This window comes from Tasmannia lanceolata, unplaced genomic scaffold (genome assembly GCF_043159265.1).
Source record: "Tasmannia lanceolata isolate RefF3 unplaced genomic scaffold, GAP_Taslan_0.1 ptg000012l, whole genome shotgun sequence".
Lineage (NCBI taxonomy): Eukaryota > Viridiplantae > Streptophyta > Magnoliopsida > Canellales > Winteraceae > Tasmannia > Tasmannia lanceolata.
This window is the reverse complement of record NW_027518689.1, coordinates 5,054,989-5,198,879: the sequence shown is the minus strand read 5'-3', so window position 1 is coordinate 5,198,879 and position 143,891 is coordinate 5,054,989. Positions and strand designations below refer to the sequence as shown.

The 143,891-nt window shown below is 38.3% G+C and overlaps 4 protein-coding genes, 1 long non-coding RNA gene and 1 pseudogene across 13 annotated transcripts; 4 read left to right on the top strand and 2 right to left on the bottom strand.

Annotated features, from left to right (window-relative positions):
• Nucleotides 1-6,564: 6,564 nt before the first annotated feature.
• LOC143887045 (uncharacterized) lies at nucleotides 6,565-40,075 on the bottom strand. Of its 6 annotated transcripts, XR_013254006.1 has the most exons (8): nucleotides 39,716-40,075; nucleotides 39,085-39,165; nucleotides 38,659-38,729; nucleotides 38,368-38,414; nucleotides 10,903-11,002; nucleotides 9,987-10,030; nucleotides 8,442-8,569; nucleotides 6,565-7,023 (listed from the first exon to the last, which is right to left on the bottom strand). It is a non-coding gene; the product is annotated as an uncharacterized LOC143887045 (long non-coding RNA). The 6 variants fall into 6 exon arrangements; XR_013254007.1 differs by lacking the exon at nucleotides 10,903-11,002; XR_013254003.1 differs by lacking the exon at nucleotides 38,659-38,729.
• A 2,398-nt stretch (nucleotides 40,076-42,473) lies between these two features.
• Nucleotides 42,474-72,002, top strand: LOC143887588 (putative disease resistance protein At4g27220). Its single transcript, XM_077391673.1, has 2 exons — nucleotides 42,474-45,988; nucleotides 71,798-72,002. Exon 1 carries the CDS (start codon nucleotides 42,536-42,538, stop codon nucleotides 45,965-45,967), a length of 3,432 nt encoding a protein of 1,143 aa, XP_077247788.1. The 5' UTR covers nucleotides 42,474-42,535; the 3' UTR covers nucleotides 45,968-45,988; nucleotides 71,798-72,002.
• An 8,510-nt stretch (nucleotides 72,003-80,512) lies between these two features.
• LOC143887586 (glutamate dehydrogenase 1, mitochondrial) lies at nucleotides 80,513-92,814 on the top strand. Of its 3 annotated transcripts, XM_077391670.1 has the most exons (12): nucleotides 80,513-80,609; nucleotides 80,813-80,870; nucleotides 87,029-87,083; nucleotides 87,170-87,284; nucleotides 88,412-88,525; nucleotides 88,921-89,142; nucleotides 89,255-89,329; nucleotides 90,135-90,251; nucleotides 90,890-91,140; nucleotides 91,385-91,460; nucleotides 91,553-91,639; nucleotides 92,407-92,814. In XM_077391670.1, the coding sequence occupies exons 4-12, from the start codon at nucleotides 87,177-87,179 to the stop codon at nucleotides 92,590-92,592; spliced, it is 1,236 nt and encodes a 411-aa protein (XP_077247785.1). In that variant the 5' UTR covers nucleotides 80,513-80,609; nucleotides 80,813-80,870; nucleotides 87,029-87,083; nucleotides 87,170-87,176; the 3' UTR covers nucleotides 92,593-92,814. The 3 variants fall into 3 exon arrangements, with proteins under 3 accessions (XP_077247785.1, XP_077247787.1, XP_077247786.1); XM_077391672.1 differs by lacking the exons at nucleotides 80,513-80,609; nucleotides 80,813-80,870; nucleotides 87,029-87,083; nucleotides 87,170-87,284 and adding an exon at nucleotides 87,461-87,599; XM_077391671.1 differs by lacking the exons at nucleotides 80,513-80,609; nucleotides 80,813-80,870; nucleotides 87,029-87,083; nucleotides 87,170-87,284 and adding an exon at nucleotides 87,826-87,876.
• A 2,547-nt stretch (nucleotides 92,815-95,361) lies between these two features.
• LOC143887585 (putative H/ACA ribonucleoprotein complex subunit 1-like protein 1) lies at nucleotides 95,362-106,589 on the bottom strand. The gene is made up of 4 exons (XM_077391669.1): nucleotides 106,325-106,589; nucleotides 105,199-105,347; nucleotides 104,732-104,847; nucleotides 95,362-95,733 (listed from the first exon to the last, which is right to left on the bottom strand). The coding sequence occupies exons 1-4, from the start codon at nucleotides 106,500-106,502 to the stop codon at nucleotides 95,574-95,576; spliced, it is 603 nt and encodes a 200-aa protein (XP_077247784.1). The 5' UTR covers nucleotides 106,503-106,589; the 3' UTR covers nucleotides 95,362-95,573.
• Nucleotides 106,590-110,117: 3,528 nt separating this feature from the next.
• LOC143888489 (putative CCR4-associated factor 1 homolog 6 pseudogene) lies at nucleotides 110,118-110,990 on the top strand (annotated as a pseudogene).
• Nucleotides 110,991-126,027: 15,037 nt separating this feature from the next.
• LOC143887584 (uncharacterized) lies at nucleotides 126,028-139,707 on the top strand. 2 transcript variants are annotated; one of them, XM_077391668.1, is made up of 4 exons: nucleotides 126,028-126,072; nucleotides 126,280-126,487; nucleotides 132,195-132,275; nucleotides 138,858-139,707. In XM_077391668.1, exons 2-4 carry the CDS (start codon nucleotides 126,329-126,331, stop codon nucleotides 139,245-139,247), a joined length of 630 nt encoding a protein of 209 aa, XP_077247783.1. In that variant the 5' UTR covers nucleotides 126,028-126,072; nucleotides 126,280-126,328; the 3' UTR covers nucleotides 139,248-139,707. The 2 variants fall into 2 exon arrangements, with proteins under 2 accessions (XP_077247783.1, XP_077247782.1); XM_077391667.1 differs by having other exon boundaries at nucleotides 126,037-126,072; nucleotides 126,290-126,487.
• Nucleotides 139,708-143,891: the final 4,184 nt, after the last annotated feature.

The window sequence follows — 143,891 nt, the reverse complement described above, 5'->3', positions numbered from 1 at the left end:
TGCACCCCCGTGGGGCATCTTATTTGTGGAAGGACTATCTTCCCCTCGAGTGATCAGTTCGGGGTTAATGGGTCCCGCCTGCCCTTTAAGGGGAGGTCTTTTTTTTTCATGGGGAGTGTTTTAGGGTATTCTCGGGGGGATCATCCTTGATGCTACCTCTGTCTCACTCCCTGTCTTTTTTCCGGCCCTTTATTCATCGTGGACCCGAAAATGGAGATACACGTGGCTCCTTCCTTTTTACTGGTAAAACTCTTGGAGGTTGTCCATGTTCCGGCTTCGAGGGACTGGGGTTCCGTTGGTGTCGTGCCTCGTTACCTCCGACCGTATGAGGTGGGATCCGGGCTCCGTTGATGTCATGCCCTGGTATCTCCGACCGTATAAGGTGGGATCTGGGCTCCGTTGATGTCGTGCCTCGGTATCTCCGACCGCATAAGGTGGGATCCGAGTTTCGTTGATGTCGTGCCTCGGTATCTCCGACCGCATAAGGTGGGATCCGGGCTCCGTTGATGTCGTGCCTCGGTATCTCCGACAGCATAAGGTGGGATCCGAGTTTCGTTGATGTCGTGCCTCGGAGGGGTCTTTTTCGGCGATGCTTAGCCTCGAAGAGGGCTTTTGATCTCAGCCTAGGACTTTTATAGTCCAGCCTTGCCGGAACTTTTAAGCTTGTCCTAGAGGAAGAATTTCAACACAAATATTAATCGTGCAGATGATATTTCAAAAGCAAACATAAAATTTCAACAAGATAAAACTGCAACCAAGATATTTTGAGGAGAACACAGCTCTACGCATGGTTTAGAAACCTCAATAGTGATTATTTACTTATCGATTTGAAATCCGGGTCTGCGATCGCGCGGTCGGTAGAGGGCCTCCGCGGGGTCCAAGAGCAGTGTTGAAGGAAGAAGCGATGGAGATAATGGTGATGCCCCAGTTGAAGTTGATGATCTGCCCCACTATGTCATCCTTTTTAGATCGTATTTGGCAAAACATGTCGATGGGGATCGGTGCAATCACAGCCATGTCGGTGGACATCTATCCATGGGGAATCCGGAGAATTGTGTCTGTGACATGGAGAGTTGCTCGGAGAGGGTCTTTATAAAGATGCTTTTCTCGATCGCTTGGGTCTCCGATGCTTTCAGGTGTTTTTGGACTTTGGAGGGCCATCTACGGGCTCGGCTTGTTTGCAGGCCACGTTGGACGCTTGAACACCAACTCGGCCTCAGCCTTGTGAGGCTCTCACACATTGGTCTTTGCATAGAACCGACAATTGTTTCTCATGCCCCCCGAATGTATTAGATGCCTTAAGGGAGAGCCACACAAGCATAAGCAAATTAATTTTTAAAATTGACTAAAACACCTTCGATCCAAGGGCTTGGATCGTTCAATCTGGGTGTCATCAGTGGTGGTAGATTACAGTTGTGTTCCCATTGTTTCAATAACGGCACTTTACTCTTTATTTTGCATTTCCCGAATCAGCTTTTAGAGGCTGTTACCATTTTGAATATGGTCTCAACAACTAATCGGAAATAGTACGGGGGCTCTTATCAAAATAAGAGTACGTAGATGTTATTTCATTCTCCACAGCGGGTGGCAAAGACGAGAGACATGTATGTTAATTTGGTAAGGCTCGGCCCATTGGAGCGCGCATAGACATGGCAAGTGATCTCACCCGTTGATTTGGTCTCATAATGGCGCTCTTTTTAGGCCAAAAATATTTTGCCATTTATTACCGGATGAAATCTCCAGTAAGCGTAAGGATTAAATCAACGGTTGCAATTATCTAATATTTGTGCGGTGTATAATGGCCTCATATTTTGATGGAATGGGGCAGCCACGACCTTAATCATTGGGTTGTGTGGTGCCTACGATCTGTATCACCACCTCATTGGGTAGGGCCCACCATCTTTTGCCACGTGCTTAGGAATACCATTATTTACTAGATCCCCAAAGTAATGGATTTCACTTATAGCAAGTTAAGCAAATTTAATTCATTTAAATGGGTATCCCTCTTACTATAAAATTAGAAATATAAAGCCAGTTTCTAGAATCATGAAAACGAGTTCCATCTCCTCGAGGGGTGTCACTACTGAAATCATGGTGTGTGGGTTTTTCATTAAATGCAACAACCATCTTACTAGACGTGTGCAAATCGTGCGGTTAATAAAAAGTTCCTCTTTAGCTTGCAAACAGAGAGCCATGTAGGGGGAGAGGAGGGGTGCTATTATCAAGATCATTGTACCTATCTTCAAGCATCTCATAAAGCAATTCTAAAAAAAAATAGGTCGGTTCAATGAAATCCTTGTGTGAAGATCTGTCAGACTTCACTTCGTTAGCAAAACCCTAAAGAAAGCTTGACTTTCCCATCTTAGTAATATATCATATTATATTAAATATCTTGGAGCGCTTCCCAAGGTGGGATGCCACCTTTCTTGCCATTTTTTCTTCTATACGGTTGTCAATATCAACTATTAGGGATTGGGTTTTAAAAAACAAGTCACATCTTCCTCTTCTTCCTCGCGACAATGGGGGATAATGGGGTGGCTTTCGAATACAGAGTTGCTTCGGCGGCGCAACATCTCATCCAAGAATGCCGGACCTCTTCCCAGAAAGGCGCGGATGGCCTAAAATCACCACCAAAACCATATCCCGGATTCCCAGCGAGTTGATCTCTCTCTTTTTCTTTTTCTTTTTTGTTGATCGTTTATTATAAACCGTCAATGAAAAATATAACCAGAAAAGGAAAGATAGAACCTGGTTTTCGTGCTCTCCCTTCATCTCGATCTTGAAGAAGGCGGGCATCTTGGGAGAAGAGATTTTTCCGCCTGGGCGATCGACCAGAAATCTTTGCAGCCATATAGTTTCGTTGTAAGAGAGGAGTTGCCGAAAACCTCCTCCATCACAGCGTAGATTTGTCGTGCGGATTTCACCTCTTGTCCCCAGTGCTTTCGCGGATGGGGATCCAAGAGAGGGGTCCATCTCCTGCCCCCATTGCGATTTTCTCCGAAGCCAGTGTCCTGCTTAGATTTATTTATTTTTTCTTTCGAGTCCCACGGATGGCGCCAATCTGATGATGCCAAAATCCGGATCTGGGCGTCGGACGAGCGCTATCGGCAAAACCAGCAGCTTAGGTTGGTAGAGCTCCTATTCATGGGTGCCTGCGCTCATAGAAAACAACGTTAGAAGGGCCCCGGAGTGGGGACTCGGGGGCACCCTCCGACGCTCAAGTCAGGTCTCGGTATCACAGGTATCTAAGCAAGACTAATAGAGATAAACATGCTTATGGGGGGAAGAAGAGTCTCCTTTTACCGTTGAGCAAGGGGGTGCCTTTTATAGGCTTAGAGTTCTTACACCATGTTTTGGTGTATAAGCCATGTGTCCTTGTGCATGGCAAGTTTTTAGCATGTTTGCCACTTGTCGTAGTGCTTGCCATGCATTAGCATGTATGCCATGTGTCCAAAGTAAAAGGGGAATTTATTTAGTTTTCCCCCAACACTTGTTTTTATACTTTTCTTGATCATAATTAGATTCTTTTGGTATAAGGGTAACACGTGGCGGGCTCTAACGGTCCTACTCGAGGGGAAGATAGTCCTTCCACAAATAAGACGCCCCACGGGGGTGCACTAGATACGTCCTCACCAAACAAATTGGAATTCAATACCAAAAAAGGCTCGGACCTCAGGACAAAGGCCCGGCCTTACTACTACAACTCCACAAGATGGAAAATACCAAGTACGGTGGGAAAGGCTCAGAACCCAGCACAAGGGTCCGGCATCACTACTACGATTCCACTAGATGGAAAAAGAGCCTGGATGAGCAAAAATGGCTCGGACCTCAAGACAAAGGTCCAGCCACCCTACTACCATTCCACTTAGATGGAAACAGAGACCGGTCGAGCAAAAAAGGCTCGGACCTCAGGACAAGGGCCCGGCATTCCCACTACAATTCCACCAAATAGAAAATACCAAGTACGGTGGGAAAGGCTCGGAACCCAGCACAAGGGTCCGGCATCACTACTACGATTCCACTAGATGGAAAAAGAGTCTGGATGAGCAAAAATGGCTCGGACCTCAAGACAAAGGTCCAGCCACCCTACTACCATTCCACTTAGATGGAAACAGAGACCGGTCGAGCAAAAAAGGCTTGGACCTCAGGACAAGGGCCCGGCATTCCCACTACAATTCCACCAAATGGAAAATACCAAGTACGGTGGAAAAGGCTCAGAACCAGCACAAGGGTCCGGTCACCCTACGGTTATTCCACTTAGATGGAGAAAAGGCCCATCGAGAAAGAACTGCCGAATGTAGCAGCACGCCCCTTCGCCTTCCCAGATTCCCATTAATACCCTCGTCACTAAATTCTTTGACCAGACAAAGGAACTTACTCCCTTGGTCCATTTAATGGACCAAAGGAGTAGGGGGTATTATGATAGGGACAAAATACAACCGTTAGAGCCCGCCACGTGTTACCCTTATACCAAAAGAATCTAATTATGATCAAGAAAAGTATAAAGACAAGTGTTGGGGGAAAACTAAATAAATTCCCCTTTTACTTTGGACACATGGCATACATGCTAATGCATGGCAAGCACTACGACAAGTGGCAAACATGCTAAAAACTTGCCATGCACAAGGACACATGGCTTATACACCAAAACATGGTGTAAGAACTCTAAGCCTATAAAAGGCACCCCCTTGCTCAACGGTAAAAGGAGACTCTTCTTCCCCCCATAAGCATGTTTATCTCTATTAGTCTTGCTTAGATACCTGTGATACCGATACCTGACTTGAGCGTCGGAGGGTGCCCCCGAGTCCCCACTCCGGGGCCCTTCTAACGTTATTTTCTATGAGCGCAGGCACCCATGAATAGGAGCTACCAACCTAAGCTGCTAGTTTTGCCGATAGCGCTCGTCCGACGCCCAGATCCGGATTTTGGCATCATCACACTGCTTGTCTACAAATCTGCCCATTTTTGCCCTCCACTTTGGAGGGGTTAGGATGATTCAATGGAGCTGATTTTTGGCACACACCCTATCTATGATAGGGCCTTGCAAATGAATGCTTTGGATCACCACAAAAAATGTGGGACGGGCACTCGAGCATATCATAAGGATGGTACACTCGAGCTTACAATCCTTTTCCTCCACATATATATATATATATATAGACACACACTAGTGAAAAGCCCTGTGCGATGCACGGGCCGACAAAGAACTGTACGGACCACATCATAGGTTGATCCAAACCGTCCATGTGATGGAACACAACATAAATAGGTTGTGCCCGTAAAATCATTTCTATAGGTTGATCCTAGCCCTCCAATCTATAGAGGTTTTCATAATATGTTGTTCCTCTTAAAGTGCCCGGAATTGGTCAATATTTTGAAAGGTGCCCTGAATCCGTATTATTATGTAATATGTTCACAAAAATCCATAGTATTATGTAACATATGTACCCAATCCGTAATTTTGCAGAGCAAAAACGTCACTATGTTGACTTTGTCCACTTTCTTTATTAAAAAGGCATAAAGGAGCGGGGTAGGATTGAAATTATGTGGCTTTAATGAGTGCCTTTGTTAAAAAGCATAAAGGAGGGGGTATGATTGAAAATATGTGGGTTGAATGGGTGCCTTTGTTAAAAGAAAGTCAAAAAAAGTGATATGTAATTCTCTTAGAATTTTGAAATAATTCAACAAATTCTCTTATTTTCTCTTCTGCTATATAGATATACTAGTAATACCCGACGTGCGATACACGCCACGGCCAAAAAAAGGAATATGATACCAAAAAAAATTAGTTAAAAATATGTAAAAACAATAAGCAAAAAAGTATGCATCACCACGTACTAAGTAATGAAAAAAATGCCAAAGAAAGAGTTTTCTAATTACTTTTTGTGTAAAAAAAAAGATGCACGATACGGCAAAAAAAAGTATATGATACAAAATTTTGTAATTAATTTTTGAGTAAAAAAATAAAAATGTGCACGACACGGCCAAAAATAAAGTATATGATATAAAAAAAAAACGTTAGTTAAAAAATATGTAGAAAAAATAAGTAAAAAAGTAGCTAAAAATAAATCGAAAAAGTATCATATACTTTTTTTTAAAATATATGCTTTTTTATATTTTCTAATGCTTTTCAACAAAGGAGGGGGGTAGGATTGAAATTATGTGGCTTTAATGGGTGCCTTTGTTAAAGAGCATAAAGGAGGGGGTAGGATTGAAAATATGTGGGTTGAATTGGTGCCTTTGTTAACAAGCATAAAGGAGGGGGTAGGATTGAAAATATGTGGGTTGAATGGTGCCTTTGTTAGAAAAAGTAAAAAAAAGTGAGGTGTTAATTCCACAGATTTTCACAAAATTCAAAAAAGCCTGGGCTTTTCCTCCCCGCTTATTATAGTTGATATATTAATATATATATACTAGTAGAACACCCCGTGCGATGCACGGGTTACAAAAGAAGTAAATGATACATAAAAGAAGCATTAGTACTGTATTTTTTTTAAAAAAAAAAGAGAGAGAAAGGAAAAGAAATGCAATTGTAAAATGTATGAGAGCTGGATGAAATAGTAGATGCCGACTGATTCTTTCAATACATTTCTGAGAAAAGAGTGCAGAGTGTTCACACTATCACAACGATTCGAACATCTCTGCAATACCAACCACGGTAAAAAAATTGTAGTACAACCCTTGTTAAGTACTTCCATCAGTTACGAATGAGATCCTTTAACTTCATAAATCTGTTTATACACTTATGCTTCTACTTGAAGAGCACACAAACCATTTAAGTAATGATGTAGAATTATAAATGCTCAAATCAAGATTCCAAGAAGCTTCTCAACACATATTTCCTACTCAAAATACTAAACTAGTAAAACTTCCAGACCTGAATGATCAATGCTGAGGACCAATAAAATTGCAGACAGGAACCATGCTTTCTCTCCCTATATGGACTTTGGGAGAATCTATTCAGAAGGAATCTATTGGGCCTCACTTCTCTTTTGCATCTTCAGTTGGCAGGATCCATCTTGCCTGAATAAATAATCAAGTCAAGAACATCTAAATGCAACAAACCTTGAAACCCTAAAGTAACAAAAAACAAAAAAAAAACAAAAAATTACATGAGAATTACAAAAAATGCAATAGAAACTATCAGCTAGGGTTTTGGTTTGAAATTCATACCCATTGCAGGACGAAGAAAATGCCTGTTTTAAATTAAAAGAACTCTCCAGTGTGAAGAGAAACGGGTCGTCTAAGAACTGAAAGCAAAACATTTTAGATTACAGGGCCTCAGAGATTTAGAGAAGGTACTCTGGAATGAAAATAGGGTCTCACAGAGAGAGAGAGAGAGAGAGAGAGAGAGAGAGAGAGAGACGTGGATGATCGAGAAATATCTCTCACGTTTAGAAATATCTGTTACAACTTTAGAAATATTTATTTCCCGATTTTATCCTCAGCTATATACAGTACTATATAGTTATAAATGAGGCTAAGGTCATTGAAGGAGAATTTAGAAGGACAATAGATGTAATTATCTAATGCTGACATGTAATTCTTACAAAAAAAGAAAAGTAATCTTTTTTCCTCTACCTATATATATATATATATATACTAGTAAAGACCAGCCGTGTGATGCACGTCAAAACAAAGAACACTAAATGATTCATCAGAAAACATGGAGATAAAGAAAATGGAAAAAAAAAAAAAAAACCAAAGCTTGAAGCTAACAAAAAATAAAGATCCAATTTTTATTAAAATGGAGAGAGAGAGAGAGAGAGAGAGGTAACTTGGAGGAAATGGGGAATTTAATAGTTAAAAGGGGCTCGAAGTGATAACGGTAATATGTTAAGGACAAACTCGATTTGAATGTGAATTTTGTGCAACTTTATACATGTTTTGTAGTTAGTGTTGACGTATAAATGATTAAATAACACTGACTGTACTTCTAATTTGTAGGTGGGGTGGGAAGTCAACAGGCACATGCAGTTCTATAGACAATGAAATTGTAGATTCCTTTCGTAATTGTAACAGTATGGTGGCAGCCAAAAAATTGAAAAAAAAAGTAATAGGAAAAGGAAAAGGAAAAAGAAACCAACCTCATTGAACATGCCTAGTGATCAAAACAAAATAAGATTTTGGTGGTGATCATATACAGGAAGGCCAAGCATAATAGGCAAACACAATGTCAGCTTACTCTAACCATTAAAAAAAAATGTTAGGTTACTCTATGAAGAAGATATTCTTAGACAGGATTGCATAAAATCCAAAGGAAACACTATAGTCCAGAAAATAAATTTATGAATTGATCTACATTATCCAACCTTATAAATTGCATTCCTTGTACTAAATAGAATTCACTAATAAGATTCAAAATGAAAAATATCTAAACAGAAAAATTAATCAGATTGATTACTCATTTGGGGATTTAGTAAATAAAACAGAATATATACCATCCAGGAGTTGGACTGAAAATCAATTCTCAAAAGCCAAAACAAATAGGGCCATTATCGCGTAGGTTTGATGACTCCATCCATAATATCATAAGATTTTGTGCTCGTCAAGCATATGTTTTTTTTACCTAAAAAAAAGGAGAACATGGGTTAGAGTAACTAAGTGAAGCTCCTTTTGACATTATCAGAAAATGATACCAACACTCCCCTGTTTCGATAATGGCACCCAGACATTATTAAACAATTTTCTTGTTGAAATAAGGAACTGATGATTAATTTAAAAAAAAAGAAAAAAAAAGGAAATGATGATATCGATGACATTTACATACTGCATAAATCATGCCGTTTCCATTACTACGAATGTTTTATTGCCTAATCATTCAATTTTTAATTGGAGAATAAGGTTCCTAAATGGAAGCATTGGGAATTTTGGTATTGGTTGAGGATATTGACATTGAAAAAAAATAATAATAAAAAAAGAAATGGATAAGATCTTGGGATTCAGCTGGATAACATAGTAGAATATATCTACTAAAAAGGGCACCTCAAATCTCTGGACAAATCATTCATAAGATTAAGGGATGCTATAACCAAAGGAAAAGAAATTGAGATGCTAATTCTCTATCATCTGTGGCTTATATATGATGGGGTACTTTGTTGCCTAACGTAATATGGATTCAGTCAGGCTTGTAGATGATGGTCATCTAATAGGGAAACTTCGACAAAAGGAATGTGAAAAACTTATAGATGATGGATTCAATCAGGCTTATAGATGATGGTCATCTGAAACATATGTTGAGAATTCAATGGTGTTTAACCAAGGGACTTCTAAGTACTAAAATTTAATATGTGAGTTTCACCAAAAACTTCCCAAGCAGAACCAAAATCAGAGCTGTAACAAAGAAAGCATAAATAATAACTCCCACAGAAGAATGAATAGAAGAGACTACTTCCACAGTAACGATGAACCTAATGCTCAGTATCATGAACATCTTAATGTCTGTGAACAAACAATATCAATAGCGAAATATGTATATGGAAATATGGTAGATACTACCTCCACTGTAACAAAGCACCTGAATAAGAGAAAGTGGAAAAAACCCTAATCGTGTAATTGAATCTAGTTCCAGCAATAACGAATGAACCCCACCTTCTCAAAAAACTTATAGCATATACATTGTGAAAAGAATAAAAAGACCCCAAAAAAATTCCCTCGGAAATGCAAAAACGTAGGCAAAAGAATACAAAAAAGATGAGATAAAATTACAAACTTACTTCATGTCCAGCAACCCTAAATAGAGGAATAATTATATATTTTCTGGGAATTTTAAAAGACCTAAAAATCTTCAGTTTGGAGAGACAAATTCCATTAATCAACAATTTCTACTGCGAAAATAAAGGGGAAAGAACCAATAAAGAAAGAAAAAACTATATCAAAGAAGAAAAAGTATCAACATAAATTTGAAGAAAAAATCATGATAGGTACTTTTAAATAAAGACCTAAAAGTATCAGTTTGAAGAAAAAATCAAGAGCATAATCATTACTTGTTTTCCCCTCTTGTGGATACGAAATGACCTAAATTTCGCACCTGCAGAATAAAAACCCATATAAGCATCGCTACAAAATGAACAGAGAAACGCCAAAGAATTACAAAACTCCCATATGGATAAATACAGATATATTAAAAAACAAAATAAGAAGAACAAGAATGAAAATGAGAGTGGTTTATGAGGGGTAGAGAGAAGAAATTAGGAATATATGGAGTTACATCATAGAAATGTCAATCATTAAAAAAAAAGAGTGAGTAAGAATCGAAAAGATCCAAATGCACATATCTGTTAAATTAATAGACCCAAATTAATATTTTTTAAATGAGAGAAAAACAAAGCAAGGAACACTAAAGACATTTTTCATTTCCTTATATAATATAATAGTTAATTTAGTTCTTATTGTATCTAATTATTTTTTCTACAATACAGTAATGAAATAATGAATCATATGTTTATGGCTGATTTAGATTATCAGTTGTAAGAGTGATGAGCAACATCTCAGAGAAACATAGAAGGTCAAGTGATGAGACTTCCAAGCTACTAATTCACAATTGCAGCCCAATTAAATTAGTTCTCCAACAATCCCTAACATAGGCTAAATTTAACCAAACAAATAAAATAAATAATTTGTCACAAACACTTTTCCATACCTAATCTGCACATGCAAAAAATATGGGGACACTAACAATTTAAGTAGTACACCAAAAGTTCTAGTACATCTTCAAAGTGCTTATTGGAGCAGTTCAAAAGCATACAATACATATAAGAAAACTTGGATTAAAATTTAGCACAATCTTTAATGGTGAAAAACATTTAATATTGCTACCATAAACTCGATGTTTCATTTATGCTAAAATTATGAAATATCAATTCAGGTCAGGTAAGAGCTCCTTATTGTGAGAGATTTTACCCAAGCACTTGGCAACTTCCACCATAAATAGTTCAAGAGATGAAACGCCAGTAGCCCACAATACTTCCACCGTAAACCATATATCTATCATTCTCTTTACCTTCAACTTAGATTAAAAAAATTAATAAAAAATACAAACATGATTTAACCAATAAATGGTTAAACCAATTTCATGACTTCATAAAGAAACACGGTTTAACCAATAAATGCCAAAACACGAATCATTAGAATCATATACCAATGTTCATTAGAAGCAACTTATGAACTGAGAAACACGAAAAGAAAGGTAAAATTGAAGCAGGGAAGGTGAGATGGCTGGTAAAAGCATGTATTAAAGAATCCCAATAAAATTTATCAGGCATTAAGCATGTGATTTTGGTTGAATCTGATGGTTGATGGTTACTTAAAGCACATCTATTGAAAAATGTGATAGTTTTCTCTCGAAGCAAAATTAAAAGGAATCGGGTGAATGGAAGAACCGACTGCAAAAAAAATTCATGGGAGGTGAAAAAAATAAAGAAAAAAGAGAGATGAGATACATAATGGGGTGAATGGAAGAAAATTTAAAAAAAAAACTGCTAGTGGTAACAATAGAGAGAACCTTAAGCCGCTTCGAAATGATTCCAAAACGATTATTCTTCTTAACTAAGAAAACTCAAACCAAATAAAAAAGGAAAAAGAATGGAAAATGGGTTATGGCAAGCCAATTGCAGATGGCTGAAGCGGGGTAGACTCCGACGTTTCCGACCCATGTCCCAATACCCAAATTTATCAGAGAAGCTTGGTTTGGCTCAATCTGGGACTTGCATTCTAAAAATACCCAAATTCTGATCTGGGGATTTTATGAACCAATACCCAAATTCTGATCGGCGGAGCCGGAGATGATGAACGCAGCGAAGGTGGAAAAAAGAAATAGGACAAAAGAGGGAGGGATAGATCAACCGGATAATAGAGAAAGAGAGAGCTGCATGAAGAAAGAAAAAGGGTCTGTGCAATGAGGGCTCCACGATGGTTCGATTGGATTGAAATGATGCCGCAAAAATCGAGGAAAAGAAATCTGTAATCCAGCAAAAATCCAGGGTCCAGAGAGACGGATAGCATACGGGCAAGATTTGAGGGATTTCTGATATTTTAGAAGACCCAAAATCTCGCACTCGGAACAAAGACCCAAAAAAAATTATGAAGAGAAAGAAGAAGAAGATGAAGACGACGGGAGTGTAGAGAGATGTCGTGGGATTTTGAGGGCACAGATGTATTTCCAACTTAAACCCATTGGAATTTGAGTAACATTTTTTTAAAAAGACATGCAACAATATTATTTAAAAATGTGATACATAACACAACCATAACACAACTGAATTTGCATATCATTGTAACATCCATGAAACATTCCTACCAAAAAAAGCTATGGCATAAAACATTCAGTCTATGAAATTCCAAGGGTGGTCCCGAGTAAGGCAATTTATGAGGAGGGAAAATTTAGGTTGCTAACAAGTTTTGAGCTTTTGAAAACTTTAACCCAAATTTAGAAGATTAAGAGATCAAGATGAAATTCAAGCACACAAGTTAAATCTAAAGGTGCAAATGCAAATATAAAGCAATAAGATAAGAGAGAATGCACCCGAGATTTAAAGTGGTTCGGTCCTCCAAACGTGAGGCCTACTCCACTCCACCAACCAAACCCGTTGATGGCTTCACTATGTGATCTTCTTACCTTCGGCGAAGATCAATGCCGATTACAATTCCAACCGCCTTTAACCTTGGTGGCGATCTTCACCACGGAGAGTGGGCTACGCTTCTCCGAACACTCGCCCGAATACAAGTTCTTGATAAGAAAGAAGGAAACAAAACATCCCTCACAAGGGTTTACAAGATTTGTAGAAGATGTACAAATTGAGCCTAATGATCCAAATCCTAATTCAAGAGGATGAGAGGCATAGACAAGTTTGATTCACTCTTTGGATATTCAAGTAGAGTTTTTGAGTGTTAGGATTGATGATTGGGAAGGTGGGAATACCCATATATATAGAAAAACCCAAATATGACCGTTTGGTGGCATTGTCGTAAATCTGGCAAAGTTACCAACGGTCAAATTTCTTCCCGTTATAGTTGTCTCGAAGTTCCGAGAAATTCTCGGAGTTCCGGGAATGCAAACAGAAGTTGGAAATTTTCTACTGGACCAAATCTCGGAGCTCCGAGGATTTCTCGGAGTTCCGAGAAGCCTATCAGCAGCAGATTTTCAATTTTGTTTTTTGGCTTCCAACTTTACACCAAGTTAGGATTGTAAATGAGGGTTCCAAAGTGTTGGAACACCACAAGGACAATCACATAAATATTTAGGGTGTGTGATTATTCTTAATTTATACCTTTCAAAATCTAATACTAAGATTGGATCTAATACATTCTAATAGACTTCGATCTTCAATAGATTCTTCAAGTCTCCATTCGTCTTGGATCTTCGATGTCTTTGGCTTTTCGAATGTGGTTCAATGAGAGCTTCTTGGCCTCAATCCAAGCAATCTTGTCTTAACACCAATATGATCTACAACTTAGACATTCAAACACATTAGTGATCTTAAATCACTTGTGTATTGGAATCATCAAAATAAGATGAGAATGCCAAGGTGGGAACCATTGGGCTTACAATCTCCCCATTTTTTATGATGACAAGCACAAGAGATTTTCAATAAAAGCATGCATATATTTCCTTACATCAGATTTCTCTCCCCTTTGGCATCTATCAAAAAGATGGGGTAAAAGAAAAATTAAAGGGATAAAATTTACAATTTTAAGCTCCCCCTTTTTCAAGGAAAAAGACAAACATAGAACTCCCCCTATTTAGAATTTTTATTCAACATAAGAGAGGATACTTAATTAATCATTAAAAGATATTCAATTTTAAGCAAAAGCCCCTAATCTAAGAACATATGAAGAGAATCATATGGGGGCTTTGGGAACCCAAGATCTCTTGGTTCCGCCACAATCCGTAATCTTAGATGCACATTGGAATTGGTAATGACCATTAATTTCGCAATAATGGCATCTAACATGAGGGTTAGATAGACTAGTCCTATCATATATTGCATGATTAGGTCTTTGGCTAGTCTTCTTCAAGATTATGTCAATAATTTTGTCACCATTTAGGAATCCATGGAGACATAATCTTAACCTTTTATTTTCATTACGAAGATGTGTTAATTGATTTAAAGAATTATTAAATTTATCTTCATAAGATTTGGAGGAGCTTGCCACATTTTGAAATTGTGCTAATTGGCAAGTTTTCTCATCCACTTCTCAAGTCATCTTCCTCAAAATTTCAATCTCAAGTTTAAAATTTTTAATATTACTTTAGCTTGAGATATGGAAGAAGATAACTCATTTTTCAAAATATTAAGTTCATTTTCTAATTTAGAAATAGATTTTTTAAGAACTTTATTTTTTGAAATTTGAGAATGCAATGTTGAGCACAATTCATCATAAGATATTTTTTCACTATCACTACTTGATGAATTATAAGAGGAGTTAGAATTTACCTCAACTTCATGGGAGAAAGCCATGAGGCAAAGATCATCTTTATTATCTTCCCCTTCGCTTGAACTTTTGCCCAACGTGCTTGTAGCATCACAACCGGCTACAAGAGCCTTGTTCTTCTTCCAATCCTTCTTTCCCTTGTACTTTGAGGAAGATGACTTGAGAAGTGGACAATCCGGTCTTTTGTGTCCTGTCTTCTTGCAATTATAGCATCTTATAACTCCCTCAACTTCACTTTCTTCTTTCTTCTTCTTTTTATCCTTTTTATGCTTCTTTCTCCATAAGCTTTTAAATTTCCTCAACGCTTCTTCCTCATCACTATCCGCATCACTTGATGATGAGTCCGTCTTTGAGGCCTTTAGAGCTAGAGATCAACTTTCTCTTTCTTTCTCTTTCGGCTTCTTTTCTTCTTGACAGCTAGTGAGGAGCATCTCATGAGTGATAAGAGATCCTACAATCTCCTCCATAGTTAGCGCCTTGAGATTCTTTGATTCTTGGATGGCTGTGACTTTTGGGTCCCAATAAGGAGGAAGTGACCTAAGCAACTTACTCACAAGCTCATCAGTAGGATAAGATTTACCAAGATTTGCTAATTCATTAGAAATTTTAGAAAATCGGGTATACATATCGGAAATACTTTCGTTTTGATCCATTCTAAACATTTCATATTTGCTCTTTAACAAGTTTATTTTGGAATCTTTAACTTGTGATGTTCCCTCATGGGTAACGGCAAGTGTATCCCAAATAAGCTTGGCGGAATCAAAAAGAGCTACTCCATTGAATTCCTCCGTAGATAAGGCGCAAAACAAAGAATTTATAGCTTTGTAATTTAAATTTGTATGCCTTTTATCTTCAACATTCCATTCTTCAAATGGCTTGGAAGGCAAACTGTATCCATTTTCAACAATATGCCAAAGTTCCACATCTATCGAAAGAAGATAGATGCTGTGGGACATGATCCCGTGAGAGGGGCGTGGGGCGCGAGCCGCCGCGCGCTCTCCTTTGGTCTCTCGTTCCCACGCGATTGGCGTGTGCATTTTATTTGTTGATTTGAATTCGTCTTTCCTGTGAACTTGGGATCACTAAGGCAATCCGAATTCCACACGAAAGAGATTGACAGAGTCGCCACCTAGATGTGGGATCTAGGACCCATAATTAACCAGAAATCTAGACTCGCTACCTGGTTACGAGAATGGAAGGTATGGGGAGTTATCCACCACATGCACCATTCTTGTCCGATAATCGGTCTTCGATTCCAAAAGCTAACTCTTTTAAATTTATTTTAAATGGCTCATTCAACTCTATGTTAATGTGCGAACTAAGTGACATGCATCCTAGAATCTAATTTCAATGTGAATCCTAGATGTGTATCTTGATTTATTAATTTGTCTGGATTCATTCTAAGTGAAAGTTCTCCTAGAATTCTAATTTCATGGAAAACCCTAACTGATTTGATTAAGTATTTACAAGAAAATTAATATACAAAACACCACAATTTGTTGTGGTGCCGACTCGCGGGTGGTATGCCGTCAGACATCCAAGCTGCCTACGTACCCAAGCCTCACTGGGATCAGAGTCGACGTAGTTCGGTGCACCTAAGCTAAGCTACTTATGCCTAACTCAACTAGGACACCGACCTAGACGGGATTGACTGTTTCAACATTTTTAAGAGGAATTATTTAATTCAAGTTGAGGATTTTATTATCTTAGGATTTCATCTAAGATGCTATATGATTCTTATCTGAATGCAAGTTGTCCCTTAGACTAATGCAGGTTTGCCTACATCCTAGTTTACTAGGCTTGTCCTAGGGAAGGATTGGGTGACTAGTGTAACTAGACCTATGGTACGGTTGCTATCTATAGCAAGCGTCCGTGATGAGGCAGGACTCCTAACTCTAGGACTCCCTAAAACATAGGACACGGCACGACACCAGTGTTCCTAAATTGGGCTCTAATGGTTCTTAGATTGGAAACCATAATCCAATGGTTCCGAAAGACACAAGATAAATCGATTTAAGTTCTCGAGGTTAATGAGTTTCAGATTTCGAAGATTTTCAGTTTCTAGACATTTAAGGATTACCAATGGTTCTAGGGTTCACCAATTTCGGCCTTGAATGGCATCCAAAGGAGGGAATCGTGCGCTCTTTCCTTGTGCAATTTAATACTTAGGTTATAGCATCTTATTGCCTGGCAGAATCTCAGGATTTCCGTGGACACTAACCTCGGAGCCAACAACATGCTATAACTTAAATATTCAAATTGTCAAAGATCAAGTTGCAATTGGGATACGATTATGGATGCACGGGCCATTTTTCCAGGAAAATCTAAAGATCCTAAAATTTCTATTTCAATGGATTAAGGAGTGAACATGTGACAGAATTTTAAAGTTCTTTAGGAATTTTTATATGATTTTCAATTAATTTCGAATTTTCCATGGATTTTATCAATTTTAAGCATATGAGCGGTTTTACAAGTGAAATTGTTGCAAATAAATTCGAAATGATTTGAAATTTCTACAGCAGCAAGATGAAAATGTATGTAGCTTACAGGATGAGTTTTGCATATTTTTACATTAAATTCACATTTAATCTTGATTAAACCATTAAATGTCCAGATTGCACAATTAACACATAAACTAGTAGAAATATAACTCTAAATTCTATGAAATTTCTACAGAAATACTATATGAATCAAAATAGCATGCAGTGAGAGTTTCATAAATTTTAGAAATTATTTACTACCAATTTCGGATTTTACAATTTCCAGACCAGATTATAAATTAACACTACATCCCATATTAAAACAGATCCAAATCACACGAAAATTTTACAGTAACAAGTAATATGAAAGATAAGACTACTGTAAAAATTTTAGGAATTTTAATGATGATCTGATGTTAGTAAAAATTCTCCTAAAATCTGATAAGTTTCAAAGAAAATATTAAATAATATACCAAATAAACTCCAAAAATCTTTACAAATTCATGGTAAAATGAATCAGTAACATATTATTTTCCCACGAAATTTCATTAATTTTAGAATCTGTTTGGTATATAATTTAAGTTTTCTTCGTCAAAAGATGTTTTTTGAAGAGTTTTCCATTTTTAAAACACAATTTGCGGAAAAAATCAGAAAAATTCGGAAAAATACAGAAATATTTTGAGAACAATGCACCTACCTGTGGTGAAGATCTCCGCCCAATCCAAAAAATATAAAAAATCCTGCCGCCGCCGATCCGCTCCGCCGTCTTTCGCTTTCTCTGGAGTGTTTAGAGGGAGTGATTGAGGGAGTGAAGAGATAATGGAAGAAGAATATTAGGGAGAGGGATGAAAGAATATATTGAGGAAAGGGATTGGAGGGAGTGATTAGAAGAGATAATGGAAGAGAAAGAGATAATGGAAGATAAATTTCTTTTTTTTTTCCTTTTTCTTATGGATGGGAAGGGAGATATATATAGGGAGAGAAAGAGAGAGAGAGATATGTTGGTGGAGAGCTCATCATGTTGTCCCTCTTAGTGGAGAATCCATCATTATTGTTCTTAGTGGAGGGCCCATCATGTTTCTTAGTGGAGAGTCCATCATTATTGCTCTTAGTGGAGGGCCCATCATGTTTCTTAGTGGAGAGTCCATCATTATTGCTCTTAGTGGAGGGCCCATCATGTTTCTTAGTGGAGAGTCCATCATTATTGCTCTTAGTGGAGGGCCCATCATTTTGTCTTAGTGGAGAGCTACCATCATTGCTCTTCATAAGAGGCCTCACAAGAGGCCCCACTGAGGCCCCACAACGCGGGCCCCACAATGTGGGCCCTCGGTTGATTCGATTTTAAACAAATGTTCAATGCGGGCCCACCAAACGAGTCCAAATTTAATCAAAATGCATCATGCGGCCCCACCAAATGGGTCCAACTTTCTCGATCCAAATTTAATCGAAGCACCCAATGCGGGCCCACCAAACGGGTCCCAATTCTCTCTGGTTTAGATTTTTCTGAATAATCCTTCTCAACATTTAGCGGGAAAATACGAAACACGACGGAAACGACCAAAAATATTTAGAAATGTAACAAACGGATGCGGGAAAGAAAGACATTGGAAAACCGACGGAAAACAAACCCTAATTTCTTTATCGATTAAGGTAGAGCAAAATGGGGTGTCTACAGATGCCCCTCTTTGGTAGAGATGACGTAGTCATCGAATACCAAAGTCAAAATGACAGAGCCATTTTGCGTAGCTTTAATCGACAAAAGACTCTACACAAACGGAACTTAGACGCAAACATTTACTACCTAATGCAAGGCCCTAAATGAAATCCTAGAATTAGAACATAATAAGAAATCCTGATGCGGTGCCGTTCACAAACGGGCAACGAGAGAATGAGATACCACTTTCGAATGGATTCCGAACAGAAAGAACAAAGATCGTTCTCAAGCGGTTTTTTTTTTTTTTTTTTTTTTTTTTTTTTTTTTAAGAAAATGAGACATCTTTCACAAGCGGGCTCAAGGAGGATAAGAGACCATTCACAAATGGATTCAGAAAATGAGGTACCGTTCACAAACGGGCTCAAGGAGAAGACGAGACCATTCACAAATGGACTCGAAAATGAGGTATCGTTTACAAACGGGCTTAAAGAGAACACATGACCATTCACAAATGGACTCGAGAAACGAGGCACCGTTCACAAACGGGCTCAAGGAGAACATGAGACCATTCACAAATGGACTCAGAAAATGAGGTACCATTCACAAACGGGCTCAAGGAGAATAAAAGACCATTCACAAATGGGCTCAGAAAATGAGGTACCGTTCACCAACGGGCTCAAGGAGAAGACGAGACCATTCACAAATGGATTCGAGAAACGAGGCACCGTTCACAAACGGGCTCAAGGAAAACATGAGACCATTCACAAATAGACTCAGAAAATGAGGTACCGTTCACAAACGGGCTCAAGGAGAATAAAAAGACCATTCACAAATGGGCTCAGAAAATGAGGTACCGTTCACCAACGGGCTCAAGGAGAAGACGAGACCATTCACAAATGGATTCGAGAAACGAGGCACCGTTCACAAACGGGCTCAAGGAAAACATGAGACCATTCACAAATAGACTCAGAAAATGAGGTACCGTTCACAAACGGGCTCAAGGAGAATAAAAAGACCATTCACAAATGGGCTCAGAAAATGAGGTACCGTTCACCAACGGGCTCAAGGAGAAGACGAGACCATTCACAAATGGATTCGAGAAACGAGGCACCGTTCACAAACGGGCTCAAGGAAAACATGAGACCATTCACAAATAGACTCAGAAAATGAGGTACCGTTCACAAACGGGCTTAAGGAGAAGACGAGACCATTCACAAATGGACTCGAGAAACGAGGCACCGTTCACAAACGGGCTCCAGGAGAACATGAGACCATTCATAAATGGACTCGAGAAATGAGGCACCGTTCACAAATGGGCTCAAAGAAACAAGATAGCTTCAACCACGAAGAATTTAGAGATTTTTCATAAACTTGAATTTGACGTAGGATTGGATTTGATGAATTTTTGATTTTTCAGAAATAAGGCAGCGTCCACAAACGGGCTCAAGGAGGACATGAGACCATTCACAAATAGACTCAGAAAATGAAGTACCGTTCACAAACGGGCTTAAGGAGAAGACGGGACCATTTACAAATGGACTCGAGAAATGAGGCACCGTTCACAAACGGGCTCAAAGAAACAAGATAGCTTTGATTGATGAACTCAACAACGAAGAATTTAGAGTTTTTTCATGAACTTGAATTTGACATAGGATTGGATTTGATGAATTTTTGATTTTTCAGAAATAAGGCACCGTCCACAAACGGGCTCAAGGAGGACATGAGACCGTAAATGGACTCAGAAAAATGAGACACCGTTCACAAACGGGTTCAAGGAGAAGACGAGACCATTTACAAATGGACTCGAGAAAAGAGGCACCGTTCACAAACAGGCTCAAAGAAACAAGATAGCTTTGATTGATGAATTCAATAACGAAGAATTTAGAGATTTTTCATGAACTTGAATTTGACATAGGATTGGATTTGATGAATTTTTGATTTTTTTGAACTTAATGAAATCGAGGATGTTATAGATCGTGCCTGACAAAGATATCGGAAACTAGGACTTTGACGAATGATGAAACGGCAAACCGAAGAACCATTACTAACAAGAATGGATTAGAAACACTTTTATGAAACTTCAACAAGATTTTTCTCAAAGAGACTGCTGGTCTTGTCTTTGGGGATTTGGATGACTGAAACCTTGAACAAGACACTTGAAATTGGTAATCTAGAACAACGGCTCTCTTGGATATAATCATGGAAAAGTGGGACTTGCCTCTTGATAGGTGTTTAGATAAACATTTCTTGACCAGGAAAGTATTTAACTAACTGGAAGGAAATTCTGAATTTTAACGGTTCATCTTTCTGAGAAATTGGCTCGACCATCATTGCATCTGAGGCTCTTCCAAGCTTAAGATGCCTTCCTGGGGTATGATCTTTTTACGGAAGCTGGGCTTTCTGATGTTTCTACTTCTGAATTCTTCTGGGTTGATCATCTTTGAAATATAGCTGTTTGACTAGATTCTCGAACTTTTTCAGGTACAATCGCAGGGAGCTGACGAGGCCGGGCCTCCTTCACCGAGACAGTTGCATCATTTGGACATATGGATGACGATTGACTCTTTTTAAATAGAAAACTTAGATAAAAGGCACTACTCAAAGGATTGAGGAGCTCTAAAGGAGTGAACATAGAATAACAACGATTGATTAACTACACTGACAGACACAGTAATGCTTCTGACTTAGTTAACGTTTTATTTGGTAAGTCTATCCTTTCAAGGAATATTTTTTTCAATTGGTAAACACTGGACTTTTTCCTTAAAACAGTAATGCCTCAATGATTTAATTACAACTCCTAGGATTGCTTAGCTCCAATGCCCCCAGTTTTGAGGATGTCACTTGAATTTGTTTGAACTTCAATTGATCTTCAGTCCTGATACCGGCTGTAACCTTCTTATAAATTTGCTTGAACTTCAGTTGATCTTCAGTCTTGATACTGGCTGTAGCCTTCTTATAATGATTCTCTTACCGTGACCAAGTCACCTCTTCAGGGTTTTTAACTTGGCGGACCGTGGTAGCCTTAACTTTTGCCTGAACCGTCTTTCTAGGTTTTCGATTCAGCAGGCTATCCCCTTAGCTTTTGCCTAAGCCGCCCTTTCGGGTTTTCAACTTAACAGGGGAATGATCTTAAATTTTGCCTAAACCGCCCTTTCAGGTTTTCAGTCTAGCAGATCTTCAAACTCCATTTTTTTTTATTCATCATCATTTTTTTTTTGTTTCGGGACCTAGATCATTAGTTCTGAACACCGGAAGGACTTTATAGGTAGGATAGGGCTTTTCAAAGAATGGCTTAAGGTTCAACAAAGATTTCGACCGAACCTGTGAATAGGTTGCCTACATATCCCAAGGTAGGAATCAGGTCGTGTATAGTTCAGGGCGAATGCCCCTAGTTTGAAGATAAATTGTTCGAAAGTTTATTGATTTTTCTTTTTTTTTCTTCTTTCTGGAATAATTGACTTTTCTTCTTTAGGAACTTGTCCCCTTTTTTTTTTTGAAAGGATTGAATTTCTTTTTTTTTTTTTGGATTGATTGAATTGCTTTTCTTTTTTGAATTGACCGAACTCAGTTTAACCGAGCTGCCTACGTACCCCAGTGTAGGGATCAGGTCTCGCGTAGTTCGGGGCGAATGCCCTTAGTTTGATGGGTTTTCAAGAAAATTTCATTTAGGCTCGAAGGGTTTGCAAACCAGTATTCTTTTGATGTTGGGTTCTGATTTTGGGATTTATTCGGCCAAAGGAGGCCTTCCGATGTTCAGATTGGGAGTCGATCTAGTTTACTAGAGTCCCTCTGGTACTGATTATTTATTTTTTTATTTTCTTTTTCTTTTTTTTACGGAGTTTGACGGCATTTCCAGGTAAGAGATAATAAATCTTCTTCTTTCAAGATTCTAATACGTGCCTTCGACTTTCATAGAGCGAAACTTGTTCTTCGACATCCTCCATCTATGGATTTGTAACTCTTGATATCTGATGATCACTTTTCAATGCTTGCTCTTGAACTTCTTATCTCGAATTTGATGGCTTCATGTTATGAATTTGAGAACCAAGGTCATTGATTGGAAATATGAAAGTTGTTTCCACTCCATGCCCCTTGCATAGCATATGATATTCACTTCATTCTTTCTTGAACCTTCTATCTGGGTCTTTCTCTTGGCATTAATGGTAACACTTACCGGACCATCTTTTTATCCTCAAAATGGGTTTACCAATTCTTCACACTTTTCAGAGGGTAATGTATTTTCAATCGGCATTTACTGGATCAAGATTTCAGTGCCAGTGTTTACCACTTTAATTTCATCTTTGAAAGGCTGAGATTGGCGCTCCTCCTCTTGTTTGAGCATAGGCTGCAACCTAAGAGGAGTTTCGTCAATTTTGTCCTCATTTGAGGAGGGAGTCTTATTTTAAGATCAGAAGCACACTTAAGAAACAGACACCAATGAACTTTTGGAACTGAAATTTTTATTTAAAGAAAAGGCTATTACATCTGATGACATATCCTGAACATTCTCAGGATTCACAACTCTAAATAAAAAAGAGAAGCAGAAGATATCTTGCCTGGACTAGGCATTGACCTTGAAATGTAAGACCGGACTCAACAATTGTACTGACCATGGTTACTGATTCGCATAGGGGAATGCCCCTAGTTCAAGGATTATGATAGTGAACTCTGAAGGACTTAGCAAAATATTCTTGAAAAAGGTTGCCCTTAGAGTAAGAAAAGACCAAGGGTACAAGCAAGATTGGATCATCTGGACCAGGCATGATCAAATGATTGAGACACAATTTCCGCCAATGAAGACACAATCGAATCCCACAAGAGACGAATGATAGACACATGATCAAAATGTGAGATTGCATAGGATTACTTTCAACGGGTAGATCAAGAATAACTAATCCTATGAGATCTTTGGAAATGATGGGATTTATATCCTAACCCCAAAGGAAAAGTTTTTAGTCTTCGCACATTTTAACAGTGTTACCTGAAGGCATCAACCCTAATCCTAATCTAGCGGAGTGGAGAGAGGATCTCGACTCATGACTTTGTTTGTGTACCTAGGACCGATCGTAGCCATTGGAAGATGGACTACGGCCTAATCTAGACACAAATGGGTAAGATATCCTAAACTAGGCTCACACATGTGGTGCACATGTGTTCGTATACTGCATGCATGTGTGGGTTAATCTAGGGGTAAGGCCAAGAGTCCCCTTAGCGCGAATCCATGTTCGATATACTGTACCAGTGTCCGGCGTATCAGTACGTGAACAAGAGATCCGTTTACGCACCATAAAGGTACTAGGCTAAGGGTGGAATGCTTCTCTAGCACAGAGGCACCAGGTGATGAAATCCCAGTCAACCATGCTAGATAACACTCCGGGTTCCTAAAATAGGACGTGTGTGCATGTGAAATGCAAGGGTTTAGATGCAAGTGATGTAAGTGTGTGCAATAAGTTCGCGCAATCTATGATGCCTTCAGGTTTTGTTAAATTAAGTTCGAGTAAAATGTGATGAGAAAATAAAACGAGACAAACTAATCTAACAAGTATAGAGTTTTTATGAGCCAGTTAAATTAAATTCAAATGAATTATCTTTTGAAATTTTAATGAAGTTAGGTGGTCCCCAGCAGAGTCGCCAGACTGTGGGACATGATCCCGTGAGAGGGGCGTGGGGCGCGAGCCGCCGCGCCTCTCCTTTGGTCTCTCGTTCCCACGCGATTGGCGTGTGCATTTTATTTGTTGATTTAGATTCGTCTTTCCTGTGAACTTGGGATCACTAAGGCAATCCGAATTCCACACGAAAGAGATTGACAGAGTCGCCACCTAGATGTGGGATCTAGGACCCATAATTAACCAGAAATCTAGACTCGCTACCTGGTTACGAGAATGGAAGGTATGGGGAGTTATCCACCACATGCACCATTCTTGTCCGATAATCGGTCTTCGATTCCAAAAGCTAACTCTTTTAAATTTATTTTAAATGGCTCATTCAACTCTATGTTAATGTGCGAACTAAGTGACATGCATCCTAGAATCTAATTTCAATGTGAATCCTAGATGTGTATCTTGATTTATTAATTTGTCTGGATTCATTCTAAGTGAAAGTTCTCCTAGAATTCTAATTTCATGGAAAACCCTAACTGATTTGATTAAGTATTTACAAGAAAATTAATATACAAAACACCACAATTTGTTGTGGTGCCGACTCGCGGGTGGTATGCCGTCAGACATCCAAGCTGCCTACGTACCCAAGCCTCACTGGGATCAGAGTCGACGTAGTTCGGTGCACCTAAGCTAAGCTACTTATGCCTAACTCAACTAGGACACCGACCTAGACGGGATTGACTGTTTCAACATTTTTAAGAGGAATTATTTAATTCAAGTTGAGGATTTTATTATCTTAGGATTTCATCTAAGATGCTATATGATTCTTATCTGAATGCAAGTTGTCCCTTAGACTAATGCAGGTTTGCCTACATCCTAGTTTACTAGGCTTGTCCTAGGGAAGGATTGGGTGACTAGTGTAACTAGACCTATGGTACGGTTGCTATCTATAGCAAGCGTCCGTGATGAGGCAGGACTCCTAACTCTAGGACTCCCTAAAACATAGGACACGGCACGACACCAGTGTTCCTAAATTGGGCTCTAATGGTTCTTAGATTGGAAACCATAATCCAATGGTTCCGAAAGACACAAGATAAATCGATTTAAGTTCTCGAGGTTAATGAGTTTCAGATTTCGAAGATTTTCAGTTTCTAGACATTTAAGGATTACCAATGGTTCTAGGGTTCACCAATTTCGGCCTTGAATGGCATCCAAAGGAGGGAATCGTGCGCTCTTTCCTTGTGCAATTTAATACTTAGGTTATAGCATCTTATTGCCTGGCAGAATCTCAGGATTTCCGTGGACACTAACCTCGGAGCCAACAACATGCTATAACTTAAATATTCAAATTGTCAAAGATCAAGTTGCAATTGGGATACGATTATGGATGCACGGGCCATTTTTCCAGGAAAATCTAAAGATCCTAAAATTTCTATTTCAATGGATTAAGGAGTGAACATGTGACAGAATTTTAAAGTTCTTTAGGAATTTTTATATGATTTTCAATTAATTTCGAATTTTCCATGGATTTTATCAATTTTAAGCATATGAGCGGTTTTACAAGTGAAATTGTTGCAAATAAATTCGAAATGATTTGAAATTTCTACAGCAGCAAGATGAAAATGTATGTAGCTTACAGGATGAGTTTTGCATATTTTTACATTAAATTCACATTTAATCTTGATTAAACCATTAAATGTCCAGATTGCACAATTAACACATAAACTAGTAGAAATATAACTCTAAATTCTATGAAATTTCTACAGAAATACTATATGAATCAAAATAGCATGCAGTGAGAGTTTCATAAATTTTAGAAATTATTTACTACCAATTTCGGATTTTACAATTTCCAGACCAGATTATAAATTAACACTACATCCCATATTAAAACAGATCCAAATCACACGAAAATTTTACAGTAACAAGTAATATGGAAGATAAGACTACTGTAAAAATTTTAGGAATTTTAATGATGATCTGATGTTAGTAAAAATTCTCCTAAAATCTGATAAGTTTCAAAGAAAATATTAAATAATATACCAAATAAACTCCAAAAATCTTTACAAATTCATGGTAAAATGAATCAGTAACATATTATTTTCCCACGAAATTTCATTAATTTTAGAATCTGTTTGGTATATAATTTAAGTTTTCTTCGTCAAAAGATGTTTTTTGAAGAGTTTTCCATTTTTAAAACACAATTTGCGGAAAAAATCAGAAAAATTCGGAAAAATACAGAAATATTTTGAGAACAATGCACCTACCTGTGGTGAAGATCTCCGCCCAATCCAAAAAATATAAAAAATCCTGCCGCCGCCGATCCGCTCCGCCGTCTTTCGCTTTCTCTGGAGTGTTTAGAGGGAGTGATTGAGGGAGTGAAGAGATAATGGAAGAAGAATATTAGGGAGAGGGATGAAAGAATATATTGAGGAAAGGGATTGGAGGGAGTGATTAGAAGAGATAATGGAAGAGAAAGAGATAATGGAAGATAAATTTCTTTTTTTTTTCCTTTTTCTTATGGATGGGAAGGGAGATATATATAGGGAGAGAAAGAGAGAGAGAGATATGTTGGTGGAGAGCTCATCATGTTGTCCCTCTTAGTGGAGAATCCATCATTATTGTTCTTAGTGGAGGGCCCATCATGTTTCTTAGTGGAGAGTCCATCATTATTGCTCTTAGTGGAGGGCCCATCATGTTTCTTAGTGGAGAGTCCATCATTATTGCTCTTAGTGGAGGGCCCATCATGTTTCTTAGTGGAGAGTCCATCATTATTGCTCTTAGTGGAGGGCCCATCATTTTGTCTTAGTGGAGAGCTACCATCATTGCTCTTCATAAGAGGCCTCACAAGAGGCCCCACTGAGGCCCCACAACGCGGGCCCCACAATGTGGGCCCTCGGTTGATTCGATTTTAAACAAATGTTCAATGCGGGCCCACCAAACGAGTCCAAATTTAATCAAAATGCATCATGCGGCCCCACCAAATGGGTCCAACTTTCTCGATCCAAATTTAATCGAAGCACCCAATGCGGGCCCACCAAACGGGTCCCAATTCTCTCTGGTTTAGATTTTTCTGAATAATCCTTCTCAACATTTAGCGGGAAAATACGAAACACGACGGAAACGACCAAAAATATTTAGAAATGTAACAAACGGATGCGGGAAAGAAAGACATTGGAAAACCGACGGAAAACAAACCCTAATTTCTTTATCGATTAAGGTAGAGCAAAATGGGGTGTCTACAGATGCCCCTCTTTGGTAGAGATGACGTAGTCATCGAATACCAAAGTCAAAATGACAGAGCCATTTTGCGTAGCTTTAATCGACAAAAGACTCTACACAAACGGAACTTAGACGCAAACATTTACTACCTAATGCAAGGCCCTAAATGAAATCCTAGAATTAGAACATAATAAGAAATCCTGATGCGGTGCCGTTCACAAACGGGCAACGAGAGAATGAGATACCACTTTCGAATGGATTCCGAACAGAAAGAACAAAGATCGTTCTCAAGCGGTTTTTTTTTTTTTTTTTTTTTTTTTTTTTTTTTTAAGAAAATGAGACATCTTTCACAAGCGGGCTCAAGGAGGATAAGAGACCATTCACAAATGGATTCAGAAAATGAGGTACCGTTCACAAACGGGCTCAAGGAGAAGACGAGACCATTCACAAATGGACTCGAAAATGAGGTATCGTTTACAAACGGGCTTAAAGAGAACACATGACCATTCACAAATGGACTCGAGAAACGAGGCACCGTTCACAAACGGGCTCAAGGAGAACATGAGACCATTCACAAATGGACTCAGAAAATGAGGTACCATTCACAAACGGGCTCAAGGAGAATAAAAGACCATTCACAAATGGGCTCAGAAAATGAGGTACCGTTCACCAACGGGCTCAAGGAGAAGACGAGACCATTCACAAATGGATTCGAGAAACGAGGCACCGTTCACAAACGGGCTCAAGGAAAACATGAGACCATTCACAAATAGACTCAGAAAATGAGGTACCGTTCACAAACGGGCTCAAGGAGAATAAAAAGACCATTCACAAATGGGCTCAGAAAATGAGGTACCGTTCACCAACGGGCTCAAGGAGAAGACGAGACCATTCACAAATGGATTCGAGAAACGAGGCACCGTTCACAAACGGGCTCAAGGAAAACATGAGACCATTCACAAATAGACTCAGAAAATGAGGTACCGTTCACAAACGGGCTCAAGGAGAATAAAAAGACCATTCACAAATGGGCTCAGAAAATGAGGTACCGTTCACCAACGGGCTCAAGGAGAAGACGAGACCATTCACAAATGGATTCGAGAAACGAGGCACCGTTCACAAACGGGCTCAAGGAAAACATGAGACCATTCACAAATAGACTCAGAAAATGAGGTACCGTTCACAAACGGGCTTAAGGAGAAGACGAGACCATTCACAAATGGACTCGAGAAACGAGGCACCGTTCACAAACGGGCTCCAGGAGAACATGAGACCATTCATAAATGGACTCGAGAAATGAGGCACCGTTCACAAATGGGCTCAAAGAAACAAGATAGCTTCAACCACGAAGAATTTAGAGATTTTTCATAAACTTGAATTTGACGTAGGATTGGATTTGATGAATTTTTGATTTTTCAGAAATAAGGCAGCGTCCACAAACGGGCTCAAGGAGGACATGAGACCATTCACAAATAGACTCAGAAAATGAAGTACCGTTCACAAACGGGCTTAAGGAGAAGACGGGACCATTTACAAATGGACTCGAGAAATGAGGCACCGTTCACAAACGGGCTCAAAGAAACAAGATAGCTTTGATTGATGAACTCAACAACGAAGAATTTAGAGTTTTTTCATGAACTTGAATTTGACATAGGATTGGATTTGATGAATTTTTGATTTTTCAGAAATAAGGCACCGTCCACAAACGGGCTCAAGGAGGACATGAGACCGTAAATGGACTCAGAAAAATGAGACACCGTTCACAAACGGGTTCAAGGAGAAGACGAGACCATTTACAAATGGACTCGAGAAAAGAGGCACCGTTCACAAACAGGCTCAAAGAAACAAGATAGCTTTGATTGATGAATTCAATAACGAAGAATTTAGAGATTTTTCATGAACTTGAATTTGACATAGGATTGGATTTGATGAATTTTTGATTTTTTTGAACTTAATGAAATCGAGGATGTTATAGATCGTGCCTGACAAAGATATCGGAAACTAGGACTTTGACGAATGATGAAACGGCAAACCGAAGAACCATTACTAACAAGAATGGATTAGAAACACTTTTATGAAACTTCAACAAGATTTTTCTCAAAGAGACTGCTGGTCTTGTCTTTGGGGATTTGGATGACTGAAACCTTGAACAAGACACTTGAAATTGGTAATCTAGAACAACGGCTCTCTTGGATATAATCATGGAAAAGTGGGACTTGCCTCTTGATAGGTGTTTAGATAAACATTTCTTGACCAGGAAAGTATTTAACTAACTGGAAGGAAATTCTGAATTTTAACGGTTCATCTTTCTGAGAAATTGGCTCGACCATCATTGCATCTGAGGCTCTTCCAAGCTTAAGATGCCTTCCTGGGGTATGATCTTTTTACGGAAGCTGGGCTTTCTGATGTTTCTACTTCTGAATTCTTCTGGGTTGATCATCTTTGAAATATAGCTGTTTGACTAGATTCTCGAACTTTTTCAGGTACAATCGCAGGGAGCTGACGAGGCCGGGCCTCCTTCACCGAGACAGTTGCATCATTTGGACATATGGATGACGATTGACTCTTTTTAAATAGAAAACTTAGATAAAAGGCACTACTCAAAGGATTGAGGAGCTCTAAAGGAGTGAACATAGAATAACAACGATTGATTAACTACACTGACAGACACAGTAATGCTTCTGACTTAGTTAACGTTTTATTTGGTAAGTCTATCCTTTCAAGGAATATTTTTTTCAATTGGTAAACACTGGACTTTTTCCTTAAAACAGTAATGCCTCAATGATTTAATTACAACTCCTAGGATTGCTTAGCTCCAATGCCCCCAGTTTTGAGGATGTCACTTGAATTTGTTTGAACTTCAATTGATCTTCAGTCCTGATACCGGCTGTAACCTTCTTATAAATTTGCTTGAACTTCAGTTGATCTTCAGTCTTGATACTGGCTGTAGCCTTCTTATAATGATTCTCTTACCGTGACCAAGTCACCTCTTCAGGGTTTTTAACTTGGCGGACCGTGGTAGCCTTAACTTTTGCCTGAACCGTCTTTCTAGGTTTTCGATTCAGCAGGCTATCCCCTTAGCTTTTGCCTAAGCCGCCCTTTCGGGTTTTCAACTTAACAGGGGAATGATCTTAAATTTTGCCTAAACCGCCCTTTCAGGTTTTCAGTCTAGCAGATCTTCAAACTCCATTTTTTTTTATTCATCATCATTTTTTTTTTGTTTCGGGACCTAGATCATTAGTTCTGAACACCGGAAGGACTTTATAGGTAGGATAGGGCTTTTCAAAGAATGGCTTAAGGTTCAACAAAGATTTCGACCGAACCTGTGAATAGGTTGCCTACATATCCCAAGGTAGGAATCAGGTCGTGTATAGTTCAGGGCGAATGCCCCTAGTTTGAAGATAAATTGTTCGAAAGTTTATTGATTTTTCTTTTTTTTTCTTCTTTCTGGAATAATTGACTTTTCTTCTTTAGGAACTTGTCCCCTTTTTTTTTTTTGAAAGGATTGAATTTCTTTTTTTTTTTTTGGATTGATTGAATTGCTTTTCTTTTTTGAATTGACCGAACTCAGTTTAACCGAGCTGCCTACGTACCCCAGTGTAGGGATCAGGTCTCGCGTAGTTCGGGGCGAATGCCCTTAGTTTGATGGGTTTTCAAGAAAATTTCATTTAGGCTCGAAGGGTTTGCAAACCAGTATTCTTTTGATGTTGGGTTCTGATTTTGGGATTTATTCGGCCAAAGGAGGCCTTCCGATGTTCAGATTGGGAGTCGATCTAGTTTACTAGAGTCCCTCTGGTACTGATTATTTATTTTTTTATTTTCTTTTTCTTTTTTTTACGGAGTTTGACGGCATTTCCAGGTAAGAGATAATAAATCTTCTTCTTTCAAGATTCTAATACGTGCCTTCGACTTTCATAGAGCGAAACTTGTTCTTCGACATCCTCCATCTATGGATTTGTAACTCTTGATATCTGATGATCACTTTTCAATGCTTGCTCTTGAACTTCTTATCTCGAATTTGATGGCTTCATGTTATGAATTTGAGAACCAAGGTCATTGATTGGAAATATGAAAGTTGTTTCCACTCCATGCCCCTTGCATAGCATATGATATTCACTTCATTCTTTCTTGAACCTTCTATCTGGGTCTTTCTCTTGGCATTAATGGTAACACTTACCGGACCATCTTTTTATCCTCAAAATGGGTTTACCAATTCTTCACACTTTTCAGAGGGTAATGTATTTTCAATCGGCATTTACTGGATCAAGATTTCAGTGCCAGTGTTTACCACTTTAATTTCATCTTTGAAAGGCTGAGATTGGCGCTCCTCCTCTTGTTTGAGCATAGGCTGCAACCTAAGAGGAGTTTCGTCAATTTTGTCCTCATTTGAGGAGGGAGTCTTATTTTAAGATCAGAAGCACACTTAAGAAACAGACACCAATGAACTTTTGGAACTGAAATTTTTATTTAAAGAAAAGGCTATTACATCTGATGACATATCCTGAACATTCTCAGGATTCACAACTCTAAATAAAAAAGAGAAGCAGAAGATATCTTGCCTGGACTAGGCATTGACCTTGAAATGTAAGACCGGACTCAACAATTGTACTGACCATGGTTACTGATTCGCATAGGGGAATGCCCCTAGTTCAAGGATTATGATAGTGAACTCTGAAGGACTTAGCAAAATATTCTTGAAAAAGGTTGCCCTTAGAGTAAGAAAAGACCAAGGGTACAAGCAAGATTGGATCATCTGGACCAGGCATGATCAAATGATTGAGACACAATTTCCGCCAATGAAGACACAATCGAATCCCACAAGAGACGAATGATAGACACATGATCAAAATGTGAGATTGCATAGGATTACTTTCAACGGGTAGATCAAGAATAACTAATCCTATGAGATCTTTGGAAATGATGGGATTTATATCCTAACCCCAAAGGAAAAGTTTTTAGTCTTCGCACATTTTAACAGTGTTACCTGAAGGCATCAACCCTAATCCTAATCTAGCGGAGTGGAGAGAGGATCTCGACTCATGACTTTGTTTGTGTACCTAGGACCGATCGTAGCCATTGGAAGATGGACTACGGCCTAATCTAGACACAAATGGGTAAGATATCCTAAACTAGGCTCACACATGTGGTGCACATGTGTTCGTATACTGCATGCATGTGTGGGTTAATCTAGGGGTAAGGCCAAGAGTCCCCTTAGCGCGAATCCATGTTCGATATACTGTACCAGTGTCCGGCGTATCAGTACGTGAACAAGAGATCCGTTTACGCACCATAAAGGTACTAGGCTAAGGGTGGAATGCTTCTCTAGCACAGAGGCACCAGGTGATGAAATCCCAGTCAACCATGCTAGATAACACTCCGGGTTCCTAAAATAGGACGTGTGTGCATGTGAAATGCAAGGGTTTAGATGCAAGTGATGTAAGTGTGTGCAATAAGTTCGCGCAATCTATGATGCCTTCAGGTTTTGTTAAATTAAGTTCGAGTAAAATGTGATGAGAAAATAAAACGAGACAAACTAATCTAACAAGTATAGAGTTTTTATGAGCCAGTTAAATTAAATTCAAATGAATTATCTTTTGAAATTTTAATGAAGTTAGGTGGTCCCCAGCAGAGTCGCCAGACTGTGGGACATGATCCCGTGAGAGGGGCGTGGGGCGCGAGCCGCCGCGCCTCTCCTTTGGTCTCTCGTTCCCACGCGATTGGCGTGTGCATTTTATTTGTTGATTTAGATTCGTCTTTCCTGTGAACTTGGGATCACTAAGGCAATCCGAATTCCACACGAAAGAGATTGACAGAGTCGCCACCTAGATGTGGGATCTAGGACCCATAATTAACCAGAAATCTAGACTCGCTACCTGGTTACGAGAATGGAAGGTATGGGGAGTTATCCACCACATGCACCATTCTTGTCCGATAATCGGTCTTCGATTCCAAAAGCTAACTCTTTTAAATTTATTTTAAATGGCTCATTCAACTCTATGTTAATGTGCGAACTAAGTGACATGCATCCTAGAATCTAATTTCAATGTGAATCCTAGATGTGTATCTTGATTTATTAATTTGTCTGGATTCATTCTAAGTGAAAGTTCTCCTAGAATTCTAATTTCATGGAAAACCCTAACTGATTTGATTAAGTATTTACAAGAAAATTAATATACAAAACACCACAATTTGTTGTGGTGCCGACTCGCGGGTGGTATGCCGTCAGACATCCAAGCTGCCTACGTACCCAAGCCTCACTGGGATCAGAGTCGACGTAGTTCGGTGCACCTAAGCTAAGCTACTTATGCCTAACTCAACTAGGACACCGACCTAGACGGGATTGACTGTTTCAACATTTTTAAGAGGAATTATTTAATTCAAGTTGAGGATTTTATTATCTTAGGATTTCATCTAAGATGCTATATGATTCTTATCTGAATGCAAGTTGTCCCTTAGACTAATGCAGGTTTGCCTACATCCTAGTTTACTAGGCTTGTCCTAGGGAAGGATTGGGTGACTAGTGTAACTAGACCTATGGTACGGTTGCTATCTATAGCAAGCGTCCGTGATGAGGCAGGACTCCTAACTCTAGGACTCCCTAAAACATAGGACACGGCACGACACCAGTGTTCCTAAATTGGGCTCTAATGGTTCTTAGATTGGAAACCATAATCCAATGGTTCCGAAAGACACAAGATAAATCGATTTAAGTTCTCGAGGTTAATGAGTTTCAGATTTCGAAGATTTTCAGTTTCTAGACATTTAAGGATTACCAATGGTTCTAGGGTTCACCAATTTCGGCCTTGAATGGCATCCAAAGGAGGGAATCGTGCGCTCTTTCCTTGTGCAATTTAATACTTAGGTTATAGCATCTTATTGCCTGGCAGAATCTCAGGATTTCCGTGGACACTAACCTCGGAGCCAACAACATGCTATAACTTAAATATTCAAATTGTCAAAGATCAAGTTGCAATTGGGATACGATTATGGATGCACGGGCCATTTTTCCAGGAAAATCTAAAGATCCTAAAATTTCTATTTCAATGGATTAAGGAGTGAACATGTGACAGAATTTTAAAGTTCTTTAGGAATTTTTATATGATTTTCAATTAATTTCGAATTTTCCATGGATTTTATCAATTTTAAGCATATGAGCGGTTTTACAAGTGAAATTGTTGCAAATAAATTCGAAATGATTTGAAATTTCTACAGCAGCAAGATGAAAATGTATGTAGCTTACAGGATGAGTTTTGCATATTTTTACATTAAATTCACATTTAATCTTGATTAAACCATTAAATGTCCAGATTGCACAATTAACACATAAACTAGTAGAAATATAACTCTAAATTCTATGAAATTTCTACAGAAATACTATATGAATCAAAATAGCATGCAGTGAGAGTTTCATAAATTTTAGAAATTATTTACTACCAATTTCGGATTTTACAATTTCCAGACCAGATTATAAATTAACACTACATCCCATATTAAAACAGATCCAAATCACACGAAAATTTTACAGTAACAAGTAATATGGAAGATAAGACTACTGTAAAAATTTTAGGAATTTTAATGATGATCTGATGTTAGTAAAAATTCTCCTAAAATCTGATAAGTTTCAAAGAAAATATTAAATAATATACCAAATAAACTCCAAAAATCTTTACAAATTCATGGTAAAATGAATCAGTAACATATTATTTTCCCACGAAATTTCATTAATTTTAGAATCTGTTTGGTATATAATTTAAGTTTTCTTCGTCAAAAGATGTTTTTTGAAGAGTTTTCCATTTTTAAAACACAATTTGCGGAAAAAATCAGAAAAATTCGGAAAAATACAGAAATATTTTGAGAACAATGCACCTACCTGTGGTGAAGATCTCCGCCCAATCCAAAAAATATAAAAAATCCTGCCGCCGCCGATCCGCTCCGCCGTCTTTCGCTTTCTCTGGAGTGTTTAGAGGGAGTGATTGAGGGAGTGAAGAGATAATGGAAGAAGAATATTAGGGAGAGGGATGAAAGAATATATTGAGGAAAGGGATTGGAGGGAGTGATTAGAAGAGATAATGGAAGAGAAAGAGATAATGGAAGATAAATTTCTTTTTTTTTTCCTTTTTCTTATGGATGGGAAGGGAGATATATATAGGGAGAGAAAGAGAGAGAGAGATATGTTGGTGGAGAGCTCATCATGTTGTCCCTCTTAGTGGAGAATCCATCATTATTGTTCTTAGTGGAGGGCCCATCATGTTTCTTAGTGGAGAGTCCATCATTATTGCTCTTAGTGGAGGGCCCATCATGTTTCTTAGTGGAGAGTCCATCATTATTGCTCTTAGTGGAGGGCCCATCATGTTTCTTAGTGGAGAGTCCATCATTATTGCTCTTAGTGGAGGGCCCATCATTTTGTCTTAGTGGAGAGCTACCATCATTGCTCTTCATAAGAGGCCTCACAAGAGGCCCCACTGAGGCCCCACAACGCGGGCCCCACAATGTGGGCCCTCGGTTGATTCGATTTTAAACAAATGTTCAATGCGGGCCCACCAAACGAGTCCAAATTTAATCAAAATGCATCATGCGGCCCCACCAAATGGGTCCAACTTTCTCGATCCAAATTTAATCGAAGCACCCAATGCGGGCCCACCAAACGGGTCCCAATTCTCTCTGGTTTAGATTTTTCTGAATAATCCTTCTCAACATTTAGCGGGAAAATACGAAACACGACGGAAACGACCAAAAATATTTAGAAATGTAACAAACGGATGCGGGAAAGAAAGACATTGGAAAACCGACGGAAAACAAACCCTAATTTCTTTATCGATTAAGGTAGAGCAAAATGGGGTGTCTACAGATGCGCATCCTTGTCTTCCAATGTCCATAGTTGGACCCATTAAAGAAAGAAGGTCTAGTTGTGGAATGGCCTTCCGGAAGTCTGGTTCCATTTATATTTGCCATTTCACAAAATAGAAAGTTGCCAAAGATCTTATGATATTTCCCTTGTTTGAAATTTAAAAAAAAATTTACCAAAGATTTTTAAAGAAAAGAAAATCTTTTAGGAGCCAAGGCTCTGATACCAAGTGAAATTCCAAGGGTGGTCCCGAGTACGGCAACTTATGAGGAGGGAAAATTTAGGTTGCTAACAAGTTTTGAGCTTTTGAAAACTTTAACCCAAATTTAGAAGATTAAGAGATCAAGATGAAATTCAAGCACACAAGTTAAATCTAAAGGTGCAAATGCAAATATAAAGCAATAAGATAAGAGAGAGTGCACCCGAGATTTAAAGTGGTTCGGTCCTCCAAACGCGAGGCCTACTCCACTCCACCAACCAAACCCGTTGATGGCTTCACTATGTGATCTTCTTAACTTCGGCGAAGATCAATGCCGATTACAATTCCAACCGCCTTTAACCTTGGTGGCGATCTTCACCATGGAGAGTGGGCTACGCTTCTCCGAACACTCGCCCGAATACAAGTTCTTGATAAGAAAGAAGGAAACAAAACATCCCTCACAAGGGTTTACAAGATTTGTAGAAGATGTACAAATTGAGCCTAATGATCCAAATCCTAATTCAAGAGGATGAGAGGCATAGACAAGTTTGATTCACTCTTTGGATATTCAAGTAGAGTTTTTGAGTGTTAGGATTGATGATTGGGAAGGTGGGAATACCCATATATATAGAAAAACCCAAATATGACTGTTTGGTGGCATTGTCGTAAATCTGGCAAAGTTACCAACGATCAAATTTCTTCCCGTTATAGTTGTCTCGGAGTTCCAAGAAAAATTCTCGAAGTTCCGAGAAGCCTATCAGCAGCAGATTTTCAATTCTGTTTTTGGGCTTCCAACTTTACACCAAGTTGGGACTGTAAATGAGGGTTCCAAAGTGTTGGAACACCACAAGGACAGTCACATAAATATTTAGGGTGTGTGATTATTCTTAATTTATGCCTTTCAAAATCTAATACTAAGATTGGATCTAATACATGCTAATAGACTTCGATCTTCAATAGATTCTTCAAGTCTTCATTCGTCTTGGATCTTCGATGTCTTTGGCCTTCCGAATGTGGTTCAATCAGAGCTTCTTGGCCTCAATCCAAACAATCTTGTCTTAACACCAATATGATCTACAACTTAGACATTCAAACACATTAGTGATCTTAAATCACTTGTGTATTGGAATCATCAAAATAAGATGGGAATGCCAAGGTGGCATTGGGCGTACAGTCTATTCACCATATTTGCACGGACAATGAGGTCTTCACCTTCCAAGTCAGGAAATAGCACTGATCTCTATAGCAGAAATGAAACTGCATAAAAAAGCAAAAATCAATGAAACAATTAAAACATGGATATTTCAAGCTTCTTGAAATATCTTTGTGAAGCACAATTGGTCTTAAAAATTCGAAACAAACAGGGCCCAAATGTAGTGAGTTAAAACAGATAGCATGCGCAGGTAATTCTTGTAAAACCGGAAACTAAATACGAATATGTAGCTACAAATGTGATTTGTGTGATAATTCATGGGAAAACAGAACTGATGGATGCAGTGGATCACTTGATGATGGCCCATTTGATCAATGATCATGACAACTAATATATGAATGCCAATCTTAATTTTTCTTTGAATCAAGAGGTTGATGTAATTTTCTATAATGAGTTTGTTGTGTGAAGACATTTTTAATAAATCAGAATGTATGCCCACTTCACAATCAGGCAAAGTGAAAAAAATACGCAAGAAAAGCACAATCAGAAACCCAAAATATGACCATGAAAGGATGCTCAATCAAACAACTTTTCCAACAGGTGTATACGGAATTGCAATCCCCGAGGAAGACAACGCCTCCAGGTTAAAGAATAAAGCCTTGAACATTATTCTAGAGGCTCAATCCCAATGAGCTGCAAATCTGTCCATTATAGCAGAAGATAAATGAAGATAAAAAAAATTAAAAAGCAAAGGATTTGGGATTGAAAAATAAATGTTAACCTTCATTCCGTTGTAAATTGTGCCGTATGTTACTTTGAAGTTTCAACCTAAATATATACACAAAAAGTTAAGATTATTAGGAAAACAAATATTCCATGAATCTTTTTTGAAGCAAAATTTCAAAACATACAGTACAGAAATTAAGAGAAACGGTAATGGTTTCTCCAACCGATTAAACCCCTAAAACATTTCAACATGGAAAAAGTTAGAAATGAGAAGAAGAAGAATAAAATTAAGAAGACAATTACAAACATCAATCTATTGAAATCCAAGTATAATAGGAGAAAATACCTATCCTCCTATATCGAAGAGAGATGAAGTTATGCCCATGTCCACAACCCAATAGAAACGAAAAGCAAACCCTAAAATATTTTATTTGAAAAGATTAAGAAAACCCTAGAATCTTTTAATTGAAAAGATGCATGACAGAAACAAAAAGAAAATTCTAAAATTATTTAGGGGATATTTTGCATGCCTATCTAGGTGGATGCAAAACCATAGGGGGAATACATCCAGAAAGGATCATGTACAGAGATTAGAGAAAAAGGAGAAGAAACCTAGATAGAAGAAATTGCATAAGAAATCTATAAAACAGCAAAAAATTTATATCAACATGGAAGAGAAAACACAGGGGATTCCAAACTTCCCATTTAATAACTCTATTGCAAAAATGAAGAGGGAAAATAGAGAAAAATCTATGAAGAAGAGGGAAAGTACCTCCAAATCTTGGATCCTTTCTCGTTGATGTAACCGCCGCAGAGCAAGGCTTGAGGAGAAATAGTAGGTGGGAGAATATGGCTGAAAGATATATCTAATGTCAAAAAATATCTCTGATAAAAAATCCCTGGTGTAAGACACGTATCGGAAGAGATAAGGCTATTGCCAAAAATATCTCTGAGATAAGGCTATTGCCTAAAATCATAAAAAGCTTCAGACAATATGGGAAAGATTTTGATTCTATTAACGTAAGAGTAAAAGAATTCAGGGTTGATACTTCAATTGCCAATACTAAAATAGAAGAGAAATCGGTTTGGAATTAAAGCCTCAATTCCCAAATCGACTATCCCCAAATTTCCTGTAACATCATTAAGAAAACAGAAGATGGTTTGATTTGAAATGAAAGATCGAATTCCCAAATCGATTATCCCCAAATTCGAACTGTGAAGAGAACCCTAATTTCCACAACTTTAAGAAAATAGAAGAGAAGTTGATTTGAAATGAAAGGCCCAACTCCAAATAACAAATTCCAGAAAAAATATTTATAGTGACCAGAAATAAGAAAATTAATAAATAACCCAAAAAATCTTCGTAGAAAACAAAGCAGAAGAAGAAGAAGAAGAAGAAATACCATAGGTTGCTCCTAGAGTCTGGAAGTGCACCAGATCGACCAACTTTGGCCCGTAGCTTTGGGTCGGAGGACCAAACTTGGTTCATGGCGGAAATTAACCTCAGAATCGAAGCTCAATCTTCAAATTTTGGCCTACCAATTGCTCCAAATAAAGAAATCGAGTCTGGTCAGATGACGGTGGAGAACGGTGGAGGATGTGGGAATCATGATCGAGCTCGAGGTTGGAAGCCGAGTCTGGTCGGATAACGGTGTGATCTGCGTCCGGCGGTGGATGGGTAGAAACAGCTGGGTTTTTCTGAATCAAAAAAGGAAAAGGAAAAGCATGGAGGAAAAGAGAGAGAACGGGAGAGGAGGTATAGAGAGACTACTTAGACGCGTGGAAATCGTAGGGCATAGAAGGTATTTTTATATAGCTTCGTGGGATTTTGAGGGCAATTGAGGTATTTTCCTATTTTTGGTGATGTGTAATTCTCGTATAATTTTCAAAAAAATCAAAAAATTCATTTCTTTTCCTCCCAGCTTATAGTAGTAGATATAGTAGTAGATAGTAGTAGATAGTGCTTGAAATCTTTATATTGATATATTATAGGAATCTTTCATCATTGGTCGCAATTCATAACGAGAGCAACATGCTGCTACTCAAGGAGTTCAATACGTTGATGTTTCGACCCCCACTAGTTGCAATATACAGAATAACCAGTTGACTGAGGTAAGACAAACTTGCTTAATTGTCCCATTTCATCGTTTGTTACTAATGAATTATATTGTGCTTCTTATGTGGCAATGTTCTTTTAGCATGAGAGTTTTGATACCACAACAAGTTGGCCGGGCAATATGTCTTTTACTCGATTACTTCAGGTAAATGATATATTTGTAGTATTATTAAATATTTTTATTATTCATTTCATTGTCTTAATGTTTTGTTGAAAATATTGTAGGCGCAAAGTGCTGAGGAAGGGGAAGAGTTTTATAATTAAATTCCATACATCAAAGAGCCGAATATTATCGAAGGTGGATGCTAGCTAAAGGCTACCAGTCGATTGCAAAGGATTTTTGAAGTATATCATTTATACTTATGAATATGCTTAAAGATTTTGGCATACTTCATTTGTATTTGGGAATGCTAATTTGGACGTTTCTTACATTATAATTTAGAAAAAATATTGTTATATTTTGAATGGAAATAGATACGTTAAAAAAGGCAAAGTTTTTTGTGTGGAGGAAAACATAATGTTGAGAAAGAGGGGCGGCTCGGGGAAGAAAATGAGCCGAATACATCCTTTCATATATATCAAAATAGTTAAAAAGAAAAATGAGACGTTGTGGACTTGATTAACAAAATCGGAAATTAAAATAAAATTAGGGCGATGATAAATTCACTCCCTTAAATGTGAAGGTACCGTGAAGGGAGTGAATTTATCACCGCCGTAAAATTAATATTAGAAAAAGGGATTTTATATGAAACATGAAAATAGACTAACATCAAAACTACAATGGAGCCCATCGTAGATAGCCCCATGCCCCCAAGCCACCTCTCCTCAGGATGATCCTAACCATCCAATTTGTGCAGATTTTTATAGTCATTTTTAAAAATTTCTTAGTCATCCATTTTATATAAAAAAGAATGAAGGTTAAGATCATACTATGAGGAGATGTCCCACAAGATCAATCGTCTGATCACAGTTGTGATGTGGGCAATGGGTTCTTCCAATTCCAAGAATGTATCTATAATGTAGTTTTGTGATTTACAAAAGATAAAAGGGAATTCATATATTTGCCCTCTTTTCTTCATCGACCCACCCTCTTGTAGTGTAAAATGGTAGTTATAGATACATACATTAGAGTATTGCGCTAACTGCCGTAGCTATTTTGATGGAAATTAGAAAGGGATACAATTGTTCCTATAAAAGTTAGCCTTTTCTTATGTTTAAAGAGTGCGCCACATGGCAGAATCTGTTTGGGCGTAGCAAAGTTTTGTTCCAGCCGGTTCTCTTCTTCCACTTTTTTTCACCTTTTGGATCTCTTTCAGCACATGTATGTGTTTTATTGGCTGATTATCTTCTCCAAATTGAGAGAAAATACCTGATCTTTGCATGATCTTATATGATAATAAATATAATTTTTTGGGTGGAGGGGCTGATATTTCTGTGTAACATAATTTGGGTGGGGATTTGCTTGCTGGGGAAAGTGGGAAAAGGTATTTCACAGAGGGGCTGTTGCATGTTAGAGTAGCCACCTCAGATGAATTAAATGAATAAGAGAAAATCAGAGCCTGTGTGGATGCTGCATCAGCCCTTCCACGAAATGCCTTCTTCTATTGTCCCTAGCAAATCCCTAATTTGGGAGAAACTAATGATGATTCTTAAGGCGAAAGTATGGAAAAACCTGACCGGCTCGAGAAACTATCTTGGGTAGGGCTGGGTTTATGAATCGTGGGTTTTTCAAAAATAAACCCGACCCTACCTGAGATAGTTTCTTGGGTAGGGTACCTTGCCCGACCCGAGTTGCAACCCTATCAAGCGCTTATTTTTGCGACTTTAGCCGCGGTGAATCCAGGGAGGGTCATCATTGACCAGCTTCCAAGATAGTCTTGTTTATTTTATTTCAAAAAATTAAAAGTCTTCCTTTTACCTAGTATCTCCAACTGTTCCTTGTTTCTTTGCTTTGAATTGTCTCTGAAGCTGTGATCATATTGCTTTTGCAACACTCAGAAAACCTATTTCTTGCAAGAAGAAGAAAGACAAAGCAGGTACACACATTTCTTCTCTTCCTTGAAGGTACCTCCTCATCTACTTGCTATTTAGTTTCCTCTCTGCAATCATGGATGCTTTGCCTACACTCATCATACAAATAGTGAAGATTTCATTTGCTCCTCTTAAGCGCCGTGTTGATTATCTTGTTCACCATAAAAGGAGTGTTGAAAATCTTAAACACCAAGTTGAAAATTTAGAGTTGAGGAGAGATGTTGTGGAAAGATTAGTGGAGGCTGCGCGTAGGAGGGGAGAAGAAATCACTGGTGAAGTGCAATTATGGTTACAAGAAGTAGATGAGATTGAAGCAGTCGTGAAGAGATTGGATATTGGAGTTTTGGAGAACAAGAGATGTTTCAAGGGATGGTGTCCTGATTTAATCTCGCGTTATTCACTAGGTAAAGAAGCAAAGAAGAAGATGGTTGATGTTGATGGCCTACTAACAAGAGGGAATTTCACTCATGTATCAACTCCCCGCCGTTGTCCAAGCTTTTCGTCCTTGCCCACAGAAGAATTTGAGGCTTTGGAATCCACAAAATCAGCTATGGATCAGGTCATTGAGGCATTAAAACATGAGAGAATCAACATAATTGGGGTATACGGGATGGGAGGTGTTGGTAAGACGACTCTTGTGGAAAAAGTGGGAAAGCAGGCTAAGAAAGAAAAGCTCTATGATACGATTGTAAAGGTGACAGTGTCTCAAAACCAAGACTTGAAAAGGATCCAAGGTGAACTTGCTGAAAAATTAGGCATGGAACTTAGAGAAGAGAGTGTAGATCTAAGAGCGGGTAGGCTGTTGGATAGATTGAAGGAAGAGAAGAAGATGCTCATAATCTTGGACGATCTTTGGGATAGATTGGACTTAACTCAGGTAGGAATCCCCTCTGGAGGCAGCCAAAAGGGCTATCAAATCATAATAACAACCCGGAGAATAGATGTATGTCGCATGATGGATAGCCAGAAAATCATCGAAGTCCGAGTTTTATCCGAAAAAGATTCATGGAATCTGTTCAGAGTGAAAGCAGGTGATGTTGTTGACACTGATGAATTGCAAAGTTTGGCAAGGGAAGTGGCTAAAGAATGCCAGGGTTTACCGTTAGCAATTATCACAGTTGCAAGGGCACTAAAAGGCAAGGGCTCATCGGTTTGGGCTAACGCACTACGAGAATTAAAGGCTTCTTCTCCACAAAACATACATGGTGTGGGTAAAGAGGTGTACTCTCACCTTGAACTGAGTTACAACAACATAGAAAGTGATGAAGCAAAGTTGTGCTTCTTATTTTGTTCTGTATTTCCAGAAGATCATAACATTGAAGTAGGAATATTGATGAGCTACATGATGGGGGAGAGGGTTTTCAAGGATGTCAACAATTTTGGGGAAGCACGAGATAGAATACATACATTGGTTGACAAACTTGTGGATTCTTGCTTGCTAGAAGGTGACGAAGACGGTCGTATAAAAATGCATGATGTTGTTAGAGATGTGGCCATATCCATCGCATCAAGAAAAGAGCATGGTTTTCTAGTTAAAGCTGGTGTACAATTGAAACAGTGGCCTGAGAACTTGGACGAATGTAAGAGGCTTTCACTTATGGGAACTTCAATTAGTATGCTTCCTGAGCCACCGATTCTCCCACATCTCTTAACCTTATTACTACAAGGAAGCAATGGTTTGAAAGAAATCCCACATAATCTCATAGAAGGAATGAAAGCCCTTGTTGTCTTGGATATAAGTAATACCAAAATTTCATCATTGCCTCCATCACTAGCATACTTATCAAACCTCAGGACATTATGCTTAGATGAATGCAAGCGGTTAAATAATATATCCCAGCTTGGAGGGTTGGAGAAACTTGAAGTACTTAGCCTAAGAGAAACTAGGATTACAGAATTGCCCATAGAAATAGGGCAATTGTCCAATCTGAAGGTTTTGGACTTGACAAGGAGTGATGCTCTTACAATGGTAGCACCAAATGTCATATCGAGGTTGTCTAAATTAGAAGAACTGTACATGGGATATAGCTTTAATATGTGGGAGGTAAGAGGTAGCAGCGGAGATGGAAGTAAAGCTAGCTTTGATGAAGTGGCGTCTTTGGCTTGCTTAACTGCTCTACACATTCATGTTAGAGACGTCAATTGTTTGTTTCTAGAAGTCCCTGGCCCTTGGGAGAAACTAAAGAAATTTCACATCTGTGTGTGGGAGGAAAACTACTCGTTTACTGACTATGATAAGTGTACATCTATTATGTTAGTGTCATACCCTGTATCTAAGTGGGTTAAGTTGTTATTAGAAAGAAGCGAGGAAATTGACTTGATGAAGGTTTGTGAGGGTGTCACCAATATTCTAAACCTTCTAGATGATGAAAATGATGAAGGTGGTGGTTTCAACAGCTTGAGGCGCCTCAATCTCTATCGTTGCGACAAAGTGGAACTTTTCATCAATACGATGGAAGAATCTCATTGGGTTACACTGAAAGCATTTGGAAGACTGCAACAATTGGACCTCATTGGCTTGGAGAAATTAAAGAAAATCTGTCATGGCCCGCTTCCTATTAGATTCTTTGGGAGCCTGCTAAAGTTGAACATTGGCCAGTGTAGGAAATTAAAAAATATCATGGCATATGATCTCCTTCAAGGATTGCAAAGCTTGGAGAAACTCTACGTAGAAGATTGTGAAGAGTTGGAGGAGGTATTTCACTATGAAGAGGGCATAAGAGAAAAGGGCCATGCTATTCCTACACCACCTATCTCTACATTGGAAGAAATTGAATTAGAAAATCTGCCCAAATTGACGAGTTTATGGAAGGGGGACATACCACCAACTGGAACTCTCCAGAACCTAAAGAAGTTGTCTCTGTATGGATCTGAGAGTTTGCGATGCCTCTTCTCCCCTTTTCTTGCACAAAATCTCCAACAATTGGAGACACTTGATATTCGTCGCTGCTCAAAAATAGAGAAAATAATCTCAGATGACGAGGTGATGGCGGCAAATATGAGACATAATTTCTCCTCCAAATCTTTGTTGCCACCTTTAACCTTCCAAAACCTACGAACTCTAACCATTCATTCTTGCCACAAGTTTAAGAATCTCCTCTCATGGAACATAGCACGAGCCCTCCAACACCTAGAAGATCTCGAAATAGCTGGGTGTGATGGAATAGAGGAGATAATAAGTGCAGAGGAAGATGAAGAATTGGGGATGGTAGATAAAGAGAGCTTGCTTCCTCAATTAATGAGTATAAGTCTAACTGCCCTCCCAAAGCTTACGAGTCTCTGCTATCACCACAGTAGAAGAGGAGGAGGGTCCCATGTATATCTTGATTTCCCTTCCTTGCTATATATTAATGTACTCCGTTGCCAGAAGTTGAAGAGGCTTCCTGTAGGGCCCCAAAATGCACCTAAACTAGAAATGATTTGTGGACAGAAAACATGGTTTGAAGGGTTGGAGTGGGAGAACGAAAGCGTCATATCACACCTCCTGCCTCTTTTTAGGCCTCATTGACTATATTATCATTAGTATGAAGTAAGTTTCCTTTCCTTTCTAACATCTATTTCAGAAAAGCTGGGTTATTTGCCTTCTGCATTTCCTTTCCATTCGCTTATGCATTTCCTTTTTTTCTTTTTCCTGTGGTTAAGATACATCATCCATGTTTTGTTCCAAGTTACTATGACAGTATGACTGGGATGCGCAGTCCTTTTACATGTTAGCACAAACAATAACTCCACAATTCTAGCATGTTTATTATTCTTCTTGTATATTTTCATGGTTTTGGTTGTTTTTATGCATTGTGCTAACACAAGTAACAGAGTATTACACAATTCATTCTCTATGAAAATTAGTCATTGGCAATCGCAAGACTTCCAACATTTTTTACTGTAGCAAGTTTCAAGTAAATCATAATAAATGTGGTGTTTCACTGAAGTACCACAATTTTACATGTTTGTTTTCACGTTTCTAAGAAGCTTGACAGTTGGAGCAGTTTACATTTGGATCCGATTGTACTTTGCAATAGGGCATGCACATTTATGACATGAGTGGGCATCGCGCATTCATGTCATGCCTCCAACATGTTTTTTATCCTAACTTGGGTAAGTTTTCTTTCAATCCCTTATTTAAAGCCAGATTATGCTTCTCCTATGCATATTTTTCTATTTGACCTGATGGGAGACATTCAAAGATCCAAAGTTGTGATGAATAAAGCTTCCCACCCAAAACCTGTGTTCATCGCCGCCTTTTAGTTTTCGTCTATAGCTTCTCACATTCTTAAAGTGGAAAATGCTTGGCTACAAGGTAACTTGAAAACTAAGCACATTCCATTGTTTTTTTAATAAAGATAACGATGGATTATATTACTAATAAAATGAAAAAAACTTAACACCAATCCTGAACAAAAAGGATATGATGTATTTTCCACTAAACAATATCGTAATATGCATCAACCACACAAACCATCAAGATCCACCAAACATAAACTGCTTTAACTGTCAAGCTTCTCGTAAAAATAACATCAAACACTTAAGGTAGTGCTTCAAAAATAGAAATTCACTTCAAGATGAAACACCAAATTTCTTTTTAGCTTTGGAATGGAAAACAACATCGAGTGTCATTTCTAGTAAGATAAAAGCCAAAGTGCTTCCAAAATTGTTAGTTTCACTGCTATATTTGAGATTAATTATGGTTACCCTGGCTGGGAACTTCCTAACAGCTACAAACCGCTTGAAAAAGAAAACCTCACCAAAGTGAGCATAAAAATTCTATGAGTTTATTCCTACATGAAACATTACCAAAATTTAATATTTTTTCTCCACATAGAACTAATGTTGATTGGCTTTCCTTTGCATTGATGGCCGAATTATTCATCCATTTTGCTTTGGTCATGGCTGCGTTGCAGTTCGTCCTTTCTTCCATTGTCATCATTATAGCATATTGCTTCCTTTCAACCTTCATGAGAGTCATCTTTCATGAAGTCTAGAAATGAATAGGATAAGTAAAACAAAAATAGTCTCTAACCTTAGGTCTTGGAAATCTTGGAAAAAATATGAGGAGTCCCTCTGAGTCACGGTACACCATCCCCTCTGTCTTTTTCTTCCCTTCTGTTCTCTCCTCCCCGCTTCTACTATTCCACATGGTTTTAAATTTCCAACAAAACGGACATGAAACAACCTAATTGTTTCTGTTTCCATCCTCATTGAAATGAAATCTCAATGGATTCGTCCCACTTCATTATTTCGGTTGTAATTTCGATCCGAATTTGTCCGAAATTCGAACAAAATGGTCGAAACAACAAAAAAATGGAAACATGTTTCGATTTACAGCGTATAAAGCTGTTTTTCTCAAAACAAAAAAATCGTGTCCTAATCTATTGTAAATAAATAAATAAAAGAACATGCTCCGAGGCCATGTTTTTTAACCTTTGATTTGTTGCATTTATAGAAAAGTTGTCATTCCGATGTAAATGGTACACATAGTGGTGCCAATACAAATTGCAAAGGTAGACAAATATCTAACAATTTTTATCTATGTCAACATGCCTTGTGAGTTCATCCTAGTTGAATCGAAGTTGTTCCACATTTCATTTCATTGTGAAGAGTCTCGGGAATTTCAAATTTGAAAATCTAAGCATCATTTAAATGATGAATCACTGGCCATGCACAGAAAGGGAAAATGTTTTTTTTTTCTTTTCGTAAGCCATTTTTTTAATGGTTTTTTCGTAAGCCATTTTAATTTGCAATTTACTTTAGGGAAGTGATATATCCGCCCCTTTTGAGTACTTGGGACACCTAGCAGCAGTGTACGTGGCAATCAGCCCCATTGAATCCTTCTGACGTGAAGTACATCAGCCCCTCTGCAGTCATTGATACACTGCTGCTGGGTGTCCCAAGTAATCAAAAGGGGCTGGTATATCACTTCCCTTATTTTATTTTATTAATTTAGGTAATGATATTTGGTAGGCAACATCAATGGACTACACAATGAAGTATCTTAAGCATGGGATATCATATCGGCATGGTACTGATACCCCCTACTAACTCTATGTGGTATTGACATAGAGTGGGGGTCCTTAGAGGGATGACGGGTCATTGTACTTTATTATACTTCATACTTTATACTTCTCTATTGACTTTATTGTTCTAGATATGTGCGACAACGTATGTCACTAAATGTTTGATGTGATTAAGCCATTATGGACGGGCTTTCTTTCTTATGTTATGGTTTCTAAGTATGCATTTGTCTTTATTCTAGAATTTCCCAAAGTTTCATCTTAAAATTTCATCATTTGAATATGTTTCCACACGTTTCCGTGATTTTACAAGATTTCCACCAGAATTTTCAACCGAAACCAAAATGCTTCCTTTTCCATGCCAACCGAAACTGAAATTTAAAACCTTGTTATTCCACCTCCCTCGTCTTCATTCATACATCCTCTATTCATTCCCTTCTTCCCTTCTCACATCCCACATTCTCCGCCTTTCATCATTCCACTTGGGTTTATAGTTCGTTCCCTCTTTCCCCCCTTTTACCCGTTCCGGTTTAGTTTATAAACCATTCATTCTTTTCCTCTTTTCACCCTTCCCGGTTGGGTTTATAAATCTTTCTTTCTTTTCTTTCTTTTACCCTTCCTGGTTGGGTTGATCAACCGTTCCCATTTTCGCCTTGTCTTTTCTTCCCCCTTGATCTTCATTCCCTCTTTTCTTCTTGATCTTAATCTTCTCTGAATCTTTTTTCTTTGAAAGATCCATAACCTCTTTTAATGAACAGAACTTTTTTCAACTCTTTATGTTCGTGTTTCCGTGCTTCATTCTTGTTTTTTTCTGGCTCGCATAGGTAGAACAGGCATGCCTTTTTTAACCTTCTCTGAATCTTGATCTTCCTTTCTTTTCAAGATCTTGATCTTTTTAATTTTTATCCTTCTTTCCTTCATCTCTCCTTGTGTTGGTTCTTATAAGCCTCTCTTCTTATATCTTTTACATGTGTCTCTTTCTTGAGGCTATATACATCTAGAAGACCAAGGTCAAGGCTCTGTACACTACCTAGGTGCGGATGCTTCCTACATTTTTATTTTCATTATAGCTTATAAATATTTCTCCTTTGAGACTACCCTAATTCCCCCTTAACCCTATACCTTAAATATATTTCTACCCTTATTCCATTACCCCTTTCTAGATTTTTTATAACCATAGTTAGGGAGTTTATTTTACATATCTAATTTGTTGTTTGACCCGATTAAACATCTGATTATTATTGTCTGGTGAGATGATTTCCCTGATTTATAGTCTATTGTATGGAACTCTCTTGGCTGATTTGATTTCTTTTTTCTTTTTCTTTTTTGAATGATTTGGCTGATTTGATTTCTATTGGCAGGAGAATTTAAAAAGTTTGAATATTTGTGAAAACCTAGCCATCTTTCGATTACTACTTGTTTATTCTTATATGAGAATGTATGGTGCAAATTTTGATAAATCAACCTATGAACACTTGGTTTTCATCGAAGTGATATATTAAAGCTAGAATTGCATCACCTAGGTTGCGTAAGCTAAAACCGTCGAAATTGAGTTTGAACTTTTAAGCTTCGAGCAATTTCTACATCAGCCTTAATTGCTTCATTAGCATATAACTTACTTTGTTTCATTAGTGTTAAGCAAGTAGGGGTAGTTTAGCCATTTTAGTTTTTCTTATGTCCTTTTTAGTCATTAACCTAAGGGTAGATTAGTCATTCTACATGTATGGGCAGCCTATAAAAGGCCATTTTCCTCTCATTTTTGTGATTGGATTTGAAATTTTGAATTGGAATTTGATCTAGATCAGAGATCTAGCTTGTTTTGGAGGGAATTCTCTCTTACAAGAAGAAGAATCCCTGCTACCATTATATCCTGGAATTGTGGAGATTTTTAGGCCAGCTTCTCAGCTTTTTCTCCCAATCCTTCATCATATTTCTTTGTAAATCAAAGATTCTGATTGTGCAACCATGGCCAGGCATCCCTTTGATTGGTTTATGCATAGAATTATTGCAAGAATTTCAGAAATTTGAGTAGATGTGTCACTGACTGTTTGTGAATTGCACTGGTGCTGTATGTTGATTTTCGTGTGATCTATGCCTTGGTTTCATCAAAGTTTCTCTCAAGATATTCAAGGAGACAAGGCAGAGAACTCACCTTTCATTGAATTGTGTGCTGCTACCATGGAACTGGCTTTTCTTTTGGTGAATTGCGTTTGGAGTCCCCCTAATAGCGGGGACAGAACACTGAGAAAAAGCCACCAGAATTTCAGGAAGGGCCACAGAACCAGGAAGTTGAGCAAGAGGATGAGAGACGTCCTGGAACATTAGGGGATAAAGTGGTTCTTGAGATCTTTTGTGTTTTCACTTTTCCTTAGATATTGCTGGTAAGGATAGGTCTTGTCTTTGCTCTCGGTTTGTATCCCTATTCTTATGATAGGGTTAACGTCGTGTTTGCTGATTGTAATACTTTTCGCATTTTAATAAACTGGTAGGGGTCCCCTCCAAACCCCAGCTTACCTATCAAAAAAAAAAAACAATCTGTTTGGAATTCCAGGAACTATATCATGGCCGTGATTTTGTGTGAATCTTCAAGAACTTTCTGCTGCAAGTTCTCATCTGTTAGCATCTGGTAAATTTCTCAAATCCCTGTGGCTTAAACACCATTGAATCATGCTGTGTTTGGGTAGAAATCAATTTCAGAATTCAAACAAGGAAAGAAAATCAGTTCAGACCTGCATTCTGGAATTTGTCCTATACAATTGGACGATTCAATTCATATCTGGAATAACTCGTCCATTTTCATATCTGGGTGCATGATGGATTTTTCCATTATCAATTGGATTGAGACATACCCTCTTTGAATTACTCCTCAGTGAATTCCAGAGATACAAGACTACTTTCTGTCTAGACCAGTTCACTGCTGATCTGGATCCTAATCGTTGTAGATCTGTTTTGGATCTGAAATACCTTAGATCAGGCGAGATTTATTTCCAATGAGAGATAGACCTTAGCACATTTTTGTTTATGTGGTTTGATTCCATATAAATCTGGTTTCTGAGGTAATGTTGTTTGTCTATCTTCATCTGAACTGAATGCCATTGTTTTGAGTATTCTCAAAAGACTGGAAGTCGTAAATTGGATTTACTATATACGGAAACCTGTCACTGTTGGATCTGATCCATCTATTCCATTCAGCTACAGTCACTTGGATTTTTAACTCACAACTGAACGTACGATTGAAGAGGTTTAAAAAAACTTCTACACAACTGGCTTTAAGTATTTAGTACTGGTTGTTGTTGGTGAAATCTATTTTCATTCAGAAATCTTCATCACATCTGGTAGTCCTGATGTTCATTGAACTGATTACAAGTGAATTCAAAGAATTCCATACATTTTGGTAAAGAATTTGAATCGCCTTCAAATTTGACTTTCCGGGTGAATTTGTTACTAGCTAGCTGACAACCAAACCAGCCCTTGTAACCTGCCCTCAAGAGTAGCTTGGTTAGCTATTTGGCCAAAGAACCTTCCCGTGCTATTTAGGATAAACTCTTAAGTGGAATTAAAGGACCTTTCATTTGGGATAGTGATGTAAGACTGGGAAAGAGAGGTAGAGGAAAGAGGAGAATAAGAGAAAAGGAGGACAAGAGAAGAGAAAAATAGATGAGAAAGAGGAGGAAGAAGAAGAAATCTAAGGGAGAGGAAGAGAGGAAATTAGAGGGGAGAATCACAATCAATCTTTATTCATCAAAACTTAAAATCCCTAATACATGAGGCCTATATATAGGCAATTGAAATAAAATTCCATGGAAAATAAAAGCCCTAAAAGTCAACTCAACTCAACTAAGCCTTTGTCCCAAACTAGTTGGGGTCAGATAATGAATCCTTATAGGATTCATTTCATAGAAGAGTGGCAATGTTTACGGCCGGCTGCCAACCTGACGCCTACCCTCCTCCTTTATCCTGGCTTGGGACAGGCTATGAAAGACATAGGAACTAAATGAAAAATAAAATCCCTAAAACTAAAATATGAAAATAAAATCCTAGAAACTAAATAATATGGAAATAAATGCCTAGAAATCCTAATGGGCAAATATGCCTCTTATTAGGCCTGCAATCTGCATCATTCTCTCCCGCTTGAAAAGAACTCTCCCTCAAGTTCTAGCCCACCTGGATCAAATATGTAGACGATCAATTCGAGTAGTAGGAGTCGGAATCTGTCAACTCGAGTAGTAGGAGTTGGAATCTGTCGGAGGCACTCCTGATGTCTAATAAGCATGACAACCGTGAGAATAGTCTGAAATGCAAAAGGAACGAGAGGGGAGAAATCGCCCATGTGGAATCGTAAGAACACAAACCACTCCGGAGAAGTAAATTGGCTAGGAAGATAGCAACGTACTCATCCTAGATCGGCGGGATTGGCTTGACAACAATGGGCAATATCAATCCATGACCATCCTCCAAAAGATCAACACCAATAAACTCATCGATGAGCATCTTATATGGCTCAGTGACGTCAGACTAATAATCCTCCCGATGATCGTCATGTGTACTAAAATCTTTGGTCTCAACCTGCACAATCATCTCGATCGAAGCATCTACTGTAGAATCAATACTGTCACTGTGCTCGTGTAATGATATGGAATCGGCATCCTCAGTGGACTGCTCATGCTCTCTCTGATCTGGCAATGCATCATCAGGCACTGGACTCTCTGACTCTATATCTTCAATCTCTGATTTTATATTTGCCATTATGGACTCTGTAACGAACATAAGCAATGGCTCAACAACTATAATGGTCTCATCCACAATATCAGTTGGTTTATCATGCGGCTCCCCAGTAGTGGTAGCAAATTCCTTCTCCCCTTATTGAGAACTAATAATATCATCAACAGGTGGTAGGGGAGAAGAAGTAGCTAAGTGGCTCTGCAAATCCTCACTGATGCGACACTTTAGACATTTGTTCGCTGCTTCAATTTCGGCTTCTTGTTTAGGTCGAGTGGCTTCTTCTCGTCGAGCAGCTTCTTCACGCATCAATCTTTGTTTATATGCCGCTAGCGCACGTTTTAACCTCTGCTGATACTGATATGCGTAAATTCTCCTCAACTCATAATGAACTTCTTCCCATAGACGGAATGGTGGCTTGCCCAAGTTACTGCGCTCTAGCATGAAGAATCTCCATTTCGACCTGGCGTCACTGTATACTGTCACCTTCACTCGACAAATGGTTATTTGATGATCATAACCATAGTGCTTATGTTATGCATCAAGTGCCTTGATCCATTCTAAAACGCATCCTCGAAATCTCCATAGGGATTGTAGTAGTCATCATAACCATAGAAATATGGAACCTGTGGTGCAGATAAATATCGATCCTCTTATCCATTAAAATATGGAGCAACTAGTGGAGCCATTGGGATCGGTATCGACAAATGAAATCAACCGTTTAATATGTCTGTCACGTCAAAAGAAACACAATGCCTTTTGTGAATCTCAAATCGGACTCCTGGATTGCTCGGATAAGCGGTTGGACCAAATGGACGGACGACCAAAGTTGCTCGAAGTAGTAGCTGCGCTTGCTTATAGCTACTGAGAGTGGAGGGCCGCGGGCTCAATATACTTCTCAAGTTGTTCCGAACAACTTGAGTGTTGACTAGGGGTGTTCATTATTCAGTTATAACCGAATAACCGAACCGAACCGAATTGGTTCTGTCGGTTCGGTTCGGTTTCGGTTTTTTTTTTTGGAAATTCGGTTATTCGGTTTCGGTTATCTCAAAAAAAAATTCGATTAACCGAAATAACTGAAATAATGATAAAAACCATTATTTAAAAAAAAAAAGTGCTATATGGGCACTCCGTAGGATGATCAAAACCGTCCATTTGATTGATCACAACATAATTAGGGTGTGCTCAAAAAATCATTTCGATTGGATGATCCTAGCCCTCCGATCGAAACCAAGATTTTGTTTTTTTCCCTCTTTTTCTCACACTATTCGGTTAACCGAAATAACCGAAATAACCGAATTTTTTATCGGTTCGGTTTTTAAAAATTTCGGTTCAGTTTCGGTTACCGAAATTTGATAACCGAAATTATTTCGGTTATCAAATTTCGGTTATTTCGGTTCGGTTATAACCGAATAACCACCCCTAGACTGTTGACGGCGAGATCAATTTCCAGCCAGAAATAACTCAAATGAAGAGAGAGAAAATGGGATGGGGAGATGAGAGAGAAAAGAAAGTTGTTTTCCTTCTTTTCTGATTTTTCTGTTGGAGGGGGGGGGGGGTGCCTAGGCGTAAAAGATGGGGGTGTTACCTCTTTTTCAACTCAAGTTGTAAGTTATCGTATAAGTGTAACTTTCCATAAAAGTAGCCAACATAATAAAGTAACTCTTATTCCTTTACTTTTGTTACCTTTTAATTACCTGGAATTTGAGGTCACCAAGTGACACAAGTTAAGAACAGTAACCATCTTCTATTGCCCCATTTCTTAATTCTTTCTTTCTAAAGTTACTGTAAACTGTAAAGTAACTTTTCTATTATTATTTTTTTATCTCTTATAAAAAGTAACTTTCTCTTATTTCTTTTCTAACTTACTTGACTTGCAGAGTAAGTTTCCCTTGTGCTTCGTTTGGTTGCACAAAAGCTCAGCAGCCGTTGGAATTTGGTTTGGATTTGGCATGCCATTCCATGTTTGATTGCCAAAATAGCATTGGACTCCCTTCGATGTCTCCCATGTAATAATTACTTGTGTGATGATGTGGATTCCTTGTCCCCTCTAAAATCAAATCCTTCCAAAAACTAAAGAATTTTGGTTGAATTTTCAAGGGAATGATGCTCTCTTTCTCTCTCTTCCCTCTCTCTTTCCTCTATCCCTATATTGGTAATGACAACCCTACTTATTCTCCTATTTTCCGAGGATATGCCGTGCAACCAAACACTGCTTCACTATTTTCCGAGGTCATTCTTATCAAATCAAAATGCTTGTCTCCTCCCGTTTGACTTCTATTGACTTCATATTCCACTACTTTCTGAGCAACCCCGAGCAACCGAACGGAGCATTGAGGACAAGTGGCAAGCTTTTATTGAATGGCTCTGTCACTCTCTTTAGCCACCTCCACGAGCTCCTCTTTAACACCCTTCTAAAGCTGGCTTTTTCTTGTGGAACACGGCAAGACCAAAGGAAAAAAAAACACAAGACAAGCTTGCCTTTTCCGACTTTATCTCTTTTGCCTTTTGATGGATAGCCACGTAGCCCAGTCCTTTTCTTTCAGGGTTGAACACGGCAACAACAAGCTTAGGTATACAATCCGAGAACTACAAAACTGTGTCCGAGATGTCCGGTATCCAAATCAGCTCCCCAAAATCAGCGAGATGCACGGTGAAGATGGCGGGCAGCGGGGTGTCTAGGTTGCGCTTAAGGGACAAAATCGAGTGAGGGTTTAGGATGGAAGGAAGGGCAAAAATTAGGGGCTGTTAAGATTGATTTGAATGGGCATTGGGGATTGGTTTTGGGACTGAAGGTGAGGATGCGGAAAGAGATGAAGGTGGTTGGTGGTGAAGGGCTTAGGATATGAAAGTGAAAGAAGGGGTGGGCAAATCTGCTGGCGGTAAAGTTGAAATTTGCTGGGTATAGGGACTGGTTTAGGGTAGTATGGTGGTGGCGATGGAGAAGATGGCGGGGAGAGGTGGTGTTCTTACAGGGAATGGGTGCTGCGGCGTTGGAGGTTGAAGATGACCTTGAAACCTGTAACTCAAATCTTTTGCTCTGATGTCTCTTTCCGTAGATGCTTGGATCTTTGGTTCTGATACCAAATTTGATGTAGGACCGGGAAAGAGAAATAGAGGAAAGAGGAGAAAAGAGTAGAATAAGAGGAGAGAAGAATAGAGGAGAAAGAGGAGGAGGAAGAAGAAATCTTAGGGAGAAGAAGAGAGGAAATTAGAGGGCAGAATCACAATCAATCTTTATTCATCAAAACTTAAAATCCCTAATACATGAGGCCTATATACAGGCAATTGAAATACAATTCCATGAAAAATAAAAACCCTAAAACTAAAACATGAAAATAAAATCCTAGAAACTAAATAACATGGAAATAAATGCCTAGAAATCCTAATGAGCAAATACGCCGCTTATTGGCCTGCAATCTGCATCAGATAGATTCAAAGTTTGATTGGGAGAGAACTCCTTCAACCAGCAGTCCATCTTCCTAGAGTAGAATTTCTGAACCAGTGGCTATCTTTCGGTCACCCTAATCTTCAATTATTTCCATATTGATCGGGCCTGGGCTTCCACACTTGGCCACTCCTTGCTACGATGGTCTCCCGCATATTTACACTACATCAGGGGTCCACCAAGGACCAGGGGAAGATTGTACCTCCTGAAATGGTAATTTACATTCATAATAGAAAGGAAAAAATTGAGAATGATATGTCCCTACTAAACAGAACCAAAAGAGAAAGAAATGATATACAGAATAATTTAAGATTAGTCACTCGGGTAATGATCCCTAATTTTTAGTGTCATACTGATGCCTCCCTTAGTCAATTTGTTCACTTCTTCATTAGCCGCTCATAATCGATGATTTAGAAGCAGCTTGATCACAATGCAAAGATCAACAATTTCAAAGAAGATGGAAGCATGGTGTGTGGGTCTTCAGATAATCCCTTAACCAAAGAAATAACATTACTAGAATCAACTTCTATCATGCAAGCACCAGTAAAACAGTCCTTGAAGATCTGCACCCTGTTAAGAGAGCTTTAGCTTTCACTTCATTTGCATCTGTCATACCGCAGGGTGCAAAAAAGCATTTGATAACTTCACCCAATTGATTACTAAAGTACCCCTAATACCAGCAGGTCCAAGATTTCCTTTAGAACTACCATCAAAGTTGAGTTTGATGATGTCAATCAGTTGTGGTAATCGCTCATGTGTGTGCCAATTATAGTAACTCTAATTAGAAGTTTATGTATGTGCGGCAGTATCTACAACTTGTAATGAGTTCTGTTTTTTCAATGATGAATAATATCTATCTTTATTCAAAAAGTATATCTAGTAACCACTCATATATGTGTGCCAATTATAGTAACTCTAGTTAGAAGTTTTTGTATGTGGGGCAATCTCTACCCCCTTGTAATGGCTTCTGTTTTTTCAATAATATCTATCATTATTAAAAAATGTATCGATAGTAATTAGTAGCTCTAACTGGAACTTCCTAACAAGTATCAAATGGTTGAAAATGAAATAGTTCACCAAATTGAGGATATCTGTCCCCGAAGCTGTATTTGAATTTTATCGATATCAACATTTACCACATGTTACTCATCTTGCCAAAATTACATCCATTACCTCTCAGGGCTGTCTTGCAGTAGTCCTTCCATTCATTACAAGAAATTATGGTCAAATAAGTGTAAACTAACAAGAAATTTGTGTTCCTCTTTGCAAAAAAATTGTATTTCTAAAGAAAAATCTTGTGTTTGACGTAAAATCTTGATACATGCACTAGTTTACATTTGGGTATGTTTGGTTTTCATGATGTTTATGTATAGGAAATGCTTATGATATTGTTTAGGATAAAGAACAACATATCCTTTCTGGTCTGGATTGGGTTTAGTTTGAAGCTACCATATGATATTGTTTAGTACAAAAAACACCATTTACTTTTTGGTCTTGGTTGGGTTTATTTTCAAACTACCATGAAACTAAAGTCAAGGAATTAGCTTGGCCCAAGAAGTAAATGCACATAAACAATCAAGTCTACCGTTCTGATAGAACCGATTTTGATCTAAACATGACCCAGAGTAGGTCAGTTCCATTTACACCATTTGAAATTGAATGGCCCTACCAACTTGCACCCTACTAATGCAATATTTTTTTAGCTGAATGAGAAAGGATGATACCCTAAGTATGGGAAATGGGAGATTGTTCTATATCAAAATCTTAGGTGTAGTGGTGTACCAATACCTAAACTAGCTTACCATAATATTAAACCTTAGCACCTCAAAGAAGAATTAGCAACATCAGCTAATACTGAGTCTAGAACATCTATTGGAAAATGACAATGCTGTCATTCATGGATAGGAAGGTAAGTAGCTGGCTGATTACCAAAGCAAAGATGGAGAAAAACAGAAAATTTCATGTTAAGTCTGTAAGAAGCTATCGACTAAAATCAGAAGGGAAATGATAGATTCGCTCCTTTTTTTTACTTGGGATTGCCATCCCTAGTGTAAAAGAGTAGTCATAAATACAATAGAGGCAACTGTCCCAAGTAAAAAAGCGGCGAATATGTCACTTCCCAAATCAGAAACATGTGATGCCATGTGTTTCACATGGGGGCTATGTCATCTCAACTTTATTAGTTCACGCAGAAATAGTTTAGACTTTAGACAATAGAGTGATTATCACTACTCCGGTCGGGAAGTTCCTAAAAACTTTTAATTACTTGAAAAAGAAAAGCCCCTCCAAATTGGGCATAAAGAACTGACCAGTTTATTCCTGAATGTGTAAATGATCTTTCTATATGATTCATGTAAACGATCTTTGCAATGACAAAATTTAAAAACTGTTTCTCCATATAGCATTAATGTTAATACCCTCTCTGTTGCATGAGAGAGAGCCTCTTTAACAAACATGAGTAGTTATCAAACCAATGCAGTGTCGGTATGATTTCCCATATTATCAGTTAATGATGCTTTTTAGCAGTATCAGAAAGGAGAATCTAGATAATATTTGATGCATGTTTCTAAAGTAAATTCCTTGGATGTTGTTTCTGTTTATGTTAAACCTTATTGAACATGAATAAAATCTGTCCTGCAAAGGGCACATTAATTCAACAATTTAGTCATGACCACTGGAAGTAAATTACTGTTTTATTCAATTCTAGAAATATTAAATATCTACAAAAACATTAAAATAATGTTTTTTGTTTTCTTACATCGCTTTGACCTACCTGATATTCTAGTTGGAACTTGAAGTTGTAATTTATCTTTTGATAGATTGCTGGCAATTCCTGAACTGAATGATTGGCTTTATACTAATGGCTATTCAACCTCTTGCATTGCCTTTGTTCTTGAAATGTAACCTGGAAAGGCTTTTGGATCTGATTGCTAGCGCCATTAAGGTCACTGAATTCACTTCAAAAAGAAAATGAAGCATGTGAAACAGTAGTTTTACTGTGACTGACTACATTCTGCTAATTAACTCTTCAAAACCATTTATCTACTAAGCTTTGCTATGGATGACCATGTACCAAATTCTCAACCTCTTCATATAACAATTATCTTCTTCAGAGGGTCAAAGCCCCCAAGTTTCCTAATGAAGCTTAGTAATTATGCTTGAGTGTTTGTTCATGGATGCTTCCTTAAATTGAATCCCCTTCAATTTTTGTGTTTTGGCTCATGTAATGTGTGAAATAGACACACATCATTTAGCTGATTTATCTAGACCCTAACATGCAATGGTCAGACTCAATAGGTGAAGTAGATGTAAAATCAATTCTCAATAAAATTCCACATGCAATGGTTGTTGGACTCAACAGGTTAAATAGATGTAAAATCAACGCTCAATAACATTTGGGCCCAATTAGATACCCTTAAATTAGGATTTGGAGTTCGAAATCCAAATCCGTGTTTGACTCCTCGCTTAAGGGCTAGGATTTGGATCAAATCCTTATTATTTTCAAATCAATAAATTACAAAGAGGCAGTAAGATTTGAGAATCTGTTTCAAAACATATTCTTTATAAATCAAAATTGCCGGGCACCCCCTTCGTCTTCAATTGACTCCATCAAGTCTGCCCTCCTCCATTGTCCATCGACCTTTGATGTTACGTGCTTAGATGGGTCCCACTCACGTAGAATAAATTACTTTATATTTGGTGGTATTTTCTCACTAATTGTGGTTAGGATAAGAGTCTTAGGGATAAGGGTTGTCTAGAACTCTAGATTGGCTTAGGTAGGAGTTTTAGAGGAATTGGTAAGTTGATTTTCTATAAATAATATGTAACTAATCTTTTTCAAATTAGGCTCTGTTCCTTTCGGTTTAAAAATGGACGTAAATTTTGTTTTATGATGTAAAAATGAACATAAAACAAATTTTACGTCGAATGAAAAATTTTACCCCAGAAAATTGTGTTTTGAGCACAAAGGTGGACTGACCCTTCCCTTGAAGCGAGTCAAGAGGCTGATCTTCCCTCTAAGAAGATCAATCACAAGCGAATTGATTTGGGTTTGTAACATTTGACCCTTTTCCAAAACCTCTGCGCTCTCATTGCAGATCGCAGGTAAGCTCCATCGACCATCTCTCTCTCTCTCTCTCTCTCTCTCTCTCCAGATCCAAACCGAAGAGAGAAGGTACAAAACCTATGAACTCTGTTCCTGACCCTCTGCTCGTCCCGTCCTTCTATTTTCTACTGTTTTTTCCTGTCAAGTCTCATAGAAAATCACTCTTAGGACTGGTTGATTTCTGGTCTTTTTTGTTTTAGGGTTTTAATTATGGAACCTTTGTGATGGGTTTCTCTTGTAATGATGCTTTGACGCTTCTCTGCTGATCAGCTTTCCTTGCGAGTTGTGACATGTGGGTGGATTTGTAGCTTATTTTACTAGCATTAGGCTCTGGCAAATGTTGGATAAATGTTTTTTTTGTATACACTTTACAAGTGTATATAAGCCACAGACCCTACCAACGTCTCTTCCCATTAAAAATGATTAAAACCTTGCAATCAAGAGTGTGAAACGTATATAAAATAAAGCAATGAATAAAAAATTATTAAATACATTAAAGTCTCAGCTGTTAAAAAATATATTGTAATGATGAAACGTATAGCAAAATGAATAACAAGGAAAACTGTTTGGTATTTGAAATTTGATTCAAAAGTCAAAAAGCTTTTAAGGCATTAAATGATTAAAAATATCCAACAATCCCCCACATGAATCAAAATTCAAATCAAATATGGGCAAATTTGAAATATCATGCAATGGGTGAAGGTGTCTTGTGGACTTGAACCTACACTAAGTATTTATATATTTGAGTCTATAAAGTTTCAAGTGAACTACGTCTTGAACTAAGAACCTTGAGTAATAGACCTTCATATATTACACACACGATATCGGCAATGTAACCGTGTTCTATCAGGGTAGCACATTTCGGCCATGCGCTGATCCTGTTTCATGAGCGCTCTAGAGAACAAGCCTTAATTCTCATAGGAAGCGGCCCCACTTCCACACTCATATAGGTGAGTCCATCAAGGGTACCTGTAACTATGCACCCCGCTTATAGACAGCTATAGACCCATTCAGAGCAAAGCTCTTCTTCCATATTGTTACAATTAGCACTATTTACATCTTAGAGATAGGCCAAGAGAAGTCTTTCATTCTCTTAAAAATTAAGTATAGTGCTTTTACCGATCACTCGAATAACTTGTTTTTCCCATTGAACCTAGTTCTTGGGATCTCCAGTCATATAGGTTGGGTTGCCGTTATTGGTGATTCTATTTGATAGGCTTTAGCCCCATCCCTCTTGATGTTTTAGCCACTAGCTTTTTGGCTAGTCCTTTGGTCAGTGGATCTGCTAAGTTTCTCTCTGACTTTATAAAGTCAATTGTAACTGCCCCTTCTGAAAGTAATTGCCTCACATTATTGTGCCTCAGACGTATGTGTCTGGATTTACTATTATATGTTCTGCTCTTAGCCCTTGCTATTGTAGTTTCACAATGAATAGAAATAGCTGGAATTGGCTTGCACCATAGAGGAATATCTGCTAACGGATTCCTAAGCCACTCCGCTTCTTGTCCTGCTTTATCTAAAGCAATAAATTCAGATTTCGTGGTGGAACATGCTTTACAGGTTTGCTTGGTAGATTTCCAAGCAATAGCACCACCACCCAAAGTGAAAATATATCCACTTGTGGATTTTGTTTCTTCAAAATCTGAAATCCAGTTTGCATCGCTATATCCTTCTAATACAGCCGGATAACTACCATAGTGGAGTCCAAACTCCATTGTGGCTTTCAGATATCTTAAAATTCTGATAACTGCATCCCAGTGTTCTTGATTAGGGTTATTAGTGTATCTACTTAGCCTACCAACTACGTAAGCTATATCTGGTCTAGAGCAGTTCATTAGATACATTAAACTGCTTATAATTCTAGAGTATTCTAATTGGGATATACTTTTTCCTTTATTTTTCTTAAGTTTTGAACTAGGATCATATGGTAGACTCAAGGGAGCACTATCAAATTTGTTAAATTTAAGGATCTTTTCAACATAATGAGATTGTGTCAAAACAATCCCTTCGGAATTTCTAATTATCTTAATCCCTAAGATTACATCTGCCAATCCAAGATCTTTCTTGTCAAAGTTCTTTGACAAAAGATTCTTGGTGTCATTTATAACATCCAAACTCGTACCGATGACTAACATACATGCAGATCGAAAGTCTAGAATTACCTTCAAATCTACTGTATATACATTTATCAGAATCACTTATGGTAAAACCATTTGATAACACTACTTTATCAAATTTCTCATGCCATTGTTTTGGCGCTTGTTTTAAACCATAAAGGGATTTTATAAGTTTACACACTTTATGTTCTTGACCAGGGACTGCAAATCCCTTAGGTTGTTCCATGTAAATTTCTTCTTCTAATTCTCCGTTTAGGAAAGCGGTTTTAACATCCATTTGATGGATTTCTAAGTCATAGATAGCCGTTATAGCTATCAACATCCTTATTGTAGTAATCCTAGTTACAGGAGAATAGGTGTCAGAAAAGTCTATCCCTTCTTCTGTTTAAAACCTTTGGCTACTAATCTAGCCCTAAATTTTTCTATGGATCCATCGGCTCTAAGTTTCTTTTTAAAAATTCATTTACAACCTATTGGTTTACACCCTGGAGGTAAATAAGTTAACTCCCATATGTTATTTAACATAATGGATTCTATTTAACTGTTTATAGCTTCTTTCCAAAAGTTTACATTCAAAGAAGACATAAATTCTTTAAAAGTAGATGGGTCATCCTCTACCAAGAAGGTATAAAAGTCAGAGCCAAAGTCAGTAGCTTTATTTGCTCTTAGACTTCTTCTAGGTTCTACATCTAGGTTATCTTCTTCTCTATCTCGTTTTCTTCCTTTAGGTTCCTGGTTTTTCATTTGAGGAATACCATGACTACATGATGCAACTTCTGTTGGAGGTATTAGAGATTAACTCACACTTATTTATTTAAGAGGAAATACATCCTCAAAAAGTTATGCATCTCTAGACTCTAATATAGTGCTTACATCTATAGAATTATGTTCAGATTTTATCACTAGAAATAAAAAATCTACATTGTTTTGTGCATATCCTATGAACACACAATCCACTGTTTTAGATCTTAACTTTGTTTTCTTAGGGGTAGGTAAGCTCACTTTAGCTAAACACTCCCACACTTTAAGGTATTTAAGACTTGGTTTTCTACCTTTCCATAACTCGAATGGAGTTCCATTTTCATTCTTATAAGGTATTTTGTTTAATATATAACAAGTAGACAATAGTGCTTCCCCCCACATGTTGAGTGGTAGCCCTGAACTAGTTAGCATGGCATTTACCATGTCAATTAGAGTCCTATTTTTTCTTTCTGCAATTCCATTTTGTTGTGGAGAATAAGGTGTCGTCACCTCATGAATAATTTCATATTTTCTACAATATTCAGAAAATTCATTTGAGGTGTATTCACCACCTCGATCTGATCTAAGTATTTTAATCTTTTTTTCTAACAGATTTTCTACTTCAGTTTTATAAGTTACAAATTTTTCTAAGGCTTCATCTTTAGATTTAAGAAGTATACCATTGCATATTTAGATTTATCATCTATAAAGGTTATAAAGTATTTATTTCCTCCTCTAGTAATAGTGTTCTTTAGGTCTCAAACATCACTATGTATTAGTCCTAGGATTTCTAAATTTCTTTCTATTGATTTAAATGATTTTTTGCTAAATTTTGATTGAACACATATTTGACACTTTGGTTTTTGTTCAATGGAAACATTTGGAATCATATATAAGTTCTTCATCCTTTTGATAGATTAAGAATTTACATGTCCTAATCTACCATGCCACACATCATAAGATTCAACAAAATAAGCAGAAAACTCAAAAACTTTATTGATTTCATTCATTGATACATTAAACCATTTAAATCAATAGAAAGAAATTTAGAAATTCTAGGACTAGTACATAGTGATGTTTGAGACCTAAAGAACACTATTACTAGAGGAGAAAATAAATACTATAACCTTTATAGATGATAAATCTAAATATGCAATGGTATATCTTCTTAAATCTAAAGATGAAGCCTTAGAAAAATTTGTAACTAATAAAATTGAAGTAGAAAATCTGTTAGAAAAAAGAATTAAAATACTTAGATCAGATCGAGGTGGTGAATACACCTCAACTGAATTTTATGAATATTGTAGAAAATATGGAATTATTCATGAGGTGACGGCACCTTATTCTCCACAACAAAATGGAATTGTAGAAAGAAAAAATAGAACTCTAATTGACATGGTAAATGCCATGCTAACTAGTTTAGGGCTACCACTCAACATATGGGAGGAAGCATTATTGTCTGCTTGTCATTTATTAAACAAAATACCCTATAAGAATGAAAATGGAACTCTATTCGAGTTATGAAAAGGTAGAAAACCAAGTCTTAAATACCTTAAAGTGTGGGGTGTGTTTAGCTAAAGTGAGCTTACCTCCCCCTAAGAAAACAAAGTTAGGATCTAAAACAGTGGATTGTGTGTTCATAGGGTATGCACAAAACAGTGCAGCTTATAGATTTCTAGTGGTAAAATCTGAACATAATTCTATAGATGTAAACACTATATTAGAGTCTAGAGATGCAGAATTTTTTGAGGATGTATTTCCTCTTAAACAAATAAGTGTGAGTCAATCTCTAATACCTCAAACAGAAGTTGTATCAAGTAGTCATGGTTTTCCTCAAATGAAAAACCAAGAACCTAAAGGAAGAAAACGACATAGAGAAGAAGCTAACCTAGATGTAGAACCTAGAAGAAGTCTAAGTGCAAATAAAGCTACTGACTTTGGCTCTGACTTTTATACCTTCTTGGTAGAGGATGATCCATCTACTTTTAAAGAAGCTATGTCTTCTTTGGATGTAAACTTTTGAAAAGAAACTATAAACAGTGAAATATAATCCATTATGTCAAATAACACATGGGAGTTAACTGATTTACCTCCAGGGTGTAAACCAATAGGTTGTAAATGGATTTTTAAAAAGAAACTTAGGACCGATGGATCCATAAAAAAATTTAAGGCTAGATTAGTAGCCAAAGGTTTTAAACAGAAAGAATGGATAGACTTTTTTGGCACCTATTCTCCTGTAACTAGGATTACTACAATAAGGATGTTGATAGCTATAGCGGCTATCTATAACTTAGAAATCCATCATATGGATGTTAAAACTGCTTTCCTAAACGGAGAATTAAAAGAAGAAATTTACATGGAACAACCTGAGGGATTTGCAGTCTTTGGTCAAGAACATAAAGTGTAAACTTATAAAATCCTTTTATGGTTTAAAACAAGCGCCAAAACAATGGCATGAGAAATTTGATAGAGTAGTGTTATCAAATGGTTTCACCATAAATGATTCTGATAAATGTGTATACAGTAGATTTGAAGGTAATCCTGAAGTTTTGATCTGCCTGTATGTCGATGATATGTTAATCATTGGTACGAGTCTACCCGACCTAGCACACAAGCAACTGGAGCTGAAAGGGAAGGAGATTCAAGAACTGAGTGTAGTCCGGAGCGAAGGATCTGTAAGAGAATAAGCAACTGGATCTGAAAGAGAGGAGGATCAAAAAGCATGCCTTGAATCATGCGCTGTTAATAGAGAGGAAGACAGGATAGACGGGGAAGAAGCCAGTAAGCGAGATTGAGATTCATAGCCAGGGTCAAGAATTTTTTGGCAAAGAACTTTGACATGAAAGATCTTGGATTAACAGATGTAATTTTAGGGATTAAGATAATTAGAAATTCAGTAGGGATTGTTTTGACATAATCTCATTATGTTGAAAAGATCCTTAGAAAATTTAACAAATTTGATTGTACTCCCTTGAGTGTAGCATATGATCCTAGTTCAAAACTTAAGAAAAATAAAGGAAAAAGTATATCCCAATTAGAATACTCTAGAATTATAAGCAGTTTAATGTATCTAATGAACCGCTCTAGACCAGATATAGCTTACGCAGTTGGTAGGCTAAGTAGATACTCTAGTAACTCTAGTCAAGGACACTGGGATGCAGTTATCAGTATTTTAAGATATCTGAAAGGCACAGTGGAGTTTAGACTCCACTATGGTAGTTATCCTGCTGTATTAAAAGGATACAACGATGCAAACTGGATTTCAGATTCTGAAGAAACAAAATCCACAAGTGGATATATTTTCACTTTGGGTGGCGTTGCTGTCGCTTGGAAATCTACTAAGAAGACCTGTAGAGCACGTTCCACCATGGAATCTGAATTTAGTGCTTTAGATAAAGCAGGAGAAGAAGCGGAGTGGCTTAGGAATCTGTTAGCAGATATTCCTCTGTTTAACTTGTTGGATAAATGTTTGGGGTCAAGATGATTAGTTCAACAATCTACTCAATATATGATCTGGAAATTGAAACTGAAATTACCTTTGATGATCTTGAATGTAAACCTCAAACCCGTTAGCAAAAACCAAACTAAAAAATAATGAAAGTGAAGTGAAATTTCAAATATAGATGAGTGGTAGAGGCACGTTACGGATTAACGCTACCTTTAAGATAGATTATCGCCCCCACCACGAACGGTATGCAATCGGGTTCTCTTGCGACCTATCTCCAGGATACAACACCATTATACTTGTCTTTGACGGTGTGCACGCACCAGCTCGGACCTTGCGAACACGATTGATGCCTAACAATTTGCCCAAAAGAAAAGAACTTGAGAAGGCTTCCAAAATCAAGAAATGGGAAAATTAAAAAAGAATTTGTAATAGACAAGTCTGTAACAGAGAGATGATAGAGAGCCCTTTTCTTTTGTGTCTGTGTATATCTACCACCAAATGGAAGATAAGAATCCTTTTATATGCACTTTACAAGTGTATATAAGCCACAGACCCAACCCGTTAGCAAGAACGAAACTAAAAAATAATGAAAATGAAGTGAAATTTCAAATAGAGATGAGTGGTGGAGGCACGTTACGGATTAACGCTACCCTTAAGATAGATTATCGCCCCCCCCCACCACGAACGGTATGCAATCGGGTTCTCTTGCGACCTATCTCCAGGATACAACACCATTATACTTGTCTTTGACGGTGTGCACGCACCGGCTTGGACCTTGCGAACACGATTGATACCGAACAATTTTCCCAAAAGAGAACTTGAAAAGGCTTCCAAAATCAAGAAATGGGAAAATTAAAAAAGAATTTGTAACAGACAAGTCTGTAACAGAGAGATGATAGAGAGCCCTTTTCTTTTGTGTCTGTGTATATCTACCACCAAATGGAAGATAAGAATGCTTTTTTTTATATACGTTTCACACTCTTGATTGCAAGGTTTTTATTCATTTTTAATGGGAAGAGATGTTGGTAGGATCTGTGGCTTATATACACTTGTAAAGTGTATACAAAAAGAACATTTATCCAACAACAAATTGTTGCTTCTTTTTTTTAATAGTATTGTTGCTTCTTTTTTGGAGAATATTTTGCTTCGATTTGTTTTGCTTTCGGGATCTGGTAATCTTTGTTCATTTTAGGGTTTTTTCTCGAAGATTAGGTGGACAATGCAGTACTAGGCCTGATATCTTAAGGCAACATCAAATTGACTAGTTGTACTCAAGCAATCAGAAACTTCTGTTGAACTTCGTAGTATTGTTGAAGAAGTAAAATTGGGGAAGACTATGATTATTGAAGTTCTTACAGTGACTGTAAAGTTAATGTAGTAATTATTTAGTAACGTAGTTATTATTTCATAACTAAGTTGAAAAACTCGAACCACGATTGAATCTGTTTGAAGAAGTAAAATTGGGGAAGACTATGACTGTTGAAGTTCTAACTGAATGTAAAGTTAATGTAGTTATAATTTAATAACGTAGTTATTAACTTATTATTTAGTAACTAAGTTGAAAAACTCAAATAACGATTGCATACCTGCACACTCAAATTGACTTTTGATCAAGATGCAGACCAGGTTTAGTGCAACTCAGTTTTTTTTTAAATGATAAACTTTGAGCAAGTATTAAAAAATAAATTATGAAGAGAGATGGAGGAAATACCTATATAATCTTCTTTTTCCTTTCCTTTTGCCCTAAATATATATAGACATCATAGTCATGAGGTGTTGTTTATAATAGCTCTTACAATTCTTAGCCAGTGTTTGCTTAAGGTTGTGTTGTCTGATTTAATGACCACCAAGGTTTTAAATTTCGGTTTCGGTGTCGGTTTTGGCCACCACCAAAACCGAAATGTTTCGGTTTTAGGCCGAAATTTCGGCCGAAATCATGTAAAAATATGATTATGATTTCGTTTATTCTTTTAATTTCGACCGAAAAGTCTAAAATTTCATAATTTTCGGAGGAAATTATAACGTTTCGGTGTACTTTTTAAAAATTTCGGTGGAAATTTTGTAAAAAAAATCCAAAAAACTGAAATTTCGGCTAAATTTCGGAATTTCGGTGAAATTTCGTTAAAATTTCGGCGAAATATTGTAAAGAAACGATTTCATGTGAATTTCGTTTAGGTTTGTGCCGAAACTGAAATATTTCGGCTGAAACGAAACGTTTCGGCCGAAATTTTAAACCATGATGACCACTATTCCACCTTTCTCTTTTCTGTTCTATGGCTAATAGCAACCTTATTAATGAAGAGAAGAAAAAGAAATTGCATTGGGTGATTTAAAGCTAGCCTAGCTAAACAATCCTTTGTCGAGAGTCTAACTCGTTTGCCTTTTCAAAGGACAAATGTTCACTTCTTTATTTTCCGTTTAAAAGCATAGGCATACATATGATGGTTAATATGCCCCTGAATTTGGGTTGTGGCTTGCTGAAATTTTCCTTCCAGCTCGTGGCAGGCGTTTGTTGGTAGGCTTATGCTTGGCTCTATATATAGTTGGTTCTGTTAATAAATTTGTTCACAATATTCTTTGCCAAGACTTTCTACACTTTTGTCTCGAAATTATGGTTATTTCACCCTTTCAACTGCTCCTTAGCTGCCTCCTTTATAAGCATAATTCTATTAGTAGATACTAGGTAGAAGGCTTATTATTGTCTTTCATGTGGCATTTCATGGATTTTGAAATTAAATGTAGTTTCACTTGCACAGCAACGTGGTTTGAAATATCTAGCCGTGTAGAGTGGCTTGTCTATTTCAGCAGGTTAACATGTTACCATTATGATATGCAGAGCATGTGTCATCAACATTAAATGATATTAATATTGTGAAATTCTAGTATGTTCTCAAGCTATGTTACCAGTTTTAGCTGTGTTCTGCATAAACTATACTTTTCTATCGAAGCTATAATCTATGGTTGAATTTTCAAAATCTCCAAACAATTCCCATGCTGCCTGGGACTGCAATTTCCATCAAATGTAGCATCAGATTCCAGTCACCTAGCAGAAGGAAAAGGTTACCTGTGGGTGCCTTTTATAAGAGATTTAATCTGACCGAGGAATTTCTTCGTCTTTTTCCTGAATGTGTGCAAATCCAGTGCAGGTGAAAGAACCCATTTGTTTGCTATGTTGGCTTCATTTTTTTGATATAATTTAAACCATTTGTATATGTACTCTTCAAGTGGAAATCAGTGAGGTAATGGGTTGTTCAAATCTTTATCTTTATTTTGTTTTTCCTAATCTTTGTGGTACTCTGTTTTTTAATCCTTAACATGACTATGTGTCTATGTATTTGACTTTTTGCTTGTTACTTTGATTTTTGCTCGGGCCCATCTAAGTGGAAGGTCCAGATTGGTGTTTAAAAACTACAAGGCCTAGGAAAGCATGGTGGCTGAAATGGGTTTCTATTTAGAAATTGATCCTTCTACTTGGATTTAAACAACCCAACTGGTCCCAGGGAAGTTAAAGATTATTCATTAAGTACCAGAGTCTGACATGGTTGTCTTGGTAGTAATTTTGAATTCCTGGTAAGTGTTTTTAAGAGCTTTGCTTAATCTTTTTTACAGTCTTCCCAGAAGATTGGCTGAATCTTCGGAGGCAGGTTTTCTTCTCAGGAACCATATAATGGCATTGAATGAAGTGAACTGAGCTGTAAATTGGGGTTCCTTAGAGTTCATTGGTAGAATGTTTCCGTTCTTAGGTGGCCTGGGCATCAGCTATTCTATGGAAACAATGGACATGTGCAATTCTCAACATGGAAATATTCTTGCATTGACAAAATGGTAGAAGGCAATATGCCTTTTGACGGTTTTGTCTAGCTTGGGCATTGCAAAAATTAGAGGCTAATTTTGGAAAGCAAGAAGCTTGATGGAAGCTCTTGCATATTGAATAAAAATAGCCCAAGAATCCCTCTTCCCATACTCTCTCAAGAACGAAACACATGTGCGCGCACTCGCACACACTTTCATTTTGGTTTTGGAGAGCAAGGAGAGCAAGTGCTCTTTTTCATGTCAAAGAGTGGACACTTTCCATCAGCCATGAAGAGTAGGAGGGGAGAGAAGACCTCTGGGCACTTCTCACTTAAGTTATAGAGTTCGAGAAGGATACCTCACGCGTCCTCCAGAAAAGCTTGAGGAATCGACTTGATGATTATCGGCACACCTCTTGCACTCCATTAAGCTAAATTTTTCTTTGATTTTGATGACGACAGATCCAAAGGGATTCAACCATAAGGTTTTATGTTTTACATTCATCCCATAGACTTCATGTTCTGGATTTGCTTATGAGGTTATGCTGCTTAGTTGTTACTTTAATAGACTTCCATTGATGGGCTTTCCTTTAGATTTGCAGAAACTTTTTATAAACTTATTTGCAGCTGTATCCTTTAGTTGAAGAAAGCTTGGTTTGGCTTTAAGCTTGCCCACAAGATTATAGACAGTTCTTAAGCAGTGTCATGTAGAATATAATTCTTTATATTTGTGTCGATTTGTAGAGAAAGGAAAGATGAACTACAAGAAGCATTGCCATTACATCCTTTTCTAAATGGGTGTTTCTGAGTTTTGAGTTTTTTCTTTGTTCATACTCCTAGGATTTCCCTCTCCACCCGCTTCTCATCTTTTTCTTTTTTTTTGCACTTTGCTTTTCTTGGTGAGAGTTGTGATTTATCTCTATGGCTGATGATATTTCTGGTTCTATGGTTTGTTTTGTAGGCTTTGAGTATGATTTGTTGAAAAAGAAATTAGAAGACTGTAAGAGCATTCTGGAAGAGCAGCTGCCCTTGAAATCATTTTACAACTGTTGCTTTGTTTCCTTTTGTCCATGTTACTATCTTCTTTTAGTTATATATTGAGGGGGATCTTTTGTTGTTTCAATTTGTGGAGCTGGACTAAAAGAGAGGCTTACCACAGTTTGTCATTTGGCCTAGTTTTGTGCCCTTTTGAAAGCTGCTTGTGTGTTTAAAGAAAGACCTTGTTATATATTTGTAAAAGGAAGTATGAATGATAAATGACCAGTAGATTATTGGGAGAGAAATAATATCGACACTCCCTTGTATTGAGAATGAGAGACTCTTTTCTATTATGATTGCCTGTTAGCTTCGTATGTTTTGTGGGAGTAAGACAACTAATTAAAAGAGTAAACAGGAATACCATTATCAAAACATATGAACGCGGATATTACTTTCCAATCAACATTTGTGTTTTTGGAACATGTCCCATGCATGTGCCATTGCATCTTCTGTAAAGTTGATCACAGGCTTAAAAACAGACAAGGATGCATGGAAAAGGCAAGTTTTGAATAAAGAAACAATGCAGGGAGTGGCCCCATGATCAGTGGATATGCTTTTGAAGTAATTTTTCACAAGGCCATTTTGGATTTATAAGATTTCAAATCCAAATCCAAATCCAAATAGCATCCAAACGAGAGATTTTGGAATTTAGACAAATCCATAGTCTTAAATGATCATCCAAACAGCATTATTTATGGATTTTAAATCCACAGATTTTTGAATCACAAATCCAAATCCTAATACATGGGCTATCCTTAGGGCCCGTTTGGATGCCGAGAAGATTTTGATTTGGAATTCTCACATTTGCAGCCCTTTTTGCGTTGACATTTGGATCTCGATCAAATCCTTGAATTTCCAATTCAGTGGCTGACAGTGAAAAAAATCAGATTTCCAAATAAGCTGTGGAAATAAGAAGTTGAAAATCCACATATCTAGCAGTTTCCTTCACGCTCTTGGCTCCTCAACCTCTCCCCTACAGCAGGCATTACCCCCTTTCCTTTCTGTCTCCCTCAACATGAGCTGGCAGATCTATTCATTTTGTACTGAAAACTCAATTCCAATTCCAAAAACAAAATCTGAGGTATCCAAACAGGCCCTTAAGGTCATGTTCATTTTGGATTTCGAACATTGATTTTGAGTCCAAAACTAATTATTGGACTTAAAATTGTGTTTAATTCTGAGTTCAATAATCAGCTGAGGACTCGAAATCAATTCTCAAAATCCAAAACAAACAGGGCCTTAGAGAGTTGCCGCCAGCAGACCAGCCCAGACAGGGAGACACATTTTCCCTAAAAAATTTAAGAAAATCTTAGCGTGCATTTTCTGGTTGAAAGCTGAACCAACTCAATTATATCTTATTATGTGTGTTTGAGTTGCATACACTGATCCTCTAAAATTACAATAAAATCCTGGGTAAAATGGGTGTAAAACAAAAATTAGGCCCATTTTTATACTTCCTCTAGAATTAAAATAAAATCCTTGGTAAAATGGGTGTAAAACAAAATTTAAACCCTTTTTTATACTTTAAACTGCGCGTAAGTTTTGTTTTACGCCCATTTACTTCACAAGGAATGGAGCCTTTGATCAAGGGTGTGGAGGAAAAAAACATCTCTAAGATTTCACCAAACCATTGATTCATTGTACCATTCAATTTATGGAGCCTAACCTTTTAAATTATTGGTTCATGATGATATATGTAGGCCATTATGTTAAAGAGCATAACTGTGATCTGTTTGTTACTTAATCCATATCTGAATCTTATCAGTACCAAAATTTACCAGCTGCTACTTATAGAACTAATGTTGATAAGTTCTCTCTTAAATTACTTTTTTCTTCTGAAAGCAACTACTTTTGTAGGGAAATACTGCATGTGTGAACTCAAATTAATTGGAAAAATCTCATGCCTTTGAATGGCTCTATCTTTCTTTCTTTCTTATGGGTAAGCTGGGGTTAGGCAGACCCCTACCAGATATATTAAAATAGAGAGAAAGATACAACATGAAGAGCAAGGAAAACAACCCCTAACACATATGAAGGGGGAACAACAAAAGAGAAGGGACTCAAAGATGAGCCAAACAACATAAACCAAAGAGACGACAAATCAACCAAAGAAAATAAAGGCACCAACAATTTTGAATGGCTCTATCTCTATCAACTGTACAAAGAAATTCAGTGTGCAAACCGTTTATATTGTCTAGTTGGCATTCGGGCCCATTGATCTGGGATCTGGACTATCCAATTGATGGGCCTATAGGACTCATGGATTGGATGCAGTAAGGTTGCGCTTGGAATTCTCGAATCATGAATCAGAATCGGCATCCTAATTGTTTCCTATGCTGATGATTCTCCTGGAAATGGAATGGAAAAAATTTAATAAAAAATATTTCAGTAAAACTTTCATTCTGACTGGGGTACTCCTACAAATAAACGGTATGGATATTTTAATAAGGTGGGCCCCAATGAATTTTCTAATAAATATGTGTTATAGCATGTCTGAACATATCACATTATTTTAAAATAGAGTGGGGTCCACTTGTTCAATGATCTAAAACATTCAGTTGTTAGGCCCAAACATACCACAAAAATAATCTCCACAGGATACTAACTATTTGATCTCAACATTTCTATATGGTGTTATCTACATATTAGAGGGCTACGATCATCCAATGGAGATGGTTTTGGGGGCACAGTCCTGTCGGGGCCCAAAAACTGAATGTTTTGGATCTTCGAACAAGGTGGGCTTCATTGTATTTTTCAAAGTATATGCTCACCTACGCATGGGCAGAATATACAATGGGGTCCACCTATTATATGGCACCGACGTGCATACATCATGTAATGTATATTTGTTTAGAAAATTGACCAGGCCACTTTGTCCAAAGATCCAAATTGTTCATTTGTTGAGCCTCAATGTAAATAGGCAAAAAAAGGGCAGCCCGGTGCACAAAGTTCCTTCCATTGTGGAGTCTGGGGAGGGCTAGATGTACGCAGAGAGGCTATTTCTGTGACTCGAACCTGTAACCACCAGGTCACAATGTTAATAGGCAGTGTCCCAAAAATTATCTCCATCGGATGATTCTAACCCTCCGGTCTAATAAGATACACTATGGATTGAAGAGTTAGGATCATTCTAGGGAGATGATTTTTGAGGCAATATCTATTTACATTGGGACGCAACAAATAAACGGCTTAAATCTTTGAATAAAGTGATACCAAGTGGCATTTTTTTTTAAAAAAAATACACTTTTTATGATGTCCGGCATTTTCAAAGATCTAAACCATTCATCCTTGGTTCCCATGAAAGGTTGAGATAGGGAGAGAGGAGCTCTACTCTTGTCAAACTGGGGGTAAAAGGGGGTGAATTTATCTTTGAATAGGGTGAATTTACCAGCCCCCTTAAAAAATACACTTTTTTATGATGTCCAATTTCTTCAAAGATCTAACCCATTCATTATTGGCAGAGAGAGAGAAAGGTTCGAAAAGGATTTTCCATTAGAGAGGCAGAGAGAGGTTAGAAAAGGTTTTTCCTTCAAAAAAATTTCTTGGAAAACAAACTAATGACAATGGAAGTGTTGGGCATAAAAACTGACACCCAATTGGAGACGTACACGTGGCATGCACGTCTAAACACGCAATGGGTAAAAGGGTAATTTCACACCTTTTATTGAAGCCATAAGAACCATAAACCCTATGATTGTGACTCTAGAATGCAGCCGCCACATGAAATACTCAGAATTTGATTTCATGAAACTCATCCAATCAGGAAAGAATCCTCGGAAGGCAACTTTTCTTACTAGCTAGGAATCCCATCCTATAAAAAGGACGGTAAGGCTCAATGGTACGGATTTTGAAACCTCTTATAGTTTTCACCGAGCCTTCAGAGAGCTCAGCCTTCGTATATGGTGCTGCTACCGATTTAAGCATCAGAGGGCCTTCCTTGAGTCCAAACTCTAAATGATTGTCTGACCGTTCGTTCGTGCACACAAGTTGCAGATATTCACCTCAAGAGCTAACTCAGCATTAATCCAGACTTTAACAGCAACATAAAGCAACATGGCTAGTATATATTATCACGGGATTTGCTAGTGTCCACCGCAAAAGGCATTTCGTGGATGGCCTGTTGCATGTGAGAGTAGCCACACAGGCTCACTTTTCAGCAGATTTTGTCTTCATTCATGAGGTTGCTGCTCTCACATGCAACAGGCCATCCGCGAAATGCCTTTTGCGATGGACGCTAGCAAATGGGTTATGAAACTTTGAAAATTATAATTTTCACATAAAGAAACATTTCAGGACTAGTTTTTCAATAAAGCAAAACATGCCTCTAAAGAGTCATAGACTCATGCCCCAGTTGCAGCTCTCTTTTTAAAAGCTCATGATGCGCATTTTGACGATATATCACCTACAGTGAATTTTCTATTTGCCTTTCACATTGAGGCCTTGTTTGGCAACCCCGAATAAATATTCCATTCCATGGAATATTAGTGGGAGCCCTTGTGATAGATGGATGGAGAGGGAGAGACTTTAAAGTATGGGAGTGAGGGGAGCATGAAAAGCCACTGAAAATCAGGAATAAAATCCATTTGAAGTAACGTATTATTTTTTACTGTGTTTTAGGAATTTCTCATGCTCTCTCCACTTGTCCCTCGTCAATTTCCTTCCCTCCCTCCTTCTTAGCTCATCTTTACAATTAGGCCCACGAATATTCCTTGTGGAATAAATTTTCATGGTTGCTTATAAATCTAATGGGATTTTGCTTGGGTCCATCGCAGAAGGCGTTTTGCAGAACATCTGTTGCATGTGAGAGCAGCAACTTAGGCTCACTTTTGATGGATTAAATGAATAAGACATAATTTGCTAAAAAGTGAGCGTGTGTCGCCTCATCTTTTACTCTTCTCATCTGGTCTTCCTCTCCGGTGCTTCGTGTTTTGCTTTATTATTGGGATATATCGCCATTATGCTTTTGCTATCAAATGGCCCCGGGCCGTTAGTTGTTTTGTTTTTACTCTTTGATGTATTTTTTCTATTATGGCGCCGTTCTAGTCGGGGTCCGCCTAACCCCAGCTTACTCATAAATAAAAAAAGTGAGCACAAATGGCTTTCTACAAAATTGCCTATAGCAAATCTCTAAATTAATTTCTAACATCACATGTTTGCCAATAAAAATTTTATATTTTTTTTGTTATAATCATCTTTTCTCAAGAAAACCTAAATATTATATTATGGTTACATGTACGGCACGCAAGTGGAGGCCGTTCCAATCCTTGTATCTCACTAACACTTCTCTACATAGAGCGAGATAAAATAAAAGTAAATGATATCAGCACTGCAATGTTTTAAAAAGATGTGCGAAGCATCTTGTCGTTTAGCGAGATAAAATAAAAGTAAATGATATCAGCACTGCAATGTTTTAAAAAGATGTGCGAAGCATCTTGTCGTTTAGTATTTAAAGGTCTTGTAAGAGCCTTTCTAGAACTATAATATCCATCTGACAGCTCTTTAAATAGTAAACAGCAACATGCTTTTGCACATCTTATCAAAACATTGCAATGTTGATATCATTTCCCAAAATAAAATAAAAATATATCCACTCCGAGTGCCTTGATGCCAACGCGGTAGGCATAGTACTCTATATGCATGTACACATGACATGCAATTCGTCTTAAAGCAAACTCCCATGAGCTCTATCTCATGGTCCACGAAAGAAGCTTTACTTGGGTTTTGGATATGGATCAAAAGCTTTTACTATACGTTTCTCTTAGCTCTAGTGGAGGAGTGTCATAATGTCCTTTTCTTTCCTCATTTTTGTCACACTTTTTCTTCACACTTTCGTGACATAAAGGCATGGACCTCTAGTGGAATCCCACTACTTTCTTCTTCTTCCCTCATGGTGGGAGGAAATAAGGAAAAGCATACAATTCCAAGCATCTAGGGACAGAATAAATTCGAAATGGTTCTCTTGTACCCTAAATGAGATAGAATACAATTCCAATAGGCCCCCCTTGTTTGTTGGTTTTGTGTGTGAGCGCGCGCGCGAGAGAGAGAGAGAGAGAGAGAGAGAGAGAGAGGGGCTTTATGTTTTGTGGGTTAGAGAGAGAGAGATGTGAACAGGGAAATTTTCATCATTAATTTCCTTGGTCTAGGGTTAGGTTGTCACTTGTGTACATGTGGAGATAGAGAGAGAGAGAGAGTCGTGGAGAAGGAAAATTTCCACAATTTCCTTGGTCTAGTATTAGGTTGTCACTTGTGGGAGGGACCACACTTGCCAGGTTCGGATTCCGGAATAAGTCAGGTGAAGTAGGTATGCAAAGGGTTTTTTTGGATGTATGGAGATTTTTTTTTAATTATTGGAAAATTACTTCAATTGAAAATAAAATTTTCGGCATTTAGTTAACTCATTTTTAAGGATTTTGTTTCCTAAAAATAATTTCTTTTTGAAAATTACAAACTTATTAGATCATGGGATTTTTTTTTTTCCTTAATTCTTTCTTCATTGAATCTAACAGTGTCTAATAAAGTTGAGGAAATCATGAAACAACTTGGAAAGACATCAATAAATTTTTTCTGTTTAACACTCATGCACAGATGATCTATACAGTACATTAATGGAAAAACGTAGGTCGGGCCTGGTCCCATATTGTTTAAAACACATGTTACAACTGTTGATATATATGCTTATAGAGATTTCATACAATGTGTGCAGAAAGTACAGTGGGCCCACTTCTTACGATGATCCTAACCCTCCGTTTGTAGTGGGTACTGCACATTATAGGATCATCCTATGGAGATGATTTACGGGGGACAACTTATTTATGTTGCGTGTGTGTGTGTATGCAAAAGCAATTTTGTAGCACCCTCTTTTTCGGCAGAGACACTAAGGCCCCCGTTTGGATTGCAAGAAAAAACATTTCTAAAAAGAAAATTTTTTCTTGAGAAAATTTTTTCTTTCCACAATTTAGAGCGAAATGATATGTTTATGGTTAATTTACTTATCTCATAAATTCAAGGTTACCATTGGGTAAACAATCAATGGGTCCGATTGTACACAATCTCGGGTGTGACATAAGTAAATTAGTCCTAAGAAATTCTGCTAAAAATTTGGGTGTGACCCCGGCAAGGCAAGTGTCACGTGGCCATTTCGTCCAGCGCTGTTCGCATGGCCTATGGCCCGTGACTTGGTCTATCAATGTAATATGTAAGACTCATGCCTATGTACATGTTGTAGTGAGGACGTAGTTGGTATTAAAATCCAACCCCGCTCGTCTCGTTGCGTCTTGGAAAGTCGTTGTTTATAGCACCTTTGGTCGCCACTGGTGGTTAAGTGGGTTGGTTGCTAAAGCTCTTTACCCTGAGATCTTGGTTGGCCATCGAGTGGTGCATTGCTAGTGCATATCCTAGCAGGGATTCCATTCTAGTCAACGGGTGATCGGGGACCGTTAGGAGTTGTAGACCTTTTGGCATGATCCTATTGTAACTTGTTCTAGAATCATCAATTCGTGTGCCCTATTGCTTTGTGTGTGTTTGGAAACTTAGCACTCCATTTGTGTTTGTTTTGTAGGTTTGATTCTCATAACTTTGCTAGGCTTACTTGCTTGTTGTGAGGCAATGCAAGTGCCGCACGGACCTCAATCCCAAACCAAAGGTCGTGACACAAGGCTCCGGAAAGCCCTACTCAGGCCTACCCTAAAGACCTGTTTGGATTGCAAGAATTTTCTGGAAAAGTTTGGAAAGGAAATTGTTTCTAAAATTTCCTATTTTTTTACACACGGAAAAAGATAAATTAAACCACGCTGTTCAATTTTTACTTAAGAGGTACCATCAATGTATGATAATATCCCGTGAAATCCACTTGAACCATATCACTTCCCCCTCTAGATCGTGAAAATTAAAAAGAAAAATCCAAGAAACATTATCTGTAGAAATGTTTTTCTTGCAATCCAAATAGGGCCTAACTCTTGACCCAAGACCATTAGTGGGCTTCACTTGAGAAGCCTAAGCTTGAACTCCCAAAGTTTATACTAGCTTTTTGGTTGCTCATACTTTCTGGACTGATATCCACACTACTGTATTTCAATAATGCCACTACATACTTTGATTTACACTTACCCGATTGGATGTTGAAACTTGATACTTGATTAAAAAAAAGTGTAAAACAAAGTGGGTACTGGCATTATCAAAAATCGGTAGTGCAAATATTATTTTATTTATTTTTTTATTTTTTTGGTAGGTAAGATGGGGTTAGGCAAGGTAGTGCGAATATTGTCCATGTATTTATGAATCTAACAATTAGCCCTCTTTTGTGATATTGCCACCCCAGTAGGCGAAACAGCGAAAAGTGGGATGGAAATTTCATTTCGTTTTTCGAACTTATTCCGACAAGGAAAAATACTCTCCATCTCACTCTTTCTCCTTTTAGAGATGATTTTTTTCGCCCCTCTGGCAGATTATGCGCCCCCTTGACGTGAATTTTGTGAAGACTTTTAACGCCAAGTCACGCAATAAGTGGGGCGCATAATCCTACAGGGGGCGGGCGAAACTAAACTATGGTTAAAAAAAAAAACTCCTTCCCAATTTTTCCTTTTTTTGTATTCCCAATCCAATCTCTATATAGAGCTCTTACTAGTCCTTCAATGGCGAAGGAAAAACCCTAGCCATCAACAAATGAGTGCTTTTCAACGTGGAATTTGAGTCGGATTCACGAATCTTTACTAGCATTCGAGTGGCAAAGATTCCACGTATGATTATTCTCCTGCTGGACTCTTGTCGCTATAGTTGGATCTCAAACAAACAATGGCATCCTATTCTTCTCTCAGATTTCTTCTTTTTTCTTCTCTTATTTATTCTCACCTTCACTTCTCAATCTCATCCTCATCTGCTCCTTTAACACTTCTCGTATGGATTTTCAAATCTAGCAAATTCTTTATTTCCCTTCTCGCAGATCTACTTTCCCTCCTTGAAGCACAGATCGATCAACGCAACTGATTTCCTCGATTTAGGTATGACAATGTCTAATTTTTTTAAGGAAATGTTATGTATTTTGATGAGGGCACTCCTCACTTTATTAAAAGTACGGTATGACCCGCACCGTCCATTAGCCTAAATAGGTTGCGCCTCAAATATTATTTCCATAGGTTGATCCTAAGCCTCCGGTTTGAATGTTAGAGGTTTGAACAGGATCAACGTATGAAAATAATTGTTGGGGCACATCCTAGTTAGGCTGTAGCCCATCTAATGGACGGTTTGGATCATCTTATGGTGCAGGCCATACCGTACTTTTAATAAAGTGAGGAGTGCCCTTTATAGTGCTGATAGCATTTCCTTTTTTCTTTTCTTTTTTCATATTTTGAAAGTAATATCATGCATATATTTTTTATTTTATTTCTCTCATTTCCCTGTCCGTTTGAAGCTCTCTTTGGAAATTTCTGTTTTTTCCCTTTTTTTAATAATTTCCTCACTCTACTTTTCTTATGTCGTTTTATTATTTTTTATCTACTCAAAAATGCTAAGTGCAAGAGCAGCTTGATTTGGCTCCATAGATATGGTTTTCGACATTTCAAACCCTTCGATCACAAAATTAAATTTGGACCGTTGATCGATTTTTCTTAACCATTTCTTTGCAAGCCATTGATCAGATGGTTCGAAATCATCATATTGGATCAGATATGCTAATTTCACATGATCTTGAATTTGTTCCATGATCGATGGTTGTGATTTCTCGAGCCATTTTGCCTATCCAAGATGTCCTCACAAGATGAACAGTCTAGATCATAATTTCTCTACCTCTAGGGTCTTGGGTAAAAATGGGAAGTGATATATTCGCTCCTTTTTTTTCACTTGGGACAGCCCTCTCAAGTGTATTTATGACTACTCTTTTACACTGGAGGAGGCTGTCCCACATAAAAAAAAAAAGGGCGAATATAATGCCCTTGTAAAAATATAAGATGGATATGTTTTCATAGTGTTTGATGCGAGAGGTTGTTTCACCTCCACCACAACTACCACAACTAAGTGGTCGCGTCATTTGAAAGTGCCCTTTCACTTTTTGTTAATGGCTGATATTAATCTCATTAAAACATGTTTTTCTAATCTTCTCACTTCCCTAAAGAGTGTAGATGACGCACTTAGACGCCAAGGAGGTGAGGTAAGATTATCCAAATAATAAATTAAGGTGCTGTTTGCATAAGCGGATTTTAGAATCTTGGATTTAATTTCCTGAAAATCCTGGATGGGAGACAACAGAAGAAGGAGACCGTCTGTTTCCCTTCTTTTTAGAATCTTGAATTTTAAGTAAGAAATCTGGGTTTTAAAAATCTCTCCCCCATCCTGATCTTTTCAAAACCTGGAAACATGGGATGATCTCCTATTCTCTTGCTGAAGGAAAGAAGAGCGAGAAATCAGACCAACTGGCCAGTTATTATTTATAGGGCCTAGCTGAGATTGAAACTATAAATGATTTTCTTTTACGGGAGCGATGGAGGATTCCTTGTTGGGCATCACTGTTGATCCCATGTGGTTTACCCGATGACCCAGCACTACTCATTGGCAATTCTATTTGGATTGCAATTAGATAGACCAAAGCCATAAGCACGGCCCAGAGACCAAAACGGTCCCTCGGGTCTAAGAACATATCTAAGGGTCCTATCTAACAGAATTACCTCATCTGAATCCTTGTTTACAAGTTATTCTGTAATGTGATTCTCTCAGTGTGTGATCCAATCATCGCACCCATTTCACCTGCTTCGGGTCAACTACCCCAATGACCTAGATAGGCCACCCCAATGCGTGTATGGAGGCAGGATCGATGCTGGTTGTGTACAGATACATAATGTCCAATCTTAACCCCAACCAGGAACATTCTAGGTCTGAAAAGAACTAGATGGTCATATCTCCATACCACATAACGGGCATCAACCATATGAGCCACATCCACGAAAAGACAAAGGAAGGGAGCTCAAATCCCCATAAAGCCATAAATATGATTTAAAAAGGGAAGTGATATTTACGCCCCTTTTCATCACCAGGGACACCTGGCGCCAGTGTATCAATGACTAAAGGAGGGCTAATGTACTTGACGTCAAAAGAATCCAGTGGCCTTGATTGCCACGTACACTGGCGCTGGGTGTCCCTGGTGATGAAAAGGGGAGTAAATATCACTTGCTTTTGAAAAGTGTCAAATCAACAGTCATATCACTCCCGTTTTTATTTTCTAGACGGGATCCCGTCTTCAAAGTGTATTCCTATACGAAATTTGCATTTAGGATTAATTTGAAATTCTTCTCCCCTCTTTCTCTCTCTCCCTCTCTCTGCCATCCAGAAACAGAAACCTGTTTCCTCAAACATGATTGGTGTAAGGTCCCTATGGAGATACTCAACGATGCACAGTCTATTTAAGCTGGGCCCAACAAATGAATGGTTTGGATCATCCAATGATGTGGGTCTCATTGAGTTTTTTTGGTATACTTGTATGGACACGCAGGAACCATAAAAAAGCTCTTTTAACCATATAAAAACTCTTTTTCAGTAAGCTGGGATGGAACTTACGACCTCAATCTTGAGATACAGAGCCACAACCAATTGAGCTATAAGCACAACCCCTACCATATAAAAACTCTCATATGATGGTACATTGCCTTGCTAGTCTACCTTTTTACTGTGTTATGGCCGCATTTGATTGATTTATCATTCACTTGATAGGCCTGGTTTGAATCTCTTATGATGGCCGGTCATCATCAGATCCTAACATTTGAAACTTTATAACTTTTTTAGTCAACATGAAAGGAAAAAAAATCTAATTATGGGCAACAATTCAACAACTAAATACATTTTTTAATGATAACATTGCATGATTAGTGTGGCTTTTAAGCCATAGAAGATTATAAGTGTGATGCTTCAATCAATGGTAGGACCCAACTATGTCACAGTATGGACGCCCATTGTTTTACATTGAGGTCACACCCTACTAAAGCACTCCTCTATTAAAATATGCATACTTTTTAGGTATGTATTTAAGAGGGTTATGATAAATAAGCCTCTTTTTTAGCTAAAGTGACTGCCTTTAGTGGTTCTATAATTATTTAACTTTTTGGGCTTTCTCCTTTAGTGGTTTTATAAGTAGAGGAATGATAAAGTGAAGGGTAGCCTAGCAAAATTTGAGCCTCAATGGTGCCCCTTAGATCCATTAGATTTGTGTCTCGTGAATGGTTTTCGCAACGGCACCCTTCACTTTAGGCTCCCTTTATAATTATTGAACTTTTTTGCCTTTAGCCATAAAACAATTAAAAGCCGACAAACCTCGTAAATAAGGGGGGTGCATGCGAATCTATCACTCTGAATCCAAAGGGTGTAATTCTAACCTTCTAATTTGAATATAGACATACGGTTCATCGAAAAAGACTACAAATCAGAGGGTTAGAAACTTAGAATCATCCGATGTGGGTGGATTTTGCTCCATGACCCCATACGTAGAAACGCCTAGGCTGTGTTACGTGGATGTTAGCATTGATCTCTCAAGTAATTATCCACATAGTCATTCTCTCACGAGATTTGAGTCTTCTTCTAATTCGCAACATCTTATTAATCCTCGAGCTACCTAAGATCGTAGTCAGAACCAAGGTTTATAGGTCTGATATATTGGCCCTCAGATAATTATATGTCAAGCATATTCTGAACTATTTTCAATATTCCCAAGCATATCGGAAGGATGCCGATACTAATATATGTGCGTCTCCGTGCGCGCGTGTGTTGATGAAAATGGTAATTAAAACCATGGTCAAAACTGATTGTTTTGGTAGCATGTGCTTTTGTGTGTTCTTCCGTAAGGCATAAGTAGGATTAATTTAGAAGGAGAATGAGACGTAGACACGGTTATGTTTAGGCTGTCCCAACTGATATATGGGCCTAGGCCTAAACAACAATTCCCTACAATACAAAGCACCATCCAACTGATATATGGGCCTAAGCCTAAACAACAATTGCCCTGAAGGGCTTTTAGAACAATGTATTTTTTTTGTCTTTCGATACTTTTAAGGGTGAATTGTATATTACCCTCACACCAATTATGTTTGTGCATTGGAATGAATTAGCAAGGCTAGTAGCTTAACAACCGTCCTAAAGTTGTCATGTTTACTAGAGTAGATGTAGGACTACTCCTGATGCCCTAAAATATTTTCTGAGAGGCTAAAGCACATAGATACATTGGCACATCATATAGCTTTTCTCCAGTTAAATTAGTGAGAGGGAACCCTTTTGAGTGTTAAGGATTACCAGAAATCTATTTTGGAGAATTTATATGGTGGCCGACCTTCAAACAACAAGGGCAGAGAGAGAAAAAACTCTCCCCCTTGATTTTTGATCCAGGTCAAACCCTATTTTTTTACTTTCCCCTAATAAAAAATCAAGAGGGTTGATATTTTCTCTCTCCGCCCTTTATATGTAAAGGGCGGCCACCATATAATTTCTCATCTATTTTGATCCTTTCTGTTTGGATGAACGTGAAGTAGGAGTACAAGGAAAGCAAAGTGATGTCATTTTCCAAATAAAAACAAAGTAGATGCAAAAATTCTGTTTAATCTCCCTTTAAACTCAAAAGGTTATTATTTGAGCAGTGCATGGCAACCAAACATCCCTAATAGAGGGAACATAACGTTATATCACTTTCCTTTCCCAAAAAAACACTATCTTGGTGGGAATTATAAATTATATTGGACTGAAGGAAAACACAGGGTAATATGATGATTTTAATACTCTGTGGAATGACAACTATAACACTGAGTGTAATTCATTATAGAGAAAAGGGTGAGAAAAAGATATCACATACATTATTGGTGCAATCGTTGGACTCTCATTTCTCAAATGGTTTATAAAGTGCTCCACAATTCACCCTTGGAAGTATCAAAAGACAAAACTACATAGTTTGTAAAGCCCATCAGGCATTATTGTCATTTTATTTTTACTTCATTTTCTTCTCTCACATCTTTCATGCTAGTTCTTTATGATGTGACGCCAACACACTTAAGTTCCCTTGTGTTCTACCAAAGCTATATAGGGTGTGGCTCTTTGGCGTAAAGTCATGGGTTTGCTCCCTAGTGACGAGCGTTCGAATCCCCCCTTGCTTACCCGATGCGCGTGGTTTCCAGGTGATTGTACGCATCCGTAGGGAAATAGTCCTACCCCCGAAGGGGGTGAGGACACCCTTCGTTACCAAAAAAAAAAAAAAAAAAAGAATCTATATAGCCCATACCATTACCACTAGTCCTTTAGGGGAGATGATGAAAACAATCCTTTGTTTTAGAAGGAATGCTCACTTTAGTTGTCATAACTAATTACTAAAGCAAGAAAAAGATGAAGGCTTTGGTCTTACACAAGCCACTTTAACCAAAAGGCCATAAAGCCACCAAAAGAGGCTTCCCTAATGTTAAAATAGTCATAAAACCAGCAAAAGGGACTTCCCTAGTAACTTATAGGGCACATTTATCATCATCCTGACAACTTGTGTTTTCTTTGCAAGGGGCCAACAGTCATCTATAACAATTTCTCCATGGGAAATGATATCTGCCCCAAGTGTTTCCCTAAACATGCGCTCCACTTATTTGTCATGCAGTATTTAAAGGGTTTAAAGAGCTTTTTGAGAACCGTAATATCCAAATCCCTTTAAACACTACACGACAAACAAGTTGAGCGCTTATTTATCGAAACACCTTGGCGCAGATATCATTTCTGTTTCTCCATATCTTATTTCATGAAAAGGGTTATGAGATTGCCACCCCTGAGGCATTCCACATCTTTTGCTTGTCTTTTCTTGAAAATTACTGTATTTCCACCACTTTTGTTTTTCTTTCCTTACTTCAGGTCAAGACAAACAAAAGGGGTGGAAATAATATGTACCCACCCCTTTTCCTCTTGAAAATCTTCGTATAATGGGGAATTAATATGATGCCCGACCGTCAAAATGACAAGGCAAACCACCTAGCCCTTGTTACTTTGACGGTCATGCATCATATAAAAACTCTTAAAATAATATAAGACTTTGACCTTAACCCTAGTGGTTACTTAAGCTCTTAAACTTTCCCCATTGTCAGCTTCAAGTTTCTGTATTTTCATATCTCCTCACTGAATGTCCTCTTCTTCTTTTTGCATGGTTTCACGTTTTGATCAGTGTTGGGCTTACTATCATTGACAAATCCCTTACAAGTGGCATTTAAAAGCTTCTGGTAAGAAACCCATGCCAAAAATCTATCACCCATATAAAACAAAAGTCAGACGTCTGATGTTCCTCTTCTTCCCTTTGCATTTTCAGATCCACCATGAATGCTTTAGCTGCAACCAGCAGGAACTTCAAACAGGCAGCTCGGCTTCTGGGTTTGGACCCAAAGCTTGAAAGGAGTTTACTCATCCCTTTTAGAGAGATCAAGGTAAGGACAAACAATCATACCTTCTTGTTTTCTCTTGAAGATTTGTGTACTTGGGTTTTTTCTGAGAGTCAGGGTTATGTCCTTTTCTGCCTTGGTTTTACCAAAATACCCCAGATGAACTCCTGGACAGTGGGGTTTTCCCCTTTATCCCAGTAAAAGAGCCCCTTTTTACTCTTCCAAAGAGAAATGATTGGGATGCTTTTGGAATTTTTCTTGAGAAAACCAGAGGTCTCTAAGGCGTTTTGCTTTGCCATATTCATGAGTTGACCAACTGAAGGGACTGCTTGATTCAGTCTCAGGTTTCTCTCTTCATAAGTGAGTTGTCTTCTCAAACCCTATTAGATGTTTATGACATTTTATTGTGATTTTGTGAATCACTTTCAAGCCGTTTGGATACATGGATTTTATAATCCAGTATTGTAAAATCCTGGATTTTAAGAGCTAAAACCTGGATTTTACGAAGAAAGGTTTTAGCTTGTAAAATCCAGGATTTGACAATCCTGGATTATAAAATCCATGTATCCAAACGGCTTATTTCAGTATGGTTAGTTTATAAATGGATTCCATTAAAACAGAGCAAAGGATTGCACCTGTGAGTATTGTTTGTAGCATAATTTTCAAGAAATTCAGACTAGGATTCTCTATTTTGACTAGGCAGTTTATGCAAGATTGGTTAGGTGGATTATTTACTCATCGAGATTTTATGGAATCAGACTCTTGGAGTGAGTGGTACTTGGGCCTTCTCAAACTGGGTCAATTAGCCAAGTTCAGAGTCTATCAATGTGATCTTGAACATTATTGGTTTCAAACAGAAAGTTCCTCAGTCTTTTTATTTCAAACGCATTTATGAGTCCAAGCATTCTTATTGGATTCAAGCAGAACGTGCTGTGTCATTGCTAGGTGGCAAGCAATCTTTTGCCTATTTGTAAACATGTATTTGAAGAATATGAGGCATTTGGGATGATTTACAGGGTGTTTTCTAGTTATTTTTCTTTTCTGATTGACCTAAAACTTTGTTTTACCAACCTTTTACATCGATTGGAACAGTCCCTTAAAGTATCTTCTAATGTAGACATTGCTTTTCTGCTTTGCTTTACTGATTACACTTGAATTGAATTCAATTTCAGGTTGAATGCACTATTCCCAAAGATGACGGCACTTTAGCATCTTTTGTTGGCTTCAGGGTGCAACATGATAACGCTAGAGGGCCTATGAAAGGAGGGATTAGATATCACCCAGAGGTCGGTCGTGTTTCCGGTATCTGGAGTATAAGAATTTTGTTTTTATCATTTGGAAGTGGCATTTTAATGATCTTCTGTACTTCTGTTTGGCATTTTATCATGCTAAGAAGTAGGGAAGCTCTTTCATGTTGCCTCAATCAAAAAGATATACTCTCAGGAGTGCATGAATATTCATTTTTTCGCAAATCATATTGATGCTGCAGAAATCCCATCTCTCTATCTGACATCATGGAAAAATATCCTTTATTATATTCTTACCTATTTTGAGATGGATAAGAAAAACAAAGTGTTGAATCAAGCTTTTTTTTCTAATTTAAGATGAAAAAAAAACTAGAATTCAGACTGTAGTGATCAGTTTTTGCTAGCTTTCGGTCATGAACTCTGTGAAAATGCAGGTTGACCCAGATGAGGTGAATGCTTTAGCACAACTAATGACATGGAAGACTGCAGTAGCAAATATTCCTTATGGAGGAGCGAAAGGGGGAATAGGTTGTGATCCAGGGGAATTAAGCATCTCCGAGCTAGAGCGACTTACCAGAGTTTTCACACAAAAGATACACGATCTAATCGGAGTTCACACCGATGTTCCAGCACCTGATATGGGAACAAACCCACAGGTTGGTTTCCTGAAAATAATAGATTTCTTTGTTTATGATGGTTAGTTATCAGTGCAATTAGTTGAATAAATTTGATTTTTTAATATTTTTGCTTGTTGGAACCATATAACAGACAATGGCTTGGATACTGGATGAGTACTCGAAATTTCATGGCTACTCACCTGCTGTAGTGACTGGAAAACCTGTTGTGAGTATTATATACTGGAAGTCTCTGCATTCTCGTAATAGGTAACAGATGTACTTTGAAATTATGATTTAGAATTTGTACTTAATTGCTGATTATATGACTACTCTAGTTGATTCATGGTGACACCGATTTTTATTTTTCTCTGCATGATTTTATTTATGAGAGTTTGAACTTCCATGGATAAATAACGAATGATTACCTCTTTAATTGGGGGGATTTTCTGGGGCTTTCAGCGCTGATTTCCTCTTTAATTGTGAATATTTTATGGGGCTTTCAGCGCATGGGTGTTTACAAATTATTTTTAAAATTACTTTATAGCCTGTGTGGACAGATGATCAGTGATACATGATCGGAATCTGTACGATATTCGTTACCATTATTTTATTGATGACATGAGTTTAAATTTTTGTAATTATTATGCTTAATATTGTAGGTTTGTAGAGACTAAAATTCTAAGTTCCCTTTTAGTAGAGCCCCGTTTATGTCAGATTTGAAATTGAGAGCTGACAGCACTCCTTAGTTTTGGTGTTGTCAGTCCTCTCTCTTTAGTTTACACTTTTGTAGTTGGCTTACAAGTCCAAACAAACTATCAACATCCAATTAAAGATGTTTAAATAGAGAGCTGCCAATATCCCAAAAAGGTTTGTCGGGATTATCTACCTCTAGAATTTTGTGATTTATTCATTTGCCCAGTTTGTAAGATTTTCACAAATTTCTAAAAACCTTTGGCCTTGTGCTGATTTAGTAGTAACTGTGTATCTACTTTGTTAGTATGGCTTGACAATACCAATATCCTATATGTTAGGATCTTGGTGGATCTCTGGGCAGAGATGCAGCTACGGGAAGAGGGGTTCTCTTTGCAACACAGGCCCTGCTTGCAGAGTATGGAAAGAGCATATCTGACCAACGATTTGTGATACAGGTTAGCATCCTCCATCTCTTTTTTTACTACTCAGTACTCACTGTTCCTCTCTCCTAAGATTCCCTTCATAGTTCACCCTATATATAAGATTAATAATAATAATAAAATATAATCATGATCATCTGAGAGAAACATGTGCTTTGCCTCAGACCAAGTGCCAAACAGCCAAAGCACTCAAATTTGAAGCACTTAGGTGCATCTTGAATTAATCCACTTCCAAATCACTAGATTTCTCATCTAATTCAGCGTCAACAATGTCTTTTGATCAAAAGTTTTGGATTCCTCGGAAGACCTCTCCCATTAGTCTACACCATTGACCCAGAACTGAAACTCTTACTTCCATTTCCATGGAGTGATCATATGAAATTAGAAGATGAATCCTTCTGCAAGTAAAAATTGGATACTGCCTTAGATAGATAATCGCAACCTTCAAGCCGCCAATAAAGGAGTCACAACTCTTGTAAGTGGCGATGATTTTGACTGTGTTTCACTACATAAAATTAATCAAATGTCAAGGTATTTCAAGAGAAAAATAAAAATATGAAGGAAAAAGAACAAAAGTAACAAAATACAAACTATTATAATTCACATTGTTATTTGTTCTTATGAGTAATATCGTATTTCTTTCAAAATTTCAGGGATTCGGGAATGTTGGTTCTTGGGCAGCCCAACTCATCAGTGAAAATGGTGGGAAAATTGTTGCAGTCAGTGACATTACAGGAGCTTTGAAAAACAGCAAGGGTCTTGACATACAAAGACTACTCAAACATTCCCAAGAGAATCGTGGGATCAAAGGTTTCGATGGTGGAGACCCAGTTGATCCCAATTCCTTGTTGGTCGAAGACTGTGATGTGCTCATTCCAGCAGCCCTTGGTGGAGTGATCAACAGGTTTTTTCCTCACCAACTCTTCTTGATTGATTCTCTGGATACACCAAACAACTAAGATAATTGTGTAGTTCAGGAAAATCCCATTTTTGGGGCATCATCTCTTAATTCTTTTTGGGTTGATGAAATTACATGAGATGGAATTAATTTTTGCAGGCTTTTGAAATGACTAGTTTTTCAGAACTACTAAAATGTCCCTATTACCAAGCCTTTGATAATTTGCAAAACCTTTTCCATTTTGTTGAAGGGAAAATGCAAATGAAATCAAGGCCAAGTTTATTATTGAGGCAGCAAATCATCCCACCGACCCCGAGGCCGATGAGGTGAGCTTTGAATACTTTAAATACTTCATCAAGAAGATATTAATAGAAGGAATTTGTTAGATAAAAAATTTGATCCTTTTCTCTATTTCCAGATCTTATCAAAGAAAGGTGTTATCATCCTGCCAGACATACTTGCAAATTCAGGGGGAGTTACTGTGAGCTATTTTGAGTGGGTTCAGGTAAATGCCTCCAAGTTAATTCTGATTTATGGAAATATTTCTTCATCATCGCAGATTTATTTAAAATTTGTATCATTCCCTCATTTGAGAGGATGAGCCTTGGTGCAATGGTAAGGTTGCTCCATTGTGACCTGGTGGTCACGGGTTCGAGTCACGGAAACAGCCTCTCTGCAAAGCAGGGGTAAAGCTGCGTACATCTAGCCCTCCCCAGACCCCGCAATGGAGGGAGCCTCGTGCACTGGGCCGCCCTTCTTCTTCTTCTTCTTTTTTATCATTCCTCATCTGCTTATTGCAGTACTTTATTTCTTTCCAATTCTCTTTATTTCTTTCCAATTCTCCGCAATGGAGGGAGCCTCGTGCACTGGACCAGGTGTTAGTCGTCTTTGTTTCATTATAATAAAAATGCATAGTAAAATTCTGATCTTTTGGTAAATGCCTCCCCATTTATTCTGATTTATGGAAAAAAATTCATGATCACATGTTTTATTTAAAAATTTTATCATTTTTCATCTGCTTACTAGGTTGGGACAAAGGCTTAGTTGAGTTGAGTTGAGTTATTGCAATACTTGATTTCTTATCAATGCTCCTCATCTGTTTCAGTCTTCTTTATTTCATTATAATAAAGAAGCATAGTAAAATTCTTCTTAAAAGATCATATAATTTGGAAATTTGAATTTAAACTTTTCCAAGTAAATGATGTATAACCATAATTCAATCAACTTCAACACCAAGCTTTGATTTTTTTTTTCTCTGTATATTCTTCGCAGAACATCCAAGGCTTCATGTGGGATGAAGAGAAAGTAAACAACGAGCTGAAAACGTATATGACAAAAGGCTTCAAAAATGTGAAGGAGATGTGTAAGACCCACAACTGTGATCTCCGCATGGGAGCGTTCACCCTCGGAGTAAACCGAGTCGCTCGGGCAACTGTTCTCAGAGGCTGGGAAGCCTGAGATGGTTATGAGTGTTCTATGTTCTTCCTTTTTTTCTTACTGTTGGCAAAATAATTTCCATGATGTTTTCCACCTCAAGAAAAGAACATGGGTTTTTCTATTTACGTTCCCTTCATGTAGTTTTATTCCCAGGTTGTACTTGTTTTCTACAGTTTTCCTCTCTTGCATGGTAAAACCAAATTAAGAGTAGCAAAAATAATTGAGATTTCTTTCTTTCTGGTATGACTTGTTCCCATGGTTGATGAATATGGTTCTGATGATGTTACAGGGCAAGCAGGAAATGGACTCAAAACTTGTGATGGAAATCATACACCTTTCCCCCTGTGTGCAAATCAATTAAGAAAATACCATATAGAGTAAGTATTGACATTGCTACGAATGGACCTATAAAAATTAAAAAAACAAGTGGGATTGACTTACTAATATTGGGATTAGAACGACCTTCTCTAGCCAAAGTTAATGAAGCTAGAGGATAACATCAAGAGAAAAGTGAGCAACTCTTGGATTTTGAATAGGGGATTTGCTAGTGTCCATAGCAGAGGGCATTTTTAGGATGGTATGTTGCATGTGAGAGCAGCCACCTCGTGAATGAAGACAAAATCTTCTGAAAATGGAGCCTTTTGGCTGCTGGCACATCTAACAGACCATCTGTGAAATGGCTTCTGTGATGGACGCTAGCAAATCCCTTTTGAATAAGAAACAAGGTGTAGCAATTCTCGCCTTCAATTGAGGTATGTCGGCAGTATGTCATGCTCAGGTGCCGTTGCTTCATATGAATCAATTTTTTAGATTTATATCTATTCTAACAAATCGAAGAACAATAATATTCACACCAGGAAGTCCTTACTAGTGTTAAACTGAGGGCTTATTGGTTAATGTTGATAACCATTTCACAAAAAAGAGAGAGAAGAAAGGAAAATAAAGGAGTTTGAGGACTTGCTAGGCTGAAAACTCGAAAAGTGGCTTAGAAAAAAGTTATTAGTCAATGGTTACGAATTCAAAAACCTGGAAGTTGGAATGAAAAGTAAAGAAGAAAAAATGCGACGGTTTATTACCTGAGAAATTATATGATGCCCGACCGTCAAAATAAAGCGCGGAGAGAGACAAACCCTCTCTCCCTTGATTTTTATCCAAGGGAAAGCACCGTTTTTAACAAAAACTAAGGCCGCAGGTTTTGTCTCCTTCCGCCCTTTACATTTTGACGGTCGGGCATCATATAATTTCTCTTATTACCTTTTCTATTATTGTTTTAATTGTTTTTATCGTACTAAAATTGAGATTAGCGAAGGATATTTCCCTCACAGAAACAATTATTTCAAAAAAAAAAAAAAAAACATCAGCGCAGTCACCACAGACCTTTAGCGACGCTATATATTGGGACAGGTGTTTTCCCTTGTTACATAGCAACAGTTTTGTGGCTTTTGGCGACCGATTTGTTCTACCTGAAAAGATTGTAATTCTTGTAGTGATATTTTAACTTAAGGAAAACATATGTATGATCTAAATGAAAACCAGGTGGGTGACACCCTCTATTTTTCCAATCCTTAGGGTCAGGTTGGTTGCAAGTAGTTACCTCGTAGAGTAGTGGTGTAAGAAGTCGAGAGAAGAGACAATTCATGTAGTCTCCTCGTTATCTTGTAGAATATTTTTTGGTAAAATTATGCAACTGCTAGGAGGCAAAAGTGCTTATAGTTTAATTTTCCATGAAAAGAAACACCGTATTAATTTGGAGTAGGAAGTAAAATTTGTTTTACGCCCATTTTACTTCAACCGAAACAGACCCATTGGATACGTGGATTTTAGAATCCAAGTTTTAGTTTCAAAGCAATGAAATATTCGGGATTTTACAATCCACTATCCTGGATTTTAAGTAAGAAATTCAGGTTCTAGAAATATCCTAAGATTTCTAAAACCCGGAAACACATGAAGATCACTCACTCTCGCTCAACGAAAGAAGGGAGAGGAATCAGAAAACGATGGACGGTCTCCTTCTCTCATCTCCCATCCATGATTTCGAGGAAATCCAAGATTCTACCATCAGCATATTCAAACGGCCCCTTATAGTTAAAAAAATTCAGAAAATTTACGTGATATTTTAAAAGTTACCCATATTTTAGAAACAATCCACTTGTTTTTAAAAATGAAATTTCCGTTAATCAAAGCCCATACATAAAAATCAAGGGGAGGCTGAAATGGCTTAGAATCAAGCTTCCTTATTGGGAATTTAGCAAATATGAATGCAACTCTGTAGCCAGACATTCCTGTTGCGGACGAGAAGGCCTACCAGTGGTATGAGAATTTGATAAGATATTATATCTGCAACCTTGTTGATAATGGCAGCCATTTACTCCACTTTTTTTTTCTCATTGTGTGTTTAAATATATTTGGGAGTCATGACAGGCCTCAACAGCAAATTACAAATTAGAAAACAAAGATAAGATGCCATAATTAGAAAAAGTGTGAAAATCATCTACCAAGAAAGAACAGCTTACTGTTATTCTTTCCCTTCTGCAGGTCCCTGTTCACTGGTGTAGATAATAACAACATAAAAGGGGAGACCTTTTTGCAGCAACCAAGATTTCTAATGTGAATCTAGTAAACGCAAGCAATAATATGTGACCCCCTTTGGGATTGAACCTCTAGCTCAAATGGTCAAGGCTTTGTTCTTCAACCTTGGGTCAGAGGTTCAATCCCAGCTTACCTGCCAAAAAAAACATGTGGCCCTCCAATGTGGTGTTTATACGATCTCAATTGAAACAGATACCTCCCAATTGAAACCATGCAAATCATTTAAAGGAAAATTTAGTGCAAGACAGCTATAATCTTACTTGCAATCTGAGTGTAGGATAGTAACCTAGAAACCATGCAAACCATTTAAAGGAAAATTTAGTGCAAGACAGCTATAATCTTACTTGCAATCTGAGTGTAGGATAGTAACCTAGAATGACAAGAAGATGAGCAGTAGAAAAATACAGGGAGCTTTAAAATCTCCCTCGTCCCCTGAAGCCGCCACGGCCACCACCTCTTGGAGGGCCGCCTCTGCCTCCCCTTGGTCCAGCTCTTCCTCGAAACCCGCCGCCGCCTCGGCCACCTCTTCCTCCCCCACGACCGCCACCCCTAAAGCCAGCTTGTGCTTGTCCCCTGCAAAAAAAGAAGCCAACATATAGGACAGATATTGAATGCCAGAAAAGATGTTGTATGCAATATGGAAATTATACTTAAGAGTAATGCTGGGAAAGTGGGTTTTACAACCGAGACCGAACAAATGGGTTGTTGCCCCCATCGGTCATACTCTCGGATACCATATCATTTTCCAATTCTTAATAACTGGCTAATCAAGTAACTAATTCATGGATACAAGGGAAAAGGAGATGTCGGAGAGCAATGCAGGATGGACTGTTATATAATGTATTGCTGATATTTCTTGCCTCCTGTTGGGCAAGCACCAATTCATTTGCTCATGGGAGAGCGAAGAAAAGGATTTCTACCAATATATGCCTATAAGACCCCGATAGCGTCGGCGAAAGCATCCAGAGAACAAGGTAGAAAGAAAGACAGGTGTATAGTGAAGTCCAATTCTTTTTGTTGTCCTCCAAGCACATCTTTGCTGAGCACCTGTTGGTGATGGTTGTTGTGCGATGCCAATAGCACGAGGATAAATTCAAATTTGCATTGGGTCTGACTGTTCCGTCTTCTACAGAACAGATGGAGTTATTCTTTCTTTTTTAATTGTATAATTGCAAAATCTATTACTTGATTTGTGTTTGGCTCTTTTATTTCTGGCAGTTTAGAAAGTTTCACCAAGCAGGATCCCAAGCAGGATCCTTAATGCTTTTAAAGCTACCGGGCTCAGGCTATTACTACCACGTGCTTCATGCAATGATCTTTGTAATTCAAGGAATGTACTATCCTCCCAACTGGCCAGCAAATGACGCGACCGCGACAGGTAGCAAGATTCATGATGTGACCATGACTCCCAAACATATCGACCGAGCGGTTTCCCTCTCGACTTTGGATCTTAGCACCCAAAAAGTCTCTGTACAAATGATCTAGGCCTGTATTCGGAGTTTCCCTGGGGTTGGTAAAGCGAAATGGGGGCGACCCTCGCCCATTGAGTGCTCTACCTCGGGCCATCAACATCATACACTCTACTGAAATATATTTCGCAGTCCGCCCCAGCCAGAGAGGTCAGTTCAAGACCCTTTAGCTCATCCCCTTTGATCAGGGCTCCCTGAGGATGATAAATGTAAGGATTCAACAAAGTGTGAACCAAGACTTGAGAGTCTGATTCAATCCGGAACACAAAGATTTTCAACTGCCGGGCCCGCTTCAACTACTATTTCTTGGATTTCAAGTGACGAACAATTCACCAATGAGCTAAGCCTTTGTAGGCGAAGAATTGGGGACAATGGAGATTTCGACTAGCACTTCCAGAATCATACTTTTGACATATCTATCATACTTTGACATAGCTATCATGAGAGGATGAGAATTACCTGTTACCACCTCTTTTCAAGGGAAATCCAGCTTTCAACCTTCACAGAATCACACTTTTGACAATCCAGTTATAAATCTTCTTTTTTTTTTGAAAGACAACAATTTTCATTGATATTAGAAAGGCATTAGGGACCAGGGGTCCCGTCCTGCATTACAAAACACCAGTAAATTGGACTAGGCATACATACCCAGAACCGGAAAAAGGACACTTGACCGGACCGATTCAAGACAAAGGCGAGATTATATTCCACCATACCATTACCTATCTACCCTATATAGTCCCAACAATTCCTATGGCTAACCTAAACACAAATCCTCCTCCAGCTAGTAACCCAAATATATAGCATTCCCCACAGAGATAATGCAATCAGACGTAAACTCCAAAAAACTCATCCAATAATCCATGCAAACTGTGCAAGGCCAAAAAATAAAGCTTCCCTTCTAATCAGAACACTTCCTAAGATACAAAAGAAGACATTCAATTTCATTTTCTAGTTGCTCCTCAACCAAGGAGTCCGCGGAATCATCCTCCTTTCGATCCTCAACGCTGGCAACCCGTTTCCGGCTAATCAAAGCCTCCAATCTCTTAATCCCTGCCACCCTCTTTTCTTCCCAATGAAGGGACCGTTCTTTCCTTTCATCTCCCAGAAGCTTGATGAACAGGGGGTGTTTGTGTAATGGCAAGTGGGATTCCTTCACATTACGCGTACCTGAAATTTCGAAGAATGTAGCCGGCCCTTCTATTGGCTGCCTCTTTAAAAGATTCAACTGTCTTTTAAGAAATATATTGATTTTTTTCTCTTGGGGTTGGTAGGGACACCGACGCCAATTTTTCATTGTAGACCATAGCTTTCACAGTTGATAAAACCTCCTCAATTTCTAGCACCTCCAATGGGTGCTTCCTACAAATTGGAGACGAAGGGGAGGGGGTATCATATGAGTCCTTGTTTTGGTCATCCATTTTCAGTGAGGTACTTGTCCTTGGTTCTATTCTTTTGTGGTAAAATAAACCCCATTTTTTCTTCCTTCAATATAAGAGCCGCCGCCCAACTCCGAAAAAAACAAATGTCTTTTACACTTCTCAATCACCTCCATCATTACCTTTCAGCCGCTACACGTTAATATAGCCCCCGTAAGCAAAATTCCATAAGGCCATTTGACTTCCCCAGGAAAAAGACAATTTTAAACTCCTGGGTCTGACAAGTCTACTCAATCTTCCAAGACATCCTTTTACACTTTTTACACCAATATACAACCTCTTTTTGACAGCCGCACAAAAGAAAGACACCAGAATCATCAAACAAATCCAATTGTCAGGAAGAAAGACAGCCCCAGAAGCTTGTTCTTATACCGAACTTGCCACGTATGAGGACCCACCCTCTTCTAAGGACTGACAAAAATTGCCGGGATCTCAATTAAACCTGGGCATAGATAGCTCACCACTCAATCTATTATTCCAAGCTAATCCAGGACCCTGCTCTCGCGACCCTGATTTGAAACTCAGATGTTCATTCAGACCAGGCTTGGGAAACGAGCCCTGCAAGTTTCCAAATCTGACCCTTGGAAAATTGAATTTTGAATCCTAACGATGGGGGTCCAGTGTGCCAACTGACCGCCGGGTCTGAATCTCAAGGGGGGCACCGGCAACCTATTCGCCGGTGGGGCATTCAACGAAGGTACTCTCTAGCCAACTCCAGGGGCCAAAAGGGGGCCTCTGGAACCCTGAATGGAGACTCCAACTGTGTAACAATGGTTGGAAATTCGAAGCTTCACAGAGGGAGAAAACTTCCATCGTGGAGCATAGATTTTGGCTGATACAAAGCACATACACTGATTATGGAGACCCTCCATTTTAACTTCGATCACCTGCCCAAAAAGATTTCTCAGGGCTTCAACCGTCGATGAGGCCCACACATGTAATGGAATCCCGAAAAAGTTAACCCATAATGTCTCAGAGCCCTGAGTGTAATCTGGGGACCAAGGGCAAAGAGACGATAGGAATACTCCCCAGTTTTCGACTTCCAAAACCAGAATCCTTAAGGCCACCTCTTCGGAATAAAAAACAAAAAGAATCTCTTCATTGGAGAGCAAACAAGGGCAAGGGTGGGAGAATTCCGGGACTTTTTGGCCCACTCCTGAAGGTCCTGAAGGGATCCAGGCGAATCATTCCTTCTACCCACCAGACACGCCTTTAAAGAATTCATTCTTGTTTTTACCTCCTTTCCAGAAATAGAGATCGATGGATAGCCATCTTCCACCAGAGAGGACGAAATTACCCTATAATCAGGCCATGGATCAAATTCCGGAACTAATAGGCCTCCAGCCCCTGATGTGGTGGGGAATGAATATGCAGGGTTTTGTTTTCGATCCAGGTGACAACAACGACATTTAGTCCGTCGTTTAAAATTGGAATAATTACAGGACGAGTAGGACCAATCCCCCTGTCTCCACCATTGATCAAACTTTCTAGTTTCGTCCTGACCCACAGCCACCGGGCGATTAACTGAGGATGATGAAACCTTCTTCCTCTGAAGGCACCATCGACACCTATTCCTTCATTTGAAATTATAATAAGCACAGGATGAGCAAAACCAATCCCATTGCCTCTGATTTTTCGTTTTCCACCTCCCATCCACCATCGACACCTATCTCGCACGACATCCAAAGTTCCAGTTATAAATCTTTTTGGAACTAAATTTCAATCATTCTTTGCTATCTTGGTGTATTTCCCGTCATATAAACTTTTTTTTTGCTTAAGGTTCCATAAACGACAATGTAAGTGTTACTTAAGATCTGATATTCAAAATATGTTCTCCATTTCGAACCCAAGGCTTTAATAGCGCCTAGAACCTGCTACAAGATTCAATTCCAATAATATGATCAATCTATAACCCAAACTAGAGTCACTAATGGCAATGGTTCTTCAAAGCCCCTCCTATCTAACATGTAATCAAGAATCATGAAGCAATATCCATCTTGAAGGTGACACCACTAAGACTTTCAAAATTGAGCATTTACGAGTACCACACCAATGCCATGTCTAATATTGAACCCCCTTCAAAAATACTCCATGAAATGGGGCAATAATATTGCCTAGTACCTTTCAAAGCATGATGGTAACTTATACATAATCTTGCAGATGTTACCTAGCAACCTTTCTGGTTTAAAATTCCATGGGAATGACTTCTCGGATGAGGGTAACCGGTCACAATCCTTAATCATAATGGTGCAATGCTTAGAAAATGCTTGGGCCGAATATACTCTTAACCATGGTTTTAAATTTAGATTTCAATATACGTTTGGCCCTCACCGAAACTGAAATTTCGGCTGAAATCCGGTAATAAAAAAAGTAAATATTAATTAATTTCGAAATTTCGGCCGAAAATTACCAAAAATTTCGATAATAATATTTTTTTTTTTTAAATCCTTAATCATATTGGTGCAATCCTTAGAAAATGCTTGGGCCGTATATACTCTCTTAACCATGGTTTTAAATTTCGATTTCAATATACGTTTGGCCCTCACCGAAACAGAAATTTCTGCCGAAATCCGGTAATAAAAAAAGTAATATTAATTAATTTCGAAAGTTCGGCCGAAAATTACCAAAATTTCGATAATAATATATTTTTTTTAAATGCAATTTTTTGTTCCAAAATTGCCGAAATTTTGGTAATTGGGAAAATTTGGATTTCGGCCAAATTTCGCTTTCGGTCCCAACCAAAATCCGACATTTGGGTCCAAAATGCGAAATTTCGGATTTCGGACGAAATTTAAAACCATGCTCTTAACTCAAACACAACCACCCATGTTACATGGATTCTTCCAAGTGGGCAAAGAATCCGTGTCGGACACGTCTCGGATTCCAATACTTCAGGATTCTCTGAGACACTTCTAGATCTCTTTTATATGTGTTTTCCCTAAATTCTACCAACACACCTTTACAATTACCACATGTTTTGAGTTTTACACATCTTAATAGTGTCTTAAATGAAAATAAAACATTATATCTACGTAACCTATTAAAATTTTCAATATATTACTTTTTATGACTATATTATTGTGTAAAAAATAATATTTGATATTTGATTAAAATATTTTGGCGAATCAACGAATCGTTCTTTCTGAGATTTTTCGAATCTGACACTCGCTACCCGTGTCGGATTCCGAAACTCGTACCGTACTGATGCAACATAGACAACCACTTTTAATTACTCGACCCCCGTTTTGAGATTAGATTGTTCAAAAGAGTTAACCCATCAAAGTTTTAACTCATCAAAGCTCAATATCCTCCAAGTCTCAATCACATATTGGTCTTATAGAACTCCATTAGTGATATCTTCTGTTGTTCTTGTCGTTCCACATTGCGACAATGCCCCCTACACCCGTATAACATAAGTGTTATTGTTGATCGACTAACAGATGACATGCCTCAATCGAGCTTCAAAATGGATGTGCGCACATATTTCGTCGCTTTCTATTCGAAATTCACTATCAAACTTCAAAAACGATTATACATTATCCTAGGACTTGTAATGGAGTCAAAGAAGTTGGTATTTTTTATTTTCACCTTTTAGCCACCTTGCTCTTGAATCTTGGTGCCAACGAATCTCCTCGTCCACAACTTTCTTGAACTCTTCATTCAACTTTGTCCTTTCCTCCAATTCGTCTCGGGCTGAATCTCATGATCTTTCCACTAAATCAGAGCAATCAGACCTTGTTTCCCATTATATCTCCAAAAAAAAAATTATCTTAATATCTTAAAGTTCATAGCTTTGCACCTCAACTTTTGATTCTTGCAGCCTCATTTTCACAAGGCAGATACCCCAGACTCCACCTAAGAATCTAATAATAGTAGGAATATTTTTTGCATAACCCAGTAGAGTCCCAAGTCTCAACTACTAGAGTCGAGTCAAGAATCAAATAGTTTCCTCCATTTCATATCTATATTACCCATAAACTATTTGGAAGCAAATATCAAACCAATCCACATAACAAACCAGATATTTTTTAGCCTTCCATGAGATAGTGATGGACAACAATGTCGCATCTAGCCTAGAGAATTTCATGCCATAGTCCGAAGCCAACATTTTCTAGTTTCCACCACCGAGGTCCTCTTAAATTTTATCAAGTTCCTAATCCCAAGATCTCGTTCTGTTGTGAACAGTGTTTAAAAATGCGGATGTGATGTAGAACGCAGCCAAGAAAAATCCTTGTCGACTCAGCGCAAACACAGCCAAGAACGCAGTTGACGCAGTCATAACTCAGGAGAGTCAAAGGAGTTTTTATTTACTCTGTAGGGAAAAACGTGGAATGCGGATGTGGTGCAACGCGGAACGCAGCCACGGTAAAAGCGAGTCGACTCGAGCGAGTTCCAAGTCGAGTCAACAAGTTTTTAAACACTGGTTATGAGCTTGGATATCTTGCAACCAATAAGATGCACCTTTTTCGTGACATACATTGCTCAAGCGGAGGTCCTTCAAAATCATCATTTATAATTTATCATCATGTGGCTGGAATTTTACAAATTGACATGTAATAGATGGGGATAACTAGGCACTGTCTTTAATAAATGTTGTGCTATCGTCACAATAGAGATGTTGTCCCCAACCAATGCTTATAATAACGATCTGAAACATTCAACTACAGTCTACAAGGTTCCAACCTGCATATCAAATGCATTACATGTCTATATCAAAGCAAAGGATTTTAGGGGCAAATCACTCCACCTTCTGACCTTGAATTGAAAATCAAGCTTTTGGTCCAATGTACTCTAAGACCCACTATTATTTGGAAACATTTACTCCTGACTTTTTTTGCTGTGCTAGCACTTGGGACACTTGGCACTCCCCAACATGAAATGGCACTCGCAGACAGATAGAAAAATTGTCTGAATAATGGTGTTAAAATTTAGAAGCACTGCATGTTGGAGACTATCCTTCACACACTTTTCTCATTCTTTGGTTTGTTGTGTATTAGATTTATTTATTTATTATTTTATTTTTTTTAATTTGTGTGTGTGTGTGTGTGTGTGTGTGTGTGTGTGTGAGAGAGAGAGAGAGAGAGTGGGTGGCTGGCTGGGTGGCTCATCAACACTCATTGTGCGGAAAGCATTTCAAAGGAGAACCTCTCTCTCGCTGATTTAATTTTTTGTTCTTTAATTATAGACAACAAGACACTAATATTGAAGAATTGCATATCTCATTATCGAACAATGTTTCAACTCTCAAAACATCTTCAAATGCACTTAATATTCTTCATTTGCCAGATCAAAGAACCATCAAAAGGGATTGTGCCATCTATGAACTAAAGTTGGGAAATAGGCTTTCAAGATTGCCTCAATTGGGAACTTCTTGAAGCCCTACCAATATCCAAACAAGGCCGTTAGCAGCAAGGTGAAAAAGGAAAGGAGAGAAAATATCCATTTGCTTTAAGCCTCTAAAGCTACCAAAGAAGCACATCAGAGCTACCAAAGAAGCACATCAGAAACCCATTAATAATAGTAGGAAAATGCAGCAAGGAGAGGGATGCATTCATCCACATCCATCTATCCCCCACCCTATGCCCCCAAGCACATAACCAATAAATCATCAAACAACATTATTGTATGATTTTTTCCATATCTATTTTGAATAAACTTCTTGGAACCCCATCCCAAAGGTTTAAATCTACATGATCATAAACAATTAGTGAACTCAAGCACCATCCTTGATATTATAAAATATGCAATCCAACACACTTCAATTGTCAACAAAGTACCTACACATAATTTTGTGCATGCCACTGATTAAACTAACTGGTTGTCTGGCCAAAAGTCCTTCATTTTCACAGCCTCTTTCTTCTTCAAAGCTGAAGTGATAAATGTAGTGGACGTCTTAAAAATCTCCAAAAGATCAGATGCAACCCAAACACAACCCTCTCTGTAGGATGAGCAATTGAAATCCTACCCGCGCATAGGATTTGGGTGCAGTATGTCATAGTTAAGCCATTCAACTCCTGATATGATGACTATTTTGATCCTCATCCATCCTGTATTCTATACGTGGGAACTACACAATATCTATCAATGTATATGTTAATGGCATCTTGTGAAACCTTCCCTATATGAAATAAAATCTTAAGAAGCGTGTAACAGTATGATTACTCATTGGAATGCTGTCTTGCAATCAATCAATTTCATGAACAGAAGTATCTAGACTCAACTCAACTCAATATCTAAACTCAATTCAACTCAACTCAACTAAGCCTTTGCCCCAAACTAGTTGGGGTCGGCTAATGAATCCTTTAGAAAATTTTCATGAAGAAGGTGAATTAAATATCTAGAATTCTAGATATATATTTTAGCTAGGTTGAAACAAGGGAAGCAAAGATAAGTCGAATCCATTGGGCATATGGAAAGATTCAGTTCATCTGCGTAAGGAGTGAACATTATTATAATTCCTTGTGATCTAGTACTCAATATGAGGCCGGACTGCTTGTTAAAGGATATATAGTCACGAAGAATAGAAATCAATTTTGACCAGAAGATAGAAACAACATCAATACCAAAACTTGGTGTAAAAAAGAAACATGCGCGACTCACATTATAAATAAAGAAAGGGCAAAATTTTCAGAGCATTTATAAGGTAGTGAGAGGGAAACGTACTTTGGCTGTGGAAGAAATCTAGCCAAAGGCAGTAGCTTCGCAGGGTCGATGTAGAACTTGTCTCCCGCTGAATAGGAAGCTGCTATAACACCCTCCATCATCTTAACGGAGAAATACTGAAGTAAAAGAAAAAGAAAATCTTGATTATACTTGGGAAAAGAAAACCAAAATAATAAAAACAAACAGTAAAAGAAATCAAATGGAAAAAATGAAACACGACAATAAGATATAGAAAAGAAGAGACTGTGAGGCTCTGCAACCTGGATGTTACAAACAGAAACCACAAAAAGGAAAAAATTCTGGATAGAAATTTTATCAACTTTTTCTCGTCTACAACCATTTCCCCCTAATTCACTCACCTCAAGAGTCCAGATAACATCGGACTCACAACCCTATCCAACTACATTCAAATCACGAAAAAGAGCAGCATCTGGAAGAAAATTTACTGAGACGTAACAGAGACTTACAGATTCATTAATGGGGCCGAATATTTCATCAACTTTGCCAATCTGGGTCTTGTTCTGCAGATATATAGGAGCATTAAAGTAGGGTATTTTCTCGTTCGTGAGCTTCGTAACAGCATCCCCTTCGCATGCGTGTTGAAACGATGAAATCTCTGAGACAGATAAATGAGGGGTTAGAACACTCAATCAAAGAAAATGCATAGAAAAGAGGCAGTGGAATAAAACCCTAACCCTAAGAAGAATAACAGACCTAGAACTTCAAATGCATAGAAAAGAGGCAATGGAATAAAACCCTAACCCTAACCCTAATCCTAAAAAGAATAACAGGCCTACAACTTCAAATGCATAGAAAAGAGGCATTGGAATAAAACCCTAACCCTAACCCTGAGAAGAATAACAGAGCTTACAACTTCAAATGCATAGAAAAGAGGCATTGGAATAAAACCCTAACCCTAACCCTGAGAAGAATAACAGAGCTACAACTTCAAATGCATAGAAGAGAGGCATTGTAATAAAACCCTAACCCTAACCCTAACCCTAAGAAGAAGAACAGAGCTACAACTTCAAATGCATAGAAAAGAGGCATTGGAACAAAACCCTAACCCTAACCTTGAGAAGAATAACAGAGCTACAACTTCAAATCCATGGAAAAGAGGCAATGGGATAAAACCCTAACCCTAACCCTAAGAAGAATAACAGGCCTACAACTTCAAATGCATAGAAAAGAGGCATTGGAATAAAACCCTAACCCTCAGAAGAATAACAGAGCTACAACTTCAAATGCATAGAAAAGAGGCATTGTAACAAAACCCTAACCCTAAGAAGAATCACAGACCTACAACTTCAAATGCATAGAAAAGAGGTATTGGAACAAAACCCTAACCCTAAGAAGAATCACAGGCCTACAACTTCAAATGCATAGAAAATAGGCATTGGAATAAACCCTAACCCTAACCCTAAGAAGAATAACAGAAATTCAACTTCAAATGCATAGAAAAGAAGCATTGGAACAAAACCCTAACCCCAACCCTAACCCTAAGAAGAATAACAGACCTGCAACTTCAAATGCATAGAAAAGAGGCATTGGAACAAAACCATAACCCTAACCCTAAGAAGGAGAATAACAGACCTACAACTTCCTCTGGAGGTCCTTCATCTCTAAATCCACCACCACCACGTCCTCCAAATCCACCACCGCCTCGGCCTCCGAAGCGTCCGCCTCTACCTCGGAAGCCACCATCTCTGCCTCCCCTGAAACCACCATCTCTCCCACCTCTGAACCCTCCTCCGCCCCTCGGTGGCCGCATTTTTTCAGCAAAAACCCTAACCCTAACCCTAAAGAAGAAGGAGAGGAAGAGGGAGAAGAAGAAGGAGAGGTCTATTTGTTGCTTTGGGTTTAGGGTTTAAACGTTCTCATTGTGAATCGCTGAAATGACTGATATCTCCCTTGCTTTCTACCAATTTCTTGGAAAAATTCATTTCTATGAAAATTTCTTCCGAGAAAAAAAAAGCTTGGAAAATTGTAAACCAGTTTGGCCCTCGTAATTTTTTCCATGGAATATTTTTGGGATTTGCTAGGGGGTTTCGCAGAAAAAGCAGTTTGCGGCTGGCTGTTGAATGAGAGAGCGGCCACCTGAGATGAATTTATGGATAAGACAAATTCTACTGAGAAGTGTGCCTGTATGGCTGCTCCCCCATGCAACAGCCAGCCTAGGGGTGCAACTTGGGTCGGGCTAAATCCGAACCCGACGGGTTCAACCTGATTTTGGCTCGGGTTAAGTTGGGTAGGGTTGGGGTTGGGAAAAGTCAACCTGATTTAATTACGAGTTGGGTTAGGATTGAAAGATTTGAGGCAGGTTAGGCTAGGGTTGACCATACTCGACCCAAAGCTCGGGTTGGGTCGGGATTAGGGCTGAGGGAATGCTATCTCACGTGGGGCTAGGGTCAGCCTTAACCTGATCCAACCCGACCTGAGTTGCACCCCTATATTCCAGCCGTGAAAGGCCTTTCTCTGAAAGTCCCTAGCAGATCCCATATTATTTAGCATGGGAAGCTTTTGTTTTTACCCATTATCCAAACGCCACCATATGGATTATTTCCAAGAAAATGAGTTTTTGAGTGTTTGATTTGCTCGTTTTTGGTAGATAAATCTAGAAAAAAAAAGAAGGTATTCGAATGCCTGAGTGTTTGATTAGCATATATTTGGTACCTTGGAGAGATTTAAGCGATTATGTATTCATTTTGAATCTTTTATCGATCGAATGAGAAAGTGGTACCACGTTCAATGGGGTCCAAAGAGAGGCGTGCCACATCACCTAACTGGCTTAGTGCTACCATACGATAGATACTGATAAGTACAGGAAAAAAAATTGTGTTCACCGTTTTCCATTCATCATATGGTATTTTACATGTTTACAAAGAGTCGTTGTTTACAAAGGTCCCTAATTTCCGGTACTGTAGGATCGTGGAGCTATCAACTATCCCAAAACCAATTGGTGATGGGAAAGGCATAACCATTATCATTATTGAGTAGCACCCTAGCGAAAACACGGGGCAGGTTAATTACACCCTAACTGGTCTCCAGGCCCTTCAAGCACAGAGGGTATCGTTGGCCCTCATAAGCCAACAATCCCACGCCCCCCCCAGCGATGAACACGGGAAGTCTCGAACCCACGACTTGCTCTGGTACCACTTGCAGGATCGTGTGGTTTTGGGATAGTTGGTAGCACCACGATCCTATAGGTACACGCGGTTTCTACATTGATAATAAGGATATAGTTGCATATGGTTTCCACCAACTAAGATTACAACATGTGATCTCATCAAATTGTAACATGCATATCATATATAGAAGACTTGAATGATCACGCAAACTCTAATACTCCCTCTCAATTTGGCACGTGAATGTCAAGCACGCCCAACCTACGAATGAGATGATGGAATTGATCTTTGCTTTCTACATATCCATCTAATCTATATGCATCCAAACTTAGGGTGGCAAAAATGCATTGCAAACACGAGCTCATGAGTGAGCTTGCGAACTGTCATCCCCTTAAAATGTTGACACACATTGGCTTGTGGTGGCACCTTGCACCCTTGCCAATGTGCACTTTGAACATCAAGGTGGGAAGAAGGCCATGGGACCAAGGCTTTGGCATGGCCTAGAGCATAGTTGTGGGCTATATATGCATAGCTTGCACGGAAAAGCATTAGTGAGAACCTAACCTAACTCAAGTGTGGATCGGTGGGCACTGGTTGGGCACTGGATCGGTGGGCATTGGATTCGTAGGCACTGGATCGGTGGGCACTGGATCATTAGTGGGCACTGGATCATTAGTGGGCATTGGTTGGCGGGCACTGACTAATGGGCGTTGGATAGTGCGCACTGGTTGGTGGGCACTGGCTGGTGGGCAACGGATAGGCAAAACTAGGGCAACAGTGCGCATGTGACAATTGGCAAGCGCCTGGGCTTGTTTGCACATGGAGGCAACGGTTGCAAACGGCTATGATTCAAACCAAAGCACTGCTTGGTCGTGTTCAAAGGCTTATGCACAAGGAAGGCAAAGCATAGGCAATTGGTGGGCGGTTTTGGCACACATGGCATCAGAGCATTAGCATGCACTTGCACATTGTAAAGACTTCCTAAGGCAATCATGGCTGGGTGGTTAGGCAACTGTTATGCCACATGGTGACTTGTCATTTGTAAGTGCTTAGGCACACGGATTGTGCAAATTTGAATATAATGGGCGTTTTATGTGCAAAAATGTTTCAGATAGGCAACACGGACAACCCCTTTATCAAAGAAATTTTGATTTTGCGTGAGTTGCACCGTGACACCAACCAATGAAGTGAGTTAAATGTGGGGAGGGCCACGAATGGGTACCATATTTGACACAAATTATGATGTAGGGTAGAGATGGTGAGCACTATCAAAACATGTGTTGTTAATTTGTGGGCCCCACCCATGCTATTAATGGGTGTATAATGATGGGCCCAACTTATGCTATGGATGAGATGTAAACAAATTCAAGGATTCCATTAACAAATTTTCCATAGAAAAAACTTTCCAATGAGAACTGTCCAAAGAAAGAAAAGGAATGATGAGAGTAAAGAAACATTCTTAATATAGGCTAATGAAATTAAAACTCATCTGTTTTAATAATTGCACAAACAGTCTATTTGATGCCCCACAACGTTAATAACCGGCTTGGATGATCCCAACCCTCCAATCCATAGAGGTTTACATAATATGTAGTTCCTCTATAGATCGGAGGGCTAGGATCATCCAATGGAAATGATTTTTTGAGCAAAACCTATTTGCGTTGTGGCCCATCAAATGGACGGGTTGGATCATCCTATGGAGTGGGCCTTGCAGTACATTTTGAAACATATTGGAAGATACGAGCCACATGCCCTATAAAATCTCACACATGTAATAAGGAAACATTTGGGTTGAGAACTCAATGAGAGATTGGAACATACTGGAACATACGAGCCACATACCCTGTAAAATCTCACATGTGTAATAGGGATACATTTCGGTTGAGATCTGATTGAGATATGATTATAGCCGTTAGGGGGCAAGTTACTAAAAGCTAGTTAAATGGAAGAGCGGAAAAAAGGCGAATTTTAGGCAGATGATAAATTCGCACCTCCTGTAGGATAATTCGCACCACTGATAACGTGAATTGATGCAGACTTTAACGCTTTTGACGCAAAATCATCTTATAAGGGGAGCGAATTATCTACGGGGGTGTGAATTTATCATGAACCGAATTTTATCATTTCTTTCACCAAAATTAATCTCTTACAAAAAGGAAACTTCTATTTAGAAACCTACTTAAACTCAATCCATTCTCTTTCTTTCCATTTATTTCATTGTAACGTCTGAGAAAGAAATAAGAGAAGAAACAGAAAAATCAATGGAGAAGATGATTTGTGAAGTGTGGAAGACTAACTTGGCTGAAGAGTACGAGAATATAAAGAAGGTTAGGGTTCATTACCCATATATTGCTCTTGATACGGAATTCCCTGGCTTTCTTCGCAACACCTCTCGTTCTGCTTCAGAAATTCAACGGTACACCGATTTGAAATACAATGTGGACTCGATGAAGATTATACAGCTCGGTCTTACTTTTTTCGACGGGTATGGTAATCTACCTTCTCCTGTATCTACATGGCAATTTAATTTTAGCCATTTTGATTCGAGCATCGATCCCCACGTGCCGGATTCCATTAGAATGCTAAAGAAGAATGGTATTGATATGGAAAAGTGCAGAAAAGATGGTATTGATGCGGCAATATTTTCAAGACTGCTGCAAAACATGTTGGGCATCGGAGGTACTAAAGCTCGGTTGGTGACTTTTCATGGATTGTATGATTTGGGCTATCTGATTAGGCTTTTGACAAGGAAGGATTTGCCTAATCATCTTCCTGAATTTTTGAGAATGTTGGGTAGACTTTTTCACGTATATGATATCAAGCATGTTGCTAAATTCTGTCATGGACTGATGGGAGGAGAAATCGGGCTCACAAGGATGGCAAAGATACTGAAGATTGAGAGGATTGGAGAATGTCACCAAGCTGGGTCAGACAGCCTGTTGACAAGTGCACTGTTTACACAAATGAAGCAGCAATTCCTTTTCCAAGAATTGGCGTTTGAAGGAGCGCTATATGGCATTGATTCAAGGGTTTGGAGGCGACCCATTTTTGTTCTGCACAAGTTTTACCCTCCCTATTGCTATCGGCCTATTCCGCAACCGCTGAGTCACATGCATGTTCATTCAATATTGTAAAATACACTGATTTGGTTGTATGTGAATATTCATTCATTTTTTTTAATTCAAAGATCTATTTCTTTTTTCTTCTGTTTCTAATAAATTTAATTGGGGTGAGTTTTATCATTTATTTTGATTTTAAGTTATGTTTTAGAAGGGAAATTGGCTGTGAAAAAAATGAACAGCTTATCACCTTTTCATTTAAATGTTTTGTGTCTTATTGTAATTGAAAAAAATGAACAGCTTATCACCTTTTCATTTAAATGTTTTGTGTCTTATTGTAATTTTCATCACAATGTTCCTCTGGTATAACTAGGTCCTAGCTTAATTCAATCTTACACTATAAGGTGATACTTCATCATTAAGCACTGTAGACACCCCATTTTGACAAGGCCCTAAAGTCCCCAAAATCGAATAAGAGCTTCAAAAATCGAATAAAATTCCCAAATTCAGAGTTCCCCAGAATCAAATCTCAAGCCCCTGGGCCGAATTCCCTAATGTCATAAGATAGAGCCTTAACCTTAAGTTCTTGAGGAATCAGGCCCAAATGCGAGGAAGTCCTAGAATTTTTTGTTAACCCACGGTGTTCACTAACTGGTACAAATTTCCCCACATGTTGTTAATATCCCCGAGAGTGTCCCTGCAATTTTTCAAAAGAAAATCATACTAGAAATGGCGGACAAGACGGGCTAAATTGGTGTGATTATCAAATCTTGGTTGTGCTGTTATCATTTCCCCTATCTAAAGTAGGAGGGGGTGGTTTATAGAACCAAAGGGTGTGCCACTACTAACCCCAAATGCAGTAACAAGACTCAAAATATTAGTCCCATTGCTTCCCAGGCACCCCCCCTCCCCCCCTCCCCCCCTATCGAGGAAAAGAGTAGTTAAAATGCATTAGATGGTGGTTGTCCATGGAGGATGGGGGGGGGGGGGGAGAAAATTCACCATTTTCCCCTATATATCATCGAACTAGGGTTTAGAGAGAGGGGAGGCCTCATTCCAAAGAAGAAGAAAAAACAGAGAGAGGGAGAAGAACCCACAGCCACCACCTAGCCTCTTCCCCAAAACCCATTCTGCCCAAACCCACCACAGCCAGCCACCATCGAACCCTCCTCCATAGAAACCCACTTCATCTTCTTCACCCTCTTCTCAAACCACCATCTCTGTAACCCATCCCCACCGGCCATTCCATCTCCTCCACCAAACCCACCACCACCATCGGCCAGCAAAACCCACTTCAAAAACAAACAAAAAACCCAAACACCATCTTCTCCGGCAAGCTTGCCGGAATCCGGCAAGCCTATCAACCCTCCACCTTCTTCTTCTTCCCCACCTCCATCAGCCACGAGCTCCACCACAACCCACCCATTTTGCCACCCGATCAAACCATTTTCATCTTCTCTGCAAAAAAAAAAACCCATTAAAAAAAAAAACACAGAGAGATAGAGGAAGAAAGAGCCGCCGACCACCCCCATCCCTCCGGCCAGCCTCTCCTCCCCCCACCTTCTTCTTCTTCCCCTCTTCTCAACACCACACCTCCCAAACCCAAAACCCATTTTCAAAAAAAACCAAAATCCGGCCGGCCCATTCTCAGCCACCATCCCCCCTCCTCCACAGCCACCCATCCTCTGTCATTTCCGACCCAAACCCCATTTTTAACCTCCATTTAACATCCCCCATCCACTACCTCTGCTATTCTTGCCAAAACCCACTTCGGTTTTCTCCCAAAACCCCTCTCCATCGGCCACCACCTCCACCTACCTCCACCTCTGCAAATCCGGTGAGCCACCATCGAACCCCATCTCCACCTCCCGAAACCCCCTTTTTTCTTCATCTCCTTCCCCCACAACCCACCTCTGTTGAAAACCCCCATTTTTATTTATTTTTATTTTTTTCGTGAAAAACAGAGAAAGGAGAGGGAGAAAGAGGGAATGAGGGAGGCTACCACCGGTGGCATCTTCTTCTCCGGTGATCCTCGTCGGATCCGGCAGCCGAACCTCATTTCTGCTACTCAACCTCAATATCCACCATTTCTCTGTCTCCACAAACCCTTCTTCCTTTAACCCAACCAAGAACCTTTTAAACCCAAACCCATTTTCTCACCTCCTTCACAAAATCACTCCAATCGATCATCTCAAACCCCATCCGAACCATCTTCTCCACTTCACCACTGTCATCCCCCTTTTCCATCTTATTCTAAAAGAAAAAGAAGAAGAAGAAGGGTCACCTGAAGAGGTGCTAATGCAAATACGTGGGAAGGGTTGCTAGCTTTTTTTCATTAATCTTCTCGGATTCACCTTAAATCAGGCCATTCTTACTGAAATCCGACACAGGTACCTTCTTCTTTATCTATTTGGCTTACCGTTCTATAATTTTCTTTAATAGGTTTGAATGTGGATAGTTTACTTAAAAGGGATTTATAAAAATGCCAAGTGTTGGATTTCATTTTGAATTTCATACATTGATTATCCAAGAATCTTCCGAGCCAAATCATTTCTAAACAGGGGTTATCTAATCTCGTTTTGTGAGTGGGTTCATTTGAACAGAAGCTAGCCCTTTATTGTATATTCTTTGAAAATGTTATCTGTGTGATTGAGGATCATTGCACGTACTGTTTTTGCTTGCCTTAGGTTATTCATTGGCTTATGGAATCGGATTAACCCTTATATGTTGTCCCTGAATCATGTTGCAACTCAGATGACTCTTATTCCTTGCTTCTTTATTTCCTCCCGCCCCCTTTGGGGTTTGGACTTCAACTTAGATTCTTTGGGCACTTGTCTGTCATTAGAGGTCCTCATTAGGGTCTCGAGTTCTTCCTGACACTTGAATTACTCTTGGTTTTTCGGGGACAGGCTATGACGGAATGCTTCTTGAGCCAACCCCTTCCTTCATGCCTTAGAGTTTTCGCAGGTTAAGGAATTTCTTCCTCTTTAGAGTCTGTCATAGAAAGTTTAGGAGTCCGTCCTTTCATCTTTCAGAGTCAGTCTTCAGCATAGGAGTCAGTCTTTCAGTCTTTCAGGAGTCTGTCCTATCATCATAGGGGTTAGGATTCTGTCCATCCTCTCATCAAATCATGTGATTTTTATCCGCTCCTGCAAGGTATAGGATGCCGTCCAACCCTTGCAGAGTCATGATTCTGTCCAATTCCCCCGCAAAGCATAGGATGTTGTCCAACCTTTGCGGGATATCAGGAGTCTGTTGTACCCTTATGATGATAGGGTTCTGTCATCTTGTGTCAAAAATTCCAAAAAAACATTTCAAAAACACTTGAAAATTCAAAAACATCTAAAAATCAAAAATCTCGAGTCACTAGGAGTAGTCAAGTCCGAACTACGGATGGCTTGATCCCTAGCTGAGGGGTACGTAGGCAGCTCAGGCGTGCAGCTGGCATCCTGAGTCCAGTCATCACCCTTTCTTTTTACACCCTTTCACCCTTTTTTTTACACCATTTTTACACCATTTTACAAATATTTCTCACCTTTTCGTCCGAACTACGTTGGCTTGATCCCTCTCCGCAGGGTACGTATGTAGCTTGGGTCCATCCAAGTTCAGTCAAACCTTTTTTAATAAATATTTTAAAACATTTCAAAACAAAAGCAAATATAGGCAAGGATGGTGATTGCCAGGTCACTCGGAGCCCTCTTTTCATTCCATTTCCGGTTTCCATCGTGATTTTCCGGTTTTCATCGGTTTTCTGACGTTTTATCGGGTTTTGGGACGGGCAATGACGTAGCGTGGCCCCTTTACAGGGATTGTCCTCGCTGAGCCCAACGATAGGTCATGATGATCGCGAGACTTGTCCGATGTTCAGCAGATTAGGATCGCTGGGCTTGATTCCTTTTGAATCGCCCTCTGAGCCTATCGTGTGTTCCATCGTCTTTCCCCTGGTATTTTTGGTTCTCACATGCCGTCGATTTTCTGATTTCTTTCTTTTCTTACACATTTTGACTTGCTGTGTGCTTATCTTAGATTTCTCATGCATTCTAGTTTGTTTGTTCTTCTAGCGTGCGATTGATTGCCATTTTCTTAGTCTTATCTCTTGCATAGGCTCGCATGCTAGTGTGTTTACTTTACTGCTTTGATTACTTAGCTATAGCGTTTATCCATTCGTCTCAGCTTGATTATCTGTCTAAACTTAGATATTTGATTTCCTTATCTCATTATATCTGTCATTATCTGCTTAGCTGTAGCTATGCATGCGATTGTTTATTGCTTTCTTAGATGTGATGAGTTAGGATTAGATGCGATGAGTTAGGATTTGGATGTTCACTTTCTTTGCCCATCCCCGGGTCATGCATGCTTAGATAGACGTTTTCTCTGGGATGATGGTTCCCATTTCACATGATTTTTGCCCAAAACTCTTCAAAGTTAATAATAAATGGCATAAGAGACCAGGTGCTTGCACTTGGGCGAATTGGGGGCGCCTAACCCCTTCCCCATTCGTCATCAGGCACGGACCTTTTGTATCTCTGGTTATCTGTTGCGACAGAGCACAGCATGGGATCCAGGGCCCACTTCCTTGGATGGCGACTCTTTCTTTGTTCAAGGTGCGTCTCGAATCCGGGCTAGTCCCCGAATCGAGAGGTATCTCACTTTACATCGCCGCTCATGCTGTGAGGGGCACTCTTTCGAGAGTTCCTTGGTGGAGCTCTCCTTCACGCGGATGATCCCGAGACTCGTGTGGGGGCACGTCCCCCCGCCTCTCTCGGATCGGGGTCCACAAGCACCCTTTGGAGTCTAGTTCCATTCTTCTCTTTGGGCCTCCCAAGTTTCTGTAGATATCTCTCAAGTTTCTGTAGGAGTCTAATGCCTTTTGTTCGGTTCTTGGTTCCCGAGTTAAGCTTCATTATAGCATCACTCCATTCTCAAATATCATGAGCATACAACATCCCTCTGAAAGAATACTCTTTGCCTGAAATCCTGAACTTAAGTTTGCTACAATGAAATGATAACTTTTGTTTTTTCAATTAGGCTCCATCAAGCTTCTTTCGACGTAAAATGGGCATCTAAATAAAACTGAGTGGGCTAAAATCTGTGAATTATAACATATAAGTGGATTATAGCAACTAAGTGAATTTTCATAAATCTTAATGGACATTAACAACTACCTAATTAAAATAAAACCATCTAGCAAATAACAATAATCAAAGTGCATTATAACAACTATCTAATCAACAACAAAAATCTATATGAATATTGATAAATCTAAGTGGATTATAGTAACTATCAACAAAATATGTATATGTAATATTGACCACTAATCTTGTACACAGAAGTCCACTCAGTAAGATCTGACAGAAATCAACAATTTAGCTTTTCTTAGTTTAACCAAAACGAGGCTTGATGGATCAAGCGGCTAGAATAATCTAATGACCCAGGTGGGGTCCACATAGTACATTTGGGCTAAAAACTGATGAATACCATTGATCATTTAGATGCTAGTGAGCGGACCCACATCGACATACTCTTAATCCTAACGGAAATCCATTCATAGGATTAAGTTTTTTTTTTTTTTTTTAAAGGGCGATGATATTTTCACCCCCACTGCAGTAGGCATCCCCCCACCCCCTTCTCTGTGATTTGATGTCAAAAAGCGTTAAAGTTGCCCACTGTTCATGTTATAAGGGGGTGAATGCGTACTTGTTGCAACGGATAACTAAAGATACAAAAGTCCGTGAAAATGGGGTAGCTACAGTACTACAGAGGGGTGAAAATATCATCTCGCAAAAAGAAAATTAATGGTTTCACTTTCCCTGGTGGAGCCTAAAATAAAGCCTAATGGATCAAGGGTTAGGATCATCCGATCAATGTAAGGTCAATGATAATAGACTAGACTTGTGCATGTTGTCAAATTAACGCACATGATCGCTACCACGTGAATTGTGTAGGGTCAAAAGTGGGTATTAAAAAAGGGAAATGATATATTCGCCCATTTTCTTTTACTTGGGACAGCCCCCTCTAGTGTAAAGGAGTAGTCATAAATACACCAGTGGAGGCTGTCCTACGTAAAAAAGGAGGCGAAAGTACAAATTGAACTGTGCTAGTTGAAGAGGGGCCCAAAATGTCTCTATATAAAACCCTCAATGTCTTTGTTCGAAGACATGATAGGGCATACAGACATCTCTCTTTAACAAGTTAATTTTGGCAAGAATTTTCTAAGTCACATCATTTTTGAGTTGGAACTTAAGGATCAAGATCAAATCTTCCGATTGCGTTGCCCTGTCTGATTTAGATTTTGCGAACAGATCGTGAGTCCAAAACTAATTAATGGACTCAAAAAACATTTAGGCCCTGTTAATTTTTTACTTTGAGAACTATTGTGAATCCAAATCTTTTTATTGGACTCAAAATCCAAAACAAACAGAGCACAAACTCAATTTTGAGTCCATTAATCAGTTTTGGTCTCACAATCCGTTCTAAAAATCCAAAACAAACAGGCAATTATAGTGGTGATTTTAAAAATATTTACTTACTGGGAGTATGGTCTGATCAAAAAGACGATTTTACTGTCTTTACTTTTAATCTTTTACTGCATTTCATTTTGAACTATAGAGTCCTCCTATTAGATGAATATTTTTTAAATTGCCCTTTTGTAGTCATTTTCTGTCATTCCCTAGTCAAAAATCTTAAAAATTGAACAAATTTTTTTATTGATGAAAAGAATCTCATTTAACTTTCAAAATCATGATTTTATTGGCAAAAAAATTTTAGCCGCATTGTTTTTCATATTACATATGGTTGTAGTCTTCATAAGAACATACAAAATATTTTGGGAAAAGATTGTGATTTTGGAGCCACATAAAGAGCATGTTTGTCAGAAAAAATGTTACTAGCAAAAAATAATTTTTTTGCTTGATTTTCGAAACACTCCAATAGTTTCAAAATTCTAATGAAAAATCCCACCCTTGCCTGAAATTTGTAGAAAAGATTGTCTAAGCTCTATCTCAAGGAAGGACATGACCTCTTTGTAATACAATGAGGTATGCCCACTCTTATTACATCGGGCTTACATCGGGCTCGAACTTTGATTGATTGATCTGAATCATCCATCTAATCTCCTTTATGCTTAATATCCAATGGACAAAAAATTATGCCAACCATTCTCATTCTCTAGCTTTGAAAGCGGCCAAACGGGAGAATGAGAATCACCATAATCGAATCCACGTGGCTTCAAAAAATCAGATGAAAACTCATTCTCCCGCACCAATTTTGTAGGGATCTCGAGAAAAGGGGGAATGGCCGAATGGGCCTATTTGTCAAATGAGATCTTACCGATTCTTTTATCCCTATTTTCCGAACACGTCCGAGAATAGGTCAGACAAATGATTTTCAATCTTTAGAACAAGAAATCATAAAAATCACTGTAAAGAATGATTAAAGTGTTAATCTTTAACATTACTTTAGTGATCCCTTTGGATCTTTGGCAATGAAATCAAAGAAAAAAATATCGAAATTGAATGAGATGGGTTTGTAGTACCTTGTGCTATGGATGTTCTTGAACGTGTGTAAGCTGATGATCTTTGTGGCTTTTTTGAGTACGGTGTTGACCCAGAAACGCCCCCTGATTCTTCTCTTCCTTTGCACACCAATAGGTCTATGGGAAACCTCTCAAAGATGAACTCTCTCTCTCTCTCTCTCTCTCTCTCTCTCTCTCTCAATGAGTTCTCAAGTTCATGGTGTGTAGAAAGAGGGACCATGGGTCTCCTTTTATAGGCAAAGCACACATCCAAACAGATCCTCGATTAGGCAACTAGTTTTCCACACCAATACTTTCACTACAATGATTATAGAAAGGTAGTGCATATAAGGACACATAGCTTTCTCTCCTGCCTCTCACCTAACCAAAGAGTGGCACACAAATGGATACATACTAGAGCATATTTGGAGGAAATGCTTATGAAAGAAAAGATTTTTGCATTGCCCTACCAACTCCTAAGGTTGCTTGGCGCAACGGTAAGGTTGCTCCATTGTAACTTGGTGGTCATGGGTTCGAGTCACGGAAACAACCTCTTTGCAAAGCAGAGTTAGGGTTGCATACATCTAGCCTTCCCCTGACCCCGCAATGGCGGGAGCCTCATGCACTAGGCTGCCCTTTTCTTTTCTTTTTTTGCCCTACCAACTTTTAGAACTGTCTACTTTTAAAGCAGCTGTTTAAGTCTTGTGATTATTCCATGGGGAAGACTTTTGGCCATGGGCTATCAATGTTGAGCCAGAAAATGAATGGTTTGGATGTTTGAAGAAGCACTTTCCACACACTTGTTTTTCTATGCAAAAATGGGTCCAAACACCATATAATTCTCCACTGAATGCTATTATTATTTACTTACAAAAGGAAAACAATAATGTAACATTGTAATTAAACATCTCAAAGTACATCTGGGACTCTCATTGATTTTTTGAATCCACACCATTTTTTCTTTGCAAAAATAGGTTTAAACACCATATAATTCTTCACTTAATATTACTGCTATTATAAATAGAGGAGTTCTAAACCGAAGGGCGCCCTTGCAAAAAGGGATGAAAGGGTGCCCCCATTGGTTGTAAATCACCAAAGTGCATTAATGTTCTTTGACTTTTCATTCCATTAAGGGAGCGTCATTTCTTCCTTCTTCTTTTTTCCAAGGGTGCCATTCATTTTAGAACTCCTCTTGTTAACTACTAGTGTGACACCCGTGCGATGCACGGGGGCGAAAGTGATATTGCTGATTTAACATGCATTTTACCCGAGTAAAGCTAACTTATTTGTACCGTATAGCTGGTGTAATGATGCATGTTTTACTTTAAGAGGAATACCAGTAAAAGCATTAATCAATATCCTTTATGAAACATCTCAAGTGACTTTAATCTAGATTCGCATATGATAAATGCTTCATCTGTCAGTGCAATTGAGCCTTCACACGGGTCTGGGAAGGAAATGGTAATTTTGGAAGAACCTTCATTAAGCTTCTAGAGGTTTTATGACTTGTAAATTCATACTTGTTTTTAGCCAAAGAACTGTATGTGCAATTTTAATATGAAAACAATTAATTTGATGAGTTGTGTACATGATATGGTTACAATATTAATGAAAAGAATCCCACTCGAACTGTATAATCTTTCTTGTGATTGACTCGCAGTGCGTCATTCATCTTATCAAACTTTTGGTCAAAGGATTACTCCTCCCTTGTGCACTTGTTACCACTTGAGTCTCTCCCACCACTGCCCATCAAAAGAAACAAATGAAAAGAATATATAAAGGAATGGATATCGACTATCCTCATTGAAATTATACCAAAGGCCTTGAACACAACTGAGACTTGGACTAAAGCTTTTACTCAGTCATGGAATTCACAATGGGCAAAGGCAAGGAGCCATTAATTTGGTGGGGTTCATACATGATTTTTGCAAACGGTGGTCACTATATCAATGGAAAGAATCGAGCCAATAGCCTCACCACTCAAACTGGACAGTCTTTCTTACAATCTATTTATAGTGCCTCATTCATCTTATGAAACTTTTGTTCAAAGGATTGCTACTCGCTTGTGCGCTTGTTACCCCTTAAGTCTCTCCCACAACTGCCCATCAAAAGAAACTAATGAAAAGAATATATAAAGGAATGGATATCAAGAAGGTCCTCATTGAAAATATGCCAAAGGCTTTGAACACAACTGAGACTTTGATTAAAGCCGTTATTCATTCACACTTGGATCCAGGCAGGGCTTAGCTTACTGCAGTTTGGTTGACAAATAAGTTAACAAAGAGGAAAATGAAAGAAACTTATAATCCAAACTTATTGCCTGGCAGTTTATTGCCATGTAGGCAGCTAAATCATCTAACATGTGGCAATTGTTGATGCCATCAGATTCCAGTACAGACCACTACCAGGGGTTGTAACATGACCCACTTGCCTAGCTGCCTTCCTCTCCTATAGCTACCGGGACCAACTGTGCGTTGCATGGCTTGGTAAGATCAGGAAAAAATTAAAAACTAATTAATGAACAAAATAAATAGGTGAAGCACTGGTATGTGTTTTACAATTCGGTAAGGTCATGGTAAGGTCATGCAAGAGAACGATAAAGAACAACACATATTTTTATCATCTAAATGTGTTCAATAGAATAATGTATCGAGATTAGGAAGAAATGGGGACTGTTGCTAGTGTACATTGTTAAGCTGTACAATAAATAAACGCAAGATATTGAACCTGCAGTTCATACAATCGCAAGGCAAGAGTACAACTCATTTTACAGTCTGAAAAAATGACTTATTCTGAAATTCACTACCCCAAACAACTTCCTTGCACTTAAAGCTTAAATGCTCAAAACATGTATAGAACCATATCTACAAATAAAAAGATGCTACCCAAAATAAATTCCCATAAGATTAAGCCACTTGCAACAATGAAAAGCATAGAGGAAATGACTTCTGAAATGCCCATGTAGAATGAAATTCATTAAAATTACAGTATTATAGAGAAAGTACAAAACAACAAAGAAAAATGATAAAACAAAGCAGAGCAACAGAGCCAACTCTTGCTTCTGTAGACTTCGCAAAGCATTGGGGAAAGCTTAAATGGTTTAATCGATCAACAAATATGGGCAATGTGTTGAGCACTTGAACTGGAGAATGATAAACAACATCACTTCCACATGTGAACATAACCATTAAGAGGAAACATTATTAACATGTTAGATTGCAGAGAAAAGCAATGAATTAAAAGTTAAACATATAAATTACCTTATCCATCATTCTCACTCTGTTTTATTCTGGAAAACATGGCATTTTATTTTAGTTGGATTGGAAAACATGGCATTGCCTTGTTGCTATAAGCTTAACGTGAAAGTAAAGCTATATGCATAGGGATTTGCTAGCATCCATCGCAAAAGGCATTTCGCGGGTGGTCTGTTGCATGTGACAGCAGCCACACAGGCTCACTTTTCAGTACGTTTTGTCTTCATTCATGAGGTCGCTGATGTCACATGCAACAGACCATCCGTGAAATGCCTTTTGCGATGGACCCTTGCAAATCCCATATGCATATATTATATTACAGGTAGAGATGAGAAGAAAATGAATAATCCAAAATAAATAAGATCCTACAATCTTTGCAAATTAGTACGATCGTAGGGCTGAAATCATGCCATGTGCACTAATTCTTAAAAATCACTTTTGTGTATAACTAAAATCTAAAAAAAAAAATTTACCTTGGATTTGGGATGTTCTTGATTGATTTCTGGCCATAGAACAAATCAGATAAAAAACACTGCATTTTCCAAATAGAAATGAATGAGCAAAAGAAAGAGAAAAGGCTACTAAGTGCAGTCAATGGAATCATTGTAGTCAAGAACCAATACCCAAGTTTAGCAAATTCCTTAACAATAACAAAGGGAATAAACAAAAAAAAAAAGAAATTAAATGATAACCAATGCATACACGACATCGCACTAAATGAAAAAAGATATTACATGCAAACCCTTTTCAACAGCAGCTCTGTTCTGTTCACAACAAGTCAAAAAATTTGATTTCACATCAGCCAAAGAAGCCAAAGTTCTGAAACTCATAGATATTCAGGAAAAACTCCAGACCTAAATTAGAAATTACAGTTCTTAAAAAAATGAAATTACATCAAATAGCAAATTTCTTCGTAGTTGAAAAGAATGATATTCAGGAAAAAGTCCATAACTGAATTAGAAATTACAGTTCTTAAAAAATGGAATAACATCAAATAACAAATTTCTTCATAGAAAAGTAAACATAAATAATCAGATAAAGTACACAGTTATAAATCAAGTAACATTTGAGCAAAGAGGTATCTTCACTTGTGACAATAAGAGGAAAAATTCTAACCTAGAGCTTCTAACCCAACTTCTCTAGGTTCGTGACCTCAATTCAACCCTTAAAATGATGGAAAGCTCTTGCTTTTAGGGGAAGAACCATCAAAAGATCATGAAAAACAAATTAGGGCTTACCATCCGAATACAAAGGGAAAACTGTATTCCTTGAGAGAGAGAGAGAGAGAGAGAGAGAGAGAGAGAGAGAGAGACGTGCCTAGATGGGTCATACTTAGTGGAATAGGTTAATTAGATATTTTAGTGAATAAGATCATATCTTAATATATTTAGTACTTATGTTAGATTAGGATACCTACTTAGATTAGGATAATCTTTATTTGGCTATTTCTATTCTTATCATAAGATCTTTCTAGATCTTTCTATATTTATCATTTTCTATGTTTATTTGTAAGTGCTTTATATAAGCACATGCTAATGTTAATGAAAGGAATGAAGAAATTAGTTTGACAAAGTGTGTCTTGTGCACAAAGGAGGATTGATCATTCCCTCAAAGTGGATCAAAAGGCTGATCTTCCCTCTAAGAAGATCACACCGGTCGACTGCTACGGTAAGAAATTTAAAAATATAAAAGGGCGGGCGACCGCGGTGGCTCGGTCGACCGCGATGGTCGGGCAAACTAGCCGTTGGGGTGTTTTCTGCTTGACTTTTTCAAGCCAGTTATTCACAGTTTAACCCCAAATGGTCATATTTTCAAATACACTATATATACATCATTAAAACATATCTCTACATGCTTTTGAACATTTTAAGAAAGATCAAAACCCATTTTTCTTGAGCTAAACCTCTTTGAACTTGGTTTTTACATTCTATCAAGAGGAACTCCATAGGCTTTACATTTTATCTTCCTTGGAGTGATTGTGAGCTATCAAAGTTGTAATCCGCCTATCTAAGAGGCAAGAGAGTTTTTCTTTTATTTCTTCATTTGTATTTGAGGGTCTTCTCGTTGGCTCGGTAACAAAGGTGAAGACGTTGTGAGGGTCTACTCTTCGGCCCGTTAAGAAAGGTGAAGACATTGTAAGATGGTGTGATCCCTCATCAAGGCTTCATGCGAAAAAGGGTGTGTCTCCTTTGGAATTGAAGGAGTTAGTGTACGGCTTGGAGATTCGCCCGTTGAAGAATCTCATATTTTAGTGGAGATCCCAAGGAGGTAAACTTGGAAGAGTGGAGTAAGTCTTATGATAGACAGAACCACTATAAAATCGTGTGCCTTGTGAATTACTTCTTCTCCTTCTCTCATTTGCACATTGGTGATTGGTAAAATCTACCCTTTCTTGTATTTATGTTTTATTAAAACAAGGGTTAGGGCAAATAGGCTTAAAGTAATATCTAGACCCTAAATTTCATTATCTTGAATATTTGAACAAGGGTTAGATTAATAAGTGCTTAATTAGTAAATTAATTTTAATAATCCATTTAATTAAGCCCAAAATTTTTAATTGACCAATTCACCCCCCTCTTGGGTTGTCACACCCGTATTTCAAGAAGTTATCAAAAGTGACAAATACATTGAAGTTTCTAAGCCATGAGATTTAAAAAGATACAGATGTAGAAAATGTTGTGGGGTTCTTTTACGTTTAGAAAAAGATACTAGAAAAAAAAAATGCACACAAGTTTAATAAATGGAGTGGATGAAGATAACTCACCTCATTCATATCAACATCCTCCAATCTTGAAGGGTTCCATTTTGCTTTCTGCATAATGCTACCTCTTTCACTCGATAATGATGCCTAAAAGAGAAAACTAATCAAAACGAAGAGGTTAAGTAAAGGAAAAATTGCCAATGGGAGACTGCAAAATACAAGAATTGTGAACGGGGGACACAATTTTTTAAAGTTGTTAAAGAGGGTTGATAACTCCCTTTCAAAGTTTTATAACCCCATTTAGAGGGTTGATAACCCTTTTTTAGAGAGTTGATAACCCCATTTCGTCCCTCTAACAATTTTTCAAAAGTGTGTCCCCCATTCACAATTCTTGTATTTTGGTGTCCCCCATTGGCAATTTTCCCAAAAGTAAAGGAAGAAGAAGGCAACTGATATCCCCAGTCATATTTTGACAATGACACTACTTACTTTGTTTTGAAACTTCTAATTGGAGGTTGATACCATGGTGGATGGACTTACCCGGTCCTTCTCTTTACTTAACCTTTATTTCTCCTAGTGGCATTTTTTGCTCTAGTTATAAATTTATGTACGACTCACCGGATAGTGGCAGGAAGAGCAGCAGGTCTCTGCATTAGGAAGGGGAGAAGACGGGGGACTCAAAGAGAAAGAGAAGGGAACATCCGGCCCGTCAAGTTAATCGTTTAAGAAGATATGCATGACGTTTGAAATTATTACCTTGCCATTTAAGATGTGATGATTAATTGGGGGATAAATGCGTCGTAGAAACAAATCCTAACCAAACCATTTCGGGAGATTGAGGGTTGATGGTGTAATAATATAACATTGTAATTAAACATATCAAAATACACATTGGACTCTTTGATTTTTTGAAGGGAAATGACATATTTGTCCCTTCTCTTCCATGTGTCACTCCCTCCTATTGTGAAAGAGGAGTCATAAATACCCAAGAAGAGGGTGGAACTAAGAAGAAAAGGGGGTAAATTTATCACTTCCCTTTTGTGAATCCTAAGGGTGCAAAGGGTCGGGTTGAAGCCAACCCGAACCTGACTCGAAACTCTACACCATTAAATCAAACCCGACCCGAAACTCTAAACCGTCATCTCGAACCTGAACAGACTCTCAACCTCATCAAAGCTAACGTGACCCAAGCTGAAAAATTAATATCTCAATCTGAACCTGAGCCGATTTCCCAATTGGAGTCAGGTTGACCTGATTCTAGTGATATCTTTCCCCTTCAGGTTTTCAAATTCTAAAAAGATAAAATAGAAAAATGGTAAATTTTTATTATTTTAAAATGTCGGATTTTGATGCGGGTCGACCCGACCTCGAGCTGACCAACCCGTCTCGAATCATGCAACCCCAGTGTATCCCAACGGCAATTGATATTGGCACTACCATGTTTGATAATTGCACTAACACACATGGTCTTTTCTTATTTAATTGGCTTCTGACACTTTGTCGGAATTGTAAATAAACTTGGACAGCTGATCAAAAAGAAAAGACAAGGTGATTAAGTGCATTTATAAAAAAAGGTAGTGCCATTATCAGTGGCCATCCTCAAATAAACTTCCAAGTTTCAACAATACAAAAATACTAAAATTAGTACTCTAGAGTGAGCACACCTGCATGTGGTCTACAAAAGGTCAGGTACAGTTGTTTCCCTTCTCCCAAAGAACCCCCGCTTTTAATGCTGAAGAGATTTTCCCTTTACGTAGCATTAGTCATTAATTTGCGAGATCTGCAATTGGTTTTTTCTAATATTTGTCCCTATCCGAAGAGATTTTGCTATTGTCATGGGAATAAAACGGCAGATTCCAATTGGGTTTTTCGTTTTTTAATTGCTTCTGGGTTCAGGGTTTTATAGATATTGTGGGAGAAGAAGAGGAAGTGGGTTTGTGATGAAATGAGTAAGAAGAGGAAATCTGATAGCACTGGTTTGGACGAAGTGAATAGAACCATGTATTCAAGCTTCTGTAACACTGCGAATTCACTGTCTCAGTTGTATGCCCAGGCCCAAAATCAGCAGAAATTAGATTTCCAAGCCGGTGAGCGACATGCGCTGGTAAGGATGTTTTTCAGAGGATATTGAGGATTCTTGTCGATTTTGGTCTGTTCTTTTGATTGATTCAATCACATTGACATTTTTACGGCAATGGGTAAGATAATGTTTAGGAAAGATGGTTACTTTTTTGTTTGATGCAAAGGAAAGATGGTTACTTTTTTGTTTGATGCAAAGGAAAGATGGTTAAACTCATTTGTTATTTTGATAGTTTGATTGCTCTAATCCAATATTTATGTTACGAGCACAATTTAGTTCGTGACAGAATCGATCTTCTTGGAGGGAAGATCAGCCTCTTTACCCACTTTGAAAAAGATTAGTTACATGTTATTTATAGAAAACCCACTTGACCACTTCATCTAAAACTCCTATCCAAGTCAATCCAGAAACCCTAACCCTTATCTACCAAACACTACAAAGCAAATTTTAAAAATCTAAACTTATTTATTTCACCCCAAGTGGGACCCAACTAGGCACATAAGATTCCACCCGCCTTGAAATCAACCTTGTTCTCAAGGTTGGAGATTTAGCGCTGGCTAGTTGGTGAAAAATAAGATCTTGCATCGGGCTTTTTGAAATTCTTCTCTCTCTGTCATCGTCAAGGGTTGCGACAACTCCATCTTCATACAGATCTCATCATGTTGTTAATCGAAGCTCTTTTACTGTCTTTTTTTTTTGTTGAAATGATTGAGATTTTGACACACTGATGGTCCTTGACGTGGATCTTCTCGATGACGTTGGAGAGGTTGGGAGGGGTGACAAATTTTTCGGCGACGATCTTGTCGAATTCAACAGCGTTGAAAATGATAAGAGGTTGGGAGGAATGACAAATTTTTCGGCGACGATCTTGTCGAATTCAACAACGTTGAAAATTATCATTGGCTTTCTTTTTTGTATTTTTCTTTTCTTCTATTTGCTTTCTTTTTCTTTCTTCTTTTCTCCTCTTTTTTGTTTTTTGTTTGGCCATTTCCTTTCATTGGCAAGCCTTCTCGATCACTATGCTAATTTTGTTGAAGCCTTCCGCAAACTGTCGATGTCCTTACATTAATTCCAAAATAAGTGCTTTGATCTTTCGAAAATCATCATTTACAGAGTCCAAAATCTCCTAAGATGCAGCCATGATAGAGGATCGATTGCTCTTTACCAAATATTATGAACCCAAATCGGTTCGCAACGGATTTGATCTTCTTAGAGGGAAGATCAGCCTCCTAACCCACTTCGAGGGAAGGGTCGATCCTCCACAAAACACAATTTCTGAAAAAAAGTTCATTCATTTAAGCAAGGAGTTGGACCCTATACTAAATAACTAGAGAGCAAATCTAAAAATAACAATTATCTAAACTGATTTATTTTACCCAAAGTTGGACCCATTTAGCCACGTAACATTCTACCCGCCTTGGAATCAACCTTGTGCTCAAGGTTGGATTGTTGGAGAAAGTGCTTTATTCCACTAGGGTCCCAATTCCTATTAGACACAATTTTGTTGAACAAAGTAATTGACATTAGGCCTTCATGTTCTTCATAAAGAACGATCACGGTCTTTCGAATCTCACTTTCGAAATCAATTGTGATCAAAGGTGGAAGAAAATATGATTTTTTACAGCAGCACATTGAAGCAATGGAATGATCGAATAGGTTGACAAAATCAAGATGAGCCTTGGCATGGTGTTCAACTAAATCATCTTTGTCGACCTCAATTTTCGCATATTTCTCCACTCAAACATCAAAATTTTCAAGATTATGCTTTCCTTTATCTTCGTGCATTTCTTTGATCACCATGATGATTTTGTTCAAGCCTTCATCAAATCATCGGTGCTCCTCTATCAATTTCGAATCAAGTACTTTGATCTCTCGAAAATCATCATGCATGGAATCTAAAATATCCCAAGACGCAGCCATGGCGCAGGATCGACCACTCTGATACCACTTGTTACGGACCCAATTTGGTTCGTAACGGAATCGATCTTCTTGGAGGGAATATCGGCCTCTTGACCCACTTCAGGGGAAGGGTCAGTCCTCCTTTGTGCTCAAAAACACAATTTCTAGGATACTTTTTAGTTACATGTTATTTATAGAAAACCTTACTTGACCGCTTCATCTAAAACTCCTACCCAAGTCAATCTAGAAACCCTAACCCTTATCTCTAAAACTCCTAAGCATACCAAACACTACAAAGGGCGGCCCAGTGCACGAGGCTCCCGCCATTACGGGGTCTGGGGAGTGCTAGATGTACGTAGCCTTGCCCTTGCTTTGCAGAGAGGCTGTTTCCGTGACTCGAACCCGTGACCAAACACTACAAAGCAAATCCTAAAATCTTAACTAATTTATTTCACCCCGAGTGGAACCCAACTAGGCAAGTAACAATTCATGTGAGAAAATGATAATTTTTTTTGGGGGGGGAGGTCATTTCTTGTTGATTTGTGCTACTTTTATTATTAACAACTATTGGAGCTCTAGTTTGCTTCTTCATGCAATCCACATAATTCATGATTTGTTTTTGTTATGGGTTTTAATTTAGTCTCTTTGTTGGGGTTCCCACATCGGAAAAGTGAATGTTGTGGATAAGGACTTGGGCAACCTCCCCATAGCGGCTACCTTTTAAGGGTGAGTTCCAGCAATGTCCAGACAAGTGGTATCAGAGCTGGGGCGTTGTAACTCCCGTGTGTCTTCGAGGATGGAAAAATTCCCCGGAGGAAGATCTCGATAACCTTGGTGTACCGTCGAGGAAAGTGAAATTTCCCTCGGAGAAGATCTCATAGTTCGCATGTTGTCGACGCATGGAGGGGCGAGATTATCCACGCTGCTTCTGCATGGAGGGGGAGATTGTTGGGGGTTCCACTCAAAATCAAATATCCCACATCAGAAAAGTGAGTGGATGTGGATGGGCTTATAAGGACTTGGGTACACTCCCCTTAACGGCGAGCTTTTAAGGGTGAGTTCACTCTTATTGTGAAGTGGTTCTGTTGGTCGATAGATTGCAAAACTTCCACTGAGAGGTTTGAAAAGTCATGAACACTCTTAACATCCTATAATTGAGAACCTGAACTACTTGCGGGTTTTCAACTGGAATGGATTGTTGCATATCTTTGTGGGACCTTCTAAAATTTTCAAATAATACCATAAATGTGGGGATCCAGAATGATTACCAGATAAACAGTTTTTCTTTAAATTAACGGTACTATTTGGATGTGGTTAGAAAACTCATTAGTCTTTAAATTTAGATTAAAAACAGGGCAAGACATATGTGTTTCTTATTTCAATTTAAGTGCATGTTTTGTCGTCATTGGATATTTAAAGTGTCATTGGATATTTTAATGTACATAAGGTTTCAGATACTTTCTCATTTTGAAGTGGCTCTATTGGTGGAGCAATTGAAGAGTCATCAACACTTAGTATCCCGTAATTAAGATTCTGAAACATAGTTGCATTCCTCAGTGACTGTTCTGCTGAGCAAATAATCGTGTATCTTTTATCCAATGTACCAATCTGTCGGATAGTCTGATAAATTCTGGGAAGTTGGGATGATCGGTTAATATATAGTTTGACTGTAGTTAATGAACCCCCATTTCCCCCTCATATTCCCCTCAATAAAATCAGGGTAAAAACAGGGGGAGATGATTACATTTCTTCTTCAGTTTAAGTGCATGAAATCATGTTATCACTGATTATATGTTGCTTTGGTCTTTACTCTTTGAGTATTCTTTTCTTTAGAAATGGTTCTGTTGGCAACATAAAGTGTGGAACATCCTGCAAGAGAATTGGAATCATGAACTATTTATTTCTTATAATTGAGAATCTAAATTTTAATAGTATTCATTGGTGACTATTTGACCAAACTGAATATCAGTATATCTTTTTTTGATGTATTGAATCTGTTGAATAATACCACAAATGTGGGAATATCTGAATAAATTCTATCATTTGTCGAATAGATGGAACTTTTTGGCTGTAGTAACCCAATTTCTTTCAATTAAGTGCATGGTTGTTGTCATTTTTATCTTATATTGCATTAGTTCCTTAACCATCTTTCTTTGAAGTGGTTCCGTTGGCAGATAAATTGTGGAACTTCAAGCAAAAGAATTGAAGAATTGTGTAGATCATAATGTCCTATACATTAGAATATTTTTCAAAAAAAGAAGAAAAAAAACCCCTATGATGTAAGCATCTGAACCACAATATCATTAGGTGACTATTTGGCAGGGGAGCCAAATTATCACTTCTCTCTATAGCTATAGCTTGTCCGTCCCATCCAAGGAATAGGGCGGCTTATTCAATCTCGCATTCTCTTCCCGCGCCTTGCCTGGTTCTAGCATCTCTCATCTCTATTGCCGAAGAGTATAACAAGGTGGACAGAAAGCCTGATTGCTCAAGTCAGTGTGGACTCAATATCCCAAGCCCGGCCAGGCACATCGCTTCGCTTTTTCTTTTAATGGATGCTGTTCCGGGTGCACCACATGGGAGGCGCTTTCGCCTTTCCTCTTTTTTATATAAAATATCAATTAAGTGCATGGTTGTTGTCATTTTTATCTTATATTGCATTAGTTCCTTAACCATCTTTCTTTGATATAAATCGTGGAACTTCAACCAAAAGAATTGAAGAATTGCGCAGATCATAATGTCCTATACATTAGAATATTTTTCAAAAAAGAAGAAGAAAAAAAAACCCCTATGATGTAAACATCTGAACCACAATATCATTAGGTGACTATTTGGCAGGGGAGCCAAATTATCACTTCTTTTTCCCTCATGTATTAAATCCATTGGACAATGCCATAACTGCTGGATTTGGGATGACCAGAAAAAATAGTATTATTGACCATAAAGGTATTGTTTTATTGTAGTTAGAAATACAATTTTCTTTTCCTTTTCTTGCTCTTTTTAAACGTATTGTAAATGCAAGAGAAAGCTTTTGATTTTTCTTTCAAATACTTGCAGTTTTGCTTCTTGCTCTTGTGGCGACTAAGTATCAGATATAGTCACACATATCTTCTATCTATTGTATATCACACAGGCATTTCCCTATTTCGAGATGCTCTGGCTCCCAAATTGCTTATGTTGTTCATTTTATCACTGCTGCCACTCTTGCTTCTTCCGCTTTAGTCGCAAAGGATGATTTTATGATCTTCTTTGACTTTTTTTTAAATAGCAGCCTATAATATTGATTCAGAAAAGGAAAATCCTTACAACCAGTGGACTTGACTCCAAGATTTGAAACACTTTTCCATATACAATGGAGTTTTCTTTGTGTTTGGCCTTACCCTTGGTACATTCAGAAATTCCATAGCAATCCGTCGTACCAATATTATTTTAGCTAAACGAAAAAGGCAGAAGCTCAATGAGATTCCTCAAAATCATTGAGTAGCAATGCGTTCGGGCCCTTTTTTAAATGTTATAGAAGAAAATTTTATTGGTTCATCCTTCATGTTACTATTTGTTTTTTTTTTTTTAACTGATGGATTGTATTATCCTCTCTCCAACTCTTTTTTTTTTTGTTTATTTTGGCCTTTTGGATCTTTAACAATTTTTTTCTGCCAGCCTGTATTTCAGTCAATCGTAGCATCCTTTCAGTTCTTTAACAATTATATTGCTACCCTTTGTTCTGTTACTAACTATATAAGCTTGCTGCAAGTTATGCTTCCACATTTGAAATATATGTGCTAAATTGGGATTTAAGTATAATCGTTTTCCGTGGTCATTGTATTTTCTTCAGGGGAAACTACACCAGTGGATTGTGAGGCTATGCGAAGAAGGATCAAGAGTAACTGTCGCAGATATTGTTGAATACCTTCAGGTTTGCAATTCATTTTTCAGTATTGATCGTCAAATTTTTTTTAATCTTTTTCCATGTAATTCAGAAATGATAGTTGAACATAAGATCATAACAGTTTTTTTCTAGCAAAAATTTAATGAAGGATGACAAACTTCATATTGGCCTACTAACTATCTTATCTATCACCTTTTGGAAAATACTCTCACCCCTTATAAAGAAAAGCTAACTCTCACTTTCACTAATTATCCCTACGCCCTCATTAACTCCAACCAAAGTTCAACTCTCACCTTTCGGAGCAAGATACCATGTCCAAACAGGCACACATTAATAAATCAGACACATTTTATATTTATATTTATAGGGACCTGATATCTCTGACTCCTCTGTTATGGGAATATCTTCTATTTTACTTCTTACCTATCCAAATACCTCATTTTTCAAATTGACAATATCCTCCATAATAAAGATATGGCAACTCTCTCTCTCTCTCTCTCTCTCTCTCTCTCTCTGTGTGTGTGTGTGTGTGTGTGTGTGTATATTTACACACACACACACACACACACACACATATATATATATAGGGATTTGCTAGGATCCATCGCAAAAGGCATTTCGCGGAACATCTGTTGCGTGAGAGAGCAGCCACATAGGCTCACTTTCCAACAGATATTGTCAATATTCATGAGGTGGGTGCTCTCTCACGCAACCGACATTCCGTGAAATGCCTTTTGCAATGGACCCTAGTAAATCCCATATATATATATATATATATATATATATATCACATGCACAAATATACACTGATTATTTCCCTTCCCACCCATTCATCTTCTCTCCCTGATCTGTGAAGGAAATGTATCAAAAACATGCACAAATATACACTGATTATTACCTTTCCCACCCCTTACTGTTCTCTCCCTGATTTGTGAAGAAAATGTATCTCTTGAGGTTGAAATATAAGTGATCAAATAACACCAACTCAAACAGCTTAAGCTTTTGGAGTAACTGGCTGTTTCACATGGTACAAGAGCTATTACCCTACGACAGGCCCTGGGTTAAAAACCCATCAGCTCCTTGATATTAAAAATCTGCATGTAGGGCCAACCCAAAGAGGGGCCACATGTGCACATGTACGCCGCCCCCCACATTCCACAACACCCACCCACCCACCCACCCACACACACAACAAAAAAAAAAAAAAAAGGAAAGAAAAAAGAAAAGGATGGGCCACACGTGAGGTGGAGTGTTGAACTATAAACGATTAAGAAACACCATACTCTAATAGCTTAAGCTTTTGGAATAATTGGTTGCTTCACATGATATCAGAGCAATTGCCTCACGACAGGTCTTGGGTCAAAACCCAACAACTCATTGATATTAAAAAACCACTTGTATGGTCACACGTGAGGGGGACTGTTGAAGTATAAATGATTAAATAACACCAATTCTAACAGCTTAAGCTTTTGGAGTAATTGGTTGTGTCACACTTAAATCATTCAAAAAAAGGACAATGTATCTCTTGGCTATTTAGTTGCACAATGGAATTGTAATGACCATTTCTCTAGCTTTTCCGACTTTGCGTATCTTTTTCCTTTTGGAGATCTTTTTCTGGAACAGATGGAGTTTTTATTGTTCTTTTTTGGGAACTTGATTTGGGGGTTTATGCTTTTAGTGTTAAGGATTGGTTTGGGTCTAAGAGTATTGAATCGAGCAAAAGCTTTTGTCATTCGTGTTGGGACTTGGGACTTGGAGTGGACATATTCATATGAGACCAAGAAGGCTGATGCTTCACCTTAACCTTATCGGAGGACAATTACGAGATCCTCAACAAACTCCAAGGGAGGGAGCACATTTTCCGGAATGATGCAAGATAGCATGAATGATTCCTTTTGTTAGTGGGACCCAAAATTGGAATCACTGTAGACAAAACTGATTCAGCTTTGAGCTTGCCGAGATCATCTCATCAGGGTCCTTCTTGTGTACCTGTTAGTGCGCTGCTGATGACAAGGATCATCTGATAGCGAGTAAAAACTGTCATACAAGAGGATGCAATATGCACTATTGGATAATAAGAAACAACAATTATCATGATATCTGTCCTTATAATCTTTTCCTAACGTCTAGGAGAACTGTCAGACAAGAATATGAAATATTATTGAAAACCAAGAGATCTCTAATCTCTCAAAATAGGATAAAATACGATGTGCAACAAACGACAAGAAGAGATGCAAGAACCACAAACACACAAAGCAAGAACACAAGATTTTACGTGGTTCGGCAGTGAGCCTATGCCCACGGGAGAAGAGTTTCACTATTTCGGTTAGGGTTGCAAAACTCTCTTTTCCTCTTGGCGAAGAAAACGCACAAAACCCTAATACATGGCTTATATATTAATGGTACTACATTAAGAAATTACCGAAATAACCTTTAGCGCAAAACCCAAAATTGATTTTTTTTTTTTTTTTGGAGTGCTGGCTTGGAAACCCTGCAAGGACACTCTGCCGCCTGCATCCCCAGCTCAACCCACATTTGCATCACGCATATTAGTCCGCCAGGGGGATCAATCATTGTTAGAATACATGATGTCGAGACAATCCACCGGGCAAAACCGATGTGTACAACTATACGAAAAAGTAAAACAGGAATATAAGCCACAAGATGAACACCGGGATTTTATGTGGTTCAGACAAGATGCCTACATCCACGGGGGAGAACACAATCTTCACTATGAGAAAAATAAAATTACAACGAATTATATCCCCAACCTATAAACCGCAACCCTTACCCTTTCTTCTCAACCAAAACCATACACAAGAGAAAACCACGAGTAGAAAGCCCGAGGAACCTGAGAAAAACCCTCTCTCTCTCTCTCTCTCTCTCTCTCTCTTGCCTCCTCTTTGCAACCGCCGCACAAAGAGCCTCTCAACCAAAGAGAAACGTCTCTCTCTTGCCTCCCACCTTTGGTCGGGTAAAGAGGGAAGCTTTTATACTTAGGTTTTCCAAAACACCTAAAAAATTAACTTTCCTATTTTGCCTTCCCACTGCAACTCGGTATGTGGGAAACAAGGCGACTTTCTCAACATTCTCCACCTTGGCTTGTTTCCCATCAACTTGAAGAATTTTTGTTGATGTCATCGCGAAATCACTATTGGCCTTCTGAAGTATCAGCTACACACACTCGAATCACCCTGGTTATGACTCCACCTAATTCGATTAGCACGACCAATCCATGTAGCTCCCAACCTGTTGACTCACCCACTCAACCATGGAGAGGGATCTCGATCCATCCTCCCTAATGCATGTATTGTTTACCTTCTCATCATCGCCTGCAACCTGGATACCTGCCGCTGCACCAACTGCGAAAGAGACCCTACGCATGCACACGCTACCATTCCGTTCCCAACTAGCCATCAAGATATTAGGAACACTAGTCATCGTGTTCCTGACTAGATGATATAATCTGTCACACTTCTTTCCTTTCATTAGAACCATACAAACGCGTGTGATTTTCATGGCTCCACCTGCAGCCATGGTTTTAAATTTCGGTTTCGGCTAAAATTTCGGACTTATCCAAAATCGAAATTTCAGCTAAAATCTCGAAATTTTGGGCGAAATTTGGTATTAACGCATGAAATCTCGATTTTTTGGACGAAATTTCGATCGAAATTACCGAAATTTCAATCCAAATTCTTTAACGGAATAAAAAATTAATATTTTATTATAAATTTCGACGAAATTTCCAAAATTTAAGAAATTTTGAATGAAATTTGGTAAATTTCAGGAATTTCGATTTCGCCGCAACCCCTGTAGTCCAACCGGCCAACTGATACCAGATTCTTTCGCATCTTTGGGACATACTCCACACCACCCAAAGTACGAATCACACCATCGAACATCTTGATCTTCACCGTTCCAACTCATGTGACGTCATAAGTAGACCCGTCACCCAATGACACTACACCTGCCATTGCCTCCTAGAACATATCAAAATATTCCCTCCTGGAACATATCAAAGTATTTTCTCCTGGAGCATACATGAGTAGAGCACCCTGAATCTAGAATTCACTTGTCATGAGGAAAAGTGTGATTACTTGTGGAGACTGTGAGAACATCTCCAGCCTCTTCGTTCTGTTTATCCATTATGACCACTCACCGTATTTGTAGTACCAATGTCCGACTAGTCAGCTTGCTTCGGACAATCGCGCTTGATGTGGCCGTATTCCTTGCAGTGATAATATTGCACGCCCTTTCTGCTGACTCTGGATCTTGACCTCCCTTTTTTGATCCCCTGTTAGATGACCTTCCTCTTTGATTCCCACCATGAACAACCAACTAATGCGCTTGACTCCAATTAAGAACATGTTTCTTCTGTATCTCATTCGATAAAAGCGACTGGTTGACTGTATCCTTGCCATACAATAATGCTGTCACCAGGTTGTCATACGAATACGAATCCGGAAGTAAAGTAAGAAGCAAATGGGCCTTCTTCCTCCAACTATTCATCAACCTTATGGAGCTGATCCACAAGCCCATTGAATACACTAATGTGTTCGAAAAGATTCTCGCCTTCCTGCATCTTCAGCCCGTGCAATTGCCGCTTCAGATACAATCGGCTGGCCAAGCTTTTTGACATGTCAAGCTTTTCCAACTTCTCCCATAGTTTAGGCGCTTCTTCTTCTTCTTCCATAACGTTAAACATAACCTTATCTGCTGGACATAGCCTAATCATGCTGACCGCCTTCGACAAGATGTCTTCCCACTCGGCATCCGTCATCTTCCCTGGCTTCCCATCCTTTCCTTTCAACACCTTTGCCAGGCCTTGTCGAACAAGGATGTCCTTCACCCTCGTCTGCCATAGGGTGAAACTGTCCTTTCTGTCAAACTTGTCGATGTTGAACTGGGTAGAACTTGACTTTACTGTCATCTCAGAGTATTCTGCACTTCTCGCCGCAGGGCTCCTTCTCAAACGAGAATCTCTTGAATAATCTTTCTACCTTCCGACAATCACTGTATCTGCGATCCAATCACAACACCCACAATCACTCCATCCAGCCTCAATGATCGCTCTAACCATTGCTTTGATACCACTTGTTGAGAAAATCCACCGGGCGAGTCCGATCTGATCGTGCACAAATAAATTACAAAGTAAAACAAGAATACTAGGCACAAGATGAACACGAGATTTCGCGTGGTTCCGCTAAGATGCCTACATCTACGGGGGAGAACACGATCTTCACTATGAGAAAAATAAAATTACAAGGATTACCATGGATCATATCCCCAACCCACAAACCGTAACCCTTGCCCTTTTTTCTCAACCAAGACCGTACACAAGAGAAACTCGAGAAAACCCCCACAAGAAAGCCCAAGGAACTCGAAAAAAACTTTCTCCTTCTCTTTTCTTCACTCTCTCTCTCTGTCGTCTCTTTGCGACCGCCACACAAAGAGCCTCTCCACCAAAGAGAAACGCCTCTCTCTTGCCTCCCACCCTTGGTCGGGTAAAGAGGGAAGCTTTTATACTTTGGTTTCCCAAAACACCTAAAAAATCAACTTTTCTATTTTGCCTTTCCACACCAACTCGGTATGTGGGCAACAAGGCAACTTTCCCAGCACATGACATCGGCACAACAAACATGCACCCTGAAAATTACAAAATATAATCTGTTTCAATATTTTTTTACTTCTCCAAGCCATCATTCTATTTCATTGGTAATCTTACTGTAAATATTTCTGTTGATAATGGTTGTGGTTTTGACTTGAGTCTTTGATGGTTTGGTAGATTAGGGCATCTCATGAGTCAGATGAATTTTGTTTTTAATATATAAAGGGTGAAAATTCAGCTTGTCATCCTTTGGTATTCAAGATGAGGAAAACTCTAAGCTCTCCTTGTAGAAGTTCTGTTGCACGTAAACCATTTGCTTTGGTTTTCTCTTTATCTGTGTTTGTTTCTGTCATACTTGCATTTGTTCAGTTCTTAAATTGTTCTCTCATTTTAAAAATTTATTTCTATACGATAAACTAAAAAATCGAGCTCAAAATTTAATATGGCACTGATTTTGGGATGGGCTTCACACACACACTTTTTTAAATTTATACTGTTCACACACTTTTTTTTTGTTAACTTTGACTCGGCTTGGTAATAAAAGCCCACTGAGGCACATTGTCTTTTCCTGCTAGCTTTCTGAACTCGCTGACAGTGAAAGTTGGAGGATTTCTGTTACCATCTAGGCAAGCTTTTATTGATGTTATGCTGAGGGATATGAAGCGGCATTTCTTTCCTCTCAAGAAAGTTGGCAAATTAGCAAGCATATCAGCTTCTCAATTGGTTTGTCTTGTTAGTTGTCACAGACTAACAGGTTAAGCTTACTGATTAATTGTGAGGAAAAGAAAAAACATGAACAAGACTAATTGCTTGTGCACTTGTAAATATGTTGCCAAAAGGGTATCCCCTTCGTTTCTCCGAGGGGAATGTCATATCATATTAATCATGACTCTTTTACAACATTTTAATCATGAATTTTGCCAGCATGTAGGTTCTTGCAGTTTGTGTCATTTTCTATTCTTTATTTGACTTTCTTTGTGATTGGTATCAAATATTTCCAGAACGAGCTCAACCATGGTGGAGAAGATGCATCCATGTCCCCTGCACCTCAACCTGTAACTTCTAATGCCCAGATGCTGTTCTCTACTTTAAGCATTCAAATTCCACAAGGAGCATTAGGGCCTGCAACATGCGGTCAATGCCCGACTGGTATTTCGGACCAAAACAAGAATTCTGTTTTTGTGAATGCTCTATCAAGTCCTGTTCGGAGGAGCCTACAACCTTTTCATCTGGGACAGGAAGGAGATTACGGTGGGAACGGTCTGCAGGGAAGGAAGGCTGGATACACGGCATATCCAGACAATCAAGTCTTTCATTCTATGGATGGGTCTCAAAGTGGACAATCAATGGACATGCACACAGGAGGCTCCCCTCATGAATATTATCGATAAAAGAGTAGAAATATACTCCAAAGACCAAAGTGGAATCTCTCAAATAAAAAAAATAAAAGTGAAAAAATAATACAATTCTCAACTCTGCTGGGTTGTTTCTTGCGCACTGTATATTAGTTGCGTCTTGTTATTTGGCAGGGGGAAGGAAAAGCAAGGTGTTGCAGTAAACAGCCAAAGACTAATATTTGAGAATGTGCCCCACTGGGCGCTTATAAATCATACAAACATTAGTTACATTAGGGTTTTTATTTCCCTTGGTCTCACTCTTTATCTGAATCATGCTGTGGATTTTCTCTTAAATTATCAGCATGTGCTGCTAATCTATATTGAAGCAAGTTGCACTGGTCAGATAAAGGTAACAGAGAGAATGGCCCAAATGGTTGACATCAAAAACCAGGTATTCCTCTTTTTTGTAGTCCAGATAATCCTATTTTGAACTTAAATATATTTAGATTGCTAACATATCTATGTTCGTATATCTGCATTCATGTAGGGGTGATAGGCTAGTCTTTTTACTTATTTTTCGCTTATTGGTGACACTTCTGTAATATTCATCAATTCTTATTCTGCATTCAAGTGGGGGTGCTAGATTAGTCTTTTTACTTATTTTTCACTTATGGGTGACACTTATTGTAATATTCATCAATTGTTATTGAGTAGAACACAAAGAGAAAAGTCGTGAAGGTTGATTTGACATGTGATATATGTACAAATATTTATACATGTAACAAATAAACATGGATTTTTTCATTCATGTATACAAAATTACAAAAGAATTTGGTTGAGAACTGATCATTGAGAAAGTGATCCAATCCATTGTAATCCTTTGGCATTCTTGCGGCGAGATGTATAGATGATTCTGTTGTAACTTGATGACTTAACGTATACTTGAAGAAGTATGAATAGCAAATTTAAATTCTTTCATCTCTTTTATGAGAATGAAAAGTATGCAAGTCCAAAGGGTTTTCTGATCTGGCTGTCGGAATTGGACCGGTTTTGTGATGGCCGGCAGACCGCCTTTTGCCAACCAGACTCTCCTCATATGCCGTATTGGCAGGGTGGTTCATCGAATCTGGTCGCTGCTCAATTAGTAATGGAATTTATTTGAAAATTTGAACTTTTGAATAATTTTGTTTCTCAAATTCCCAGTTACAGTTTGCCGATGACACTCCCATCTTCAGTTCCCCCTGATGTACTTAGTGTAATGAACGTGAAAGCCATTCTTTGGTGTTATGAGGCAATTACTGGACAAAGGTCGAATTTTCCAAATTTAAAGTTTTTGGTATTAACTTTGAGGAGGCTGACCTTTGTGGATTAGCAGGCATTCTTGGTTGTGACATTGATAGCTTCCCTACTTCCTATCTAGGCTTGCTGCTGGAGGGAGGTAGAACCAAAAAACGAAATTGGGATCGCATAGTCAAGAGGGTGGAGAGAAGAGGCCACGTGGTGAAGAAACCTTGTCTCTAGGGGTGGTAGATTTACTCTTGGCTAACATCCCAATCTATCAAATGTCGGCTTTCATATGTCCATGAGTGTGGATAAGAAGATTGAAGAGATTCAAAGAAGGTTTTTATTATTATTATTATTATTATTTTGGGTGTGCGTGTGTGTCTTGGGGGGGATGTGGAAAGTAGTATGTAAACCGATCATGAGTGGCGGGCTTGACATCAGGAGAATTAAGGAAATGAATTTATCACTTATAGGCAAGTGGCTTGGAGGTTTGGCAAGGAGGAAAACCACTTGTGGATGAGAGTTATTGAAGGGAAATATGGAACTTCACTAGGTCACTGGGCTTCAAACGCGATTCAGATGATCTGACAAGACGGTATGGAAGGACATTCTAAGCATTTATACTATGTTTGAGGAGGGTATAAGAGTCAGAGTAGATGATGGGAGCAGGATCCGATTCTGGTTAAATAAATGGTGCTCAAATTAGGGATTTCATGGAAAAAAAGAAGGGAAGATAGTTTGGAAACCGATTTTTGGAAGAAACTTTTTTTGATTGGGAGGTAGTACCTGTCGCAAGGTTTTTCAAGGTTCTTGAAGAAGGTTACATCAAGTAAGATAGGCAGGATAAGAGGGTTTGGATCTAGAATTCATCGGCTGACTTCACTGTAAAATCTTTCTATCATCAATTAGTGGTATGCCCTGTGTCTGCAAAATTTGCCAAAGTGTGTTCAATCCAAGTTCCTCCAAGAGTCGGTGTATTTGGTTGGGCAGCATGCCGTGGTAGGATTCAGACGATGGACATTTTGAGGAAAAGGAAAAATGATTCTTGTAGATCACTGTGCCCTTTTTATTGAAGCAGGAGAGTCAGCTAATCATCACTTTCTTCATTGCAAACTGGCTAGAGTGGTTTGGGGTAAGTTGCTCAACCGTTTTGGAATGCATTGGGTTTTTCCCGAATCTCTCATAGAGCTTCTTCATGGATGGTCTTTGGTTCCTTGGAAGAAAAAAGGGAAGATCTCGTGGAATGTCTCTTTGTTAGCCACACTATGGATACCATAGAAAGAGAGAAATGCAAGATTATTCAAAGGAGTTTCGAGAGGCCCCGCCTTCCTCTTCATCAAGGTGATTGCATTGACTATATCATGGGTAAAAACCCTTTGATCTTTTAGATTTGTATCGGCTTACGACCTTTGGGAAGGTTGGCAAGAGGTAAAAGGGATCTCCCTCCACCCGGTTTTCCAAAATTCAACTTTGATGGTTCTAGCTTGGGCAACCTAGGCTCGGCTGGAATTGGGGGTATTAAGAAACGACGAAGGGAAAATAATTTGGGCTTTTGCGGGGCCAATACGAGTGGCAGATGCTTCGGAGGCCGAGGTTTGTGCGGCTCATCAAGGTATAAAACTTGGCATCTAAAAGTTTGGATAATGTGGTGGTAGAAGGGGATTCCTTAAACGTCATAAAGTGGCTCAAAGGGGGACCAAAAGCATCCTTGGAGGTTTGACAAATTCTTTGATCAGATAGGTGACTGCAAAAGATCAACGGCGTTTCAATTTAAGCACGTGCGTAGATCGGTAAATGAGGTTGCCAATAGCTTGGCAAGGCTAGGGATGACGAAAGAGTCCTTGGCTTTATTTGACTTGCTCCCCCGTGACTACCGATGCTTTTCTTGAATCTTGTTATCTCTATGTTTCTTTCCTTTTGTATCTCTTTCCTCTCTTGTATCTCTTGTGTCTTGACTATATCGGTATTTTTTTAATGAAACTCGTGATTATTCAAAAAGAAAGAAAGAATCCCTCTGTTTTATTACCAGAATGGAACAATGTTCTGAATTAGGGGTGCAACTCAGGTCGGGTTCAACTCGAACCCGATGGGTATACCCAAAAAAAGGTCGGATTGAGTTCGGGTCGGGTTCGGGTTCGGGTTAACTTTTCCCAACCCAGGTTGAGGGTTTGGCAACCCGACCCGAGTGAAACCCGACATATCTTATGATTTTTTATTTTTTTTTAAAGCTTAAAAACTCAGGTCGGGTTGGGTGAAAAAAAGGGTTCCTCAGGTCGGGTCAGGTCGGGTTGAACCTCGTCGGGTTGGAAATCGGGTAGGGTCGGGTTCGGGTTGGAAAAATGGGTTCCTAGGGTTGGGTCGGGTTGGCCTCAACCCGACCCAACTCGACCCGAGTTATACCTTTGCAATGTTTGTTGTTTACTTTTTCTCATGCTTGTTAATATGCATTTCCACACCCTTAATCGTCTGTATTTTTCTAAAAAAAACTGCACTTTCAGCTACTTTTATTTTTTTTTATTTTTTTTGCGTATAGTCATTTTCAAGGAAATACAAACAAAAGTGGAAACCCGGAAATACTTTAAAGGGGATGGAGATAATTATTCCCCAAAGATGAATAAAAAGACTCCACTCCACATCATTCCTTGAAATATTCATCTTGTGAACATGGGAAAATCTGTAGTCTTTAAGTTTACATCAACTATTGAAGTTTCTCTCCTTAATATTATTCGATCACCTTTAGGAGAAAAATCCAAGGCATATTTTCTATGAGCCTAATCTCCCATAGAAAATGGGTTGGATGAGAAGGCTCTATGGGCTTGGAGAAGATAGAAAACTAACTAAAATCCAAGGCATATCTTCTATGAGCCTAATTTCCCATCTCTTTCTTTTGTTTTGAGGGAACATGGATGCATGATTCTTGTCTGTTAGTGCTCTCTTGGTCTAACCATCATACTGCAAGAGAATATGATCCCTCACTGTCAATTCAGAGTTTCTTTTGAGTCTTTTTCTTCTTTTGGGGTGTAATTGCTATCATCAAAATACTGTCTGAAGAATGTGGAATTTCTTGTATTGTAATTATCAGCTACTGATTATTTATCTAACACATTCTTCCCTATCCATGGCATGTACATTCCATTTGAGTCTATTCCTCATTATCTCTTTATTATTCTGCATAATGATTGTAGTAGAATTTGATACTCAATATTGTAATTCTTATCTTATGTAATAAATCTGGCAAGGGTCCACAAAACCCAACTTGCAAAAAAAAAAGGAAAATAAAAAGCTTCAAGCTTTTTTTTTTTTTAATCATGAATTTATCTAGGGATCCGTATATAGAAAAAAACAATACAAGAAGAGGACATGCTGGCCCAAAAGAAATACTAAAAACAATATAAGGTTACCTCTGTAAATGGC

Excerpts from the sequence above, each read along its gene's own strand:
- LOC143887586 (XM_077391670.1), top strand. The coding sequence starts at position 87,177 with ATGAATGCTTTAGCTGCAACCAGCAGGAACTTCAAACAGGCAGCTCGG. Across the intron at positions 89,143-89,254 it reads ATATGGGAACAAACCCACAG|ACAATGGCTTGGATACTGGA; the intron begins GTTGGTTTCCTG and ends ACCATATAACAG. Across the intron at positions 91,640-92,406 it reads GCTATTTTGAGTGGGTTCAG|AACATCCAAGGCTTCATGTG; the intron begins GTAAATGCCTCC and ends TATTCTTCGCAG.
- LOC143887585 (XM_077391669.1), bottom strand. The coding sequence starts at position 106,502 with ATGCGGCCACCGAGGGGCGGAGGAGGGTTCAGAGGTGGGAGAGATGGT. Across the intron at positions 104,848-105,198 it reads TCGGCCCCATTAATGAATCT|TATTTCTCCGTTAAGATGAT; the intron begins GTAAGTCTCTGT and ends CTTTTACTTCAG. Across the intron at positions 95,734-104,731 it reads AGATTTCTTCCACAGCCAAA|GGGACAAGCACAAGCTGGCT; the intron begins GTACGTTTCCCT and ends CTTTTTTTGCAG.
- LOC143887588 (XM_077391673.1), top strand. The coding sequence starts at position 42,536 with ATGGATGCTTTGCCTACACTCATCATACAAATAGTGAAGATTTCATTT.
- LOC143887584 (XM_077391667.1), top strand. The coding sequence starts at position 126,052 with ATGTGGTCTACAAAAGGTCAG. Across the intron at positions 126,073-126,289 it reads TGTGGTCTACAAAAGGTCAG|ATATTGTGGGAGAAGAAGAG; the intron begins GTACAGTTGTTT and ends AGGGTTTTATAG. Across the intron at positions 132,276-138,857 it reads ATATTGTTGAATACCTTCAG|AACGAGCTCAACCATGGTGG; the intron begins GTTTGCAATTCA and ends AAATATTTCCAG.